The sequence below is a fragment of the Chenopodium album genome, chromosome 5, assembly GCF_948465745.1.
Source record: "Chenopodium album chromosome 5, dcCheAlbu1.1, whole genome shotgun sequence".
Classification (NCBI taxonomy): Eukaryota; Viridiplantae; Streptophyta; class Magnoliopsida; order Caryophyllales; family Amaranthaceae; genus Chenopodium; species Chenopodium album.
This window is the reverse complement of record NC_137838.1, coordinates 11,814,861-11,928,057: the sequence shown is the minus strand read 5'-3', so window position 1 is coordinate 11,928,057 and position 113,197 is coordinate 11,814,861. Positions and strand designations below refer to the sequence as shown.

The following is a 113,197-nucleotide window of genomic DNA, read 5'->3' as shown; positions in this document are numbered from 1 at the left end:
TAATGTTTGGATAACATAAAACTTGCAAAATGAAGAAATTGCAATTAGCTATGAATTTTGAGTTCTCACACATCATAAGAAGTTAAATTCCTCGACTCCCCTTAGTCATTTAAAATTTACATATATTAGTATATTACATGATATGCAAATTCCCTTATATCAACCAGAAATGTTAAACAAAATCCTAAGAAATAGAAGAAAAAAGTTACTTCCTCTAAAACAAAATTAATTCATAGGATTTTAATTCCAATGCAACCAAACAAGCAATGTTAGATCTATAGAGGGAATAAAAAAATCCAACTACCCTTTATCTTAAAAAGCTAATACTATCTCCGGTTTTTGTTAGTTGTAACAAAGGGTATTTTTTGTGAGACATAAAAAATTAATACTCCGTATATTACAACTAATAAAAACAGGAGTTAGTAGTTTAGGGCTTGTTTGGCATCATTTTTTGTTTTCAGTTTTCTGTTTTTTTGAAAACTAAAAACCAAAAACAGGAAACAAGAAAACAAGAAAAAGGTGTTTCCACTTTTTTGTTGTCAGTTTTCAAAATTATCATGATTTTAATAAGTCTAAATAATTTTTAACTTATTATGTGACATATATAATATACTTTTTAAAAACAAAAAACCAAAAAACAGAAAATCACAGCGATACCAAACGAACCCTTAGCTTTTGATGAAGGCTACATCAACTACTGGATATTACTAGTATAGTTCCCGTGCGATGCACATATTAAAAATCAAAATTTTAATTTCATAAAAACGAAACAAAAATAATTCAATTAGTAAAAATCGACATATTTACATTAACAAATTAATTATTAAAATTCTATTCACCAATCACCACAATAATGGTCAATATATTTTTTACGTTATGTGATATGAAAATTATTTTATTGCTGTTATTTTATTCCTTTTCATTTTTTATATTGCTATTTTATTGATTAAAAATGAATAAAATATGCACTACACAAGCTAAGGAAAGTCGTTTCTTGTTGCCCGTAGTCTATAAAGGGATTCAAAACTAAAATTTTATCGTCATATTAATCGGTTTAATAGTTATGCAATATAATATCTATTTACCCATTATAATCACCAAATCTATAGACATTATTTTATCATTATGCAGTATACAAGCTAAGTACCCTTATATCTTATCTACCTGTACATATTTTGTCTAAGCATTGTGCTAAAAAAAATACATAACAGTCGCACAACCTAAAATTGAGTGAATATACAACACAAATATGTATGTATAGATCGATATTGATAAATAATATATGAATTAGCTAGTAATAACAAAAAATTTTATATGCGGCCTGTAGTACCATGCGGCAGGGGTTACTTGAGTTTCTCGGTCAGGGGTTACTTGAGTTTCTTGGCCAGGGGTTACTCGAGTTTCTCGGTCAGGGGTTACTCGAGTCACAATTTTTTGAATGCGGCCTGACCGAGAAATTCGAGTAAGCCCTGATTGAGAAACTTGTGTAACCCCTGACTAAGTAACCTTTAACTGAGAAAACCCCTCGAGTAACCCTTTTCCGAACCCCTCAAGTAACCCCTAATCGAGTAACTCAAGTAACCTCTGACCAAGTAACTCGAGTAACTCCTGACTGAAAAACTCAAGTAAGTCCTGACCGAGTAACTCAAGTACCCTTGACTTAAAAACTCAAGTAATTAACCCATGATCGAGTAACCCTGACTGAAAAACTTAATTAACCCCTAAAAAAAAAATAATAATAAAAAAAAAACTCGAGAAACTCCTACCACATGGTGTGGCTTAGCTTGTTGCACCAAAAATTGCTATAGTAATAATGGACTTATTTACATTAACAAATTAATTATTAAAGTATTCACTAACAATAATGGCTAATACAAATATTAAGGAATGTGATATGAATAGTACTTTGTCATTTGTATTTCATATATTTTACTTCTTTTTTATTTTTTATATTGTTATTTAATTAATTGAAAAACGAATAACTTGTGAAAAAAAAAAACCGAATAAATTATTCTGTTCTATTAAAGAAAAGTTATTTTCTATCTCATGTGGAGGGAATTAAAACTAAAATTTTCTTGTCATATTAACCGGTTTAGGGTGTGTTTTATTCACCTAATTTGAACTTTTCACTTTTAATTATTAGACCTTAACATCTTATTAAAACTTATTCTAATTGTAATTTGTACTTGGGTAACCTTTATTAAAACTTATTAAAACTAAATTGAATATATCTGAACTTAATTGAACTTATTACGGTTGAATTAAGTGAAAATAAAGTGAACAAAACTGACCCTGATAGCTGTACAACCTAATATCTATTTTACCCGTCATATTTACTAAATCTTTTTTTTTTTTTTTTTTTGAAGAAGAATACTAAATCTTTATTGACACAATAAGAACCTTATATCTTACCTACATATATACTTTCCTAAGCATTGTGCCAAAAACTTTTACATAGTAGTCGTACGATAACCAATTGATTGAATACACAACATAAATATATAGATGTAGATCAATATTGAAAACTAACATTTGAATAAAAGATACGGAGTATTTATTACTTGTAAGATTTATATGAATGAAAGACATAATTCATCATCAACTAATCAATCATGTTGGTAATGTATTTTATTATTATGACTTGTATTCTTATAAATATGAATGAATAAAAAAATTATAGCATATAGGTATGAATAAATTATATAAAATTAAAATATGATGAAAATTCAATGATTATAAAAATGATAATAATCTTCATATATTAGATACGGAGTAATATTTAATTATTAATTATAGAATTGTATGGAATATTTAATAGTTATCTTGTATGCATAAATATTTGGAATTCATTTGCAATATTTAGAATCAATCAAATTCAATCAAATTTATTTTTAAATCTATAAAATTTATATATTAAAAACTAACCAAAAATATTATGTAATATATTATGAAACTTTTACATATAATATTACAGATATAAGATAAGCGAGTCATAAAATGACACTTGTTAGCTCTCATTGATCCACTTGTCATAAATTTTGGCATAAATTTTTCTTATTTAATACTTCGTATATAGTACTACAAATATAAGATATAAATCGAACACTCAAAATTACCCGACCTTGCCGAAGGCGACTCAAACACTCAAAATTGACACCTCTAAGATCCACATTGATTCGCTTGTCATAATTTTTTGGCACAATTTTTGCTAACAATTAACTCATCTTCTTTGCAAAATGATTAATAAGTAATTAGCATTTATTTATCATATAATCTCAAAATATCCAAAGTCATATATTTAATCAATCATTATTTATCTCATAATGTTTGGAGGAAAAAAAAAAAAAAAAAAGAAACACTCAGCTCGATTCCTTAAACAGTCGTTTAACGCAACTACTTAGTAAAGAATTAAGAAGAATATCATACATTAATAATACTATGAAACATGAATAGATGATATGCATTAAGTCATATACAAAATACAGATATAAATAGAGTAATATTTTTATTTTCAATTATTTACCATAATTGAATTTAGTTACTTTATCTTTTGTGCTTCATATATATATATATATATATATATATATATATATATATATATATATATATATATATATATATATATATATATATATATTTTACTATATTAAGAGAAGCGAATCAGAGACAGACATTTGGCAGCTCCACATTGATCCGCTTCTCTTTTAGTATAGTATATAGATAGATAGATTCCAACATCAATACATTGCCTATAAGCCTAGCAGTCAAATTTTTATTAAGTAGTGTTTTGACTTGGTGAAAATACCTTTAAACTACATAAAAAATACTGCTGAACATGTCCTAAGTCATTCCTTAATTAGTCTCTGCTGAACATGCCCTAAGTCATTCCTTAATTAGTATAGTACATGAGCAATGCACGATTTTTTAATCAAAATGTTAGTTTTTCTAAAATAAATTCATAAGTAATAGCATTGTTAATACGAATATTACAATTTAAAACACAAGTAATAGTTATAATACACTTTATATCTATCCTTTTTTTCCGTCAAATGTCTAATTCAATTTAACTTTTATTCTTCTTCTTTAGATTGGCTATTGGTTCATTTTTTTTTTTTTTAAATGCAAGAAAAACAAAAGGTCATTGTAAAATACATTGTATAGAAAATGAAAGGTCGTTTCAAATTAAATTTTTGCTCAAGATTATGTATTTTTTTCCAAGACAACATTTCAGCTCAGCATTCAGTATTTGTCAAGGAGTACAACTAACGATAAAAGTAATTTTTACACTATTTTGTATTTTTATCAAAAACTTTTGTATTCAACCGATTACTTGAATTGAATTTAGGATAACGTGTAGACTATTTTGGGTAACTTTTATCAATAAAGCATAAATAACTTTCATTCATTACAGGGTAGCTTTTATAATAGGTGCACAATATTTTATTGTACATCTGATTTTTTTTTAATGTTTGTATTGATTTCATAATTGACGTCAAACTAAATTCTATAGATTTTATTTAATTTTCATAAAAAAAACAACAATATTAGCCTTTCAAAATACAAAATATTTGTTTCCTTAATTATGCTACTTTAATATTGCTTCAAATTAGTTACAGTATTATTCTTTAACATGACTATAAATAAAGATTGGAAAGACTTTATGGATTATTTTTAGTATTGGAAAGTATATATTTATTATAAAAAAATTAAAGCAATATTTATATTAGGAAATCATGAAAATCTTATACATGTATGAGGACATTTGCTTTTATTGTTTGAAGTTTAACAAAAATAAATATGCTTGAATATGTAAACAGTAATTATATAGATATATTTTATACTTAAGATAAGCCAATGAGAGAGTGACATTTGTCATCCTCACATTGAGGCGCTTGTCTTTTAGTATAATATATAGACTAGCATAGTGAGGATGACAAATACAAATGTGAGGATGACAAATGTCACTCTCTCATTGTGAGGATGACAAATGTCACTCTCTCATTGGCTTATCTTAAGTATAAAATATATCTATATAATTACTGTTTACATGTTCAAGCATAATTATTTTTGTTAAACTTCAAACAATAAAAGCAAGTTTCTATACATATATAAGATTTTCATGATTTTCTAACATAAATATTGATTTAATTTTTTTATAATAAATATATACTTTCCAATACTACAAATAATCCATAAATTCTTTCCAATCTTTATTTATAGTCAAGTTAAAGAATAATAACTAATTTGAAGCAATATGATTAAAGTGGCATAATTAAGGAAACAAATATTTCGCATTTTGAAAGGCTAACATTGTTTTTTTTATGAAAATTAAATAAAATCGATATAATTTAATTTGACGTCAATTTGAAATCAATACAAACATTACAAAAAAAAATAAAAAAAATCAGATGTACAATAAAATATTGTGCACCTATTATAAAAGCTACCCTGTAATGAATGAAAGTTATGTATGCTTTATTGATAAAAGTTACCCAAAATAGTCTACAAGTTATCCTAAATTCAATTCAAGTAATCGGTTGAATAAAAAAGTTTTTGATAAAGATACAAAATAGTGTAAAAATTACTTTTATCGTTTGTTGTACTCCTTGACAAATACTGAATGCTGAGCCGAAATGTTGTCTTGGAAAAAAATACATAATCTTGAACAAAAATTTAATTTTAATTGGCCTTTCATTTTCTATACAATGTCTTTTACAATGACCTTTTGTTTTTCTTGCATTAATTAAAAAAAAAAAAAAAAAAAAAAAAAACTGAACCAATAACCAATCTAAACAAGAAGAATAAAGTTAAATTGAATTAGACATTTGACGGAAAAATGATAGATATAAAATGTATTATAACTATTACTCGTGTTTTAAATTGTAACTATTACTTATGAATTTTTTTTTAGAAAAACTAACATTTTGATTTAAAAATCGTGCATTGCTCATGTACTATACTAGATATACAACAATCATGTGCAATAATTTATGTTGTTTTATACATAATAATACTTTTAACTATAATAGTATGTGTATATAATATAATATTTTTTATAATATAAAAAAGTATATGTGTATAATATAATATTTTATAACACATACATGTCCTCCATACCAAGTGTTTGGTTGTTGGCGTAGTGGTGATTGAGACTACACTTGGTAGGGAGGAACTGTGTTCGCTCCCCTGCAACAATAATCGGAAGGGGAGTGGAACCTGATAGCCTAGAACAGATCCTCAAATCTGGATTAGCCCAAAGGGTGAACCGGATAGATTTCCCAAAACTCAATGCATATATGACGGGAATTAACTTATCCTTCATCTGTCTTATACAAAACTCCAAAGTCTAATTTTTTTTCAAAATATAATAATAACATTTGTAAATTTTTGTTAATATGAAAGATATAAACCTATCAAAATGTATATATAGTTAAATTATTTAATAACTTATATCGAATGCGTAGTTTTATTAAAATTATTTGCATGTAATCATTAAATGTGTTGGATGTTGTGTAGCTATGCAATGTCCAAAACTTTAGTTCAGCGACTTTGATTTAGTGATTGTACGGTAAAAAGATATTGACTTTGATCTTGAAACCTAATAGTCTAATAAATTCTAAATAGAAAAATTAAAACAAAAGGAAATGAAAATAGTAAATGGCTTTAAATATTGAAATAAACATAACCTTTTAAATCAATTTAGCGAATTCAAGAGACAATTTTAAGGCTTTTAAAATTAAATGGGGGAAAATATATGTAAAAAGAACATTTTTAGATATATAAATGTCCATGCACTATTATAAGAGTTTTGTTAACCATTTTATAATTAAGGTAGGGATAAATATAATCTTAGTAATATATACTCCGTATATTTTATTTATATAAAATTATCAGTATCCATACCTATATACGAAATATTTGTTTTGTATACTATATTTAATCAGCTGTTGGTTATATATATGACTATTATATACTTTATCTGTTCTTTTTTACTTGACCTGTTTCTTTTATCAAGTTTGCCAATGCAAAACTTTAACGATCAATAACTTCAATTCTCCATAAGTAAAAATTATAAAAGTAAATTATTATGATAGTACTTATTGAGACGAATCCAAAAAGATCATACGTGAATATATTTTTCCTTACATATTATTCACAAAAGACGGTCAAAAGAGGGGTGGTGAATAGTGTAAAAGTCAAAGCGGGTCAAGTAATAAAGAACGGAGGAAGTAATATATAGTTTTTGGCACAATGCTTAACTTAGGAAAATATATGTTCTGGTAGGTCAAATATAAGGTTATTATTGTGTCTATAGATTTAATGAGTGCGGCGGGTAAATAAAACATGTATATATTAGATTGATTGTAGCTATTGATGCGGATGGTATGATAAGAAAATTTTAGTTTTTTCTCAACGGGATATATAAATAAATTAGTCCACTTCTTATATAGCTATGTGGAGTATTATTCAATTATTTTTCAATTAATAAAATAACATTATAAAAAATTAAAAGAAATTCAAATAACATAAAATACTATTCAAATAACGTTCCTTTAATTTTTTATTTTTTTTATTGACCATTAGTAACCAAGTCCTTTAATAGTAAATGAATTACCTTTGTTTTTTTTTTCCTACGGGTTTAATAATTTGATTTATAAACCGTGCATCGCACGGGCACTATGCTAGTTGTTTTACTATATTAAGAGAAGCGAATCAGAGACAGACATTTGACAGCTCCACATTGATCCGCTTCTCTTTTAGTATAGTATATAGATAAATAGATAGATAGATTCCAACATCAATACATTGCCTATAAGCCTAGTAGTCAAATTTTTATTAAGTAGTGTTTTGACTTGGTGAAAATACCTTTAAACTACATAAAAAATACTGCTGAACATGCCCTAAGTCATTCCTTAATTAGTCTCTTCTTCATTTTCCACAAATTCAATTTTTTTTTTTTGGTTAGATGCTTATTGTTTTAGCCTACATACTCAATAATGCTTATTTTAGCTTATTGATTAAACTTAGCTTAATTGTATGTATAAACTTTTTGAGTTTTTCTTCCTTGAAAGACAAAGTTTTTCTTTCAATCTTTAGGAGGATCTTTTTTTCTTCGTTAGAAAGACATGATTTTTGTTCTCTTCTTTTGAGGGAGGATTTGCTTCTCTTTTTTTAAGTGAAATTGTTTCATTGGTGAAATATTATGCATGTGGCCTGGAATCGCAAATTTATCAATTTCTCAAATACAATTAGATGAAAATCATCCTCAAGACTACAACAAATTGTTAGATAAGTCTCATTCATCTCCTCTTTTACACTCTCATATACTTCTTCCTCCATAAGTTTTCTTGTAATCATACAAACTAAGAGAAATCATTTTTACAATTATGCTATCCCTTAATTAAAAACGTTACAATGAAAAATTATAGTTTTCCATTACAACTAAAACAAACAGAGCCCGGCCCTAATGTAATAATAAAACATCCATTTATATATAAGCCATCAATCATTGAAGTTTATACATACAATTAAGCTAAGTTTAATCAAGAAGCTAAAATATTAAAAAAAAGCTTCTTTAATTTATAGTAACAATGTGTAATTAACTCATAAGAAATGAGTTCTAATATAAGCAACTTCGAGGGGTAACTTTGCCTCGACTACTTCCGCGAGCATAGCTGCACTTTGATATTGCTGGTTTATTCCCAAAAGTTAACCTAACATCTTTCAATTTGATCCCTGTGCATGGATTACTTGGACTACAAGTAAATATTATTGCTTCTTTGGTTCTTGATACACCTTTTACATTTACGTACTTTATATTACTAATTTTCACTCCGGAATTCTGTCAATAAAGAAAAAAAATAACAATCTATGTTAGTAATAATAGATACGGAGTAATAGATAAGTACTTATGTATCAAATAGAGTTAAAACGGACCTTAAAATAACCTATTTTCTATTATAACAATTGTTATTAATTAAACATGTCACAAATTACGTTTAGTTAATTGTCATGTACGGAGTACATATTTTCCATTATTCGTTTAGTTAAGTCGATTTTTTGATGAAAGAATTACAGAGTATCGAAGTAAAATATTACCTGATGAGGGCATTGGTTATTTGGACAATATTTTTGATCAATAATGATAGGATTATAAACATTGTACATGTTGAGATTTCGAAACGTGATGCCACGGACAAAACTGTTGCTAGGTCTAGCCCATGACTTGATTCTTACACCATTTGTTGTCTTCCAAAACCCTACGTTTGACACTAATACATTTTCTACTCCAGATTCTCGTAGGCTGTTTCCCATGCTACCAATACTGCAAAATAGAAAATTATACTTTAAATTTACATCAATATTCATATAATTAATATATAACTCTTATACATGAATATGATATATTTTGGGGAGAGGGGTGAAGTAGGGCATAGATAGGGGGAGCTAATTAAACTCCGAATATAGATATTTTGTACGTACTGATTAAAATGTGCAACATAATTTTTACAAACCTTTACAACGATATTAGAATTAGGATGTGATAATATGGAGATGATTGTATACCATAAGTCCATAACTATTATATGAGTCATTTTCTTATTTTACAGCCTTCTGTACCCTATACATCTTATAGATTATTATGCGATGGTTGCATAACTTGTATTGCACCAACAACAAGCATAACTTGTGTTGCACCAATACCAATACGAAAATATGTGGTGCAACTAGAAATAATATGGTCATGTGGGATTCTCGATACAAAAATGAGACTATTTTCTCCCTCCCATGATGAAGGGAAAACAAAAAGAGACTATTATTGCTTAAGATCGCACTCTAACTCCTACACCTAGCTTGTAAGAGTCAATATAGACCTAGACTTAAAATATAGTGAGTTAACTTAGATAATCAATTAATCACACCCTTAATTACTTCACATTATATTAAATTTAATTACAGCAGGCATCCTTAATTGTAGGCAGTAGTTGCAACATTTATTTACTTAAAGTATCAGGCAGCATTGGATCCACATTATATGCTAATCAAACATTCAATTAATTGCATTATTCCCTTCAAATGAAAAGTAATGCCTTTCTTTCATTCAAAATTAATTATTTTTTTTTTTGACAAACAAAATTAATTATCAAGTATTAATATTTTCATTTAAATTATTGACGTGACAACCAAATATAAAAAACTAAATAGGTCAATTTTGTGTACATAAAGCTAAGAGCAAAGAACATGTAAAAAACATACCTAATACCATGGCCAGGACCACAAGCAATTTTATTAATGACGGCGTTTTGGGTGCCAGGTCCTAGGGCAATACAATCATCTCCGGTCTTAATCAGTGAACCATAAATGGTAAAGTGATTAGTGTGTTGAACGTTAATGCCATCAGTGTTAGGACTCCCACTCGGAGCTCTAAGTGTCAAGTGATTGAGATTTATTTTGTTGCAGTTCTTTATACTCATGTGGCTCTTTTGGCTGTTCAGTGACTTCAATCCATTCAACACTACGTTTTTGCATGATACAAATGATATAGACTGCTCCAAATTACACAAAAATAGACATTATGAGAATGATATAGACGAAAAAAAAAATATAATAATGATTAAAAAACAATATAGCTTAAATAGCGAGATTAAATAATACATAGTTGTATAATAAGCAAATTTATATTTTGTACGTAGTTGTCACGTCAATATTTATAAATTTGCTTATTATACAAGTACTTACATGCTAGGTTTTTGCCTTGCATGACCAAATGCAATTTCTTACATGACATCAACTTTTTAAATTATGAGGTATTAGATATTTTTACAAAAAGTAACATATTAACTATAATATGTTACACTACTTGTGCTATACTATGATACTATCAACTTATTGACAGCTTTATAGAAACATAAATCATTCCCTAAAATCATGAACAAAAAATACCACAAACAAATTAAAGAAGATTAATTATATATCCATTTATAAAATTAAAATTAGTAATGCATTAAGTTTATACCTGTGCTCCATTGTTGCAATACCCTATACGATGTCTGCATGACCAAAAGTCGTGACCCCTAGCATCAAGTGTACCACCATTAATAACAAGACCATTAATATTGTAAAACATTAACCATACACTTGACCGGGCCAAAACCCGGTAATCCGATGGCCCGATGATTGTACCCTTTATCCTTAAGGTGACCTGTTTCCTACATGGACCGTTGAAGAACATGGGTCGGACCACAAATCTTCCATGTGGTATAATGAGTGTGACCGGCCTTGTCGATCTACAAGCCCAAGACCATGCCTTTTGGAAGGCTTGGGTTGAGTCGGTCCGGCCATCGGGCCTTGCCCCGAAATTTACTACACTCTTTGCTACATTTGGCTTTGCTAAAACAAGTACTAAGAAAGAGATGATAAAGAGCTTAGTACTATTGTTAAGAGGAAATAACTTAACCATCTTCCCTTTGCAAATTTTAGGGAAAGAAGGATAAGTGTTATAATTGTGGCTTTTGTGTTATCATAAGTGTAATATATATATAATGTTGATTGTAGATCTTATGAATGATTATTAGTCAACTAATCAAGATAAATCATGTTATTTTAAGTGTTTTATGTCCTTTAGTACGTATGGTGCCATTGCTTATGTTCGAGTAATCTTTATGAGCATGTGAAGATGTATAATTAATTATTTGATTAATGTTAATGAGGATCTTATTAGTATTGTCTCCCTTTTAAACAATGCAAGAAAGAATATAGCCTACTTTTCTGCTTCATATTATTTAATCTAATGGAGTAGTTAATTATAACCTCCATAAAATAATTGAGACAAACCCTAGTCGACTTTATACTAGGTATCAAACATTTGAAGAATTATTAAAATGCGTTGTGCTTAAGGATTGAGAAGCAAGATTAGTGAGTCTAGTTATCACATCGATAACTAGATGGCTCAATATTTGAATTATGTTTAGGATATGTGTCCATATAAAATTGTGGATAAATAAATTAAGAGATGCAAAGTAAAGGTAAGTGGGTGTATGAAATAAGTTGATATAGTAGAAGAGAGTGATTGAAAAATTGAAAATAGAACTCCATATAAAGTAAGATGATGATATAGTATAAGGCTAAGAGTTTGTTAAAATGGAATAAATTAAAAGCAATAACGAACTAATAAGCTAAATTATTTGAAATACAGCTCATACAAAATAAAAAATAAGTACTACATCCGTTACATATTATGTGCAACGATTAGACATTTTTCCTCTCTACTTTATGTCAAATCGTTGCAAATAATATGTAACGGAGGTAGTAGAATCTTTGAAACAGAGGGAGTATATATTAATTAATGATGTAAGCTTCGTTCAAATCAATTAACTTTCTACCCATAAAGTTAACTTCATGCATGTAATACAAACATTATATGGTCATGATATCAATCTAATTGTCCAACATGTACTTAGAAGATAGAGGTTGTAAAAACATGCATTTAAAAGAGGTTATAAACAATTAAATCATCAAATCAAGAATTTACGAATTAGTACCTATAACTCTAAAACTCTATAATATGTATTTTCTTGATTGGCCATTTATAAGTCCATAATGGCCAAAATTAGTGTCAATCATCATGATAATATTGCTTAATTCATGCATGAAGAATAAATTACAAAAATGTATAGTAGTTTATTTTAGGTGATCTAGTTAGAAGTGCAAAGTTAAAGGCGCAATTAAGGGGAAAGAATAACATGCACGATGCATGTGAGTTAGTAAGAGAAACAATCGTACAAATGAAATATGGAATTTTAGAAAATATAAAAAAATGGGTGATCCAATGAACATAAATATGTGTGTATATCGAGCCGTCTTAGGTATGGACGAATTAACTCTTGCCACGTGAAACGTGGAGAGATGCCGGAGTACTTGTTGCCGTAACAGTTGGCCATTGGATCCTATTGGAGATTTCTACTCATTTTATTTATAATTTGCCGTATTATGAATTCTCTCTTTCTTGTTGTACCTTTTCAGTGCTAGAAAGTACAAATTTGTACCTATTCAAGTTGAGAAAAGAATCAATTTATATTACGTATGGTTTCGAGTGTACCTATAGCAATATTACGGAGTACATAATAGTCTTTTCGTCCTTTAAAGAGTAAAGTTTAATTTGAAAAGAAGTGAAGCAAAATTTGTGTATGAGATTGCAAGTGGGACTGATGAGAAAAGAGAGGAGTTGAGACCAAATAATGAGTATGAGACTAATATAATGGGATAGAGTGAGTATGCAATATGATATAATTTGTAATATGGAAAAGAAAATGTAAAACGGTAACTGAAATGAATAGGTCGTATACTAGTATGCTTGGAAATAAATGAATAGGTCATATACTAGTAATAGTAGTATGCTTGTGAGGAGTGAGGGGATGGAGGGATGGTTAGTCCCTCCATCTCCCCCCCCATGTGATGGGGGTTCGACTCCTCACAGCCCCACTTCTGAGATAGGATGGGGCCCTTCCCCGTAGTTTACTGATAAAAAAAAAAAATAAAAAATAAATAGTAGTATGCTTGTTCAACCGGATCGAAATAGGGTCATTCTGGAATGCACGAATTTAGTTCATGAAATGAGGAACATGTACGTACTATGTTACTTGCAACATACTGATAAAATACCAACTTTTTTTTGCTAGCAAGTTATTAATTTATTGTGAATCAATGTATGATACGTCATAAAATAAGTATTGTATGTACATTCAACTTTTCACCTTGACATGTATGTGCTTGTAACTTGGGATACAAATATACAATAATTTCAAAGTTCATAAAACTCTCAATAATCTATCTGATAAGAATCTAACATTCAGTTTCATAAAAAAAAAATAACAATAATAAGGACTGTTCATCGCTAGATCGAAGAACGAAATTTTTAATTTCAAGAATTGAAGGTCAGACTGATTAAGCTAGAACCGAATCCAAACCAGACCGAAAAAATCGGTCCAAAATCAAGACCGGACAACTTTAGGCTGATTTTAGAATTTTATTTAAAAAATGCTAAAATCTATTAATTATTACTAAACCAAAACATTGCTGATATTAATGATCTTATGAAACAATCTTATGTGTCATTCTCACATTAAATTTTTTCCCACCAATTTTATGTATGATGTCATCAATTATTAATGATTTTTTTTTTTTTAGTCTATACTTTTGACATTTTTTTTTTTAACAAGACGTTAACGTATAAATGTCTATATAAAATTCAATTAACCAAGTTTTTATAGTTTCACATACCTAATTTGTTTGATAGATGTTTCATTGTGGTAACAATTTTATTTATTTTCCTTAAATGTAAGTAAGTAAATTATTTATATATTTAATTCTAATATTCATATACAATGTAAAGCAACTTAATATAAATTATAAGAAAGGTTAATTTTAACTGCACGGGGATAACCTAGTTTTAATAATATTATGGAAAACTCGAAAAAAGTATAAGAAAACTCTACTTTAGCATTTTTTTTTTATATGTTAAGTATAAAAAAGCTCATATAATTAAAGTTTTCAAAGGTTATTAAGAATAATCTTAACCATTATCTAAGATTTTATGCATAAATTTAAGGAAAAAAATGGGTCTGGTCCAAGACAGTTTTGTACGGGGTTTTGGACTGGATTAGACCGAAAAAATAAATTTCTAGACCCAAAGACCGGACCGATTAATTAGTCCAGTCTGATCCGAGGTCGGTCCGGTGTGGTCCAGGTTATTTTTTCGGTTGAACCGATTTTTGAACACCCCTAATAATAAACATGGGCAGCGGGCCGTGCCGCGGTGGTGGGCGTGCCGGGCCGTGCCGTGCCTAAATTTGGCACACCCCAGCCCACGGCACGGCCCACGTGCCTGGTGGGCTGTGCCGTGCCAGGCCGCGGGCCAAACCGTGCCACTTTTTTTTTTTTTTTTTTTTAAATGAACGTAAAAAAAAAACGATATATAAATATTTTTTTAGTACAACTTAATTTTATATAAATAATGTTATTAATTTATGTTTATGTTAATGTTAATATATTTTGTTTTGAACAAACTTTATTTTAATTAAGGTTATAAAAATTATTTATCTAATTATGCTTAAGTTTATATAAATAATTTTATTAATTTAGCAAAAAACAACAATACATATATAATAAAAATTAAATTACCACTGCCGTGCCAGACCGTGCCACGTGTCGTGCCGGCGTGCCGACCCACGGGCCGACCACCGTGCCTCGTGCCGATTCCCAGATTTTTTTTCACGGCACGGCTCACGGTCCACAGGTGGGCCGCCGTGCCGTGCCGGAATCGTGCTGGGCCCGTGCCGCCCGCGTGCCGGCACGGCCCATGCCATCTTTACCTAATAATAATCCGCTAGATCATCTTAAAAAAACAAGATACCTTATTCACTACAACAAAATTAAACTAGAACCGTTACCAAAATAAATGTTTTGATTTCAAAAGGGCATGTATATGTTGATATTGACCATGTGGTTGATACAATATATATACTACTTAAAAAGAAGGTAGGACACTGTCTAGATCTAAACACTCTCAGTTTTATTGGTTCATTATTAATATTTATTTTTCTTGTGAAATTCTTGGTTCATTATATAATGACCAAATGTTAAGGATCAGTAATGGAGAAGGTAGGAAAATCTTTACCCCTAAGCGGCTAAGTACCATCATTTAGCAAGATTTAAACTCTAGATATTTGAGATTTAGACATGTTAATTTAAAGGGGTATCTAGGAAAAAGTGGTTCAAACAATATATATAGGATAGCGCAATGAAACCCAACTAAATTTACAGATAATAATGGTCAAATTATGAAAAATAATAATAATAATAATAATAATAATAATAATAATAATAATAATAATAATAATAATAATAATAATAATAATAATAATAATAATAATAATAATAATAATTGGAGAAAGAGGTTGTTGCGTTACTGAAGCGGATTCAGAGGTTCTCGACGGCGCAAGACATTGGGGCTCGTGCTGCAACTCATATCTTCACTAGGGTAGGATTTGCAATAGCTAGAGGAGTGGAGGCCCAGATTGTATCTCGGCTTCCCACTAATTTATTGTAGGTTGTATGACTTTTGTTTTTGAGATAATAATAATAATAATAATAATAATAATAATAATAATAATAATAATAATAATAATAATAATAATAATAATAATAATAAAAATAAAAATTAAAAATTAAAAAATCAAATGCTCTAGTTATAATGGAACCAATGGAGTAAATGAACTTTTCTCCATATAAGCACAATTAATTATAAAATTGAATCATAATGAATGAGGCCATACCCTACCCTAAACACTCCTACGTCCCTTTTTGTTTTTTGTTTTTTTGGTGTTCTACCTGGTTCACCCCTTTTTGTTTGCTTTATAAGAATAATTTTACTCTATTGTCTCTATTCATCAAAAGTCCATAATGGATTCATAAAAATAATTGGAAGAGAAAATTAAGGAATTTTTGTCTAGAAACTACCCTAAAATAGGGATATTTGTGAACAATTACCCTTTTTTATTTGCTTAGAAGTACCCGAAAGTTATGAAACGTTTGGATAGCACTACCCAGTAACGTTTTCCGTCTCATTAATTAATACGTTATCGGGACCCACTTTTTCACTTTTCTCAGTAATTTAGTTAATTTTCACACTTTTCTTTTAATTCATTGTTTATTGTATTTGTTTACAAGTTTTAATTGAATGCAATTAACATAATTAGGGTTAAAATTAGTAATTCAGATTAGGGTTTGTGAGTTTAAATAAATTTGGGGGTTTTGATTTTTAGGGTTTGGCGGCTCAATTGAGTTCTAGGTAGCTAGGGAGAGTTAGGGCCCGTTCACTTCACCTTAATTTCAGATCAGCTCAGCTCAGCTCAATTCAGTAAATGTGAACAAGTCCTTAATTAACTTGCCAGAAAAAATGAAAAAATGGGCCTCAATAACATCTTAATTGGATGGAAAACAATATTCAATAGTGCTACCCAAACGTTGGCCAAGTAATTCCATAAATACAAGAGTAAAGTTACAATTTGCTACACCTAAAAATAAGGTCGAATTATCTTAAACAAATAAATAATGGCAAGCATTAGAATACAAAGGGAATATAACCATTGATATTACTTCATATATTATTATCATCCTTGGCCCTATTGCTCAAAGTCCATATCTTCTACAAAGTACTCCTAAGTTCTACGTGTGTATAAGCTAACGTTAAAATGATTCGACTCATTCTTCATTACAAGAAAAATCTAGTACTAATAATACAAAATTAAAATATACATCACTATCTAAGATTCTAAGTGTCATACTAATGTTCACTAATAAAGAACAACCTTATCAACATTTCAACATGATATCCACATATACTTACACTGTTCTATCATAAATTTGGGAAAAAAAAAACAAGAACAAACCCTGAAAATCACCTGTTTTCTGTAAAACCCAAACATTTTATTAAAGTTATTAATTTATCAATTATCTCAGTACAATAAACTCTACGATTATCAAATTATCAACCTTCAAATTTTCAAAATATGAATAACCCAATTTTTAATCTCATCGTATTATTACTTCTCATCAATTTCTGCAAAATTTCATCATCTTCCCCAAAATCATCTATAATTTTTACAACACTAGGAAGATCAAGGTACAAATTCGACATCTACACTTTACCAATTAGCATAACTCAATCTCCACCTTCAATTTCATTCAATCATCAAGAACTCAAACTCACTGATGGAGTTTCAGTCAATTTTAATGGCCATTTCCCCATTAATTCATCCTCAATTTTCTCTCTCCTAAATCAACCCACTTCATCTTCTACTCTCCAGATCATTTACGTCACCGAACGAAACGGGACTTCCAGTATCTTCCTTGACTCTGTTGATGTTGCTGATGATTCATGGACTCGACCCGGGTTTAGGGTCGCCCTCGAGGCGGGTGATCGGGATCGAGTACGAGTTCCTTTACTAGATGGAACTAAATCGAAGGTTTCAATGAAGGATAGCCCGAGTTTAGTTGGGAAAGAGTTGGTTTACGTGTCGACTCGTGAGGATTCGGGTGTCCCTAGGACTAGTTGGGCAGCGGTGTATTCTATGGATATATTTAGTGGTGAAAGTCGAAGGTTGACGCCGGTTGGGGTGGCGGATTTTAGCTACACGGCCGTGGCGTCGTATGGTGAGAAGGGATGGGGTGGGGAGGTGGAGGAGCTTGGGACAGATATATATGTGTTTTTGACTAGAGACGGGTCGGGCCGGGTCAAGGTTGTTGAGCACGGCGGGTGGCCGAGTTGGGTTGATGATCATACGTTGTTTTTTCATAGGAGGGATGAGAATGATGGGTGGTGGAGTGTTTACAAGGCGAGTCTTCCACGAGTTGGCGGAGTTGAGGCCGAGTCGGTGGTGGTGGAGCGGGTCACACCACCGGGTTTGCATGCTTTCACTCCGGGTACTTCACCGGGTAATGATGAGTTTATTGTTGTGGCTACTAGAAGACCTCAAAGTAATTATAGACATATTGAGGTATTTGATCTTAAGAGGAAGGTGTTTAAGGATGTGACCCGACCCGTTTCGCCCAAAAACCATCACTTTAACCCGTTTTTATCGCCCGATGGAACCCGAGTAGGGTACCATAAATGTAAGAGTGGGGGGAACGGAGAGAAGGGAAGAGGTGGGGATCAAATACTTCTACTTGAAAATATTAAGCATCCAGTACCCGATGTCTCTATATTTCGGGTTGACGGGTCATTTCCGTCTTTCTCGCCCACGGGTTATCGGATTGCTTATTTGGCTGATTTAGATGATGGGTTTCTCTATGTTGTGAACCATGATGGGTCGAATAAGAGGTTGGTTCATAAAGGAATGGCTTTTACAACTGCTTGGGACCCGGTAAGAAAAGGTGTGGTTTATACTAGTGTTGGTCCAAATTTTGCGTCTGAAAGGACTAAAGTTGATATAATTGCAATCAACGTGGATGATGATGATTTGAGCTATAAAAAGCTAACCCATGGAGGTGAAAATAATGCATTCCCATCACCATCACCTGATGGTAAATGGATCGTGTTTAGATCAGGCAGATCGGGTTATAAGAATCTTTACATAATGGACGCCGAGGAAGGTGAGACGGGTGGTATCCATAGGCTAACAGAGGGTCCATGGACCGACACCATGTGCAATTGGTCACCCGATGGGGAATGGATCGCGTTTGCAACCGATCGTGAGAATCCGGGTAGTGGAAGCTTCGAAATATTCATGATCCACCCGAATGGAACGGGGCTCCATAAGGTGATCCAAAGTGGATCGGGCGGTCGTGCGAATCACCCATGGTTTAGCCCAGATGGGAAGAGCATTGTGTTTACTTCAGATTATGCTGCCGTATCAGCTGAGCCCATATCAAACCCACATCATTACCAGCCTTATGGGGAGATCTTCATTGCAAATGTGGATGGGTCGAATATTAGGAGGCTGACCCATAATTCATTTGAGGATGGAACTCCAGCATGGGGGCCCAAGTTTCTGAGCCCAGTAGATGTGGCCCAACCAACTGATGAACGTAAATGCTTGTTTGATGATTGTCATTGGCTTAGTATAAAGAATAAGTTTGGTATGGAGCTTACACTTGATGCATCAATTGGAGCACAATGCTATAAGTTGCAATAAATTAATCAACTTCCTATGTATAAAGTTTTTCTTATAAGTTGTAATAAATTAATCAATCAACTGCCTATGTATAAAATTTTTCTTATGTTTATGCATATTAATAAAAATGGTATAGCCTAATACCAAAGAGCTTGTAATTATTTTTACTAGGTTAGATAAATAACTCAATTTATCACTTTTGTGTTGATAATATATAATAGAGTATAAGACATTTTTCTATACCTTAACCATGGTCGAACCCCATGATCGATTTATATATTATATCACACCCCTCGCTTTGGGCTTTAAGTGTGGATGCAACATGGACCCTCCTTATACCCAGCGCACAATAATCCATTTGAAGGTGAGAGATGAATGAGATTTGAATCCGTGACCTTTGTGTCACGCTGGCTCCGACACCATATTAATTATAGGTTTATCGCAACAAAATAAAAAACTTAACCTGATGGTTGAATCACACGAATATATTTTATACTATATAAATATATATCTATATGTACTCTCTCTGTCCCAAAACATATGACACAATCAACGTTGTACACATGCCAATGCACTAGGTTGATGACTTTATTTTTATACTCCCTCCGTTCCAAATTACTCGCAACGGTTTGACTTTTTGCACTATTCACATATCTCCCTTTGACCATCTTTTTTAACTATTATATGAAAGTCAATGTAATCATGTAAGATGTAGTTGGGTCTATTTTAATGTATAGTTTCTTAATATAAAATTTTTATAACTTATATATATATATATATTTATATATAATAAAAGATATCAACGGTCAAACATGTGCATCGACAAACGCGTCCAGTCAAAATGTTGCAAGTAAATTGGGACAGAGGGGGTACTAGTTTTGTGCCCTGTGCAATGCCCTGTTTGTTTATTACGGAGTAAATTTTAAGGTAATTTTTTTTAAAATCTATATGCAAAATTTTAAAACTGTTAAAGGACCAACTCAACCAAAAGCTTAAACTGATGGTTGAGGCCCAGAAATATGTTTTATACTCTATCACCCGCCCCTCACACGAGAGCCCGTTTGGGCTAGAAGTGTGGTTGCAGCATGGGCCCTCCTCATACCCAGCGCTTAATATTCCACTTGAAAGTGGGGGTGGATGAGATTCGAACCCGTGACCTTTTTGTCACGCTGGCTCTGATACCATGTTAGAGGACCAAATCAACCAAAAGCTTAAACTAATGGTTGAGGTCCAGGAATATGTTTTATACTCTATCACTCCCCCTCACATGAAAGGCCCTTTGGGCTTGAAATGAGGATGCAACACAGGCCCACCCATACCTGGTGCGAATTAATTCCACTTTGAAGGAGGGGCGGATGAGATTCGAACCCGTGACCTTTGTGTCACGCTGGCTCCGATACCATGTTAGAGGACCATCTCAACCAAAAGCTTAAGCTAATGGTTGAGGCTCAGGAATATGTTTTATACTCTATCATTAGCTTAAGCTTTTGGTTGAGTTGGTCCATTAACATGGTATCGGATCCAGCGTGACACAAAGGTCACGGGTTCGAATCTCATCCGCCTCTCCTTCAAAGTGGAATATTAAACATATTCCTGGACCTCAACCTACATCAGCTTAAGCTTTTGGCTGAGTTGGTCCTCTAACAAAAACTACAACATAATTTTTTAGATCTTCATAGCAATTTTAAATCTATCCAAAAATAATTATACGTGTCTATATAATGATTAGTCGTTGTTACTTATGTGACACGACATTTGTGAAAAGTTGGAATGCCTAATCTCGTGCCCTGGCTAATCATACCGCAGTTATGTTATATTGCGTGACTTGATTAATAAATGAGTAAATTATATTTTATGTTAATTAATAGGGAAATTCTCACCGGTAACACCTAACTTTTGTTTTTTCTCAACGGTAGAATGCAAAATTTTTTATTATCATTGGTAATCACCAATTAGTAATACTAATTTACTGGTAACATTAATGAAACATTTACCTAATTATTGACTAACCATGGATTAATAATAACACAATTACAAACCTACCCTTCTAAAAAATCACTTCCCTCCAAAGTTATATGCTATTTTCCCTTCTTAATCAATTATCCCTTTATATAAACCTTAAACAACCCAATTCTATTCGTATTCCTTGTTCTTCTTCTTTTCAATTTCTCTTAATACTACCACGGCTAAACAAAATGCTCCAGCGAAAGGTTCTTGAGGCAGGAGATCAGCTATAGGGAATGAGTCACCGTGATCTGCGACAATACTCAATTGTTTTCCACTTAGATTAACAACAGAATTTGCAAGCTGACTTGCAATTTGTATACTAGCTAGATGAAACCCTGAAGTTATTTGATTAGACATAAGTGGTTAAGGGAAATAAATAGGGGCAATTGAGTCATTTCATAGCTAATTTTCCACTTAACATAATAACCATGGTTAAGGACTTAGGTAAAAGTTTCATTAATGTTACCAGTAAATTAGTATTACTAATTGGTGATTACCAATGATAATCCAAAATATTATATTCTACCATTGAGAAAAAACGGAAGTTGAGTGTTACTGGTGAGAATTTCCCTAATTAATAAAATATCTATCATACATAGATTTATTTTGAAGTACTTTTATATTTAGTTTGAATAAAATTATAATTTAAATTGTATATTGGTATACTGATTTTTTTATCGAAATTAAAAATCTATCCTAAAAATTAACCAAATTTTATTGAAAATAAAGCTCTAAAGTACGTGACTTTTTTTATCCAAAAATATCTATCTAATTAATATATGCAAATTTTAAAAAAAATATTCAAATAAATCCTACATATCAAAACAATTATACTTTTATGTCGGCTATATAGTGCGATATTTGGCGAAAAGTTAAAATGACAAGTATTTTTTATCTTACCTAAGCTAAAACATTAATATAGTATTTAAAACGAATTTTATGATATAAAAATAACATATCTATAAGATATTTTCGAAATTTACAATCTATTTTATTTTAAATTCAACTTATTTATCCTAAATAATCTATCTTTAATTTACTTATCTAGGGGTCAGATGTATCGTATTAAATCTTATATGTCGCCTACATGGCGCGACACTTGGCGAAAAGTTGAAATGCCAAGTGTCATTGTCTCGTAACCTAGCTAAAAGTTTAGCTTTATATATTAGTTAAGTTATTATATATGTATGATAATTAAATATTAAAGAAAATTAGTTTATAAAACTATATACTGAAACTTTATATTAATATCTATCTAACAACATATTTTATAATAAAATACTCCGTATATTTTAGTAAAAAATTATGGTCAAATTTAATACATAAATAGTGAAAAAAGTTGAATGTCTTAGATATTACGAGTATGAGGGAGTATATCAGAAAATAAGGTTTTACAACTACAAATTTTATACTCTTCAGATTTCATCAAGTAGTATCTCTTTGTCCATAATTAAATGCTAAAATCATTAGTAATGTCGGCCAATAAAGCAATGACTACAAATCCGATTGGACGAATTGGTAAAAATCCAACAAAAAAAAAGGTGGAAGTCAAGTAATTAAGGTAGATTTCTTACCACTTCTATATATCTAGACTATGAAGTGATGAGGCGTTTACTAAAGCAAAGTCTACTGTCTACCAATAACTTGGTGCAATTTTTTCACCCATATATTGGGGTTGGAGTTGTACCAACATTTATAAGTTAAAGATTCAAACACCAAAATTTCACATATTCTTTCTCTTAAAAATTAAACAGTCCCGCCACAATTTCACGCATTCTTTCTCTTAAATAACTATAGTCGCTTTTTGTTACATAATAAAAACTATGAAGACCGTAATTGCAACATTGTCAATAATTTTGGTGATCCTAAACCTAAACTCTGTTAGCGCAACCTACAACCACTATGACGTAGTGTCACTCGGGGCTAAACCCGACTCAAACTCCGACTCTTCCAAGGCATTGAAGGCGGCTTGGAATTTAGCTTGTGATTCATCAGGCGAGTCTACAATTCATATTCCTGAAGGATAATTCTTTCTTCGAAAATCCCTTATCTTTTCGGGAAAGAGATGCCAAAGTAGTAAGATTAATTTTGTTGTAAACGGTACCATATTAGCCCCTAGTGATTTTCGGGTGCTTCAAAATTCAAAAACATGGGTGTTATTTGATCACGTCAATGGTGTTACGCTTTCTGGTGGAGTGTTTGACGGTGCAGGAGCTAAACTATGAAATTGTAAGCGATATAGAAAAGGAGCATGCCCTCATGGTGTCAAAGTAAGTTATTTATTTTCTATGCGTAAAATTTAATATATATGCGATTTATATATTGGCATGCATATATTAGTTATATTTGCATCTAGACATATTATGATAAATTAATGCTCTAATTTAACTAGTATCTACATTTATTTATTGTTAGATTGTAAGTTTTACATTAAGGAACTGTATATGTTATTTGATCTCAATGGTATGGCTACACCAATTAAGTTATTTGATGGAGTAAAATTTATTATATATTATATAATCATTTTAATATATTTATTATTGATTGACAATTGAATATATTCGTATTTAAAATCTAACAATTTAAGTTTCTAAATTTCCTAAATTTCAAAAATAATGAAATATATTTGTTTAATTCTTAATTAACAATTTTTTTTTGCCTCAAAAAAAAAAATAATTAACATTTTTTTTTATTACATTTCAGAATTTAGGTTTTCTAAATTCCCAAAACATTGAAATAATTCGTATAACTTCACTCGATAGTCAATTGTATCATATTGTTATCGATGGTTGTCGAAACGTGAAAGTGCAAGGGGTTACGATTTCTGCTTCAGGTCATAGCCCAAATACTGATGGCATTCACGTACAATCGTCAACTGATGTTACAATATTGAGTTCATCAATTGCTACTGGTGATGATTGTATCTCAATTGGCCCGGGAACTAAAAATTTGTGGATTCAACATATTGCATGTGGTCCTGGTCATGGCATAAGTATTGGGAGTTTAGGAAAAACTTTACATGAGCCAAAAGTGCACAATGTCACAGTACAAAGGTCGACTTTCACTAATACGAAGAATGGAGTGAGAATCAAGTCATGGGGAAAGCCAAGTGATGGATTTGTAAGCAATGTTGTCTTTCAACATCTCACGATGGAAAATGCTCGAAATCCAATCATTATTGACCAAAAATATTGCCCCAATCACAAGAATTGTCCAGGAGAGGTATATTAAACTTTATTTTTGATTAAATTCGAGTTTTTATTTCAAATATAGGTAAAACTTTTAACGAATTTTCTTTTCTTTATTTTGTGAATAGGTTTCTGGAGTAAAAATAAGTGACGTGACAAATGACGATATTCATGGATCATCAGCAACATCAATTGCTGTGAAGTTTGATTGTAGCCCAATACATCGTTGTTCGGGCATAAAGTTGAAGAATATAAATTTGACTTACAAGAGCAAACAAGCTTCTTCTTTCTGTAGCAATGGTGAGGGATCAAGGTTAAATATGATGATTTACATTTTTTTTTACAAGAATGTTTTGCCAACTTTGGTGGAATACTTACACACTAAATCATACATACTTACACACTAAATCATACATATATCATGTATTTATAGATGTCGGATCGGTTCATTACTCCACTATTTATGCATGTACCTCTAGTTAATTCTAGAATTGTCTATGTATAAAGTTTTTTCTTATAAGTTGTAATAAATTAATCAATCAACTGCCTATGTATAAAGTTTTTCTTATGTTTATGCATATTAATAATAATCTAATATATATAAATAAAGTAGGCATTTTTCGGGAGCATTTGACGCGCCACATAAGAAAAAGTATTATTTAGGCCAATGAAATTTTAGATTAATAATTTATTTTAGAATTAAAAAATTCACTCGCCACCTAAGAAAAAGTGACGAATAAGATTTAAGAATTTTGCCACCTAGGTAAAAATAACAAATAGTGAACAATTAAAATTTAAATTATTTAAAAAACTAATAATTATCTTTTTTACATATATGGATGTAAATCTTTGATCGTAAATATCTTTAATATCTCCCTAGCAAATATTATAAAAATTAGATATTAAAAATGTACCCATCGAAACGAATAAAACTAAATCTCATATCACTATGTTTTTCCTTATATACAAGTAGGCATTTTTCGGAAGCATTTGACGCGCCACATAAGAAAAGGTATTATTTAGGCCAATGAAATTTTAGATTAATAATTTATTTTAGAATTAAAAAATTCACTCGCCACCTAAGAAAAAGTGACGAATAATATTTAAGAATTTTGCCACCTAGGTAAAAATAACGAATAGTGAACAATTAAAATTTAAATTATTTAAAAAACTAATAATTATCTTTTTTACATATATGGAAGTAAATCTTTGATCGTAAATATCTTTAATCTCTCCCTAGCAAGTATTATAAAAATTAAATATTAAAAATGTACTCATCGAAACGAATAAAACTAAATTTCATATCACTATGTTTTTCCTTATATACAAAGAGAAATTTAGAAGATTCCCCCTAATTTTTTTAATAGTTAAAATATTTTAGATGAGACTAACATTTTGAAACAGAACGAGTATATAAAAAAAACGCATTTGCAAAGGACTTATTTTAATCAATAAATAAAATGATTTGTCATTTATTTTTTATTAAGCAAAATTAAAGAATAAGGTTTGGGATTTTAAATTCAAGCGCCACGTAAAATAAATAAACCTACGAAAGATAACTTTAGTGTTAAATTTTTTTTTAAAAAAAATTATCTTATGATATTAGGAATTTTATTCAAATATCCAATGAATGATCTTCATATAAAAAAAATCTTAAATTAATTAAAAAGATTTACTAGAACCGTGCATCGCACGGGCTTATATCTAGTAGTATTATAAAGTGAACCAAACAAGTTCAAAGAAAAATAAGACATAGATAAAATTACTTTAAAGTTAATAAATTAGCTAGTTTGGGAATTAAATATTATAATTAGCCGTTTTGGTAAATACTTTTAACAAATTAGCCGTTTTGTTAAAAGATCCTAATTATTTTTACTAGGTTAGATAAATGACTCAATTTATCACTTTTGTGTTGATAATATATAATAGAAAATAAAACATTTTTCTGGGCCTTAACCATGAATCCATGATGGTCGAACCCCATGATCGATTTATATATTATATCACACTCCTCGCTTGGGGTTTCAAGTGTGAATGCAACATGAACCCTCTTTATACCCAACGCTTAATATTCCACTTGAAGGTGGAGATGAATGACATATGAATCCGTGACCTTTGTGTCACACTGGCTCCAACACGATATTAATTATAGGACTATCGCAACAAAAAACTTAACCTAATGTTTGAAGCACATGAATATATTTATACTATATCAATATATATCTATATGTACTCCCTCTGTCCCAAAACATATGCCACAATCAACATTGTACACATGCCAATGCACTATTGGTGCCTTATTTTTGTACTAATTTTGTGCCCTGTGCAATGCCCTGTTTGTTTATTAAATTTTAGGATAATTTTTTTAACTATATGCAAAATTTTAAAAGATATCATTAATATAAACTTTTAATCTATCCAAAAAAAAATTATACCTGTCAATATAAATATATAATGGTTAGTTGTTACTTACGTGACATGAAATTTGTGAAAAGTTGGAATGCATAATCTTGTGCCCTGTCTAATCATAATGCTTAAGTTATGTTATATTGCGTGACTTGATTAATAAATGAGTAAATTATATTTTATGTCAATTATTAAAATATGTCATACATAGATTTATTTTGAAGTACTTAAATATTTAGTTTGAATAAAATTATAATTTGATGTATATTGGTATTATATTGATTTTTTATCGAAGATAAAAATCTATCCTAAGAATTTAATCCAAATTTTATTGAAAATAAAGCTCTAAAATACGTGACTTTTTTATCCTACAAAATCTATCTAAATCTATGCAATTTTTTTTTAAGAAAATATTCAAATAAATCCTACATGTCAAAACAATTATCCTTTTATGTTGTCTATGTAGCGTGAGTTGGCAAAAAGTTAAAATGCCAAGTATTTTTTATCTTACCTAAGCTAAAACATTTATACAGTAATTTAAAACGAATTTTATGATATAAATATATATAACATCTATAAGATATTTTTGAAATTTACCATCTATTTTAATTTTAACTTATTTATCCTAAAAAAAACTATATTTAATTCACTTATCTAGGGTTAGAGGTGCCGTATTAAATCGAGGAAGTAAAAATGGAGGGTTGTGATACAAATGCAAATGTCTCACAACCATTAAAATAACATAAAAGTAAAAAGAAGAGAGAGAAAGGAGGAGAGAGATAGGAAGAGTGAAAAAGGTGGTGTGGGCTATACTAAAACTTTTCAGAAATGGTTTCACGTGCAAAAACGACAAAAAAAAATTGGGCCTACCACATACAAAGTATAAGAATTGAATTTGTGATTTCTGAGTTATTTACATAATTTTTTTTTTTCTAAAATTTATCTAATTTGTTTTGTGTATCATTTAAATATCCTTGAATGATTTATAGATATGATATGATATAAAAAAAATCTTAAATTAATTAAAATTATATATTAGATTAGATTATATATGATATGATATAATATGATATGATATGATAATTAAATATTAATGAAAATTAGTTTTTAAAACTATATTGTGAAACTTTATATTAATATCTATCGAACAACATGTTTTATGATAAAATACTCCGTATGTTTACATTATGTTCGTAAAAAATTATGGTCAAATTTAATACTCTCTCCGTTCCATAATGATGTTCTGATTTGGAATCTTTGACTTTTTTAAAAAAGCGATAATCTTCTAAATTTCTCTTAATCTATAAGAACAAATATAGTCATGTGGGATATAGTTTGATTCGTGTTGGTGAGTAGATTATTAATATCTAACTTTTATAATTTTTGCTAGTGTAAGATTAAAGATATTTGCGGTCAAAGATGGGTAAAAATTTGCATCGATTTACGAAACAGAAAGATCATTCTGAAACGGAGGGAGTACATAAATAGTGAAAAAAGCTCAACGTCTTAGATATATATATACTAGGTTAGGTCCCGTGCCATGCACGGTTATTGACAAAAAAAAAAATGTGCGTATATACTTATCAGTGATCATATATTGTAATATCTCATTTTTAGTCATTAACTTTTGTTTATCTCAATTGTATCCTTGAAACGGATATTATGTTTGCCACATAAAAACTTATACTCCGTAGTAGAAGATTGTATTTTTTAAAAAATATTTACAAAGATTATACTTCTTCCGTTCTTTTTTACTTGATCCGCTTTGACTTTAACACTATTCATCACCTTTCCTCTGACCGTCTTTTGTAAATAATATGCAATGAAAAATATATTCATGTAAGATATTTTTGAATTCGTCTCAATAAGTACTATCATAATATTATGTAAATTTAAAAATTTTAACTTATAGAGAATTAAAGTTATTGATCGTTAAAGTTTTGCATTGGCAAGCGTGATAAAAGAAACATGTCAAGTAAAAAAGAATAGAGGAAGTATTTTGCTATTCAATTTTCCATATTAATTAGTTAATTGAATGAGAATATAAAAAAAAGGTAAATATCATTTCTATTTATATAGTAATTAAATTTTACAAATAATTTCCTTAAATAAATTTTTTATTAAATATATATATATATTTTTTTTTTAAATGCTAAGGACACATCAGAAACTGACATGTGTCGATGAGTCTTTTAATATATAGTTATTGATGAGGGAGTATGTCAGAAAATAAAGTTTAACAATTTTATACTCTATAGATTTCATCAAGTAGTATTCTCTTTGTCCATGATCAAATGCTAAAATCATTAGTAATGTCGGTCAATAAAGCAATGACTACAAATCCGATTGGACGAATTGGTAAAAACCCAACAAAAAAGAGGTGGAACTCAAGTAATTAAGGTAGATTCTTAACACTTCTATCAGCTAATCTTGTGTGCGCAAGTAAACCCCCATTACACTAGCGAAATAATCCCTATAATGATTGGCCACACGGTATGGCCAACCACATACTTCATATAAGACTTTGTGCACTTTTATATATCTAGACTATTATGAAGTGAGGCGTTTACTAAAGCAAAGTCTACCAATAATTTGGTGCAATTTTTTCACCCAGATATTGGGGTTGGACCGTTGGAGTCGTTCCAATTTTTCCAAAACTTATTAACTCGTCAACCAAATTGGATTTCCATTTTGTAACAATTCTATGTGGTCAACTTTTGGTGTACTTCAACCTTCAACCTAAACTTGCATAATTTTCTTTAATCTCTAAAATTATACTTGTATCTGTTAGTACCAGTAAATATGCACTGGTTACAATACTATTATAATTTCCTTCACTCTTACGGAATTTAGTAATCATAATAGTAAGAGTGTAAAACTTTTACCATCACATTAATATGACTATTTCAACGCTAATATATTATACATCGAGGTTAATCCTAAAAACTTACCTATATAATTTAAACTCGTGCGTAATTCACAATTCTTTTCAGGTATTCCGTAACATTTTGCACTACATACCTTCATTTTTTTAAAAAATGGTAATTTAAAAACTTACCTATTTTTACTTTTTTTTTTTTTTTTTTTTTTTTTTTTTTTTTTTTGAGGGGAAACGTTAGCAGCATAAAAGAGAGGATTTGGTATTCTATTTTTACTTACATATACATAAATCTTAGGAAAAGTCAACTTATTATTTAGTCTCTTAAGTTTTCAATTAATTGATTAATTCTAGTTTCGGATAAACACTTATAATATCTTGATTAAATTGTTTTGGATAAACACTTATAGTATCTTGATTAAATTGCTTTTAGAAAAGGTTTTATTTTTTATTTATATAATTTAGAATTGCGACCTCACAATTATATAACTTACTAGGTGACTTAAAAATAAAACAAATTGTATAAACCTTTTACAAAATAACGTGTGTACAGTGGTAGTAGATAAACACTGTAGAATGTTGATTGTAATACAGTAACTCTTGGAGGTAGCAATATATTGCAAAGTTTATTAGGTAAATATTGTCAAAAAAATATTAGTATCCATTCACGTTAAAAATAAACCAAACTTTAGCATACACCCAATTTACAATAATTTTAATGTACATCGAGCAATGTTTGGGTAATTTTTAACTAATTTTGGGTAACTTTTAGCCCTTTTGGAAACTTTAAAATTTATGTAGTTTTAAGATAAATAGTCACTGGGATAAGTTTCATAAGGGTAATATAATTACTTTTTTTTTTTTTTTTGCGGAAATATAATTTAATTTCAACTATTGTGATGTGATTTTAAGTTATGTGTAATTTTATCTAAATAAAACTTATGTAACTTTTATATATTAAGGTAACTTTTATTCATTTTAGGATAACTTTGGATCATTAATTCATTATAGAGAAACTTTACAACGGATGTACAATAAATTTATTATACAACCAATTTTTTAAAAAGATTGTCTTAAAAATTTTAAAAAATAATCATCAGATTAATCACTTAGCGCTAGAGATAAATATACGTTTATTTTTTATTTTTATTTTATATCATATCTCATCCAAGAAAAATTAATGTTACTATATTATTTAAATTTGATAGTACACGGAAAAGAATAAGATAAAAAAGTGACCTATATATCTATGATTAGAATCTAATGAAAATTTATCAAATCATCTAGCTAGATTAAAAATTATCCATCCATAATTGTAAATTGTGTTTTGTATGCTTATGAAACTAGCTACTAGTATCCAACATCTATAAATTAAAGATTCAAACACCAAAATTTCACATATTCTTTCTCTTAAAAATTAAACAGTCCCACCACAATTTCAGGTATTCTTTCTCTTAAAAATTAAACAGCCCCACCACAATTTCACGTATTCTTTCTCTTAATAACTACAGTGATCCTAAACCTAAACTCTGTTAGCGCAACCTACAACTACTATGATGTAGTATCACTCGGGGCTAAACCCGACTCAAACTCTGACTCTTCCAAGGCGTTGAAGGCGGTTTGGAATTTAGCTTGTGATTCATCAGGCGAGTCTACAATTCATATTCCTGAAGGAGAATTCTTTCTTCGAAAATCCCTTACCTTTTCGGGAAAGGGATGCCAAAGTAGTAAGATTAAATTTGTTGTAAACGGTACCATAGTAGCCCCTAATGATTTTCGGGTGCTTCAAAATTCAAAAACATGGGTGTTATTTGATCACGTCAATGGTGTTACGCTTTCTGGTGGAGTGTTTGACGGTGCAGGAACTAAACTATGGAATTGTAAACGATCTAGAAAAGGAGCATGTCCTCGTGGTGTCGAAGCAAGTTAATTATTTTCTATATGTAAAATTTAATATATATGCGGTTTATATATTGGCATGCATATGTTTTTTTTTTTTAATTTTTATTATTATTATTATTATTATTATTATTTTATATATATATATATATATATATATATATATATATATATATATATATATATATATATATATATATATATGAGGCATGCATACGTTGTTATATTTGCATCTAGACATAATATGATAAATCAACGCTCCAATGTAAGTAGTATCTACTTTTATTTTTTGTTAGATGTATAAGTTATTTGATCTCAATTTTCAGGATTTTACTATACATTATAATCAATTGAATATATTTGTATTTAATATCTAAAAATTTAGGGTTCGTTTGGCATTGCTGTGGTTTTCTGTTTTTTTGTTTTTTGTTTTCTAAAAGTATATGATATGTGTCTCATAATGAACAAAAATTGCCAAACAAGCCCTTAAGTTTTTTAAATTCCCAAAACAATGAAATTTTCGTATTTAATAACTAATAATTTAGGTTTTCTAAATTTAGTATTTAATACTTAAGCAGAATTTAGGTTTTCTAAATTCCCAAAACATTGAAATAAATGGTATAACGTCACTCGATAGTCAGTTGTCGAACACTTTACAGAATGGGGTGAGAATCAAGTCGTGGGGAAGGCCAAGTGATGGATTTGTAAGCAAAGAATTGCCCGGGACAGGTATGTACGGCCTCACTAACGTTTACATTTTTGTACTCTAATTTTTTTTGTAAGTTAGGTTAGGGGGAGGAGATTCGGAGCTAAGACTCCAAGGATACTAGAAAGTTCAAACTTCCTGCATAGCAACCACTGAAGCACCTTCAATAATGTTGTTAAGTTAGCATTTTTAATCTTTATAAACTATTTTACAGAAGGCCTTTCTGTAAACAAATTTTTTTTTTTTTTTCCGGGGGTAGCACATGCCCCCGGGTCACTACGTCGATCCGCCAATGGTTATTTATTCGGACACCATTTTGATTACCAGTAAATTAAATTACCAAAGTAGATAAACATAAATTATACGTCGTATCAACATAAAATTTGAAAAAAAAAAAAAAAAAAAACTGAAACATTCCCGTTGAAATTAAAATTTCACAATAAATAATTATAATGCAATTTCAATTACATTCTTGGAAATCAACATACAAATTAAGCAAGCATCAAAACAACACCTTTTTACAAATATGATAATAACATAAACTCAAGTTTAAAGAGTTGGAGGCATGTAATTACATGCATGCACTTCCAATACTCTACTGCCTTGAATATCAATTAATTAGTGGAACGTACACTCTTTCCCTCATACAAAAAAATGGGGGAAGAATTAACGTATAGAACTCGAAAATTTCCGAAATATAGTTCTACAAACACCCTTTAGGTTGAACTAATCCATAGCTTGATCCACCAGCAAAGGCACACATTGAGGAGGCTGGTTTGTTGTTGTTGTAGGTTAACTTAACGTTCTCCAATCTTAGCCCTGTACAATGGTTTTTCGCGCTACAATCAAAATGTATAGCAACCGGAGAAGCCGACGATCCATGTATGTCTTGGTAGGTTATGCCGTCGATTTTTACTCCTGAGACCTGTGAAAACATAGATCGATGAAGATTAGCTAACACTACAAATTATTTTAAAGTGCGTTTAATTTGTACATACATATTTGATATATTCCAAGTATAATTATTAAAAGTCGAAAATTGTACAAAAGTGTAAGGTGTGTTACCTTTCCCGGACAACCTTTGTTTCCGGGGCAATAATTTTGGTCAATAATTATGGGGTTTTGAGCATTGACCATAGTAATATGTTGGAATAATACATCCTTTACAAACCCACTGCTAGGTCTTCCCCAAGACTTGATTCGGACACCGTTTTGAGTACCGGTAAATGTTGCCGTCTTCACTGTTATGTTTTGTACTCCGGGCTCATTCATCTCTTTGCCTAGACTTCCAATGCTGCACAATTATAATTATTTATTTTGGTAAGAAAAATATAGGAAAAAAAAAGCGTATTGTCCACGTGTTTTAGGTTGTGTATTGACAATTATTCCAATTGAAAATCGAAGAATATATACCTGATACCATGACCAGGTCCACACTTGATGTTCTCCATCCACATATTCGTGGTTCCGGCGCCAATCGAGATACAATCATCTCCAGTACCAATAGTAGTACTCCGAATTGTTACACTAGTCGACGATTGTACATGAATTCCATCAGTGTTAGGACTTGATCCGGAAGCTGAAACTTTCACGCCTTGAACTTTCACATTCTGGCAACCAACAAATACAATGTGGTATAATTGGCTGTTAAGTGAAGTTAATCCTTTGATCGCAATATTTTTGGAGCTTGTAAACCCAATATTCTGCACGTACAATAGAAACAGCAATAACATTCAATAAGCTAACTCTAAAAAATAAAGTTATCCCCAAAATGAATAATCATAATTTACAAGAACGACAAGTACATTATACACGTACTAATTATTATCCTTGCGTACCATCATACAGAAACGAAGGTAGTATATAATACTCAAACTAACCAAATCAAAACCATGTGTTATATTATCTCTGAGATTCTGAATGTTTTTACTATAGTTTACACACAATAAATCACATGGAATTTCAGGTGTATTATGTTAGTTACTTTATCATTATTATATGGGCTGTTAATTTGTTATGCTATCTCAATAATAATAATAATGTCAATTACGTTATGCTATCTATGGTTTATGCTTGATTAACTCCGTGTTGCAACCCCGTGCAATCTGGATCAAGTCACATGTAAGCTACTCCCATTAAACGGTTGTATTAAAACGTCTTAGTCTTAAAGGGGACATAATTATTAAGGAATTGATAATAGTTTTTGGAAATGACTTGTATGACCACTTTTAAATTTAATGAAATAAAAATCATTTTTTAAAAAAAAATAAAAATTGAGGTTATGTTTGCTTATGGGTAATCACCAAATTTTGCATAATTTTTTGTAGAAAATTTTCATTGTTTAGCTACTTTCTTATTGAAGTCTTCATTGACCAATTTTACATTTTTTTTTTCTTCGTTAATTTGGTGACCAAATTCATGTAACGTGGACTAATGACTTAAAAGAATGACAATGTAATTAGATTTATACACTTACCGTGAGTCCACTTGGGCATCCGCCTTTGCCGGCCACTTTACAAGCCCACAAACCATCACCTTGACCATCCAATACCCCACCGGAGATCGACACTCCGGTGACGTATTGAAAAGCTAGCCAAGTACCCTTGTTGCCAAGAACTCGATAATTCAAGGGTGCAACAAGGGTGCCTTTAATATCAAAGTTAACACCCTTGTTTTTACATCTAGCCCCGTTGAAAGTAATGGCATTACCAATAAAAAATCGGCCTTGGGGCACGTGAATTGTGGGCCGTCCTGTGGATCCACAAGCGGCGGCCCATGCATCCACAAATGCCTTGGTAGAGTCCGTTTTCCCATCGGGTTTCGCCCCGAATGTGGCAACATTGTACAAGGCGCCTCCTACTCCTTTAGCTGCTATAGTAAGAGCACAATTCAGGAGAGAAAGTGTAAAGAAAAAAAATGTGAATGTTCTCCCCATTTTAAATTAGAACTTTCTAGAGGGAGAAAATTTAAATTAGAGCTAGTATATGAGTAATTGAGTTTGGGTGTGTTGAGGAGCATTACATGCATTTAAAAGGGTATTTATAGGAATTTGAAGGTAGTTCAAATAACAACATAGGAATATTTATTTTATTTTATTTAGGAGAGAATTTGAAGGGGAGAAATGACGAAAATAGCCTTGGTGGGAGTTGAAAAGTTAGTTAAAGGAAGATGAGAAGATGGTGGGAAAGAGTACAGAGGATCATTACCGAATTACCGTTACATTTTGACGAAAAAGGCCATAACGTAGAGCGCCGTAAAGCAACCTTTCAGTTTTTTGGGTTATTGTGCTAATTAATTATTGTAAGTGTAACCAATTAATCATATCAAATGGGATATACTACTTGTCTAGTTGCTTGATCTAATTAGAAAATAGGTTGAACCTGAGTTTGTTGCTAAATTTTATTAGAGGGAAATAAAAATAACATTTTAAATGCAAAAGCTAACGAATGTCCTTAGAGCGTTGGATAAGATAGCTAAAAGTAAAAAGATTAAATTAAAAAAATTATTAATTACACTGAGACGCGTGATTTTATCTTGCATTCCTAAATTAATATCATTTTAGGTAATGTTTTAAATGTTTATCTAACGTCCTGGGGGCGTTCGTTAGCAAGATTTTATTTTAAATATGTATTCCGTACGATTTCCCCCACCCCCACCCCTTCCTAATTAAATTGCCTAGCCCGATAACATGTCCTCACTCAACCCTTACCCTCCCATTCCTAAATTGCGTGAGAGGTCTTGCCTCGGTAGAACCCTTCTCCTTACCAACAACCCCCCCACCCCCCAAAAAAAAGTCCTCACTCAACCATTATATACTCGGATACTAATTGTTTGGGTCCAATTTAGTCCAATTGGGCCTAGTCATTAAATGATCCAATTAAAAGCCCAAGGTCAAGGTTCAACTCTCCATTTGTGCTAAAGTCAAGATCTGTCCACAAGGCAAGTCAATTGGGCCAAGGCCCACATCCCCTATATGTGCAAAGGTATAAAAGCCATCAATATCACATTCGTACATTGATTGAAAAAAAAGCCTCAAGCAATTAATTCTCTTGCATAGCTTTCTCTCTCTACACATTGTACTGACTTTAGCATCGGAGGGGCCTTCCTCGGCAACACCCCCGAGGCTAGCTTACGCGTGTTTGCTGTGCAGGAAACCTTCGGCCCAACATCACTTGGACCGAATCCAGTCTTCACCATTTCATCGGACCTTCGGCAAGGTCCCATTGTTTTCATCCGAAACAATTTGGCGCTGTCTGTGGGGAAGACTTTCAAAAATCTTTAAGCCAAATCTTTAATCAAAGTCATCTTGCAATCATCTTGGTAGCAATGGCTAAGAACCGCAAGAGCAAAAGCCTCCGTCAAGGAGCGGGCGAAAGGCCTAAAACTCCTACACCATCACCCTCATCGGACCGGAACTCTCCCAAGGGTGCCAGTTCGGGGGGAGGATCATACCGAGAGGATTCTCTTTCTCCCGTAATTCACAACTCTCATCATAGACCGAGTCCCTCTCGGTCAAACAGAAGTCAGTCCGATCATAGGACTCATTCAGTGCCTCAAAGCCAACCATTGACCATCCGCTCTCATTCCCACACTCAGCCGAGGACCCCTTTGACGGGGCCCAGCTCGGAGGAGGTGGCGAGAGAGCTGGCAGTGCTCATGGAGGCAATGAGGGCACAAAATATGCCTCCACCTCGTGATCGAACTCCTCCACACACCAGGCATTAGCGGAGGAAGCTAGACCACGAGGGGGAGAAACCTCCCTCCTTCCGGGAGCTGGAAAGGTGGGAAGAGGATACCTGGAGAACTGAAAGAGAGAGGAAAAAGAACCCTCAATTTTTCAAAGGATCCTCAACCTCTCGGCCAGAAACGCATAAGAGCAGCAGCTCAGCCTCTCGGCCAGAATCTGCTCGCCGAGAGCAACCTGAGACTGTTCGCCGAAGCGTACTCGACCGACTCGGCGGCCGGGAGCCGAGCGTGCACAACCGCCTCTCGTTCCCTGTAGCCGAGGCCCAGACTTTCCAGCCAGGGACGAAAACCACTCCTACCTCTCTAAGAGGGCGGAGTGCGGTCCCTTCGGCCAGGAACAAAGGCAAGGCCGTTATGCTACCCACCAGTTCCCCATTCGAGCAATGGATACTGGAGGAGCATGTGCCCACGGTTAAGATACCGTCGCACATCACATATGATGGGACTTCGGATCCGAAGGACCATATCGCCTCCTACGAGGGGCACATGCATCTCTGCCCGAGGTCCGAAGCGACCTGGTGCAAATATTTTCCCACCACTCTCAAGGGGGTGGCGCAAGCGTGGATCTCCAAGGGAGTAAAGGAAGGCTCTATAACAGGGTGGGATGACCTGTCCACCAAGTTTAAGAGCAAATTCTCCACGGCAAACCGCCGAGAGAAAACCACTGCTGAGCTCATGGGCCTGCAGCAAGGGGAGACCGAAAGTCTCCGGGACTACCTGACCCGTTTCAGCAACGAGTCATCCAGCGTCTCTCAGCTGGACCAAGGGCTAGCTGTTTTTGCAATGCAGAATGGCCTTCAGCCCGGGAAGTTCTTAGACTTTATGGTCATGCACACCCCGCAGACCCTGGAGGAAGCTCTAACCGCCTCGGATAAATTCATCCGAGCCGAGGAGTGGAATAAAACAAAAGCCCAACCCTAATCTGGGAATGGGAAACAAAAACAATCGTCCGAAGGCCAAGGCCAGAAGGCGAAAGGAAAGGCGAAAGCCTCGGAACAATCTTTGGCCAACGAGCCGAAGAAGGAAAAATCTGCCCCATTCACAGGCAGATATGAGTCCTACACTCCGCTCTCTCTTTCGCGCGCCAAAATTTACAGCGTGACGAAGGAAGAGCAGAGTTACAGAAAGCCGAGACCGCTCCTAGAGTGGTATCAGCGAAAAAATAAAAATCACTGGTGCGAGTTCCATGAGTCACCAGGACATAACACCGAAGAGTGTATCCAGCTGAAGGACCAGATCGAGGACATGGTCCGGAAAGGATACTTGAAAAAATACATCGCGGATCACCGCGAGAAAAAGGAAGCCGAGAAGTCAGCAAAGGACTCTCGGCAGGACCTTGACTTCCCCCGAAAGAACAGCAAAAATGCGGAGGGAAAATTCTCTCCAATCAATGTTATCTCGGGAGGAATATGTTCTCGGAGGGAACACAAGCGACACCTTAGGGCTCTAACCCACCAGGTGAACAACGCTGATATTCAGCCTCCCCAGTCGCCGGTGCCGAACATGACGTTCACAGCCGCCGACTGTCGGGGGGTAACATTCCCTCACGAGGACCCGTTGGTGATCATCGCCACGGTGGCCAATCACGACGTCAGCAAGGTTCTTGTTGATGGCGGCAGCGGAGCAAACATTCTGTTCCGAAAGGCCTACAATCAAATTAAGTTGAAGCCCAAGCACCTCATGCCGGTACCCTACCCAGTATCCGGATTCAACGGGGCTTCAACTTACCCGGACGGGAAGGTTACACTTCCTGTCACCATCGACTGCGATGAGGCAGCCAGGAACGTCATGACTGAATTTTTGGTCATTGACGCTCCTTCAGTATACAACGTGATTTTGGGGAGACCCATAATTCACGAGATCCAGGGGGTCGTTTAAACTTATCATCACCTGATGATTTACGTCTCAGACGCCGGCTTCCCCGAAAGGATCCAGGGCAGCCAAAAGGACGCCCGAAGGTGCAGCTACCTCAAGCCATCCACTAGTCGCCCTGATGACGATGACAAGGATGAGGAGGAGAAAGAAAAAGAAAGAGGGCCGAGCACAAAAAAGCCGAAAGGCCTAAGTGCTTCGGCCCAAGGTTCTATGCCCAAAGAAAAAGGGCAAGAAAGGGAAAAGGGTAACTCTTCATCTGAGCCGAAAGACTCAGAGAGCCAGCCGAAGAAGAAAAAGTCTGGGACGCCTGCTGACATAGACAGCAGGCCATATTGTGAAGAGTCCAGTCCATCAGCAATGGACATGGACCAGCAGACTGAAACGGTCGAGTTGGCCGAAGGAGACGCTGAGAAATGTGTAACAATCGGGATGGACCTTGATCCGAACACCCGTTGTGAACTTATTCAACTCCTTCGGGACAATAGAGATGTGTTTTCTTTCTCGGCAGCCGACATGCCCGGGATAAGTCTAGACCTCATCTCCCATAAGCTTAATGTCAATCCAACGTGTTGGCCAGTTAAGCAAAAGAAGCGGAATTACTCCGCAAATAATAACCGAGACATCGCAGCCGAGGTCAAAAAGTTGTTGGACGCAGGCTTCATCAAGCCTTGCCAATATCCAGAATGGCTGGCAAATGTGGTGATGGTTCAGAAGGCCAATGGTACCTGGAGAATGTGCGTTGACTTCACGGACCTAAATAAGGCTTGTCCGAAGGATTTCTATCCCTTGCCGAGGATCGATCAGCTAGTTGACTCGACAAGTGGCCATGCCTCGCTTAGTTTCATGGACGCATTCTCGGGGTATCATCAGATCTTCATGCACCCTGACGATCGAGCAAAGACGACATTCGTCACGAACGCCGGGGTGTACAATTATAAAATGATGCCCTTCGGATTGAAAAATGCAGGGGCAACCTACCAAAGGTTGGTGGATCAAGTTTTTGCCGATCAAAAAGGCCGGTACATGGAGGTTTACGTCGTCGATTCAATCGTCAAAAGCAAAAGATCTGAAGACCATGTTAAGGACCTGGCTGAAACCTTCGCCACCTTAAGAAAACATCAAATGAAGCTGAACCCGAAGAAGTGTGTCTTCGGTGTGAAGTCAGGGAAATTCCTTGGGTTCATGGTCAGCAAGAGGGGGATTGATGCCAATCCCTCAAAAGTCAAAGCAGCGCTCGATCTTCCTGAGCCGAAAACAAAGAGGGATGTTCAGCGGCTCACCGGAAGAATGACAGCCCTCTCGAGGTTCATTTCTAGAGCTTCGGATAAGGGGTTACCTTTCTTCAAAGCCCTGAAACTCCCAAAAACAAAAGAGCTTGTTTGGGAAGAAGAGCAAAAAGAAGCCTTCAAGCAGCTCCGGGAGCATCTGGCTCAACTCCCAACACTGGCTAGTCCAGTAGAGGGAGAGACTTTGTATCTGTATGTGGCTGTTAGCCCAGCCACCATCAGTGCAGTGCTGCTGAAGGAAGATAATAAAATTCAGCAACCGATCTACTTCGTCAGTCACACTCTGACGGACGCTGAGACTCGCTACCCTCTACTCGAGAAAGTCGCCTTTGCAGTAGTGGTAGCTGCTCGGAAGCTGAGGCCCTATTTTAATTGCCATCAGATAGTGGTCCTAACTGATCAGCCGCTGGAAAAAGTTCTCGGCAAAGTTGAAAAATCTGGTAGGCTGGCCAAGTGGGCTTTTGAGCTCACCGAGTTCAGTATCAGCTACCAGCCGAGGGCAGCCATCAAGGCTCAGGCTCTAGCAGACTTCTTGGCCGAATGCTCGTACCAAGAAACGCTAGACAATGAAAAGAAAATCTGGACCGTGTTTACGAATGGATCCTCCACCGTAAATGGTTCGGGGGCAGGGGTAGTGATAACCTCTCCCGAAGGCAAATCCTTTGAGTATGCACTAAAATTTTCTTTCAAGGCTTCGAACAACGAAGCTGAATATGAGGCAGCAATCGCTGGACTAGAATTGTGCATCTCTCTGGAAGCCGAGCATGTCTGCCTGAAAACAGACTCTCAGCTAGTTGCATATCAGATCGGTGGCAGCTACGAGGCCAAAGAGCCCTCTATGATAACTTATCTTGCCAAGGTCAAATCAGTCATTGCAAAGCTGAGAACTTTTGAAGTTCAGCTGATCCCAAGGGGTCAAAATGCTCAAGCCGACGCACTCTCCAAACTCGCCAGTTCAACTCTCACTGAGCTGAACAGGTCTGTATATGTGGAAGTGCGTCGAGAAAGAAGTGTCGACGAAGCACCTGAAGTGTGCTGCGCCGACCCAGAGCCCAGCTGGATGGATCCCATCCTAGCTTTCAAGCTTCGGGGAGAAATTCCCGAAGATAGAATCTTGGCCTCCAAGCTGAAGAGAACCAGCTCAAGGTTCATTGTCTTCAGCGGGGAGCTGCTGAGAAAGTCCTTCTCAGCCCCATTGCTGAAATGTGTGGGACCAACAGATGCAGATTACATCCTTCGGGAGATTCACCTCGGCATCTGTGGGAACCACATCGGGGGAAGAACCTTGGCCCACAAAGCATTAAGGGCAGGGTACTACTGGCCTACCATGATCTCAGACGCTAAGGAACTGGTCAGAAAATGTGAAAAATGTCAAAAATTCGCACCAGTCATCCATCAGCCAGCCCAAGAGCTTCAGCCCGTGCTGAACCCGCTCCCTTTCGCCCAATGGGGACTTGATATACTGGGCCCGTTTCCGGATGCTGTATACCAGAAAAAATGGCTGATAGTCGGTGTCGACTATTTCAGTAAATGGATCGAAGCCGAAGCAGCCTCGAACATTACAGAGCAAACTGTCAGAAAGTTCATCTGGCAGAATATCATCACGCGCTTCGGCATCCCGAAAGTATTTGTCTTCGATCATGGGAGGCAATTCGATAACTTGCCGCTGAAGCGATATACAGATCAGTTCGGCATCAAACTGGCATATTCAGCTGTATGCCATCCGCAAAGTAACGGACAAGCCGAAGCTGCAAATAAACAGATCCTTAACGCCCTCAAAAAGAGGGTGGAGGATCAAAAGTCCAAGTGGCTAGAGGAGCTCCCAGGAACCCTCTGGTCCCTTTGGACAACTGAAAAAGAGGCAACAGGCCACACACCCTTCGAGTTGGTATACGGCGCAGAAGCCGTTCTCCCCGTGGAGATCGGCACAAAGAGCCTGCGAGTACACCACTTCTCGGCCGGGAATGAGGACCTAATGAGATAATCCCTCGATTTTCTTGATGAAATGAGAGACTCAGCCCGAATCAGAATGGCTGCTTACAAGCAGAGAATCAGCAAATTTTACAACCGAAGAGTCCAAGCGAGGCCTCTCAAAATTGGAGACCTCGTCCTTCGGAATGCTGCTGTAGTGCAGAAAAACAGAATTCACGGGAAACTCTCAGCGGCCTGGGAGGGACCCTATGAAGTCTATGACGAGCTTCAGCCAGGAACATACCGACTTCGGCAGTTGGATGGAACTGAGTTGAAAAATCACTGGAATGCTGATGTACTTAAGAAATATCATGTGTAAACCATTCGGGGCAGAACAATCTTTGTAAGTACATTTTGAATCATTAATGAAAGGCCTCAGAGCCACCGTTTCTATAAGTATTTGCAACTTTTTATTTTTTTCAAAGTTTTCTTTGTTCTATCTACTCTTTAAGGGTTTTTATTCAGCCTCGTCTGAAGCCTTCACCTCCGGGTAACTGGGTTTCAGATTGCTGACAAACTCGTCTTTTTAAAGAACACCGGTCTTTCAGCTGAAGTCAAACTTCAGTAAGACTTGTTCTCTAAAGACATGAGTCCATGGACGAGTCTGGGATATTGCCTTAACTGAGCCTTGTATCCCAGAAAGCCATTATCCGAAACATTGCCTTCAGTTGGCCCTGTGTTTCGGATATCCATTTTAAAAAAAAAAAAAAAAAAGATAGACAGAAAACCAAGGACAACAGAAACTGTTAGAAATTTTTTATTCAGCCTCGTCTGAAACCTTCGCCTCCGGGCAACTGGGTTTCAGATTGCTGACAAACTCGTCTCTTTAAAGAACACCGGTCTTTCAGCTGAAGTCAAACTTCAGTAAGACTTGTTCTCTAAAGACATGAGTCCATGGACAAGTCTGGGATATTGCCTTAACTGAGCCTTGTATCCCAGAAAGCCATTACCCGAAACATTGCCTTCAGTTGGCCCTGTGTTTCGGATATCCAACTCAAGGAAAACCCAACTCAGCAATCCAAAGACTTGAAGTCTTCAAATTTCTGGGGGGGGGGGCAAGAGGCGCTATCAGTGCAAGTTTATCTTCAGCAGAATTCTTCAAACTGAAGGCTTTGTACTTGGCAAATTTTTTGCGAAAATTTCAAAGTTCAGAAACAGTAAAGCATTCAAAATAAGACAAAGCAATTGAAGAAAGAGCATCAGTTTAATGAGAAGTAATGCTCAGAAAGCGAGTTACAACGTTAAGTGTTCAAATATACTTAAAGATAATATCGGCAGCCGCCCACAAGCGGAAAATTACAGCTGCCGAGGTACATATATAAAACAAGAAAAGCATTTTGTACGACAAGGCAAGCTGAAGCAAAAAACAAGGCAAAAAACTCAGAAAGCGGCAAGTCTAAAGTTGAGCGCACGATGAACCGCAAGATTCTGAAGACGAATGCCCGAGTTCCTATGCTTTAGCCCGAGGGTCAGACTGATCAGCATTACTGGGCCCCATGGTGGCCTCAGTCCCAGCAGCAGAAGAGGCAGGCTTTGCACTCTGCTGAGCCTCCCTTTCCCTCTGTTCAGCTTCCAACTCCTTTCTCTCAGCTTCTTCTTCGGCTTCCTCAGCCTCGAGGATTTCAGCTTCGATTGGAGTTGCATACTTCATGTGAGGGTCCTCGGGATCCTGGACCCATTCGGCACATTTGGACCAGTCGAGCTTCGGCTCAGCATGTAGGTAGACTCTTCGGCACACTCTGAACCCGTTTTTGAAACCCATTTCGTACTCTTCTTGGGTGTAGATACGGACCTTGAGTAAAGCCTCAGCATCAGCCAACTTCTTCTTTGTCGCCTCCAAGTCTTCCTTGGATTTCTCCAGCTCATCAGCGAGCTTGGAGGAGGACTCTTTCTGCTCGTTCAGCTCCTGCTGAACTTGGGAAGCTCCAGTCTGAATCTGGGTCAGCTCGTCTTCTTTGGCCTTCAGCTGATCCTCAACCTCTTGGAGCTTAGCTTTATGAGCTTCAGCAGCAGTAGCAGCGTCTGAGAGTTGGACATTCCGAGCTTGGAGCGCCTCTTCAGCAGCCATTCTGCTGGCTTCAAGAGCTTCCAAATTCTGCTGCACTTCGGCTTGTGCAACAGCTCCCTCTTAGATTCGGCTCCCGATGGCAGCCTTGAATTTGGAGATGTCCACTCCCATGTGCTCCTGAAGGAATTTCTCCCCTTCTATCAATGGGGGAAAAACTTCCTTCTCCATAGCAGAGCAGAAGGTTTGAATGGCTTCAGCAGCCCTCTTTTCATACTCTTCGCCCTTCTGCTGCTTCTCTTCAGCCGCTGCTTGCTTCAACTTAGCAAGCTTCAGCTCCTCCTCAGCCACCTTCTTGTCATGCTCAGTAGCATCCACCCTATCTTGTAGGGTATCTATCAGCTCTACAGTGAGAGTCTGATTGTGCACGAACTGGAAACAGGAGCACAAGTCAAAAAAAAAAAAAAAAAAAAACTGACTGAACTGAAGAGCTGAATTGAAAAAGAGATAAAGGCAAGGAAGGAGATTTACCTGCATCATCAGCAGTTGGTTAGATCTGGCTGGGTCTGGAACTGATCTGCTGGATTCGCCCATCCCAGCAGTGGCCTTCAGTGACCAAATCCTCGCCCTATCTACTTCGGACATGCCAGCAAAATCGCCGAAGTAGGCTTCAGCACCTTCTCGGTTCTGGCCCCATATGAGGTCCCAGATGTGATCTGGAATTGGCATTCGAGGGGCCGAGAAACCCATCTCTCCAGATTGCAGCGCCTGGAAAGAAGGAAAGGATGACGATGGAGCTTCCTGAGTCTTGGATGGCTCAGCATCCTCCTTCTTCTCAACAGAGTCAATTATTATGACTCCTGCTTCTTCTTCGGGTGTGAGGACGAAAGCCTCAACCTCTCTTGCAATGTCAGCTGTGAAACCCTCAGCATCGGGCATCGCAGCATCCTCAGTTCCGTGCTCAGCAACACTTTCTTGAACCTCCTCTTGGACCCCTCCCTTAGGATCGGGAGTTTTCTGATCCACCTCCATCTCGGGGGGTGGCGGAGGGGTCTTCGGTGGTGATTGAGGTGGTGGCTGAGGAACCCTCGGCGATCCGCCACCTTCCTCAGGTTCTCTTATCTCGATGCCAATGGTCATCGGCCTCCTCTGAAAGTCATGCGGTCCGATGATGGCCATCCTTCGTCTCCTTTTGCGAAGAGGCTGCTCGTCCATGTCTGAATCTTCAGACTCTTCCTGTACTTGATCTTCGGGACGAGCAGGGGCTTTCCCTTCTCTCTGTCTTTTACTCTCTTCAGACTGCAAAAGACAGGGGGGCATGAAGAATGTGAGTAAAAAAAAAAAAAAAAAGAAGCTAAAAAGCTAAGTCCAAAAAACTCCCCGAGGTCTTCAGCAAAGCCTCGTCTTCTTCGGCTGCCATAGCTGCAGCTTCTTCTTCAGCAGCCCTGGAGGACCCTTCCCCTCCTTCGCAAGCCTCAATAACCCGTGTAACCTCTTCGGCTGTACGGGCAGCTTCAACTTCTTCGTCTAACAGCTGAAACCAGGGATCCCTCTTCTTCCACCAGGGCTTCTGCTTCTGATATAGAGCAACAGCCTCAATTTGGAAATGGGAAGAGTCTAGATGAACTTCCCTATGCTTCGATTCAGTGATAGAAGGGGCCCGATCAATTACAACTCGTTCTCGGTTGACGCCGAGACGATCATAGTTAATGCCGACGTTGGTCTCGTCCCGCTCTGAAAAAGAAGAGAAAAAAGATTAGTTCAGCTGGGTCGGCACAGCAGAAAAGTGCGAAGCGAAAACAGAGAAAAAGAGATAATTAAAAGGCATCGGCCCCAACCGAAGAAGCTTACCATCCCTAAACTTTCGGCTGAGGCCGACAGCTGCTAACATGTTCTCTTGGAAGACGTAATGCGTATCGGGGAGCCAAGTCTCCGGGATATGCTTCATTCGGCCGCTGCCCCCTCGGTTCGGCAGCTTGCCGAAGATATTCTGTTGATTAAGGTTTAGATCTGGGCCGTTATCTTCGGGGGGACCTAAGCTTCCCATTTCGGGATCAGGCTCAGCAAGATACCTGGGAGCGCTGAAGACGTAGGGGTGGTCCGGGTCCGTGGGCGCTCTGACCCAAATCCATTGACCCCTCCAGTCCTTGTCTGAAGAGTCGTTCGGCCACATGGTTAGGTACTGGGGCCGAGACTCAATCCGGTACCACCCAGATGCGTGATCTCCGTGCCCACTTTGAATATTTGGCACTAGCCGATGGAGCTTTTTGAAGCAGTGCAGATTCGGCACATACCTGAAGAACTTGCAGACCCATAAGTACGTCATCACCCTTCGGATGCTAACGGGAGTTAGCTGACATAGGGAAATATTATAGTGGATCAGCAAGTCTCGGACGAACACGTCCAAAGGGAACCTCAGCCCGTACTGAAGTTGTCTTGTGTACACCCCCACATATCCCGGGGGTGGACGGTGGATCCTATCGGATGCCACGGGCATTCAGCACCAATACCCATCAGCTTCAAGGATGCCGTAATGCAACTCAATCTGCTCGGCAAACCGATACTGTTCAACATTCTCTACCCACCACGAGTAGGGGCAGTTCTTTATCATGGCCGAAGCTGCCTCGGCATCCTCCCACTCTGAAAATCCAGGGAGGATATCCCAAAGGATGGCGGGAACTTCATCGTCCCGCCCAGAAACGCTCGGCCCCTCTGTTCTCTGAGGAGGAACCGAAGAAATTGGAGTCGCCCTAATCCCTTCAGCAGGGTCAGACTCCACTCTCTGTCCATTCCAAGTCCCAGTCCTATTCCTAGGATCGGGAATCGGCCTTGCTCTTCTTGGAGCACGGGCCCTACCTTTAACTCCTCTCACCATGGTTGGAGTTTGAAGAAAAAGTCGAAAAAAGGAGAAAGAGTTCGAATTCGAAGAAAAATAAACTAAACTCAAAGGAAATTACCTTAAGCTGAAGCGGAAATTGCCGATTTGCGAGTTAGTAGTGACGAGTCTCAGTTTCTAAGCTTAAGGCTCGGGGAATTTGCGAAGTTCTGACGTGGGTTCCTGGGTTCTCTCGAAAATTCTGGGTTGTGTCTGCGAAGAAATAAGGAGAGACGGTACGCTTCTTTGATTATGTTCCAGAAATGGGAATTCGGGGAGTCCGTGCTTTAATTCCTCTTAAACACCCCAGTAAGTAACCGTTAAACACACGTTCCCATGATTAACCGCCCATTATCCGTCCAACTTCCACAATTATCATCCCGCCGCCGTTATTTCATTAATTGCGGTTTAAATTCAAATTTGTTGGATTAATTAAATCATTTACTTCCCCCCTTTTTCTGATTAATTAAACCCGACCCGTCATTCTTCCAAATCGGGTCTGGGGGGCAAGTTGTTTGGGTCCAATTTAGTCCAATTGGGCCTAGTCATTAAATGATCCAATTAAAAGCCCAAGGTCAAGGTTCAACTCTCCATTTGTGCTAAAGTCAAGATCTGTCCACAAGGCAAGTCAATTGGGCCAAGGCCCACATCCCCTATATGTGCAAAGGTATAAAAGCCATCAATATCACATTCGTACATTGATTGAAAAAAAAGCCTCAAGCAATTAATTCTCTTGCATAGCTTTCTCTCTCTACACATTGTACTGACTTTAGCATCGGAGGGGCCTTCCTCGGAAACACCCCCGAGGCTAGCTTACGCGTGTTTGCTGTGCAGGAAACCTTCAGCCCAACATCACTTGGACCGAATCCAGTCTTCACCACTTCATCGGACCTTCGGCAAGGTCCCATTGTTTTCATCGGAAACACTAATGCTTTTACCTTAGTTTTGGATTTTGTTTTGTATGTTACGTAAATCTCTTCTGGACTTGAGGTTAGTAATTAGTAGGAAAGAATAAAGAAAAAGATACTTAAATATATTCCGGGGCAAGTGTGTTAACCAACAGCCTATTTGCCATTTGCTATGATTCACAAAAACATTCTAGCTCACGCAACAACTAGGGTCCTGAATTATGTGGCTTGGTAAAGAGAACTTGGTAAGAAAACAAAGAGAATTAACCAAATGTTTTTTGACCTAATCCCCAAATATTGATATAACGTTGTTCTACTATGAAATACTTTATTTTTTAAGAATTAAATCTTCGTTGATGATTTCACGTTTAACAATGTACATTTTATGACTTAAATATGTTAGCAAGAACCTACATAATTATATTTTTCCAATGTATAAATCACAAAACACTATTAAAACTATTTGTGAATAGAGTAAAATTCCGAACTTTGTGATTATAAAAAGGTAGAAAGTGTCAAACATACATGCTTCTACCTAATTAACCACATGAGACAATTCAATTACACAATTATCGAAAACAATGTATGTACTTGGGGTAGGGATTCTATTATCCTTGCCATTTAATCGAGACGTACTACATGGTATGTGTAGTGATTTGGTGGAACACTAAAACCCCTATTCTAAGAAATTGTGATGCTAACAATGAAAGCATTTGCACTCCATTAACGGCTTAACGCACATCAATTAGTACGGAGTATAAGTTAATGATACTCCATTAACACACATTCCAATACATCAAACCTTAAATTAGGAAATTAAAACACGATTAGACAATATACGAGTAAAAAGCATGCCCTATATATCCTAATAGGTTTATAAGATAATACGTTATCTTTAATTATCAAACAACATTGCTAATTAGATGGAATTTAATTAACAAAGCAAAGATTGGTCTGGCTAATTTGGTTCATAAACCCTTGATGCATTTAATAATTGATCGTGAAAATGTCAGGGATCTTACTTGTTTTATCATGTAATCACGTTGCCTTGTTCTACGCCAAATACATTATATTCTAGGGATAAGCCTACCATGTGATTTTTGTTGACCCTCCCTAATTATATTATATATTCATCCAGCTTATTATAACATAAAGTTTTTTTGTAAGGTTATTTCATTATTATTGGCCTAATTATGTGTCAACTTTTTAGTGCAACAGTTGATTCGTAAATCTATTTTAAAATTTCACTTTAAAGGGTTTTTGTTATTTATTTATTTATTATTTTATTTTTTTGTTTTTATTTTATTTTTTATAAATTAATAATCAAAACCCGGCCTGCATGATTACAAATTTACAAAGTTGAAGACATGCAACAGTTGATTCGTAAATCTATTTTAAAATTTCACTTTTAAGGGTTTTTGTTATTTATTTATTTAATTATTTAATTATTTTGTTTTTATTTTATTTTTTATAAATTAATAATCAAAACCCGGCCTGCATGATTACAAATTTACAAAGTTGAAGACATGCAACAGTTGATTCGTAAATCTATTTTGAAATTTCACTTTTAAGGGTTTTTGTATTTTATTTTTTTTGTATTTTATTTTTTGTTTTTATTTTATTTTTAATAAATTAATAATCAAAACCCGGCTTGCATGATTACAAATTTACAAAGTTGAAGACATACCATTGGCCGCCTACTTTACGTATCAATAATCATATAACTAATGTATAAAGCTAAGTCACTAAATAGCGACACTTGGCGTTCCAACTTTTCGCCAAGTGTCGCGCCACCGTAGATAGATTTTAATAGACTTTATACATAAAAATCGTCAAATGTCGCACCACCTTAGATATATTTGGATAGACTTCATAAGATAAAAAGTTAATTTAGAATAAGATTGTTAGTTTAGAGTTTTATTTTCGATAAAATACAAAATAATAATTAGGCCACAAGACAACATCATTTAGCGTTTTAATTTTTCACGCACCAAGTGTCGTACCACATTGGATAAATATAGATAGACTTTGTGGCAAAAAAAGGTTAATTAAGAATTCTATTTTCAATTAAATTGAATCATAATATAATTTTATATAAACAACCCGGGCATCGCACGGGGCATAAAACTAGTCATCCATAACTTAATACATACTAAAAGCGAAACTAGTGATGACACCAAGTGTCGTACCACAATAGCCTGTTATATTCTCTTACTATATATATATATATATATATATATATATATATATATATAATAATTTTTGTAATATTCTCCAATATTTCTATAATATTCTCATGCTAATATTACTATTAGGAAAAGCCTTACTTCTATAATAATCTCATGCTAATTTTTTATTTTTTTTTAATAATAGTATTTGATGTTTCATTATGTTTCTTAGTTTACTTATGTATTATAATAAAAACCTACGACTAGCTCACTCTTTTTTAAAAATTTGATTTTTATATATAGAAAAAGAAAGTTAAAGTTAATTAAACTTGTATTAACAAATGTGTATGTCAAAATTGTATCAACAAAATAGGGATATGATAAGGTATATAGTATGGGTTCTAAATAATCAATAACCCCTAATTTATTTATTTATTTTTTCTTTTCATATTTATAAAGTCTAACGCATCAATAGCCTTTACATGCATCATTGTAAAATAATTATAAAAAAAAAAGGTAAAACATTTTGTTTTTTTTTTTTTTGAAGTTTATAAATGTAATTCTTTGTTAAAATATAATTGTTAAATTAATGTAATAGTTTGTTAAATAATTTTATAAAACCCGTGCATGACACGGGACTTAAACTACTATGAATATATAATCAATAGGAAATAGGAAGCCTCACTCGACTTATCCACTAATTAGATTTATTAGAAGTTACAACTACCACTTTTTTTTTTCTTACCTCCGTTTCATATTAATGTAAACATTTACTACAAATAGTTACTAGTCTTACTACGAGTACATAGTATATATGTGCAATAAATATTTTCTTTCCTTTTTATTAAGTTATCAATTTTTTTAATCTCTCTCTTCTGCACATATGTATGTATTTTTCTGTGTCCGTTTAAAAATTTGTTTAAGAGTCTATATCAAGGCCTTTGTTACACATAATATGTAACGGAAGTATAAATGACAAAGCTAAGCCTTAGTGGAAAGTGGAAATCGTCTTGTTGTTAGTGTTGTTACTACATAAAGTAATCTTGGGGACTGATACTTATAAGATCGAATCAAAGACGAGAGAATTGCACGATTAAAGTTTTTGGGGGCCATTTTTGTTTCTTGAGGAACCAATTTGAGCTTCTAATTCACAAAAAAATTAAGATATATACCTCAGTTTGTTTGCTATGAAATGACACTTTCCAATTCATCATACTTTCCGTCATTTAATTAATTGGTAGTGACTTATAATGAAAATTTATGAGAGGAAAAAAAAAAAGCAAAAATTTTGATGGTAGTGACTGAATATAAATTTACTCCATGATTATCTCTCATAGAGTTGACTTAATTAATTCCAAAATTAATTATACTCCCTTCATTTCATATAAATAGTCCCATTTTAATTTGCTCGGTCTTTTAAATGCACCTTTGAGACTTTGATCATCAATATCTTAATTATATACTACGTCCGCAATAAAGGATTTTTTTATATTTCACAAATAAAACCACTTTGTTAATTTGTTTCAACTAATACTTAACAGCCCCTCAAAAAAAAAAAAAAAAAAAAAAAAAAAAAAAAAAAAACCTAATACTTAACAGAGGCCGTACCATAATACGTAGTATTAACAAAAATTATAAAGATATGATACTATAAAACTACATATGTTGAGACGAATCCAACACTATCTCATATAACTTTTATTTATTTATTTATTTATATTTGGTCAAATTTTAAAAGTTTGACTATAAAATAGTCAAAATGGGACTATCTTTGTAATCAAAGTAAATGTAAACCTTCTAACCTAGAATTACGCCATCAACTATTGTGTAAAATGGGACTATCAAGAAATATATCTAATTTCAGATAGGACTACTCCAATACCATGGACATTAAGCATTAGTCATCTTGTGTAAAATTCTAATAATGTATGTTGTGTACACCAAACAACCAAGACTATTTTGTTTTTCCATTACTTTGTTCACACATTTTCGGCTTCATTCCTTTTTCTTAATGACTTTTTAACAATAATAGATGTACACTTACACATTATAGATTGAGAAGGACCTAAGAAAGCCAAGGATTCAAAGTGTGAATGTAACCATAAACCAATACCGAATTTTATGGAGAAACACGATGAATTTGCTTATGATTCTATTTCAATTTAATTATTTGATAATAGAAAAAAAAATAATACTTGGAGTGGTCAAGTAATTCACTTATTATTATAATCTAATAATTAAGGCTTAATTTTATAATATCAAAATTACTAGCAAAGTCGCACAAGCTGCCCGTACATAAGGATACTACATTCCCTTGTTTCTTTCTTTCATTACGGAACTCACATGGGATTTAATGATAATGTTATTCTCAAATCTCAATTATTGGTTAATTAATCTCTAAGCCTTCCAATGATTACCATCTCACATGATTAACCATTTCTAATCATCTTTTCCGATTACTAAGCAAAAGATTTGAAATAACTAATTACTAATCTAATCAATCTGTGTCTCCAAGCAAGAAATATTTTCCCTCCGTGATCCAATCTCTTAATTGAACAAGGAAGATGTGCGTCTGAACAAAACTTTGTCTATCTAGTGGATAATCAACCCATAAGAAACACAAATAAATCATAAACTAATGGAATTTGATTCAGTAATATAATTAAATTTTATCATCTATTTCAGTGGGCGGATTATCCAATTGATAACAGTAGCATAGCATGAACTCCAAAGATGTACAATTTTAACTTATTTCATACGGAGTAATTTCTTCTTTTTTAAAAAAAAAAAAAAACTTTGCTTTTTTAAAATTTTAATATTTCAACTCAAATACTTTAACCCACCAGTTTAACTAGCAGATGTCATATACTCATAATGTTCCCTTCTCTATTAAAAGTTAGCCTCCCTAGGTGATTTTTTTTTTTTTTTTTAAAAAAAAAATAGAATAAATTGATTTTTATGAGTGGAAAGCTCCAATTTTGTTATTTTTGTAGTATAATCTTTAAATTTGTTGTTTCACACGTTAATCTAATATTTTTCTTTATTAAGTGACTTCACATAAACAACGCACTCTTTATAAGAGAGAAACCGTAATCCGTAAATCTAATTCTAGAAAGGAAGAATATTGTTGTTGATGACCTAGCAGGACATCAAATTGAAGGACCTATCTCAGATCTCATTTTCTAACATCAAATATTAAGGATGTTGGGTTATGAAATGCAATTTTGGCAAGAATATATTACCATATCGTTAAAACATTGTTGGAATAAAGGAAGAAAATGAAATGTTGACCTTGGCACCGGCGCCCCGATCGGGCAAGATCCGCCTGATCGGGTGCGAGAGTAAAGATGATCTTCATCATTTGTTTGCCCTGCCGGGTGCACCACCGGGCGGAGCTTTTAGGTGACCGTTGGAAGTTCTAACTCTTTCTCTTCCTCTTCTCTTTGTAACTTCTTCTTAACTCTCAATTAATGGGAGGTTTAAGGGGTTGTTAATATGCCTTAATTTCTAAGTTTATCACCCTTATTGATGTTGGAGATTCTTCTATGTTCTTTCATATTCTTTCATCCATCATTATAAGTAGAAGAACCATTTTTTCTGATTTTGACATACTTGAACATAATCTTCAAACACAAGCTTAAACACATACTCTATATTGGCCATAAGTTACTTGGCGCTAATGCAACCTTCCACCCAAAAGTGCCTTTGTGTGAAAGTGGTGTGTTTACCTTAGAGAATTTGCCGACGAATACAATTGTGCACCCCAATTGCGTCGGAATTTCGTTTTCAAGTCAGTGAATTTACTTCACGACACATGCACCGTACTCTTTCCATTGTCATAAGTTCAACTTTTCAATCTTATTATTTTAATTTCATTGTAGCCTTGAAAATACTTCTTATATTACAAAAAAAATTGTATATAGCAACCCATTAATTGCCCTAGTAGGCAATTTGCAAAAAAAAAAAAAAAAGGATTAAAAGTCAAAAGGTGAAATTTCTCTTTTCATCGTACTGGAACATAATATAAACCAAAACCCATAACAAAAATTTATGCTTTGTTTGGATAGCAAAGAAAGAAGGAAAAGAAGGGGAGGGAAAATAGAGGAAGGGAAGGGAAAAGAAAGGGAGGGGGAGGTGAGCTCCATTTTCCCTCCAAATCTCTCCAACTTTGAAGAGATTATGCTTATTAAAGAGAGAGGGAAAATGGATTCCTCCCTCTCCTTCCCTTTCCTTCCCCCAATCCTTTACCCAAACAAGAGAATTTGTCCCCCTCCATTTCTCTTGTTTTATTTTCCTTCAATTTCTTCCTATCCAAACAAAGTGTTACAGATGCATTTATATCTTTCTTAGATAACTAACGCTTTATTTGGATAACAATGTAGAAAGAGATAAGAAGGGGAGGGGAATAGGAGGGGAGAGAAAGGGAGGGAAAAGGTGAGTTTCATTTCCTTTCCAAATCTCTCCAATTTTTGATGGATTATGCTTAGTAATTAAAAAAGGAAAATAGATTCCTCGTTCCCTCCCTCCCCCTCCCTCTCCCCTTCCTTCCCTCAATAATCCTTAATCCAATTTAAAGGAAACGTTCCCCCTTCTGCAATCTTCTCTCCCTTTTCTTCCATTTCCTTGCATGCATAACACTATTAAATTCCCACGAAAAAAAAAAAAACCAAACAAGAAATTTTTAATAGCATCATATGCAAATATTATCTTGAAACATTTACCAAAATCAAGTATAAGAATTGGTTTTCTCCTCCATCTCAAATAAATTGAACCTAAAAGTTCCCTCCCAACCCACATTTCTTTTTTTCTTATCTAGTCTCTTTCATTCACTTGTTAGCTTGTTAGTTGTTACTTAGACTGCTCTTGGTGGGATCTCAAGAGTAACACCAGCTTGAATCTCTCCCCAACCGATGAGTCGCCAATGCTTTTCAACCCGGCGACTCAGGGCAATCTTCTCTCCTTTGCTTGTGCAAACCGGAGATGTAAGTTGCAATTTTGCCAAATGCACTTCTTGTTTGACAGCAATTACACGAGCACCAGTCGACATGGAACCAATGTTCAACATAAGAACCTCTCCTCTGCTCAGTTTCGATACTCTTCCCTGTTTCTCAGTCCCTTTTGCTTTCGCACCAATCAGCCGCCAAAGCAAGAAGAAATTCACCTGTTTGTATGTACCATCAGTAGGGAGCTCAGAAACCAAAATAACTATTAACATACAGAAAAATAAATAGTACTAAAATTACCTCTAGTTCGATGTAAACATCTGGAAGAGATCCAACCTCTCCGAGTACCTGACCTACCAATCTATCAGCTCGGGTTAAAGTCGGATCCATGGTTGTTCCAACCCCAATCAGACCTCCTGGGACAGCAAATTGTAACTGATTCTGCTCAGCATATAAAGAAACAATCCTCGAGTATATGGGCGTGCACGTAATGTTGCCTCTTTCATCCTTCACTACGATTCCAGGTCGTACCTCGATTTCTTGGTTTACCTTCAAGACACCCTGCATTCAAAACTAAACATAATGAGAACATATCTCGAACTATAACAGATATGATGTATTACAATAATATCAAAGAAACAGTGATGCAGAAAATGGAAACTCTGGCTAACAGGTGATAATACAGCAAACCCTATGATATTTGTTACGATTAAAAGAAAGACAGGAACCTTTAAGATACTTCCACCAGCAACACCGCCATGTATATCATCAACCTCGTACCCTGGCTTGTTAACATCAAAAGATCGGATCAAGATCATAGTAGGTGGTGAGACAAAATTTTTCTTAGGAATAGGAATCTTTTTGACAATGTATTCACAAACAACATCGATGTTGTACTTCAATTGGGCAGAAACTGGAATCACAGGGACTCCTTCAGCAGCAGTTCCCTGAAGAAAACAAGGGGTGCTTCAGAAACATGCTTCAGCATCTCATCAAAGGAATTTGGATGATTGCATTGTCAGCTGGTTCACCATTCGAAACAAGTTACCTGAACAAATTTCTGAACGGATTCATGTTGGTTTAGAGCAGCATTTTCTTGGATGAGATCAACCTTATTTTGGAGGATGATAATATGCTTAAGTTGCATGATATCAATTGCAGCAAGATGCTCAGAAGTCTGAGGTTGGGGGCAGCTCTCATTAGCAGCGATAAGAAGTAAAGCTCCATCCATAATAGCAGCTCCATTAAGCATAGTAGCCATAAGAATATCATGACCCTGTGAAAAAGAATTTGAAACGTAGACATTGTGACAAAACACGACAAATCCAACAAGAACTCACATGAGTCGTACCTTAAACACAAACCCTTTTAATCGATGATATGTATCAGCAGGGTCAACAACAACAAAAAGAACAGAGTTTATAGATGAAAATGTGTGAAAACATGCAAAGAAAACACAACCCACCCAAGCAGCCAAGCTAGATTGGGTAAGATGAAAATAACTTGATTATTTCTACACAAATAATGATCAAAGTACCAATATAAAAAGCATACAGCTAAATCAGGTATCATAGAAATCAAGGGCTGTTAGTTGCAGCAGCAGTAGATTACCGGACAATCAACAAAGGAAACATGTCTCAGAAGCTTCATCCTAGCATTCTCAAATCCAGGTACATCACACAAAGGGGTGTCTTCTTTTCCGCTTCCATATGACCTGCCAAGGAAAAAGTACAAAATTGCAACACATGAGCTCAACTTCAGGACATATTCATCTTCAATGAGCAATTCTACAGGTGCTCCACAACAATCTAGCATAAGCATAATTGTCGAGTTAATAAGCTCAACTCAGTAGATTATTAGGCCATAACAGATCGATAACATACTTGTAGCACATTGGTCGTGGGCACCGATCATCTTCACACTTATAGATCTTGGCATTTGCATAGCCAAGCTTGATAGTGATGTTACGTTCCAGTTCATTCTTAAAGCGTACAGTCTGCATAAAAGAAATACGAAGTATATATAAGAGATCTCTTCAACTATAAAAAACACATACAAAAAAAAACATATTCCCAAACCAAACGCGAATAATCATCTGTTCCCAAATCCCAAACCATATCAATTCAAGGACTAAAGAAATTTGCACCAACGAATTGAAACACGAGTTGGTTCCACCGTCTAGTTGCATTCAGATCACTTTCTCAAATATCTCATAAGAAATCAAAAACAAAAAGTGTTCAAGTAATAGTGAATTTGGCAAAAATCACCTGAACACCCGATATAGCCTTCACAACTGTAGATTTTCCGTGTGCCACATGACCAATAGTTCCTACGAAATATAATCAAGGGAATACATATTTCAAATATATCTAAGAAAAACAATGATCCTAATTTAAATCTATTTACATTTGTGAACAATTCGTAAAATACCAATGTTAATTGTAGCTTGTCTAGAAATAACTTCAGGCGATAGAGGATGTAATTTTGTCACGTCTAACTTGTTCAAGTCTTGCTCCATCAACCCTTTGCGTGCCATCTTAATCGCGGTAGTCTTAGCTTCCCTCCCTAAAAACTAAATATTGAGCAAATAAGTCAAGTCCTTAACTCGCTATTTATCCAAAAACTAACAATGTTTATATAAGAGACTCAAAAAAAAAAAAAAAAAAAAAAAAAAAAAAAAGTATTTTGGTCAATTAAGATATGCTCACAAGATTAATAATGTAAAGAACAATTGTTGAAATAAGGTGAACTAAGATAGAAACTAAACATACATTCACAGTTCACAGCATGAAGAACGATAAATAAATCCAAGTTAGTTATAATTGCTAATAATATTAACCTAATAATTAATTACCCATACAAAACTCATAAACCAATAATCAGAAATAATGAATAGAGCACATACGAAAATTGAAAACAGCGTATGAATTACAAGAACAAATAAAATGACTTAAATATGAGAAATTAAAGGGAAAAGGAGATTAATTGCTAACCTTGAAAATCAGAGAGATCGGATGGTTTTGCCGGTGGAATGATGAGTGAGGGTGAGAGAAACTATTTGGGTAGAGGTACGACACTAGGGTTAAATACTTATGCACCGTGCATGCAGGGGCGGATCTATTAAGGTGCACAGTGAGTCACGTGACTCACCAGCACAAAAAAAAAAAAAAAAAAAAAAAAAAAAAAAACTTAAGAGACCGCCTATTAAAATATCAGATAGGTGGTCTCTTTATTGCTGCTATTGCCACCACGTCATTAGAGACCTGTTATCTAGATAACAGGTCTCTTTTTATCAGCCTTTTGCTTTCATATTTCATTAAAGAGCCCTGTTAGATTTGATAACTGGTCTCTTAAGTTATCTTTTTTTTTTTTTTAATAATTCTTGTTTTTAAGTAAAAAAATCATAAAGTTAGTTTAATGTAATAGTTTTATAGTATGTATTTTTATATCCTATTTTTGGATTGAAATCAATTTGGTGAAATATAATTTTTTTACATAGCTTTTGAATTGAAACAAGTGATCAATTATTGACGGTGACTCATAAGTTTGAAAATCCTGGATCCGCCACTGCGTGCATGGCCAAATAATTACACACTTCCTTGGACTGACTAACATACATATCACCTCCCATATATGGACACTTCACTTAACAGTCATGTCCGTATCGAAAACCAACACGTGTTGGGAGTAGTGAGCCAATGATACATCTCATACACCTAAATATCATGTCCATTATTTTTTATACACCTAAATATCATGTCCATTATTTTTTATACACCTAAATATCATGTCCGTTATTTTTTATTTATTCGGACACTTTGACATGGATTGAGTCCTCCTATGATAGGGTAGGTTTTACGCTGAATCATTTTGAGACCAAGGCTTCTTTTTATATTACGATCTTAAGAGATTGTGTAATTAGTAGGAAAATTTTGTGTCCATAGGCTATATTAATGCAATATGTAAAAGTTGAGTACGTAGCTCTAATAGATTGGTATGGAGGAGTAAAGGGCAAGGCAAGAAGAGAGCATTGAAAACTGATACAACCAAAAACTTGTATTGCTGAATACCAGTGAATTTATAGTAACAATACAACTCCGTAATAAATAATAGTACAAGGCCGTTTTTGCGACTTAATAGAAGAAAGCCTACAGAGTACAGACTAATCTTGTAGTGAACCAAAAATAAAAAGGACTAATTTTTGGGCAATTAAAACAAGATTTATTACCAAAAGACAGAAGAACACCAGTAGAACAAAGCCACAGGAAGCAAACAAAGGTCGGCTCAAACCAGGCTAAGATACAATAAGCTGCTTCTGGACAGCATTAGCACTATAAGCTACTGTATAGGCTATTCTACGAAAAACAGTAGCAGTGTCTTCATAATTACTCTGGAAAATTTTCTTGTTTCGTTGCAAACCACACTTGGTAAAAAGGCTAATTCAAGATAATTAGAGCTTGATATGGAAATAATCCGGGTCAAAGTGGTGTAACCTCACATAACCATCTTCACCTCCACTTGCAAAGCTGCATAACACCACATAAATACTTTAGAAAATCTTCCATGAACCCTTATGATAACTTCCAAAGGAAAAAATAAAGAAGAACTGATAAATAAAAAGCACTAAATATAATCTAGCGAGATTATTTACCTTTTACCATCAGGATTGAACGCCAAGGCATTTATAGGCCCGAAATGCCCCTTAACACCTCCAATTTCTGCCGTGAGGATCTACAATCAAAATAATACAAATTAATAAGGAAACTCTTAAATTCAGCAAGTACAGTGAATATTGATTTTTTCTTTGCAACCAATACCATTAAGTAATTGCTATATTTACTAGGCAAAAAAAAAACCTCTAAAAAAGAAAAGTTAGGTGTTTAAGTTTTTGGTTTGCAAAAAGCCTTGAGAAATGTTTGCTACTAGTCTGCTGAGAGGTGTTAGATACCAGTTCAAAATAAATATGATGTGTATTGCTAACTTTACTAGGCAAAAAAAGCTCTATAATAGAAAACTTAGGTGTTTTAGGTGTTTTTTGCAAAAGTCTTGACACATGTTTGCTACAAGTCTACTGAGAGGTGTTAGGTGCCATTTCAAATATATATGAAGTGCAATGCTTAAGCTGATAACATACTCATATATTATGTAATCTTGATTGACTAAGGAAAAATATGTAAAATAAAGCATATTTATACCACAGCCATGAGCATTGGGGAGATTACATGCTCTTTCTTTGCCCAGTTATGTACGTGAAGAAATCGACATAAAAATGGAATAAATCTTTACGAAGAAACAGATTATACTATCTATGGACAGAATGCAATTCAAAGTATCAGTAAGCTGATAAGTCCTTTCAGTCCCATATTTACCCATTCATACTAAATAGCAAAATCAATATTTCATTCACATAAAATTATTTTTGTAATTTACCTTATCATAGAATTTTGCCTCAAACTTTCCAGCACGATGATCCGTAGTTGTCACATGTGATGCCTCCTGACCACCTCCAAGCACAACCTATAGAAAAAACACAGTTCAAGCAATGTGAAGAAGTCTAACAGTAGGAATATATGAGAATATTACAGAATACAAAGACAAACATAAAGCTCTGCTGCACCACATGCACAATTTAGAGGTATCCTTTATTATCATCATCACACCTACCTTTTCTAAAAAGGTTCCAACCTCAAGCAGGATAATTAAAGTCAGATATAAGCAGTCATAATCTGTATACCACTTCACAATAAATAATAATTGCACATAACTGAGTGACTTTAATATGTCCCATCACAACAAAAACTAGATACATCAATCACATTATGTTATCCCACCCTTGATATCACACACAAATCTCTCATTAATCATGATTCGTGATGACAGCTGACAGCTGTTAACATTAAAAAAATGAAGTGTAGAATAACTGGTTTGGGGATATACAAGAAGAAAGAGTAATAGATGTTGATCCAGTTGAGCTTAAAGCTCATCAAACAGCCTATAGTGAAAACATTCAAATACCAAATTTGTTACCAAAGGAAAATTTCTATGGGAAAACTGGAGCAGCACAGATATAGAAACCATACATACAGCAAGTAAAACTGGCAACAACAAATTTTTTAAAAAAAAGTAAAAAATAAAATTAAAAATCAAGTAACATACGTGGTCCAGAAGGGGAGACATGGTAACAGCATTCACAGGTTGCTCTGTACCATAGGTTTTGATAAGAGTTAAAGTTCTTGTGTCCCAAAGCTGAAGAAAGAAAACAAACCATGTTAGTACAAAAGGAACCACAAATCAACACTACTTATTCATTCAATAATCATGAGATATACAACCTTAGCTGATTTATCCAGCGAACCAGTGAGGAAATGCGACTTATCTGCAGATAGATAAAGTGATGTTATTGGTTTTTTGTGACCATTTTCATGGTCCTTTGTTGACATTATCTCTTGGCCAGTCTGCAAATTGAAGCATTAAAATTAAACCACAAAACATGGCAAAAGCAGAAAAAAGAACCCCAAGCATATGTAAAACATATAACAGGATTAAAAAGTGCAATGTTTTTTTCATGAAATTCCAAGGCTCCAGGCTATCTGTATACAAGTATATAACAAACTACAACAAAATGAAATAATATGATTGGTAGTGCTACTTACCGTGGGATCCCATACGCGAATGATAGCATCCTCACCACAGCTAATAATAGTCTTGTTCAGAGGCCCCCAAACAGCTCTATTAATTCTTCCATTAGGGCCCCTCATGACAAGAACAGGTTCATCACTCTCTGCAAATCAATATGAACAATGATGTCATCTTCAGAAGCAGATTTCAAGAAATAAAGTGAGGGGATTAAAAGTGTATGATTATACGCACACAAATAAGATATAGATAGAGAAGCAAAAGCCAACAAAATAAGAGAAGGTGTGGGGTGACAAAAGCCCACAAGGCTAAAAGCCTATTAATGAATTCCTCCTATGATATGAGAAGTAATGTTTACTGAAAAACAGAAAGCCTACATGTTGCTTATTAAAAAAAAGGTGGGGGAAACAAGAGCCCAGAAGGCTAAGCTGAACTTATGGCTGCCTCTCACATTCTCTACATAGTAAGCAAACATGATCATCTGAAATGGGAACAGGATGCTGCTTTTGGAATAAGCAGCATTGTACAATGTGAGGCCACAAGCTATCCTATATATTGATAGTGAAGAAAACAAATGTGACCTACATGCAAAAGACATCGCTAAATGCGTGACGAAATACAACGATTCCATAGTGTATTCCAGCCAAGGAATAGCAAGTGGAGAAATAAAATCAAATATAAAATTGCAGAACAACAATCTCGCATGCCAGCAACTCAGCAAGTATTTGTGCGTCGTCTCATTCTCATATACAAGTTCAATTAGGCATATCAGGATGATATATTGTAACTCCTAAATTCCTTCAAGTATCAATAGACAGTAGTCACATATATTACAGATTGACAGTTGCATTTATCCTTGGTGAATTTGAGACCGCACAAAATAGGGCAAAACTTAGCAACTGAAGGACTGCAAAACATTTGGGGGCTTGTTTGTACATCAGTTCCGAGGCTTCAGCTTGACAAGTTAAGCTAATCTAGTTATTAAGAAAATCAAAGTACCATTCAACGTGAAGATAATTCTGTTCAGCTGAAAAAAAGTATCCCAAGCCTCATAATTAAAAAAAAGTAGATCAAAAAAATAATTACATGCTTGCTAAAAGTAGATAATACCCCCAAAGCATCATCTGCCAAGATAACATATCTCATAAACAAAAGACGCCTACGACCTATTAACACCCTTAAGAATAGTAGTTGTATTAGTAGTTAAGATGTTGAGATGTTAGATCAACAGTTCAAAAATTAGTGTGGGGTAAAATTAGCTTCCCAATTGTCAGGAATAAACAAAAAAGAAAAAGAAAAAAAAAAAAAAAAAAAAAGAAAAAAGAAACACTAATTTCTACCTCTAAAAGCAACATCTACCAATTCAAAGCTTTAAAGCTACAAATTCTAACTATTCCAAAGCACTGTTTGTAGAAGGTACCTCCAACTCTAAAATACCAGCCCCTAAAACTTGAAAATCTACAAATAAAATTGGTTCCAAACCCAACCTTAGTTTCTTTCTTTCCAAAGAAGGGTGAAATGGGTTCAGAGTTACAGACAAACAGTATACAACATAAAGCTTGCGAGTGAAATAAATGGTAGTTAAAAATAAACACACCAAAAACCATTGCTAAGCCAAAAATGATGGCCAAGAAGTCCAGAAAATCAAAAACATAAAGACAGACTTACGTTCATCGTCGTCTTCTGCAATGCGATATACATGAATCGCAGATGTCTTCTCCATGAAAGGGTCAGTAGTGATGACGACTAGTTTATCACCAATTGAAAAGTCCACTGACCTCGCAGGAGAGTCAAACTTGAAAGTGTGCAATTCCTCTCCCCTTTTGACATCCCAGAGCTTTACAGTCTGATCTGCACTTCCAGTAATTAGGCGTGAAGAATCCCCTGAAAGAAGAGAAATCATCAGTTTAGGGCACAAATTCACAACTTTAAACAAGTTTAGGTACTTAAGATATATTCATAACGAAATTAAATCCACATTTTACGATAGCTCTTTAAAGAAAGATTTAGGATCATTGCAAGTTTGCTCAACATTCAGTAAACAGCCCCAAGATTCAATTATACCAAGACAATACAAAGTTTAACAATAACTTTAAAAAGGGTTATCTATAATAATGCCATATCTATGAAACAGAATTATTATAAGATTTAAATGAAACCCCCCCCCCCCCCCCTCTCCTTATTTATAAATACACTTCATCCGCTATCTTCATCCTCTTTTCCACATGGAACCCTTTCTCTGCACTATGTTTTGCCCTTCCTTATTCTAGCTTTAAGGTTTGCATAACTACAGTCCATAATCCATATACAACCACCCCCCCCCCCCCCAAAAAAAAAAAAAAAGCTCGTAAACTTTTTCTCAAATGTTCATCCGTGATACTTATCTCAGAACAAATACAACTTCAAAGAAACTAAAGTGACCAGGGTTAAACCATACTTGAGAGAATTCAGAATTAACAACAAATTGAATTTATCCAGCAGCAAACTTGCAATAATGCGGTGAATGAAACAAGTTTCAACAGCGACACACGTGTTAAATGCAGAACACCTCTCTATACCACTTTAAAAGAGAACAAATCAGAACCTTCCTCAAATCCTCCCTATACCACTTATCTTCCTTTGTCTTCTCTGGACCTCTCCTCTTTCTCCTTCAATTAATGGACAAGCAAACATCGCCATCAACCATATAACTTCCATGTAGTATTAACAAACTTAAAGTTACCTACATAATAACAATCATCCAAATCACCCCAATACCAACTTCATAACGAAAGTTACAAAACTACCAATATGCTAAAAATATTCAATCTTTATATCTTAATCGCCGAAAAGCGGCTGCTTTCACTATACACAAAATATCAATGATCAACAAAACCAGAATAGCTATGACCTTATTTTTAACAAAGACAGCATCAACATACCCAAATAAGTATTCAAACAAAAAACCAATACAATTCAGTCAAATAAACACTATTTGAGCTCAAAAGTAAAAGAATAGTTATAGAGCAATACAAGAGATGTCGCAGGACCAGACCGCGCCATTGTGTCCCCGATAGGTACCGAGCCGTTCACCATTGTCGGCGAACCATACCGTAGGATTATGGTCCTTTGCGCATGAAAAGAGAAGGTCACCGTCTCGATTGTACTTCAAGAATGTTAGAGGCCTTTCATGGCCCTTCATCAAAATTGGCCTCATATTTTTAACTACAAAATTAACAAATTAGCAAACAAATTAGACTCAATTTATCAAATTAGGGTACAAAAATCATACTTGGTATAAAATTCTTCTCGCTTATGAATATCAACGTAAATTGCAGAAAGCAGCAAATTGGATTGTTATAGTATTTCATAAATTGAGAAATTATACACAAAAATAGTTGAAAAATCTACCTTTTAAGAACCCTAGATTGACTAAACTAACAATTGAATCAACAATAGTGTAAAACAAAACCCTAGATTGTGAAATTGATAAGATGATTACTAAAAGAACCAACAATTTACCTTAGAAGCTGCTTAGAACGAATAGTTTGTAATGGAGAACGTCAAAGTGCGAATATGCGAGGTTGAGTGCGCTTCAATGGAGAACTGAGAGAGAGAGAGAAAGAAAGAGAAAGAGAAAGAGGAGACCCGTTATTAAAAGCCCTAACCTGCCCCAGTTATAAATGGGTCAGATCCGTTTAATAAACAAATGGGCCGGGTCTTAATACCATCACCCAAGCGGGCTGGGCTTTATATCTCCTCTCTTATTTTTAACCAGAATCCAACCCATTGACCCAAATTGACAAGTTTAGGCGCATGTAGAGATAGAGAAATACTTCTATTATTGACTAAAAGAAAAAGTAATACATCTAAATCAAAACTTTCCTTTTACAGAAGGTGATGGATATTAAAATTCAAAGGAGTATAAGAGATCTCCATAGAGCTGTCAATTCGGGTAAATGGGTCGGGTTTGAGTCGGGTTTGTGTGGGTCGGGTCATCTCGGGTCGGGTCAATATGGGTTAATGTCAAGACCTATGTGGGTCGGGTTTGGGTTGGGTCATGCTTGAGTCGGGTCACGTCGGGTCATACATCTTTTCGGGTTCGGGTCGGGTTTAGGTCGGGTCAATAAAAGGTCGGGTTACATTCGGGTCGGGTGAAAAACAAGTCGGGTTAAATTCGGGTTTTTACGGGTTTAAATGAGTTAGGGTCATGTTCGGGTTCGAGTCGGGTTCGGTTCAAGTCAATTATTTTCGGGTTATAATCAGGTCGGGTCATTATCGGGTTTGAGTCGGGGTCGGTTCAAGTCAATAATTTGCGGGTCATAATCAAGTCGGGTCATTCTCGGGTTCGGGTCGGGTTCGGTTCAAGTCAAAAACTTGCGGTTATAATCGGGTCATTTCCAAGTCGGGTCATTCTTGGGTTCAAGTCGGGTTTAGTTAATAATTTGTGGGTTACAATCAAGTTGGGTCATTTAAACTTATCTGGTCATTCTCGAGTTCAAATTGGCAAGTCAATAATTTGCAGGTTATAATCACGTCGGGTCATTTCCAAGTCGGTCTCGGGTGTGGTTCAAGTCAAAAATTTGAATTCCCTTAAAAAAAATAATAATAATAAAAAAAAAAAAAGATAAGTCAAGTAAGATGAGAAAGACTTGCTATTGTCTGGGTCCCGTGTATTTTTTTTTTTTTTGTTTATTTTTTTTTTTTTTTTATTTTTTTTGCTGCTATCCAGTTCAGTTTTTCTTTGACGAGGATTTTGTAAGAGATAAGTCAAGTAAGATGAGAAAGGCCACTTTTGTTTTATAATTGGAATCCATGTTAATAAATTGAAAAAAAGCTTGAAACTCAATAGTCAATACGGAGTACTCTTTTTATCCTAAAAATTCCTAAATCCTAAAATCCGGGTTAGTAATAGGTCGAGTTTAAATTCGGGTCGGGTCAATAACAAGTCGGGTTGAATTTGGGTTGGGTCAATAACAAGTCGGGTTTATTTCGGGTCGGGTTAGGAACGGGTCGGGTTGAACTCGGGTCGGGTTAGTAACAGGTCGGGTTGAATTCGGGTTTTGACGGGTTAAATCGGGTTTGGGTCATTCTCGGGTTCGAGTCGGGTTCGGTTCAGGTCAATAATTTACGGGTCACATTCGGGTTGGGTCCTCTCTAGGTCGGTTCATGGTCGGGTTCGGGTCTCAAATACTCGGGTCAACTCGGGTCTAGGGTTGGTTTCAGGTCGGGTTAGGTCGGGTTCGGGTCACCATTTTTTTCGGGTTCAGACGGGTTAGGGTTAGGGTCGGGTTAGGGTCGGTATTTCGGGTCGGGTCAGCTTTTGACAGCTCTAGATCTCCAATGATATACAAAAGAGACTTGCTGATTATAAATTAAATAAAATTTCAAGCACGTAGCTTACCATTGGAATGAAACTATAGATATAGCTCGATTAAGCTACCATCCTCAAACAAGTTACGTTGCTAAGTTTTTCGTATTTGTAGCTTATTATCAAAGATGGTCATGTGCTCTTATTATCAACAAAGTAGTAATTGAGGGGAAAATGAGTAAGGGTCTGTTCTCTTTAAATTATTTTCAGGTTTAGCTCAGTTCAATTCAGTTCTTAATTTCCCTCTCACATAAAATATTCAGTTCAGTTCAGTTCTTAATTTTCTTCTTACATTAATATTCAATTCAGTTTAGTTCAGTCAATCAAAACAAGCCCTAAGTGGAATCTAGATGGTGTTATGGCCTATTCTTTTCAGATTATTTTCAGTTTAGTTCAATTCCAATCAGTTCAGTTCTTAATTTCATTCTCTCATAAAATATTCAATTCAGTTCAGTTCCAATAAGTTCAATCCAGTTCTTAATTTCCTTCTCTCATAAAATATTCAGTTCAATTCAGTAGAGGCCCTTAATGGTATAACTCTTTTTTTTTTCTTTATCATTATATATGCGTCACCTCGTGATAAACTTGAATTTTTTATTCATGTAATGTAGAGCTTGCAAAAGCTAACATAAATCAACAACACGATTCAAATTTCAAATCGGACATCAACAAAAATTGATTTGACGTCAAGGGTTTTTAACATATGAAGTACATTTAATTGTTAACCCTAAAAACTATGGTACTAGAAGTAAGCCTGTGCGATGTACGGTGTTTTTAAAATTAATTTTTTAAAAAAGATAATTTTTGTATAAAAATTGATTGAAATTTTATGTAATTTGTAATTCGACATTATTAAGATATTTTTTTAACAAATAATTTAAATAGTAAATCATGATTAGTATTTTTGTAACCTATGTGGCACATAAAATTAAATCCTAAATCGTGATTAGTATTAAAATATTTTTAAAAAATAATTTTAAAACTCTCACATAATTTTACACGATAAAAAGGAATGACATGATGTTCAACTTTTAAAAAAAGTTTATTTGTTTATGAAAGTTAAAATTTGTGTGGGATCGACATTAGATGAGTTTATATAGGATTGAAAAATGTTAAATTTAAAGTGATGATAAAGTTTTAACATTAGATATGATAAATTTGTAATACTTAATCTCTTAGACGAATACATTTTTTTTTTTGAAGGGTCTTAGGGCCTGTTCATATTTACTTATTTTCAGTTTAGTTCAGTTCAGTTCAGTTAAGCTCCAATCAGTTCAGTTCAGTTCAGCTCTAATCAGTTCAGATCAGTTCAGCTCTAATCAGTTCAGATCAGTTGTTAATTTTTTTTGTTTTAGATGTTTTAGCATATTACAACAACGACAATAATAATAATAATAATAATAATAATAATAATAATAATAATAATAATAATAATAAATAATAATAATTATTATTATTATTATTTTAAATTATATTCGTCGTTCAAAATGGTCACATGTTTTTTTATAGTTGAACTCATTGACAAAATGAGAGTACTACACAACAGTTACTAGCTTTCATAATCGGTTAGTTGTTCGTCTTCTTCTTCTTCATTAAGTTGCTCCATTACCTCGGCATTCCTCTGAATTGACTCCCATATCTGATCAGTTATTTGGTTTCGTACAATATTCATAGTTGCTTTTCTGTTATCATCGTACATAGTATGATCTTCTGTTGGTCCCATGACTTCAACTTGGTGCGTGAATGGAATCCCTAGTTCATGTAAACGAACAAAATTGTGTAGAGTACAACAAGCAACGATTATTTGCAACTGATAGCAAAAGTCCATTTGCGGCATCGAATTAGGTTGTAGAACCTTCCACCTATTTTTCAGAACCGCAAAATATTGAAGAATACTTTTTATTTTTATATATATATTTAAAATATAATACACAAAAATTTAATAATTTAAAATATAATAATTTAAAATACATAGTTATTTTTAAAACACTTTTATATTTTTCACAATCCACTATATATTATCATTAATTTTCATAAACATTTTCATATATTTTTATGCATTTTAATTTTTCAATTCAGTTCAGTTCAGCTCCAATCAGTTCAGTTCAGTTCAGTTCAATTCCAATCAGTTCAGTTCAGTTCAGCTCAGCTCAGCTCAGTTCAGCAAATATGAACAGGCCCTTAGACGAATAAAAAATAAATGATGATTAGTTTTTTTTTATTTTACTTTATTTTATTTTTTATATGAAGATAAAGAGAAAAGGATTTTCAAAGAATTTTATTTTTATTTTTGTATCTAATCCAAAACTAAAATATACTTTTTAATTGAACATGTTTTTTTAATTAGTTTATTTTTATTAAACACTTCTCGTATTTCATTATTTTCTTCATCTAATCCATTTTTTAAATAGATTACTAATTAATTGTGAATATCATTTTTTAAGTTTATCATTATTTTTTTATTATTTTTATTGAATATATGATGTATGTTTTATTATAAACAATTTCATATGTTATTATCTTTTTTTTCAATCTAATCCAAATAAAATTGAATACTTTTTTAATTTTAATTGAATGTGGTTTACATAATTTTCAATTTATTAGTTTCTTGAAAAAATTAAAATTATATATAGTGACATGGAAATCCTATGTCTTAAATTTTGTATATTTTCTTGTGATCTCTTAACCTCTTACATTTTTTTTTTTGACGGGAATCTCTTATATTTCTTTAATTTAAAACTAGATGAAGCCCGTGCAATGCACGATTTGTTTGAATTTTTTAAAATTATTTTTTTATACATACATTTATGTGCTAAAATTTGTTATATATTTAGATAAAATTCTTGATATCAAAAGATAATATTTTATATTTAATTAATTTAAACTGGAAAATCTCATTCGCCAATTTTGCTTACGTGTCATTTAAATTATTTAATTCTAAAAGAAATTAATAATCTCGTAATTAATTGGCTACGACTAAAATTTATTATCCTACGTGACGCGCTGAAAAAATTAAATACTACTTGGCTCTCTAAACACTTGGGAAAAAACTCTCCTTTATATATATATAATTAGATTTTGACTAAAATTTATTTTCTCACGCCGAATTTTCTGAAAAAATGGCCACTTTATTTATGTACCAATATATTAGATTAGATTTGTTAATTTAGATTTCACTAGGTTAGAACCCGTGCGATGCATATAAAACCTATTTTTAATTTGTACTTTTAAAAATTAATCGTTGTTATACATGAATATATATAAATAAGAATTATGAATATTTTTTAATTTTAAAATTTTGTATTTTCATCAAAAATTATGATATAGTATTTGTTTAGGGTAAAAATACCCCATGTACGTGGACCAATCTCGTAGCGACACGTGACCCAATCAAAGGGCGACAAGTGTCACTATGGGAAGACGTCGAGTGTCCAAGGCATAAAAAGCCCTTGAAATCAGCATTTAAAAAGGCCTTATTACATCATGGCCCAAATCCCGAGAAATCTTCATGAAAGCCGCAAAACAACGCCTCCATGCTACACGTGGCATCACCTGATTGCGCAGCCAATCACGTCACTGAATTTTAGGGTACAAACCCTAAAGAGGCACAAACTCCCACCCCTATAAATACCCCAATCATTTATGATAGGAGAGGTGGATTACGACATTACAAGAAAGAGCATTAAATAGCTCCAATTTTTCTCTACTTTCTCTCTCTAGCCTTTTCCGTTTCAGATCTCTAACTTGATCGTCGGAGGCTAATATTCCGGTAAAGGAATATTCGTTCATTTTGCAGGTGTCCGAGTCTCGTTGCCCGAAGAGCGTGACCAGTATCCAAGGAAATCCAAAAAATACCTGAAACAGTATTTATTCAACATTGTCTAATTCGTAGTTCAATGTAGGAGGTCATTTGTTAGTGTGCTATTTAAAATTGTTTTAATTTCCTTCGATAAATTGATAGGTTAGTTGTAAACTTGTAATGTAGATGCTTCCGAAATTTAAATTTAAAAAATGTTAAATATGATAACTCTACAATAAAAAAAAAAAAAAATGACATCATCATCATTATATTGCATTTAAGCGGAAAATTTTTATTGAGAAAGCGACACATGGGCATTGATGACTTCAACAACTTCTGTTTTACTAATAGTTAATAGATTTGTAGATGCCGGATGACTTTTTATTAATGAATTCATTTGTAAAAAAAAAAAAAAAATATATGATTAGGAAAACCAAGGAATATGATGGAGTACCTTATATTGTTTCGGTCCACCACCACTGAAGGTCTGAATCACGTAGACCACTATTGACTTGTGTAGTGGACGATTATTCATATAATCTAGAACATCTTTATTAACCCCAACAAATTGTCAACTCCCTTCACGCACAATTTCTTTAATTCAATCATCTTCTTCTTAATTCGAAGCTACAAATTAATTCCCAGGTGCCCAGGTATGCTGATGATCACAACCCCAATTCAATAATCTTTACATGTTTGATTTTTTTGGGTGTTTACGATCATTTTCTTTATTTAAGTGTTTTGCTTTCTGGGTGTGTTCTAAGTTTGTGGTGTCTAGTGTCCTGCAATGAAAAATTCATTTCATTTTTCATTGCTTATTTTGATTTTTATATTATAAAGTTGCGATTATTTCATTATTTGGTAAAAATTACTGGGTACTTGTTAATGGTTTTTGTTATCTGAATTTTGATTCTGTTGGGGTTATAATTTGATTTATTTGTTTCTTTTTTATGGTAATTGTATGAGTACTGGATTGAATTAGATTAAATTATGTTGCTTCTAGTTTATTATAGTAATTAAACCTTGTTTAAGCTGTGTTATGAGGCGAAAAGTTGGGGGAAATCTTGAAATTCAAGTGATTGAGATCAGTGGGGGATCTTGGTCAAAACTATTAGAGGGGTCAGAATTTGAATATTTTATCTCTCACTACAAAATAATCACTATGTTCTAATATTTTATATGTAAAATAAGGTTATTAAAGTTCATTAGCTAATTTATTTCAACAATTTACCAGGAGCCGGGCCCCTAATGGCCCTAGTGGAAGGTCCCCCTCTGATTGAGATCATCTATAGAATGAGGGACAAAGATAAAGAGGGGATATGAAAAACGAGGAAGAGGGTTATGGGATTAGATGAGATAGGGCAGAATTCACGGCAGAAGGAGACGAATAAGTGTAGATGAGAGAGAGGATAGTTGCTAGGGGAGGAGACTTTAGGGGAAAGGGGTGGATGAACTTGGAATAGAGGTTGAAGGGCTACACCAGTAAAGGGGGATTGGAGTGAAAAATTTGAATATAAGGTAATTTAAAAAAAATCGAGTTAAATTTCAATGCCATGGAGCATTGTTGTCTAGTTGTAATGGCTAGTGTATAGACAAAACTTGATTGTTTTACTGTAGTTTGATTTTCAGGGGATTGTATGGACTATAGAGTGTACCAACAAAGGGAAGTCCTACTAGAAAACTAAAAATTGTGGGAGCAATATGTAGAAAATCTTTTTTTTTTTTTTTGGTTGAGGGAGGGCGGCTGATGTGTTCAATCTGTTCACGAGGAGACTTTTTGATTTCGTGTAGACTGTTTGAATGAATGGTATTCTTGCAAAACGCGTTATAGTGTAACTTCCAGGAGATATAATATGATGCTTCTATTTATTGATTCTAACTCAGAAGAGCTTCTAAATTGTAAAATTGTAATACTAAAACATGCAGCGTCATCGTCCATTATGTTGCTATATAATATCTTGCAATTTGAAACTTGATCACAAATACTTCGTAGCTTTCTTAATTGATATTTGAAGATGAATTTATATATGAACTTTGTTGGTACTGACTAGATAGAAGGTGGCGGCATATGAACTCAATTCTGACAGAAGTTTTTAATTACTTAAATTTTTGGGAGGCATTAAGTTGACTAAGAGCATTGCAATTAATTTCATTGCCATTCTAATCTCTATGATTTTTGCAGTTTGTTCACAGCCCATATGGGTGAAAATGCTGCAAATGGGTTTGAATCACCCCGGCCGCGGTCTAACCTCTTGAGGGACCAAGTCCAGTTAGTGAAGAGAAAAGACTCAGATCGCTATGAGATTGTCCCAATTGACGCCCATTTAAAATTTGAGAAGGGATTTTTTGTTGTGATCCGTGCTTGTCAGTTGTTAGCCCAGAATAATGAAGGAATAATATTAGTTGGAGTTGCTGGTCCTTCAGGTGCAGGGAAGACTGTGTTCACTGAAAAGATGCTCAACTTTATGCCTAGTATTGCTGTGATATCAATGGACAACTATAATGACTCCAGCCGAATCATTGATGGGAATTTTGATGGTTGGGCCTCAAATCTATCCTCTCTTCATCTGATTTTTAAGCACTCCATGTTGGCTAATAAAATAATTTTCATGTACACTGTTATATTCTACTCGAGAGCAAGGATTTATTAAAATTATATACACAATGCATATTGCTGACACGTTTAGAGTATTAAACTTGGCTTCTTTTGGAGATTTTCACTGCTTTTGAAATGCTATACTTTCATGCCATGCGTATATATCTGTGTCGAGCAGCTATGGGGAACAAAAAGAAATTCTAGTGAACAAAAAGTTTCAGTATGGCTCTTGCATTTATCATCCATTTTTTTGATATCTCGTCACAAATTCCATAACTTTTAATCCTATGCATAATTATCTTGGACCTTGGTGCACAAATAGGTCTTGTGGACTTGCATGCTTATTATCAAGATGAAACTTTAATTTCTCAATCGTCAATTCGCTGTGTGTGTGTACGAAGTAAAATTAAAAGTTATTCCTATGGCAACGCTCTGGAATATTTTGTGTTATTTGTTAAAGTTGAGGGGGGGGGGGGGGGGGGGGAGGAGAGTATTTCTTTTGCTACACTTGTTTCCCTGGCTGTGGGTATTTTGTGATAAAATTTCATCTTTAGTAATCTTGATACTTCTCACTTATACATATGAAATCTGGTGCTAACAATATTTCTATCCTGAACCAGATCCACGGTTGACAGATTATGACACACTGCTTCAAAATATACAAGATCTGAGAGCAGGACAGCCTATTGAGGTTCCAATATATGATTTCAAGTCCAGCTCTCGCACGGGCTACAGGTTGGCATCTTGTTATTTTCTTCTCTGCTAACTTTTCTACTATATAGCCAACTTCCATTTGATTAGATTGAAAGTCGAAAGATGAGGAAGCCTGTCACATATATTTCCCATAGCTGCTGTATTCTACAACAGATATGCATGGTCCTTCTTTGTGTTAACATTAAAGCTCTGCAGCTAAGAAAATGTTCAAATTTTGCATACACAAAGTTTAGAGCAATAGTAACCATATGTCATGTGCAATTATTGGGCCATTGGCTGTGACGCATCAGTTTCTTGGCTCACTGAACTGACATTTCGCAAGGAGCTATTCTGCATCAAACTTTTATAGATCTTTGTTGTGTCAATTATGACCTTTTTGGGGGACACAACAATACGCTTCTGCTTTAGGGCATTGCACAATATTCCTTGCAAATTGCATGAAAAGTCTTGGGAGGTTTAGATGTATGAAATATTTTGGGGTAAATATATGTATGGAACATAAATATTTGTACACGTGCTTAAATTTCTTCAAAAGACTGATGGAAAAGAATTTTTCTTAAAATTGTAGAAGATAGGAAAGTTTGCAAGAGTACAATGTTTTTTTTGATGTAACCTGGCACCAAAAGAGTTATTCGATATCCTGACTTCGCATTCTCTCAAGCCTGGGAATACCTCAATAAAGTCTAAGTGCTCCATAATAAGCCTTTTCAGAATAGAGATAGATGTTTAGTTTGATTCTGTAGCACTATGTAAGGTGCTGAGATAAATGTGTCCCCTCATTTTTATCTCAATTATCCATTCCTATGTTTGTATGGTTTGTGAGAGTGAGTTGTGTGCTACCTCTATAATTATAACTTAAGAGATCATCTTTATCCTGTGGATCAATATGCTGAGCATCTATTATACTGGTGGTATCTTTGCAAACTTAAGAATATCACTGAGAAAACTGTAGGGCCTATGTAGGCATTTCTCTGCAAGCACTGTCACACGTCTAGAGGTATTTTCAAAGCTCTGTTTCTGTTCCAGTTTTAATTTTTGCAAAGCTCAATTTGACATCTTCCTTCATCTTATCTTATAATAATAAAAACTTAAAACCTAACAAAGTGAAGTACTGCATGATTCAGATTTTGGCTTCATTCCTTTTCTTACTTTGGCTTATTATTTCTGGGTTTTGTATAGTGAAAACTGTCAAATCATAATTTTTGGCAACTTGCACTGATTTGATTTGTCATGATTTATAAATTACTTTTTCTTCTAGGTCTCTTTGCTTAACATTTGGTCATTTTGCAGAACAGTTGAAGTACCCAGCTCTCGTATAGTAATAATCGAGGGTATTTATGCATTAAGTGAGAAGTTGAGGCCTTTCCTGGATCTTCGTGTGTCTATTACTGGCGGAGTACATTTTGACTTAGTGAAACGTGTTTTACGGGACATCCAGCGTGCTGGGCAGGATCCTGAAGAAATAATTCATCAGATCTCTGAAACAGTTTGTTATTGTTCCTTTTGTTTGATATTAAAGTTTTTGTGTAATACTACATATTTGTTTTGAAACATTTTTATGTACTGTGAATGTTGATCGTGGTTTACTATGGCAGGTGTATCCTATGTATAAGGCGTTTATTGAGCCCGATCTTCGAACAGCTCATATCAAGATTGTGAACAAATTTAATCCTTTTACTGGCTTTCAGAACCCCACATATATTTTGAAGGTTGACTGCTCGTTGTTCGCTTCTGTTTTGGTCCAGTTATCATGTTGATTAATTTTAAATACATTACATTGATGTTTCATCTTTATCTTTAGTACTGAGAGATTTCTCTTGTTGTAGTCAACAAAGATTGTGGAGGAAGAGCAAATCAAATCAGTGATGTCAGAGGAACACAAGGAAACTAAGGAGGAAACGTATGATATTTACCTTCTACCACCTGGTGAAGATCCTGAAGCTTGCCAGTCATACCTGAGAATGAGGAACAGGGATGGAAAATACAATCTCATGTTTGAGGTTTTGGGCCTTCTTTTACTCACTTTCTTGTCTTTGGGCTGCAGTTAAATTCATTTCAGATGCATTTTCTCTGCATGTCTCCTGAGAGCCCTGACTGTGCTATGAGTTTAAGGCTTACTATGACAAATCTAACAAAAAATCATAGTTAAGTAAAAATTGGTCGCGCATGTGGGGTGCGCGCGTGTGTGTTTGGTCATGTGTGTGTGCGCGCGCGCGCTTGCGTGCGTTTGTGTGTGTGTGTGTGTGTGTGTGGGGGGGGGGGTTAATCAGTTAATCTTTACTACTCTTAACCCAAAACCATGAAATAAAAAACCAAAAATGACCTTCACTTGATAATTAGATGCGCACCATAAACAATGGCTGTGTGTGTGTGTGTGTGTGTGTGTTTTGTTAATCTTTACTACTATTAACCCAAAACCAGTTATCCCAGTTGAGTTGATCTTTGCATTCTAAGGCCCATGTACTGGAATTTTCTGCTGTGATGAAGCTAGTTGCCATAACTTGTAGTTTCTATAACAACACAAAGAAGTAAAGAACTAAAAGTGACCTTTTATTTTCTGGGCCACTAAAAAATTCAATGTGCACCATAAATATGATTTGCACAACCTTATATGTGAATATAATTAATGATTATAATACTTGCTGGTAGATAAATATGACTATACCTATTTATATCTGTTATGGGAATTTTTGTAGTGTAGGAGGTTTGCATGTGAAGATGAGCCTCTTGTTCAAGTAGTTCTACTTGCTGATTTCAGGAATGGGTTACGGACACTCCCTTCATAATATCGCCAAGAATCAGTTTTGAAGTCAGTGTCCGTCTTCTTGGTGGTTTGATGGCTTTGGGTTATACTATTGCGGCTATCCTGAAAAGAAGAAGCCATGTTTTCTCTGATGATAAGGTTATTGTGAAAATTGATTGGCTAGAACAGCTAAACCGCAAGTACATCCAGGTATTACCATTTTAGCTATCCTTTCATATGCTAAAATTTAAATGCTCATGTGTATGGATATAATATTTAAATCATCCCATTGCTGCATAATAAAGGATTTAGCATGATCATACAAAAATACCTAATAACAGTATAATTATGCGTATCGACTATCAAGAGAGATCCAATTACAAATTTACAATGTCTTAGTCCCTTCATTACATACTTATTGCCGTTCAACGTTATAAGTTAGCATACCCTAATCAGTTAAAATTTTCTCTCTACTTTTAATAAAACTTGCCCCATTTTGGTGCCATCTCCTTCTGTTAACTTAAATATAGGATGTCCCCGTCAAAAAAAAAAAAAAAACTTAAATATAGGATGTCTTGTCTACCAAAAAAAAAAGAAAAAAAAAATTCCTTAAATGTAGGAGGGAGGGAGTGATAATATTTTAGGGGGACATATCATGTAAATATGCGAACTCGTAAATAAACTTTCTTGCTAGCTATATCCTCTTTTGCTTCCATTTTTCTGTTGTGTACTTTCAGTTATTAATAGATGACTGGCCTGCTAATCAATTTCATAATTAGAAGTCAAAAACTTTTGATATTACAATGCGATGTTATCTTTAGTTACTTAACCTGAGTGGTAAAATGTCGTGACACAAAGATCCATGCACAATGCACATGTGCCTTTTAGTTGATTTGGGGGCTTCTAGTTGTGTTTTCAGAACTTGATTTTTTTTTTTTAAGGTTCAAGGAAAAGATCGTTCGTACATTAAGTTTGTAGCGGAGCAGCTGGGTTTGGATGGTTCATATGTCTCGCGTACTTACATTGAACAAATTCAGCTGGAGAAACTTGTAAATGATGTCATGGTATTACTTCTTATAACTAACTTCGTATGTTTTATTGCTTGAACTTGTATTTCTCTACTTAACACAACAAATTATCTACAGGCTTTGCCAGATGATTTGAAGACAAGGCTCAGCATAGACGATGAAGTAGCTTCTAGTCCTAAAGAGGCACTTTCTCGAGCTTCTGCAGACTGGAAGGTCAAATATCTGAACGAATCTAATAGTCCATCCCATCACAAGTCAAGGTTCTATCACATCTGTCTTTTCATTTTCTTTGTTTTTATTTGTTTTTGGGGCTTATGGGAAACATCTCTTGTTATAATTTGACAGGAATGTTTCACGTTCATTTTCAACACACCGAGAGAAGCATTTGTCCAAAATGACAAGGCTCAATGTGGCTGAAAGAAGTTTTAATGGAAATGTCCCCCAGTCACCCGCTGGCGTTGCAAACCAAGTTAGTATAACTAATTACTTTAATGTACTATATATCATAAAGTAATGTCTTTGACTAGCTGTTTAAATTATAGATATATGATGGAGGAACAAAAAGAAAGCTTACAGATTTGTTTGCTTATTTTTCCACTTTACCTTTAGGCTTGTGCTTTAATGAACTTATCATCATTGAGTAATCATTAATATCATAAGAACTGTCTGATTGTGTGTTTTCTATGCTTTTACAATTGCTAAAGACTTAAGTCATTACATCAATTCCATGAGCTTATGGATTGTTTCCAATCAGGGAGCTGTGACTCATCTATCAGAGCAGATATCCACGCTGAATGAGAGAATGGATGAGCTAAAATCTAGTATCGAAGCACTGAACACAAATTTTTCCCTTGGGAAGGTATCTGCTAGTCAACAAAACTTGGCTCTACAGTCTGAAGCCTGTAACGGCTCTACACCTCAACTTCTTATGGCTGGTGGATTAAACAATGGTCCAATGACTACTGGACCATTACCTCATTCCTCATCTTCTTCCCAATTGGCCAAGGATTCTCAAGTTATCGAAGAGGTATTGCATTTGATTTTTTTACCCTCTTATAATCTCAGTATTTTCGTTGAAGTTACTTGCTCTCTTGTGTTATAAGTCCCTCCATCTGCTAAAGAGTCACATGGTTAATCCACTTGTAATTAAGGTTTGATGTATACTTTACATTGTTCAAGCCACCAGAATTTAAGAAATTATCTATTTTAGAGCTTGCTCAAGTCTGAAGGCACAGATGTTTATTATTGATGAAATTCTTCAATGAAGTATCCTGGCAGCCTCTGCACTGTGAAATGTTATTTCTGGAAAAAAGTTGTGAGTTGATAACTTCTATATATTACTAAGACACCTACATTCTTCAATTGCTTCTGGATAGGTGCCAACAGTCCTTGCACAACACGTTTGATGTCTTGCTATCTTTGTCAAAAGCAACCCATTTTAAGGCAGGGGATTTTGCAAAGAGCTCTAGACACGAGGGAGGATATAATTTGGAAAGAAATAGCATAATTAATTACATTCCAGAAAAGTGACATATATTTAGTGTTGGTAACTATTATATGTTGGGCGAAGGGGTTTTAATTATAGTAATTGAGTGGTGGCAAAGTGCAAGGTTTTCTGGTTCTCATGCCTCAGCTATACGAAGTATATCTTTAGAGCATGTCATGGGAACTCATTGAACACATTAGACTTTTCTTAATTTCAGAACCGCTGCAAAGTTTTTGAGTTGAAATAAGCCATTATCATTAATGGCATTGAGGTATAGTGGACATTTCAGACAATCAGATTTAGACTGACTGAAAATAGAATACCAGAATCAGATTTTCACATTGTAATGGAGTTTAGTATTGGCTTCCATTGTGATTCACCTGGATATATCTGCATCATATTATGACTTGGTAGCTTAATTTGTCTTCAGACCTCTGCCATAAGAGTTACCCAGAATCTTTTTTGATGTAATTTTCTTTTTTAATGCTTTCTTTTTAACAGGTGATGCTTGTGTCAAGAGGGCAACGCCAAATTATGCATCAGTTAGATACTCTGAGCAGCCTTCTTCACGAGTATTTTGGAGAGAAATCCCGCCATGACAGAACAGGCAGCACATTTGATTCTGTATCAATTGCCATCCCTGTTGTCGCAACTGTAGCTCTTGGAAGTTTAGGAGTTCTTTTGTTCAGAAGCCTTTCCTCTCTGAAGTAGGTCTCTCAGTTCTCTAATCGCAAAATTTCAAATTTATTAGTTCAGAAAACTGCTGGATAAAGTTACAGATATGTGACGAAACTACTGTTTAGTTTCTGAGAGATTGGTCTGTAATTACACAAATATAGCTTTTGTACAGGTATATAGGATTCTGCTGTGACGTCTGCAATGCCCAAAGTTAACATAAATAGAATCAGTTGCTAACAATAAGTATAAACAAAAAGCATGAAGATTATGTAACTAAATATATGCAAAGATATGAAGTTAATTGTATATTTTACACCAATGAGTACCATGCTCATTGTGCTAATTTCCATAATTTGATATCTTGTATTTATGTAACTTGGGCTCATTTGAGGAGGGAGATAAAGGAAATTTCTCAAATGAGTCCTATGAGATTTGATCCTTAGACTTAAGGATTACGAGGTGAGAGCGATGTCACTATATCACTTCAACCTCATGTACCTAGTACTACGTATTTACTTTTACAATCTTCACATGTTTCTGGTAATCTTGTATTGATCCTAGGAAGATAGTGCCTTTTTTTTTTTTTTTTTTTTTATCCTTCCTACATTTCTTTTTTTCTTTTTTGATCTAGTAAAAGATAAATCTTTCTTGATGGTTTGACACAGCCTATGAACATCTAAAAGGCTCATTATCTTTTAATTAATAGCTCTAATATGAAGGTGCAAGTAGAATAAAGAACTTCTATTTAAAAAAATGTAGAATAAAGAACTTTTTGAAGCCGCAAAACCTCTTATTTATTTATTTTTTTTAATATATATCCCAATTGTTTTTAGAAAGGTGTGATTAGGAGGGTAACTAGAGCTAAACTTTTACGGTTTTTTTTTGTTGAATATTTAGTTTATGGTAGAAAAATTTAGCTACAGAATTCTCTGTGTAATCTTGAGACAAATACGAGTAGGAGGTCATGACTCAAAAAAAAAAACAATGACTTAACTCATATACGAGTACATGTGAATCTTTATAGAAAACCGAAGTTAACTGTACAAACTACAAAGGACAGAGATTACAAGCAGACAAAAATTAACAAACACTATCTACCTAACCAACCTATCTAGGATCAATACAAGAATACCAGAATCACTTGATTATTTGGACAGTCACATAATATCATATTTATGAAAAATAACAAAGGACAACAAAATAATCTTAATTCTCATTGGCTTGTTGGGTTAACTCGGTTCAAGAAAGTGTGTAGTGCACGTGCACTCATTTATGAGATTATTATTTAAAATTCATTCTATTTATATTTATATACTGCATAATTGTATTAATTGAAACAGTTTATATGCAATGATTTGACATAAAGCAGAGAGGAAAAATGTCTAATCGTTACACATAACCTGTAACGGAGGTATTACTTGCACTGGTAGTTGAATTTGAATATAATATAAAATATTATAAATTCAGTACTCCGTACTCTATTCTAGTCTTTTAGACCTCAAATACCGGAAATTGATTTTGACACATCCTTTATTGATTTTGGTACACTTTTATGTGAGAAAAGCACAGAAAACTAAGCTCTCACATAGGGGTGTGCCAAAATCAATTAAGAGTGTGCCAAAATAATTTCCCCACTTATAGTCATCACTTGGAGTAATAATTATATATTCCCTCAAAAAAAAAAAAAAAAAAAATTCCTTATACAACGATTTTTTTTTTCCTCGACAAGTTTTCATCTAAAAGTTGTATACTTATTTATAATGATTGTACTCATAGTACTATAGTTGTACTATATCTGCATACACACTTGCTTACAAAAAAAAAAAAAAAAAAAAAAAAAAAAAAAAAAAAAAAACCGATACCAGTACAAGTAACAATTTTTCAATGTAATAATCCGTAAATTGCATGCAACAACATACGAAGTATATACAATTTTTTTTTTAATTCCTATCCTTTTTTCAGACGCATTAGGAATTCCTCTTGTGAGAAGGATTTCCTAATATATCCTCTTTTTCTTACCTTACATTATAAAAAAAATATACGAAGAATATGACATAATTCGTATGTCATTGCAGAAGCATAAAAAACGAATAATCCCAAAAACCCTGTAACAAAAAATCCGATAAATTAAAGGCTAACAGAATACAAATTGTTAATCCAATTGGTCATATGCAGGAACCAAAACGTAAGCTCAAAGCATAATTTTTAATACATAACATGTGCATTGACTTTAAACAACGTAACACCCAAATAAAAATTAACCTGAGTTATCTCAAATCTTCTTCTTCTTGTCATCTACGTTAAAAGTCAACTTTTCATCCATCACCTATTTTCTTGATTCATCCCTCTTCCCCGCTTTTAAGTACAGAGTATTGTTATTAATATTGTTATTCTTGTTTATCTAATACGTATCCATGGACACATGCATATTAAACCATACTTCATAGTTCATACTCCGTATGTTACACTTTATTTTTCAGTTGATATATTGTCAAAATAAATAACCCCTATTATAATAATAAGGATACATGCAGTATAATTAAAATGGAAAGATCGATGAAAGCTTACAAAATTATAATTATGGAGCGCATATTCACTTTTATTCTCTCTCGTAATATATAAAGATTATAACTTTTTTATAGTATTTTTGTTACTATACATATGTTGTTTATTATTGTTATTATTATAGACACACATTAGAAAAATAATCTTAAGGCATGTTCACTTTAGTTGAATTGAACTTCAGTTCAGTTCAATTTAGCTTCAATCAGTTCAGTTCAATTCAGTTCAGGTCAACTCCAATCTGTTTAGCTCAGTTCAGCTCCTAATTTCCTTCTCTCATAAAATATTCATTTCAGCTCATTTCAGTTTAGTTTAGTTTAGTTCAGTTCAGCTCCAATAGTTCAGTTCAGTTCCAATCAGTTCAGTTCAGCTCCAATCAGTTCACTTCAACTCAGCTCTGTTCAGTAAATGTGAACAGACCCTTATTCTTTATATAGTTTTGAGCTTGTTGTGAGGATGCCTTATCATTTTTGACAAGTCTTTTGCATTAATATATGCAGTGGTTACATACTTACGTCTTAACATTTAAATATGTCACATAATACTTTTCACTTTCTGCTAATCAAAGGAAACTAACCTTGTTACTCCATCTTAACTATAGTATCTTACTTTAATTATTTTTAATTAGTTTGTGGCAGTTAAATCTATAGACAATTTCTTGTGATCTTAACTTGCTTTTGTTGTAACAAGAAACTAATTAACATAAAATACTAGATAATTTTTAACTAACTTAATCATCTTTTCCACCATTCAACTCCCATATATAACGTACAACATTTTTACAATAATACCTAGAACACAAACTACATACAAAGTCAATATTATTGCATAATGCTAACCATAACAATGTTGAAAATTTGTGTGTTCATAATCTTTTTCCCTACATTCATATTAGGATTACCAACGTACAATGTGAAGAGCCTAGGAGCAAAATCCGATGGGAAAACGGACGCAACTAAGGCTTTTGTTAAGGCATGGGATGAAGCTTGTAATTCGTTAGGAAAATCGAAAATCCTAGTGCCTAAAGGGAGGTACTTGATTCAAAGTGCTATTAAGTTTGATGGACGGAAGTGTAGAAGTAACACTATTGATATCGATATTAAGGGCAGCATTGTCGCGCCATCTGATTATCAAGTTCTTAAGGACTCGGCGATTTGGCTATCATTTGAGTCAGTGAATGGAGTTACTATAACTGGTGGGAAGTTTGATGGAAAAGGAGCTGATTTGTGGAGTTGCAAGATGTCCGGAAAGGGTGGTTGTCCAGGAGGTGCAACGGTAAGCTAGCTTAGCTTAATGAATTGGTCTTTCTTTGCTATATAAATAGTCAATGACTAGTAAGTTTAAACAATTGTTTTCATTATACAAGGGCTATTGAGTTATTTAATTTGTTAGAAATATTTCTTAGATTAACTCGATATGTCTCATAATGTTTTTAACATTTACAATTTGCATATGAATTAAGAGAAATTAAAGGAGAGAGTGTAGAAATGTATGTGAATGTAAAAAAAAGTAGATAAAAAGAAAAAATGTGTGAAATAGTGGGTGAGTGTAAGAAAAAGGTAAATAAAACTGAGGGAATGAGCCGAGTGAAAAAGTTGTAAACAATGTTATGGCATAAGAGGGGTAAGGTGGTAAAAGCTTTATGATTTGCCAAAATCAGAATAAAGTCAAAATGTTACAAATATTTTAAATAAATCAAAATGAAAAATAGTTAAAATATTATAAAGCAGATGAAGTACTATGCGTTGCACTAAGATGATTTGTCATTGTTTTTCTCCAAAATAAAGGTTTTAAGACTTAATAAATATTTACATATTGTGGTTCTTTTGCAGACTTTGGCGTTTTCAAACTCCAATAATATTGTTATAAGAGGGTTGACATCATTAAACAGTCAATTATTCCACATTGCGTTTATTGGTTGCAATAATGTGAAAGTACAAAGTGTGAAAGTGCTTGCTCCTAATAACAGCCCTAACACAGACGGGATTCATGTACAAAGCTCAAATGGTGTAACCATATTGAACTCCAAGATTAGCACCGGTGATGATTGTGTGTCGGTGGGCGCCGGCACATCAGCTCTTTGGATTGAGAATGTCTTGTGTGGTCCTGGTCACGGAATCAGGTAATTTACAAGGATTCTAACCCATTATATGTGTACGAATATTACATCATATTGCTATAAGTGTTGTCCAATTTACTTAAGTTCGAATAAGTGCTAATATGTATTTGACGTGTTTTTTTGCGTGTAGCATTGGGAGCTTAGCAAAAGAATTGAATGAGGCGGGCGTACAAAATGTGACCGTTAAGGATGTTACATTTGTTGGCACCCAAAATGGTGTAAGGATCAAGTCTTGGGCGAGGCCTAGCAATGGATTTGTGAAGAATGTTGTCTTCCAACAGTGTAACATGATTAATGTACAAAATCCTATATTAATTGACCAAAATTACTGCCCCAGTAAAGTAGGATGTCCAGGAAAGGTGAGCCACAACACATACTAAATTATAATATTCGTATTTAAAATTATCACCATATATAAAACTAACATTGTATGATTAAATTTTTCAATATCCTTACTTAAGTGAAGGGGAGAAATAATTTTTTTTCTAAAAAAAATTAAAATGTTGCATAACTATATAAATTTGTTTCTGAATTGTTTCATTTGTATGACAGGTTTCCGGGGTGAAAATAAGTGATATCGTGTATCAAGATATTCACGGATCATCATCAACAGAAGTCGCTGTAAAATTTGACTGTAGCTCAAAGCATCCTTGTGAAAATATAAAACTAGATAATGTAAAGCTCACCTACAAAGACCAACCATCAATTTCATCATGTACTTATGCTGATGGATCTACAAAAGGTATGATAGTGCCAACGGGTTGTTTGTAGATTTAAGTGTGCAAAAGTGTACCTATAGTATGATTTTCACAAGTGTTCTATCTTTGTATGTATAATCTAAGCAAATTATTGTTTACTTTATATGCAAGTTAATCTACATTAATGTAATTATGCCAAACCCGATTATTGGAGTTTGGATGCTAATCTACATATTGAAGAATATAAACTTCTATTATGATTAAAGTCAAAGTGATACTCCCTCTATTTCTTTAAATTGTTTACACTAACTTTTGGCACATACTTGTATTTTGATACTTCCTCTAATGCTCTTTTTAATTTCTACGTTAGTTAATTAAGAGTTTCACGCTCGTTAATTAATACATATTTTATAATGTCTTATCTCATCTTACGTATATTGTAATATCATTATAATAAAAATTACAAAATTTGATATTTTGTAAGTATATATTAAGACAAATCTTACAAGATCTTACACTACTATATTTTTCCTATAACTCATAAATTACAAAAATGGAGTACGTGTTAAATAGTGTAAAGTTTCAAACGTTATTAACTTAATATTAAAAAGAAATGGAGGAAATTTTTTTTTTTTTTTTTTGACAGCTGAAATGGAGGAAATATTACTTCATACAAGTATGTAGTATATAGAGAGAAATTTTTTGAAACGTATAAACCAAAGTGTCTCAACCGAAGATCTCACATGACAATTTGTTTGACTTTCAACTTATCAATGAAGTATTTTCATATTCAAATTGCATTTTCAAAATTTATCAACCTATCTACAGAAATAAAGGGAGTGCATCTATTAAAAATTGAGGAGTCTTTCTTTCAAAAAACAAAAAATAAATAAAAAAATTAATTAAAAAAATAAATTAAAAAAAAATAAAAAAATTGAGGACTCTGGTATGTAGCTTGAGTTCTAAACCATTGAGAAGAGAAGACCTCTAAAATATGATCAAGAAAAGGGCAGAAAAGGAAGTGATCACACTACAATTGCAATTACCAATTTGCCATTCTCTCATGCATGTTTTTGCTTTGAATACTAGAGAACTACTTTTTTGTTTCTTTTATGTTAACTCGTTTTAACTTTTAACACTATTAATAGATTTATTATTTACTCACTTGTTTTTGTTTTTATAGTTATAACAAAAGAGTCATGTGATAATTATTATATTATCAAAATACTTAAATTGTCAACTTTTTTTTTTTTTTTTTTTTTTTTTTTAATTCTATTAATTGATGAGAGATACTTAATTGTTGTATTTATGTGTTGGCAAACATGAATAAAGAGCCATGTCAATCAAATAAAAAAGAATGGAAGATGTAACTCTTATGCCAAGGAGAGCACCTGTGAATCCAAATGTTGTCTATACTTCCACACGGTGCACCTAGCGTCATGCATGAACCATAATACAGTATAGTATTCTCTATCCAATATCAGTATATAAGGTACAAATCAAATAACAACCTTTTTTTTTATTCAATATCATCACAAAATTAGAATACAAGTGCATGGTTAATAATTATCATTTTAAGCAAAATAGTTTAATGGTGCTGAACGTGAATAACTACTTGTAATTACTTAGTACGAGTATGTAATTATGTATGTATTAATACAAGATGACAGATCTAGTATCAGATCAACCCCTAATACAGCTATTAGGCTCAATAGAACCAAGTGAGCTTTCAACAGTACTAATACAAGATGACCCAGCTGGTTTGTTTCGGTAGGTAAGAACCACGTCTTCGACATTTATATTCGTGCAATGGTATTCAGAACTACAATCAAATTTCACAGCAATTGGTGTCCCGGAAGTTCCATGAATATCTTGATATGTTACATCACTTATTCTTACTCCTGAAACCTAATCAATCATTTAGGCAATACAAAAGTTAGTAATTTAGCATAATAGAAGATATGAAGGACTAGTTTTTCATGATCAATCAAATAAGGAAAAAAAAGTGTTGTTTTCTTACTTGTCCAGGGCAACCTTTCTCCTTTGGACAATAGTTTTGGTTGATGATAATGGGATTTTGAGCATTAACCATTGTAAGATGTTGAAAGAGAACATTTCTTACAAATCCATTGCTTGGCCTTCCCCATGATTTAATCCTCACTCCATTTTCAGTGCCGACAAAAGTACAACTCTTGACTGTCACATTCACTACTCCGGGTTCATTTACCTCCTTTCCTAAACTCCCAATGCTGAAATTCAAGGTAAAATATGTTAAATCCCTAATCTTCATCTAATTTTAGGACATTATTGCGTTTGAAATGTAAATAAGACTTATTTTTTACAACAATTACTACAAAATAACACATCTTATATAAATTCAAATAGAATAATAGTATGAACATATATACTCTAGATTGGGTTTGATCTCAATACATACCTAATTCCATGTCCAGGACCACAATCAATATTTTCAATCCACAAGTTACTAGTGCCGGCTCCAATTGACACACAATCATCTCCTGTGCCTATTTTTGAATTCATGATTGTTACTCCAGTTGATTGTTGAACGTGAATTCCGTCAGTGTTAGGACTTGCACCTAGAGCCGAGACCTTCACACCTTCAACTTTTACTTCCTTACAACCATCAAAATCAATATGATACAATTGACTATTCAATGACGTTAACCCATTCACCACGATGTTCATCGAATTTGAAAATCGAATTGTCTGCACAAACATAGTATTAATTAGATCATAAGCTAGGTATTATATAACCATGTCAACTCTAAAAATAAATCAATATAACATTCGTGATAAATCAATACACTAATAACATTATATGGAGTAACAACAACTATAAGAATACTTTGATAATTATTAATTTAGACAAATAAAAATTTATTGAAATTATATACTTCATATATTTTAGTTAGCTTGTATTGACCACAAAATTCAACAATACTTTGATGCAATTCAAGCTATTAAATTAACAACTTTCCATTAAATTAATTGTATTTATATTTTGATTTTAAATAGTTAAGAATGATGACATAGGTCCTCAACCAATTTTCTAGTAGTTGCTACATGCCTACATGCTACATAGATAAGGATAGAAAGAAGAGAAATTCTTGTATATTATTGGGTGTAAAGTGCATCAAAGGATTTTTTTTATTTTTGTTTTTTTGTTTTTTTATTTTTTTTCTCATTTTGATAATTATGGCTCATTTAATCATCGAGTGAGAAAAAATAACATTTTACACCTGAATGCAAATAATTATTAATTTTCATAAGGAAAAAAAAAAAAAAAAAAAAGGTTGACTTACGGTAGCTCCGGGGGGACAAGTCTTCCCGGACCTCTTACAAGCCCACAAGCCAGCGCCCTGTCCATCAAAGACCCCGCCGGAGATAGAAACTCCGTTGACATCATCAAAAGAAAACCAAGTACCGGCATTTCCGAGCACTTGGAAGTCGGCTGGAGCCACTAAGGTACCACTAATGACAAAGCTTATAGCCTTGTTCTTGCAATTCCTCCCATTAAATACTAAAGCTTTGTTAACCAAGTACCTTCCTTGTGGTACAAGAATTGTGGAAGGGTTTAGTGACTCACATGCAATGTTCCATGCAGACGTAAAAGCACTTGATGAGTCTGTAAACCCATCTGATTTTGCACCTAGGCTCACCAAGTTAATATCATTAGCTTCTACGAGTTGTCGATTTAGGACGAAAAATAAGGTAAAGAGAACAACTCTAAGTATATGTGTTAAGAATGATGTTACTTTAACTTTGGTTTCCATCTTCTTTTGATTAACTAGTAGAAAATAAAAGATAGAAATGTTGTAAGTGATGATAAAAGTGAAGGAAGTTAGAGTGTTGAGGATGGAAGATATTAAAGGAAAGGTGGAGGGTATTTATAGGATTTAATTTGTATGATAGTTCATAAATGTATACTTAATTTGTACGTTACATGCAAATATATAACAATAAAGTGGAATTATTATTTCCGATAAACCCTCTTATTTTCCCCATGACCCATACTATGATTGGTCTATATATGCTAACTAGTTTCCTAATTTGTGGAAGATAAATCCCTTGTTATTGGTTGCTATGTTTTTAATTTTGCTGCATATGTTTTACTTGTATACTTCCTCCGATCATTTTTGTTCATCTATTTAATTATTAGAATCTTTTTTATTTATTTCAAAAATGATTTCTGTGTTATAAACTTGTACTCCATAATAAAGATTGCTAATTTAATATTTTAATTGGATCAACTAATTAAGATTAGATTATAGTATCTTCTCGTCAAAAAAAATTATAGTATCTGGGAAATTATCCGATATATATTTAATAATAATAATAATAATAATAATAATAATAATAATAATAATAATAATAATAATAATAATAATAATTGGAGGTCCCGCTAGTTCCGATTCTGGTTTCAGTGGTGAGCTTGTGATGCAGATGGTGACCAAGACCATTGCCCTTATGGATAAGGTCGCTATGCTCGATGATCCTCAGTGTGAACTGTTGTTACTTAGGGCATGTACTGGAGTTTCAAAACTCTACTTTGCATTACGTACTTGTCCTCCTAGTACTTTTGAGGTAGCTCAACGCACTTTTGATGGAGCTCTTCGATCTTCCTTGGAGCATATTGTTACCGCTTCGGGGCCTGGGTTTGGTGATTGGTAGTGGCGGCTTGCCACCTTACCATTTACGTTTGGAGGGCTTGGTGTTTATTCTGCAGGTGATGTTCGTCACTATGCTTTTCTTGCTTCTCGGTTGCAGTCTGCTGGGTTGCAGACACAACTTCTTCGGCATGCTGACATTGTTGGTCTTGGACGAGCCTTTGAGGATGCGTTGTGTTTGTTTAATGGAACAGTGGAGTCTGACATTTTGAGTAATCCTAGTGAGGCCGCTGCCCCTAAACTCATGAAGAAATTGGAAGATATGTATTTCACAAAGATTACCGCTTCTGCAGAATCTGCTTATTCTTTAACTCCTCGACAATCAGCATTATGGAAATCACAGCAGGGTGATCACACCTCAGCTTGGCTTCGGGCGGTTCCTATTTCGGGGTTGGGTCAGACGATGAACGCTAAGACTTATCGCTGTGTGTTGTCCTATCGGTTGGGTGTTCCATTGTTCTCTGTCTCGACGTCGTGCTCTGCTTGTTCGAGGGTTTTGTTGGAGATATTTTCGGTGATCACGCGGTGTCTTGTGCTGGTATTGTGGGTATTAAACATCGGCATAATGTTGTTCGGGATACCCTTGTTGATGTTTGCTATCGTTCTGGGATTTCAGCGAGAAAGGAGGTTGACATTGGGTTGGCTGGAGGGAACGACGAGACCCTCAGACCTGCGGATGTGTTACTTTATTCATGGGATCGTGGTCGCGATGTCTGTGTTGATTTGACAGGTCTTCTCCTTTGACACAGTCAGGGCTATCTGACTTTATTCCTGGCGGGTTGTGGCTGATGCTGCTCATCGGAAGCTGGATAAGTATGAATCTCGATGTCAGGCGATTGGATATGGTTTCATTCCCTTCTCCTTTTCTTCGCTTGGGGAATTAGAGAAGGAGGTTGTTGCGTTACTGAAGCGGATTCAGAGGTTCTCGACGACGCAAGACATTGGGGCTCGTGCTGCAGCTCATATCTTCACTAGGGTAGGATTTGCTATAGCTAGAGGAGTGGGGGCCCAGATTGTATCTCGGCTTCCCACTAATTTATTGTAGGTTGTATGACTTTTGTTTTTGAGATATAATAATAATAATAATAATAATAATAATAATAATAATAATAATAATAATAATAATAATAATAATAATAATAATAATAATAATAACAATAATAAGGACATTTTGTGAGAAACTACCTAATAAAGCCTAAATTTTGTGAGAAACTACCTAATAAAAAAATGTTGTAATAAACTACCTAATAAAAGATAAAATGTTGTAATATACTACCTTTGACCAAAATTCCACCGTTAACTTAATTTTAGGATGTTGATCCACCTTAGAACACCCCCAAAACCACCGTTAGGGTTGGTTTTCAAGGTGGTAATGTTATTTTCGGGGTGGTTGGAGGATATTTTGAGTTGGTGAGGGTAGATTAGTGCTTCGGGATGGTGGTTTTTAGGGTTAGAGGTGGTGGTTTTGGGGTTGGAAGGTGCTTTAGATGTGGTGGAGACGATTTCAAGCAAGTTGTGTTAGTTTTGGGAATGAAAACGGTGGTTTTAGAGTGTTTTGAGGTCGATCAACGGTGAAAATTCGGTATAGATAGTATTTTACAACATTTTACCTTTTCTTAGGTAGTTTTTTTACATCATTTTACCTTTATTAGGTAGTTTATTACAACATTTTTTTTAATAGGTAGTTTCTCGCAAAATATTGGTTTTATTAGGTAGTTTTTGACAAAAAGCCCTAATAATAATAATAATAATAATAATAATAATAATAATAATAATAATAATAATAATAATAATAATAATAATAATAATAATAATAATAATAATAATAATAATAATAATAATGTTGTTCGGGATACCCTAGTTGATGTTTGCTATCGTTCCGGGATTTCAGCAAGGAAAGAGGTTGATATTGGGTTGTCTGGAGGGAACAACGAGGCCCTCAGACCTGCTGATGTGTTACTTTATTCCTAGGATCGTGGTCGCGATGTCTGTGTAGATTTTACAGGATCTTCTCTTTTGACACAGTCAAGGCTATCTGACTTTATTCCTGGACGGGTTGTGGCTGATGCAGCATCATCATCAGAAGCGAGTTAAGTATGAGGCTCGTTGTCAGGCAATTGGATATGGGTTCATTCCCTTCTCCTTTTCTTCGTTTGGTGAATTAGAGAAGGAGGTTGTTGCGTTGCTTAAGCGAGTTCAGAGGTTCTCGACGACGCAAGATATTGGAGCACGTGTTGCAGCTTATATTTTTACTAGGGTAAGCTTTGCTATAGCTAGAGGACTGAGGCCCAGATTGTATCTCGACTTTCTAATAATTTATTGTAGGTTGTATGACTTTTGTTTTTGAGATATAATAATAATAATAATAATAATAATAATAGCTAAAAAAAAACGAGCTATTTATATTAATACTACATACAATTGTAAATTTAGGAGCTTAACTTTGTCCAAAGTATGAACTTAATTATTAGCTAGCTAAGCTAGGTCACAATAAAGCAAAAGGTCTATTTACTCATATTACATCTCACTTAGTGAGATCAACCTAGCATTTGCACGAAGATTACATCACTTTCTAAACCTTGATCCTTGGAACAAACAAATGTCTCATTCAATACAAGTACATTCTCTAAATTTCAATCATTAACTTTTAATTAGAAGTCATATATTAGAGTGATATTTATATCCCTCCGTTTTTAAATACTTGCTCCATTTCTCTTGGACACGCATGCCGTTGCTAATCTTTGATCACTAATATCTTTAATTACCAATAAGTATAAATTCTAACAATTGAAAATTAATAATAAATTCATTGAGATGATTCCAACAAGTACCCACAAGACTATATTTTTTCTTATGTATAAATCACAAACATTAGTCAAAGTAGGACAAATGAATAGTGCAAAAAATAGAAATGGAGCAAGTATTTAAAAACGGGGGAGTACGAAGTATCTTTGTAAAATTGTGCTATTCTCTACCTTTATTATTAATTTGTTTTTATTCATTCAAATCCAACATTCTTTATATGCTATCCATTTTTAATTAAGCAAACATTATTATCTTATATTTATTATTCACCAAATGAAACTTTTATTAAGGGGCGCATGCAGTATGTACTTAGTAATAATTTTAACAAAATAATCAAACGCTAACATTTTAATTTATTATATATATTCGAGTATAATATATAGGTTTCATGACCATCTTGTCTAGGGATGGCAACAGGTCGGACTCGGAGCGGATTATGCTAAATCCGACTCCGACCCGACAGGAAGTCGGAGGTTAAATCTGACATCCGACTCCGACTCCGACATCCGACTCCGACTTCAATATCTGACCTCCGACTCCGACTCCGATCCGACCCGAATTCGAGTTTTTTTTTTATTATTCAATATACTTTGAGATGTTGGGCTATTTGGGCCTTTACAACCCACACCCAATGCCACCATGACCCACACAAAAATCCACTATCTATTGGAGTCGGAGTCGGATAATCCGTTAAAGTCGGACATTTGTCGGAGTCGGATTTTTTGTAGGATCCGACTCCAACCCTCCTCCGACTCGGAGTCGGATTATTATAACGGAGTCGAACTCGGATTACTTTTTTCTCGGACTCGGAGCGGATATTTTACCTCGGATCGGGGCGGAGTAGGGTTGGATCCGGATTAGATTGCCATCCCTAATCTTGTCTAGCTCTTCGTTGTCTTGAGTTCAGCTTATTAGGGGTACGGTACTCTTAGATTGAGCCAATTAAGATGGCATAACTTGGAGTCAAGTTAGCTACTTTGCATAGCTCATTATTATCATTCATTGAGAATTAACTTGTATTATATTTCTTTCTGTTGCAACCGTACATTATGTTTTGAGTGAAAAGCACGAAAGAGATGAGAATTTAAACCAAAGCCAAAACCAAAACAAACCAAACAATTCAAGTTGATCATATAGTACATATGATGAGCAAATAAAAACAAATGAAGTTTGAGATGCAACAAAAAATATGATGACAATTTAACACTATAAAAAACCGGAAAAAAGGTGGAGATTTTGGGGCAACAAAGCCCTATGCTAAGGGTTGCGGCTTCCATAATATATATAAGTAGGGTCTGTTTCAATTTACTGAAAATAACGAGCTGAACTGAAATGAACTAAATAGAGATGAAATGAATTGTTTATGAGAGAAGAAAATTAGGAACTGAACGGAATTGAACTAATTGAGGCTGAATTGGACTGAAATTAAGCTGAATAAAACAGACTCGTAGTATATTTTAGTATTATTTCCTCCTTTTGTAATTTAAAAACGCGATAAAGTGTAAGGTATATGATATCATAATTTTTTTTTTTCAGTTGGTAAGGAGAAGGGCCCTATTGAGCCGGAATATCTTACAGGTCCTCCCAATCCGAATTAGCGGGTTAGATACTTTAGAAGAAGAAGTGAATGATAAGTGAATCCCCACCCTAAATTGTCTCTAATGGGGTTTAATCCCACAACTTCATGGTTGTGAGATACAACCTTTATCATACGTCTCTATTTATAGCTTTGACTTTCTTTTTCTACCATTTTTCGCACAAGCTATGTAGTTACGCAAAAATCTCACGCGCCTTCTTTGATTCGCATCACAAGGAGCATATGTTCCTTAATTTGCTTAGTTGTGCTTAGAGCACGGTTCAATAACTACCATGTTGAGCAATGTGCGTACGTATTTGCATGAATGGATAAGGAAACATGATCTTACATATCTAGAACTATTAGGCAGCTAAAAATGATGCATTCAACTTGTTAAATCTATATTTTTGAGGGTTTTAACCATTAATATGACGTCTATTGAGATATTGTTGTTTAAAATATAATCAAATATTGGTGAAATAATAGAGTTTTTATTTATGATTATACAGGGCTAAAGAACCATTTTGATCAAGTCTATTGATATATTTATTTAATTTTTTAACAAAAAAGGTGGAATAATAATAGAATATACTTTCTCTGTTTTTTTTTCAACCTTATAGTTTGACTTTTACACTATTCATGTGTTTCACTTTGACAAGTTTTAATGATTTATACCTAAACAAAATATAGTCCTGTCACATCTTGTTAGATTCGTCTCGATTTGTATTATTTTAATATCAAATGTTTATAATTTTAACTTATTGGGAGTTAAAGATATTAACGATTATCATGTGTCAGCAAGCATGAAAATAAAAATATTGTAACTATAAAGAAACAGCTAAAGAAAGTAAATATTGTTTTTATGTGTAGTGAGCCGCAAGCCTTAGAAAAGGGCTTTATCACCCCCAAAACCTCCAACTCTTCTTCCTTTTTTTGTGGTATTATTATGTCATCATTCTTACTGTATGTTGCATCTCAAATTCCTTTTGTTTCAATTTGCTCAAATGGGCGATTTGATCAACTTCTTTTGTGTTTTTCACTCAATATTTATCGTCATATAGCAACGGAGAGAAGTACAATTTACTCTAAATTAATGATAATGACATGATAATGTGCTTAATTGGATCACTTGACAATTAACAAAAAAGTTTAGTTATTTTAGCTTATTGGTTCATTCAATGTGTTAAAGGGCCAAAAATTTAAGCTAATGGTTGAAGCTTATAGTTGGTTTATATACTCTATCACACCCCCTCATATGAGAGCCCGTTGAGCTTAAAGAGTAAATATGGCATGAGACCCCTCATACGCAACGCGAAAATGGCGGAATATTTCATCTAAAAATGGGGAAAGTTAAAAAGTGTATTTCTTTATTTTTGGTATAAATAGTATCATCAACATTTTTTTAATTCATCCAATTTTCAGTTTCATTTATTTATGTAATTTTAATTTTAGTTTGATAACTCTCGAATTTTTTTATTATTGTTTTATATTGGATTAACTTTTTTTTTTTTAAAAAAAAAATCACAAATTCTTATATGTGGCTGGCCACACCGTGTGACCAGTTATTGTTGGGGATTTTTTTGTTAGTGCTGTAGGGATTACTTGTTCAGTGTTAAATGGGTTACTTCGTTAATATTATAAGAGTTACTCAGTCAGTATTAAAGGGGCTACTTGTTCAGCATTACAGGAAAATTGGGGGTCTGTTCTCTTCAAATCATTTCATTTCATTTCATTTCACTTCAGTTCCTAATTTCCTTCTCTAATAAACAATTCAGTTCAGCTCAGTTCAGTAAATGAGAACAGGTCCTTGATCTGTTAATTTAAATTGTGACTTGAAATCTAGTAGGGCTGACTTTGAACGCTTATATCTCTCAAACTACAACTGATTTTGAGGTGATTCAAGTTGGAGGTGATATCTTGGTTCAAGAGCTCTCCAACGATAGGTCATATGTCCGATTCCGATAAGAAACGAGAAAGTTATGACCGTTTTACGAAAACCTGACGAAGCTGGAAATTTGCAACGAGGCTGCGAGCTATAGCTCTATGTGAGTGAGCTATAGCTCGACCCTATGAGGACTTGCGGCGGGTATGATCTAGCTACCGAGCTATAGCTCGGTAGTTAGGTTATTTTAGGATAATTAACGGAATATTTCCTAAAATTATATCTTTTCTATGACAGCTATTTGAGTATACTTGGGGAACAATCTTAGGGTTTTATTAGGGTTTCCTTGTGTTATAAAAGTACCCTTTAGTTGATCAATTAGATCATACCTTTTTTGAGCCATTAGATTTAGGGCTCCTTGTATTATTCTCTTGTTTCTTTCTCCATTATAGTGAAGAAGCTCTTGAATCCCCCACCCGTGGATGTAGGTCTATTTTGACTGAACCACGTAAATCCTTGTGTTGTTTGTTTAGCTTCTTTATTGTTTTTTCGTTCTTAATTTTATTGACTTGTTCCGCATTAATCAAACATAATTACACCCTTATTTCCTAACATGGTCAATGTAATAGGGGTTACTTTATTCTATAACAAGCGGTCACACGGTGTGACCAGCCACACACAAGATGGGCCGGGAACAAAAAATATTGTAGATATTAATGTCCACATTATAATACGAAGTATTGTTATCAATAGATATTTGAATTGATATCTTTTAATCTACAAAGTATTATGGCCTAGGAAAATATTATCTTGGAGTCTTGGACAAAGCTAAGCTCTCAAACACACACTTGCATAAAATGTGACTGGCCATTATAAAGATATTTTTCTAAAGTATCTCCATGATATGTACTCTTACATATACCATGCTTTGTTGTTTCAATCAAAATTGCAATCTTCAATTTATTACTTCAAAGTTCAAACATAGTACAAAATGTAAAAAATCATTTTTGAACGAAAAATAACTAGCTAGGTCAAAAACCTGAGATATAGCTCGATGCCTTAACTTATGGACCCATACATATGCATACCAATCCCAATAAAGTCGCAATATAATCTGTTTGTTCCTTTTGAAATTCTTAGTTAGTTTGAGCTAATGAGGCCTGAAGACAATATTTTGATCATAAAAAATGGTTAATATACACAAATATAGGTTTTTCAGTGCGGCACGCCACATGGTGCGGCACGGATTACTTGTATTTTAGGATTACTTGTATTCTGGGGTTACTTGTAGGGTGTTACTTGTATTCTGGGGTTATTTGTATGGGTTACTTGCAGGATGTTACTTGTATTATGAGGTTACTTATATCGTAGGGTTACTTGTATTCTGAGTAACTCCAGACAAAAATCTCATACCAAACCAGTAATACCCTACAAGTAATCCCTGATCAAAACCAGTAACACCCATACAAGTAACCCTAGAATACAAGTAACACCTATAAGTAACCCATGACAAAACCAGTAACACCCTACAAGTAACCCCGACCAAAACCAGTAACACCCATACAAGTAACCCCGGCCCATAATACAAGTAACACCTACAAGTAACCCCTGACAAAACCAGTAACACCCTACAAGTAACCCCGACCAAAACCAGTAACACCCATACAAGTAACCCCAAAATACAAATAGCACCTACAAGTAACCCTGACAAAACCGGTAACACCCTACAAGTAACCCTTGTCGCACCATGTGGCTAGCCACATACAAAAATTTGTATATAAATATATATAATCATGTGTGATTTTGTTAGATTATCTCGATATGATACTTATTGAGGGAGAAATAAATATAAAGGTGCTTTGAAAAGACAAATATTGGAGATAAGTGTAAATTACTAGGATATTCAAAAAAATATTGAATGTTCTTTTACATTTTTTTTAATTCATAAAGCGTTAATTAATTCAATACAAATAATGAAAGACAATTCAATTGTACATTTATGTATAACCACTACCCAGGAATATAACACATGCCCACCCATACCTGGTGCGAATTAATTCCACTATGAAGGAGGGGTGGATGAGATTTGGACCCGTGACCTTTAGTATCACACTGGCTCCGATACCATGTTAAAGGACCAACTCAACCAAAAGTTTAAGCTGATGGTTGAGGCCCAGAAATATGTACTCTATCACGGTTATAGGAGCTATTTTGTTATTTAAGGGTTGCAAAATAAAAATAATAAGGGATTATCCTGTCAATATAGTTGGGGACTTCAGGGTAATCTGTAAGTGCACTGTATTTTTTTTAATTTTTTTTTTATAAACGACTGTACATTATGACCGGCGCACAAAAAAGCGTTGTTGTGCATGCCATTCAGTTAATTACTTTTCTTGTAATCATGTTAAGCGAGCGGAAAATACTGTGGCTCATAGTGTCGCTAGATGGGATACGAGTATCTCAACTGAGCGTGTTTGTTTAAACTCTTTTCCCCAAAGCCTTACTACTTTGGTGGAAATTGACTCTATATAATAAAATTGCTCGCTTTTGCCTAAAAAAAAAAAAATTTAAAAAAATACAACGTTAATTTAAAAACATATTACAACATCCAATAACCATGCATATCTCTACCACAAATACGGCAAATAGTTAACATAAACCAATCATAGAATAGGGAACCATGCGAGGTTTCATTGGAAGGGGGTATAATATTGTCTTCCAATTTGTAATTTTAATAATAATAATAATAATAATAATAATAATAATAATAATAATAATAATAATAATAATAATAATAATAATAATAATAATAATAATTCCACTGTATTATAATTGCATGCATGTTACGTACAAATAAAGTATAAATTTATGACCTATTGTACAAATTAAAACCTATAAATACCCTCTACCTTTCCTTAATATCTTTCATCCTCAACAACCTAACTTCCTTCTCTTTTCCACATACAACATTTCTATATATATCTTTTTCTAGTTAAGAAAAAGAAAATGGAAACCAAAGTAACATCATCCTTAACACATGTACTTACATTTGTTCTCTTCACCTTATTCTTCATCGTAAATCGACAACTCGTAGCAGCAACCAATATTAACTTGGTGAGCCTAGGTGCAAAATCATACGGGTTAACAGACTCATCAAGGGCCTTTAAGTCTGCATGGAAAATTGCGTGTGAGTCAAGAAACCCTTCCACAATTCTTGTACCACAAGGAAGGTATTTGGTTAACAAAGCCTTAGTATTTAATGGGAGGAATTGCAAGAACAAGGCTATAAGCTTTGTCATTAGAGGTACCTTGGTGGCCCCGGCTGACTTTCGAGTGCTCGGAAATGCCGGTACTTGGTTCTCTTTTGATGATGTTACCGGAGTTTCTATCTTCGGCGGGGTGTTTGATGGACAAGGTGCTGGTTTGTGGGCTTGTAAGAGGTCCGGGAAGACTTGTCCCCCGGGAGCTACCGTAAGTAAATTTTATTTTTCAACCTTAATATAATTATCTATGACATACATGATCAATTATATAAAATCAAAATAAAAACACATAATAAATTGAAAATTAATTTGTTAATTTAAATAGCTGATCAAAGCTTTAATAAACTATGTACATGTTAACCACTATATTAAGATGATGTTAACATGTTATTAACACACTTGTTGTACCTAATGTATCACGGATGTTATATTATTTGTTAGAGTACATTATATTCTTAATGTTGGACAATAATTTATTATCTAATTTCTTCTATATTTGTACAGACAATTCGATTTTCAAATTCAATGAACATCGTGGTGAATGGATTAACGTCATTGAATAGCCAATTGTATCATATTGATTTTGATGGTTGTAAGGAAGTAAAAGCTGAAGGTGTGCAAGTCTCAGCCTCTGGTGCAAGCCCTAACACCGACGGAATTCATGTTCAACACTCGACTGGAGTGACAATCATGAACACAAAAATAGGCACAGGAGATGATTGTATATCAATTGGAGCCGGGACTAGTAACTTGTGGATTGAAAATATTGCTTGTGGTCCCGGTCATGGAATTAGGTATTTATTAAGAGTCATTTCTAACTATAGTGATTTTGTTGTCCAAATAATATAATAACTAAAAGCAATGGTGTGCTAATAAAATTAAATTACATGCAAAGCTTAAACATATGTTTCATTGAATTTCAGCATCGGGAGTTTAGGTAAGGAGCTAAATGAACCTGGAGTAGTGAATGTAACAGTCAAGAGTTGTACATTTGTTGGCACCGAAAATGGAGTAAGGATTAAATCATGGGGAAGGCCAAGCAATGGGTTTGTGAGACATGTTGTCTTTCAACATCTTACAATGGTGAATGCTCAAAATCCAATCATCATTAACCAAAATTATTGTCCAAATGAGAGGGGTTGCCCCGGAAAGGTAAGAAAACAACATCATTTTTTTTCTTATTCATTCATTAAAACTTAAACTTCTTAGTAATTAATTGACCATTCTTATCTATTCAAAAAAATAAAATAAAAATTCATATCCTCTATTTACACTAATTGTTACATTGCATACTTATAATTGACCAGGTTTCAGGAGTAAGAATCAGTGATATAACATATCAAGATATTCATGGAACATCAAGGACACCAATTGGTGTGAAATTTGATTGTAGTTCAAAATACCATTGTACAAACATCAAACTCAATGACGTGCATCTTACCTATAGAAACAAACCAGCTGGAAGAACTTGTATTAATACTGTTGGAAGTATCTTTGGTTCAAGTCACCCTAATAACTGTTTTTAAGTTTTGGTTAATTTAAGTAGTGTAGGTCATCATTCTATTATATAGTTAATACGTAATTAGTTTTTCATATCTAGCACAATCAATAGTTGAAAATTATTGATCATTTATCTTTGTGATGGCATTAATTGAATAAAAGATTATATGATTTGTATCTTTAAAAGTTGATATTGACAAGAGTACTATACGTATTGCTATGGTTCATGTTTTGGTGTATCTTTGTTTATGTATACCTAATTTTATGCCACTTTGGCCTTGTTCACATTCACTGAACTGAATTGAATTGAACTGATCTAAACTGATTGAAGTTGAACTGAGCTGAAATGAATATTTTCTGAGAGAGGGAAATTGGGAGTTGAACTGAACTGATTGGAGATGCAGTGAAATAAATTGAATTGATTAGAGCTGAACTGAACTGAAATTAAGTAAATGTTAATCGATTTTTTTTTGTTTTGAAATAAACACTTAATCAAGTATTGACAAAAGTAAACAATAATAAATACAAACTACTATAAAATAAACAAATTTTTTTTTAAAAAAGTAGGATAAATAAGATTTCTGCATGCACAAATTAAAGAAGGAAACAAGATCACCCAAAACAGGATCTTAAAAACATATCTTTATTTCAACTAAGGTGACGTATATCTTTATTTCAAAAATAAAAAAAATAATTAAAAAAATGTTTACAACAAACTTTTAATTATATATCTTTATTTCAATTAAGGTGACGTATATATTTCTTCAATAAAATAAAATAAATAAATAAGCGACGTATATATATCGATTAATTGATATTTACTTTTGATGCGTCAAGCCTCGGAAAAAGGCTTAATTCTTCCAAAATCTCCTACCAAAATTTCCTTTATAAGGTTTTATATATGTCATCATTCTATCTTTTATTGCCTCTCAACTCTCTTTTTTGTAGATTTGTTCATATGAACATTAAGATATACTTGTAATTCTTATTTTGTATGATCAAGTTTTCCCTTACCCTGACTGCAAATTTATATTATGTTAAATCTATACCAATGCAAGACGATCAAGCTAAGTCATAGTGCGTGGGTGAAATATATTTTCCCATCCAGGACGACATTGAACGTCTTTCATTTAATTTGTACGGAGTAGAATTCATTTGAGATGGCATGGTTCGTTGTCTAATTGACATAATCCAACTTGACACGATAGTGTGATTGTATAATTTTTAATCCAACCTGTAATCTTATGATCTTAAATTAATCCAACCTATCTCAAAATTTGTGACTTATTGAAATATTATACCTTTTATAACAAGGAATAACTTACAATAACTTGATCCAATTCATTAAACTTGAATCATATCTTATGGCACATCACACATGTTGAGGATTATATAACAATTATGATACACACAATCATATCCATTATAATTGCTGATTATGTGAGCTGAGTAACTTAACATATTAGTTGTTTACAAAGTTGACATGTTTTAAATCTTTTTATATGATTTGTTTATCACCTCTAAGAACTCATCGTGGATGACATGCATTATCTTGAGAAGAAAATTGTTGATTAATAGTCAAGATCTACAAATTAAACAACATACATGTTCATCTATTCCCTCGCTTTCTTGGCATTTTTGTTTGTCTAATTTGAAATCTTCAATTTGATCAAGTAGAGTTACAATGCAGATTCTTTTATAAATACAAGAAAACATTTACGAGTACTATATATGAGATCTTGTTAGATTTATCATTTTTTTTTTAAGAAACATTACTTGTAATGCATATTATAGTAGTTAAAGATGCATATTGATGATATGTGTACATTAAAATTGCGAAAAAATACACAAAAGACAATTAAAAAGGATTAGAAGGGTCATCAAGGAAAAACTTAATATTAGTGTTTCATTATACTTGTATAGTCATCTTACAATGCAAATTGAAGATTCTTATTACAAATAATACAAAATTACATATAAAAAATTTGAATAATCCTTAAGGCTTTCAACCTTGTGTATAAATTTTATTGATTTGTATAAGTAAATAAAAGTTTTACTTATAAATATTCATGAAATGAATACATTTTAAGTTAATAATTACCTCTTACAAACTACACCACGCCCATTCATCCCACTAGCACAATTCATGCTAGCAAGATCCATGGTCTCCAATGAAGTCTCTTCTTGACTACCAACGAACCTCGAAGCCAAACAATCCGTGGCAAAAATGCTACTACTTGCGAACTCTCTTTCGCCTCCCATAACCGGCATGGATGCTCTCATATTCACTCGACTCACATAATCATCCCTATAAGTTTTTCCTAGTACACCATCAACCTTTCCGGTCAAAGAGTAAAACTTAAACCCGAGATCAAGATGAGCAAATCGATCCTCATTAGTAATTCCATAGTTGTGTACCCTAGATTCTTCATCGGTAATAGGTACAACCTTAGCCTTGATCTTGAGTTTACCTTGGATTTCGACCACAATATCATTGGTTTCACTTGCCCTAGTTATTGTAACTTGTGGCATAGAGGTGGATGACCATTGAGACCCTAGGGTTTCTTCTAGGAATATTTGTTCTCCATCAAAGTCTAATGAAAGGCGGTCAATGGCATCGTCCCATGTAGAGGTTTTCCTTGCACCTAAGAAGAGACGGTGGTTATCAAACATGATTCCAATGGATTGAACCCAAGTAAAATCGCGACCCATGTTTTCATTTCTTTTTCCTATGAAGTGTGCGTTGATGTGGAGGTTGGGGTCGCTCACAAGGCAAAATTGTTGATCCTTCTTGCCGTGGAAGTAGAAGGTGATACCATCTCCTCCTATGAATCGAGGGTCTTTGAGAGAATATGTGAATATTTGCCGTAGGCTTCTCATTCATCAAAGATTAGTATATATACAAGATTAGGCGTCTAGGTTAAGCTACGCTAAACTAGGAAAGATATACACTAAATATATGCAAGATAATTACAAAAGATTATTTCCATAATCTATAATCTAACACACCCCCGCAGTCGAAACGGTAGGACGACGAACGCTGAGACTGTCCCGAAAATCATCAAATAAAACCTTAGGCAGACCTTTAGTGAAAATGTCTGCAATCTGGTAACGGGACGGAACATGTAGGACACGAACTTCGCCGCGTTGAACCTTCTCACGAACAAAGTGAATGTCCATTTCAATGTGTTTAGTGCGTTGATGTTGCACCGGATTACTAGAGAGATAAATCGCACTAACATTGTCACAATAAACCAATGTTGCTTTCTGAATAGGAAGAAATAGCTCTAGCAACAAATTCCGAATCCAGCAGGACTCAGAAACCACATTTGCAACCCCTCTGTATTCAGCTTCACAACTGGATTTAGACAAAGTAGGTTGGCGTTTCGAAGACCATGAAATCAGATTATCACCAAGGTACACACAATACCCTGACGTAGAACGACGAGTGTCCGGACACCCGCCCCAATCTGCATCCGTGTATGACACAAGAGAAGATACTGGAGATTTATGCAGTTGTAAACCAAAATCTGTCGTACCCTTAATATAGCGAAGAATGCGTTTCAACGCATCCATGTGCTCAACACGGGGAGAGTGCATAAACAAGCATACTTGCTGAACCGCATAAGAGATATCGGGTCGAGTGAAAGTCAAGTACTGCAAAGCACCACATAGGCGCCGATAAGAAGTAGGATCATCATAAGGAGCACCCTCCTTAGTGCTCAACTTCCCTTTAGAGTCAACAGGAGTAGACGAAGGCTTGCAATTTGCCATACCTGCTTTCTCTAAAATTTCCTGCGCATACTTCTTTTGAGATAAAAATAAACCATTTTTACCTCGAGTAACAGCAATACCCAAAAAGTAACTCAGGGGACCCAAATCTTTCATAGCAAATTCAGAGCTGAGTCGAGAAATAATATGTCGTCGGAGAGAATCCGAGGAAGCAGTAAGCACAATATCATCAACATATAGAAGGAGATAAGCTATATCATTACCATGGCGATAGATGAACAATGACGTATCAGATTTGCTATTAGCAAAACCAATTGTAGCCACAAAATCTGCAAAACGTTTGTACCACGCCCGGGGTGCCTGTTTCAGACCATAAAGTGACTTCTCCAATAAGCATACATGATCAGGTTTGGCAGGATCCTTGAATCCCATAGGTTGATACATGTAAACTGTCTCATTCAAATGACCATGTAAGAAAGCATTTTTCACATCCAACTGATGAATTTGCCAAGACTTAGCCAAGGCAATGCTAAGAACCACCCTAATAGTAGCCGGTTTAACAACCGGACTAAAAGTTTCATCACAATCAATTCCTTCCCTTTGAGTTTTACCATCACCAACAAGACGAGCCTTATGTCGTTCAAAAGACCCATCAGACTTGGTCTTATGCCGAAAAATCCACAAAGACCGAATTACGTTCACATTCGGCGGACGTGGAACTAATTTCCATGTACCATTGTCAATAAGAGCATCATATTCTTCCTGCATAGCAATTTTCCAATTATGGTCACGAAGAGCATGAACCGGATTCTTTGGAATAGGTGATATGGAGGTAGAGGTGTGATGGGTTTGATCTCGGTACTTAGGATTGGGCTTGACAATGCCATGTTTACTACGAGTAACCATGGGATGTTGATGAGGAGGAGAGGAGGGAGTAGAAGAGTGAGATGAGGAGTGGGTAGGGGCGGTAGAAGGCTGCCCGTAGTGCTGGGCAGCTTCTGCGGGCGCAGGAAACAACCCGCGGCCTGGCAGAAGCTGCTGGGCAGTTCCTGCGGGCGCAGGGAACAACCCGCGGCCTGGCAGTGGCTGCTGGGCAGTTCCTGCGGGCGCGGGTGTGTGAAGCTGCGGGGTAGGCTGGGAAGGAGAAGAGCGTGCACTAGCAGCTCTGTCGGCACCCACGGTGGCGCCCGCTGGTGACCCGGCGGGGATAGCAGAATGTGGCGAAGCCACAGGCTGCTGGGCGCTCGTAGGGGCGGACGGAGGAGCTTGGTGCGTGCTAATAGGGGGAGGTGCGATGCTAGCATCATGAATGTGAGGGAGCAACGGATGAGCTCCTAAATCAGCACCTAAGAAATCATAGGTGTGTGGTCTAGGAGTATGAATTTCAGAAAATGGAAAAACCGATTCATCAAACCAAACATTCCTTGAAATAATTATTTTCCGACTCGAAATATCGTAACACTTATAACCTCTATGATTACTTGGATACCCAAGAAAGACACAAGGAGTAGAGCGCGGTTGAAGCTTGTTAATTTGAGTAGAAGAGAAAAGAGGATAACAAAGACAACCGAACACCCTAAGATGAGAATAGTCGGGGTGTTTTTGATACAACAGTTGAGTGGGAGACTTATAATCAAGAATTTTAGTTGGTAAGATGTTATGTAAATAGGTAGCCATTTCTAAAGCGTGATGCCAAAAAGAGGGAGGCATAGAGGCATGACAAAGAAGAGTGCGAACGATATTATTAATAGTCTTAATTTTACGTTCGGATTTGCCATTTTGAGGGGAAGAATATGGACAGGATAATCGAAAAACCATTCCATGTTGGTGACCAAATTTAATAAAGGGATCATTTTTAAACTCGGTTCCATTGTCACATTGGAAAGCTTTTATTTCCCGTTCAAATTGAGTACGAATATAGGTTCTAATTCGAAGAAACAAGGGAAAAACTTGAGACTTTGATGCAATTGGAAAGGTCCACAAGAAGTTTGTGTAATCATCAAGAAAAAGAACATAGTATTTGTGCCCAAGAGAACTAGACACGGGAGAAGTCCATAAATCACTATGAACAATGTCAAAGGGCATAGTAGTATGAGATTGAGAATTATAAAAAGGCAATTTTATTAATTTTCCCATAGGACAAGAGTGACAAACATCAATATGAGCCTTATTACATTTGATCAATTTACTACTACGCAAAGAACCTATAATTGCATTTCCCGGATGGCCTAAACGGGAATGCCACACACTCGGAGAGACAACTGCAAAAACTGATGGAGAGGAATAAGAAAGGACTTGACGATCCGAGAGGAAAGGGTAAAGATCGCCACTGCTATCACATCTCACTATTTTGCTCCCCGTCTGCAAATCCTTCACAGAAAACCCAAAAGGATCAAACTCTATGGAAACACTATTGTCAGTAGTGAATTTTCGAACAGAAATAAGATTTTTGATAAGCTTTGGGACATGAAGGACATTTTTGAGTTGGAGTGTGTTTTTATTAAGAGATTCGTGACCATAACCTTTAATTGGAATTTTGCTACCATCACCAACAATAATAGAATTATGAATGCTATTATTTAATTGAACATACGAAGACAATTTACCTTGGGAATTTGTCATGTGAGACGTAGCACCCGTGTCCATGTAGTAATTCGGATCGGGAATAGACAATGTATGCATTGCTTGCTCAATATTGGTAGGCGCATAACCCATAGAAGAAGGCGGATTGGTGACATAATATGCTTGAGGACGTGGCCCAAGAACTCCGGGCTGAGGAGACCGTGCTGACCATTGCTGCTGGGCTGGTCCCTGAGAGGGGTAGGGACACGGAGGCACGGCCCAAGAGTTTTGGTTCCAATAGGCCCAAGGAGGGGGCAGCAGCCAGGGAGCTTGCTGTGGCGTGCCCTGCTGCTGCTGCTGGGGCTGACCGGACCAGCGCTGCTGGTTCTGCGGCGGCTGCTGGTGGTTGCTCCGGTTTGCGGCGGCGGGGGCGCCACCACCCTTCCCTTTTCCACCCTTCCCTTTGTTTTTCCGGCCACCTTGACGAGGCTGCCCGCGAGAAGCAGAATTCTGCGAGAGATCCCCTTGACCCTGCTGACCCGTGGAATTGGCATGAGAAAGATGTGCCTCTTCGTTGGTGTCAAGGGCAATATCGGTAGCATTACCTTGCTCTTCAAGTTCGAGCATGGATCGTAGAGAATCAAAGGAAGGCAGAGGAGTCATATGACGAACAGAGGTTCGAAAGGGCTTGTATTCCTCTGTTAAACCCTTCAAGAGTTGCAGCGCCATACGATTATCGGAGACTTGATCTCCAACGTTTTTCAAGCTGTCCGCGAGAGACTTAAGATGAGTGCAATATGCCTTGACGCCATCAAATTGCTCCAGCCGAGTATTTGTAAATTGAGCATCAAGTTGCAAAGCCCTAGCAGACTTGTTATTGAGGAAAAATTCCTCCAACCGTTTCCACGCATCTAACGCCGAGTCATCTTTATCAATAATTGAATTCATAAGGTCAGGAGAGATGGTATTATAAATCCATTGTCGAACGATGTCGTCAAGACGTTGATGGAATGCTTGTTCAGCAGGGGTGGCTTCGGTTTGCTTGGCCGAGGAATTCACCGGAGGTGGAATTATATGCTCGATGACCAAATTCGCACGGCAATGAAGTTGGAAAAGAGTCGACCAAGTGTTAAATTGCTTGCCCTCATAATCGAGAGTGATGGGAATACAAGACTTGATGTTGTTCACCAAAGTAGCAGGATGAATCTTGCTTGATTCGGCCATGGAGAAGAGAGAAGAGAAGTGCGGAAGATGAGAGAATTAGGGATTTCAGGAAAGAAACCTAGACTCGTGATACCATGAGAGAATATGTGAATATTTGCCGTAGGCTTCTCATTCATCAAAGATTAGTATATATACAAGATTAGGCGTCTAGGTTAAGCTACGCTAAACTAGGAAAGATATACACTAAATATATGCAAGATAATTACAAAAGATTATTTCCATAATCTATAATCTAACAGTCTTGACATACTGCTCCTGGATAATCACAGTCTATAACATACAAAAACAAAGAATTAGTGGACATTCTAATTTAACTTGAATTTTCAATTTAAAACTTATTTAATATTTGATAATTGATACTAATTAAGGACAATAGTAATGTATGTAACATTATATATGAGTTTTAATTTAAAATTTTGTGTTAATTGTGCCAATATGTATTTACCAAATTACTACAAAGCTAAGAAATACTATCTTCATTCATTTTACTAAAAATAAATAGTCACTTTTTTTTTCACGGTTTTTGATGCACATTAACCTTGATGATCTATAATAAATATTATTAATTACGAAGTATGTATCACTAAAAATTAAAACAGTTTGATATTTTACTTTACACTGATTCATGTGTTTAAAATTCGTAATTTTTACGAGTGATGATATTTAGTCAAAGATTAAAATGTTATCACAAAAGGCTAGGTAAAGTTAAGTGTAACCATTTTAGTAAAATGTATATAGAAAGTAAGACTTACTACAAACGGGCTTGCAAGTGACACAATCAACTTGACATGAAGTAGGGCAGTTAGCTGGGCAGACATGTACTTGATTATAACATTGTCCATAGTTCTTGTTTCTACACTTAGCTCTCTTTCTAGAGTCGACATTAGAAGTAGGAGGAGATGAAGGTGTTGAAGGAGTAGTTGGAGTATTAGGGGTAGAAGGAGATGGTTTTGTTGGAGTTGATGGTTTTGGAGTAGGTGGGGTTGATGGCTTAGGAGATGGTGTTGAAGGTGTTGGGTAATAGTTTGATGGGGTTGATGAAGAATTGTGAGAGGACGAATGATGAGAGTTTTGCGGTGATCCTCCTGATGAAGAGGGGGAGGAAGAAGATGAAGAGGATCCTCCTGCGGCAGATGAAGCAGCAGAGGAAGCTGATGAAGAGGCAGATGAAGCAGCAGAAGAAGCTGATGAAGAGGCTGATGATGATGCAGCGGCGGCAGCTGCTGCTGCAGCAGCAGCTGCAGCCGAAGATGCAGATGATGATGAGGATGAGGTTGAAGATGATGAAGAAGATGATGATCCAGAAGATGATTTATGCTCATCACTTGAAGGAGTAGAAGAACAAATAGGCTTGCAAGATGCACAATCAACTTCACAACTATCAGGACAAAATTTAGGGCAAACATGCTCTAGGTTATAGCACATCTTGTACTCTTTTTTGTTACATGATGCTCTTGAAGGATTTTTAGCGATTCCTGGAGGAGTACTTGCTGCCTCTACCGCGATGGCCAACACCAAAACTAAGCACCCGAGATAAAAGATCTTGGATGGAGCCATTGCTATAGTATGGGAGGGTTGAATTTGTAGAGTTATATCCAAATACTAAACAAAACAAGTGCTTTTATAGATGTATACGGCCGCGAATGTTGCATGATTTAATTAATACAAGTAGTATATTCCTAAAATATCGGGTCAAATATAACATAGAGTATTTGAAGCTAAGTCAAAAGCTTTACACATGCATCTATCTAACAATATGCATTAAGAATGGTTTATTATGATTTAGCTTGTATGTATCTAAAGTGCAAGCAATTAAATAAATTAAAAGGAACTTTGATTGTTAACTATCCTGCCATAATATGTTTTTTTTTTTTTAAATATATATCAATTGGAATCACTTTCAATTGAAGAAACAAATTAGCTATTTCTTTAATTTGACATGTCGTTTTAAAAGCTTACTTTACTAGAATAACACTTAAATCGAAATGGTGCTTATTTATGATTGGATTAAATTGGGTATCATACAAAGAATTTATTTTATTTTTTTTTAAAAAAGTATATGTACTTTCGTAATGTATTTAAAAGTGTATATTGAGTGTAGTCGTCTGTATCTTAATATATACTTGAGAAAAATCAGTAATGTGGTATCAAATAATATCTTATCTCTTTAATTTGACTTTATTCTCATACTTACTGTTGGTAAAATACCTGTTGATTCCAATACAAAATAGAGAAGATGAAAGGGAAAATACTTGATTGAAGATCTCAAACTCACAGTCGCGCCGTGGAACAAAATTCACTGCCTTAGAAGCGAAATACGCCACCACCGGTACAAGTTTCCTAGTGACGCACGCCCCCCAAGTTTAACGCAACTCTCTCCGTAATCCGTGCACCCGAACTCGAAGAGTGGAATTGCTCAAGAACTGTTCAGATCTCAAAAGGTAGGTTTGTGTTTTCGGCTAGAAAAGTGAATAATGTCATGAAAAAGTAAAACTCGTATTTATATGAGTCTTGGAAAAAAGAAACACGTAAGCAAACCGACCTAGGAAAAAGGCGGGCCCGATCGGGCGAGCTGCCGCCCGATCGGGCCGAGATCGAGCTTCTCCAAACGTAGTGTCGTGCCCGGTCGAGCGATCTGAAATCCCCATTCCGGGCGAGCCATCGGGCGAAGCCGGCCGATTGGGCTCGTCAAAAACTCGAGTCCGCCGCCCGGTCGGGCAAAGCCCGCCCAATCGGGCGCGAGAGTTCCCTATTTTTCCTTGACCACCTCCGCCCGATCGGGCGCGAGTCATCCGTTTGCAATACTATTTCCAACAATCCCCCACTAATGCGAGCGGATCTTCAACATGAAATCTGAACAGTAAATGAAAGTCTTAGTACTTAAATGCTAGTAACCAAAGGTTTGAACTAACACATTAGTGCACAAGGTTTTCAACACTTCCCTAGTGAGTATCCTAAGATTTGAACTCCTAGGAGCGAGGAAGGGACCTTGAATACACATACCTTGACTTTAGAGCTTAAGCAACTCCGCCAATCTTGGCCTACAGCTTGGGCTCTCATGAGTACTTCAGGAAAACTACACCACAATTTTCCCTTGAAGGAGGCCACCCCTCGTACTCACGTAGGTGTTCCGTCTGTGTATAAAATACACATTCCCAGCACATCTAGGGTCTTTCCTTGCAGGCTTAAAACACATTCAAGCACCTTGCAAACCCAAGATTTTTCTGTGCAATGGAATAAGAACATTAAGAACGAAAAGTTCAACCCTATCAACTCGACGGTGCATCTATCAATCCACTGCTCAATGAGCTCTTAGGCTAGATGCATTAAGGGACATTCCCAACCTCAGTCATTCGGTACCACTATCGTTCCCTACTCGAGAAGTATCAGGGCTAGTGATTCTAATTTATTTAAGAATCACTATCGTTCCCACCTCTCAAGCAACTGGGCTAGTAGTATTAAGAGCAAGCAATGCTCAACCTTCCACCTTCGGTGTCATTATCAATCCTACTCTAAGAGCCACTGGGCTAACGGTCTTAAATCCACTTAAGAACCATTATCAATCCCTGCTCAAAGAATAACTGGACAAATGACATTAAGAGCCACGCTCAACCTTACTGAATCTATCTACCTGGTCAACAGACCATAAAAAGAGTTATAGATTCAATAAACATATATGGTGTAAATCCAGCAATGAGTTAACCAAAGCAAGGCTCCAGACCCATTCATAACAAAAGTTCAATAAATTAAAATACTTCGGTGTGTCCATGTAAGCTATCACAATTGACCACCCAATCTGGGATATGGACACATTAAGAGCACTTAAAGCTCAACCTGCAAACATCAAGCAACAAGTCTACCAAAGCATCTCATAACCATATAAATTAGAGGGTTATCAAGCCAGATCACTTCAGGACGTAGACTCAATTTTTTAAACTTCGTCACTAGAATAATTTAAAATACCCCACAGGATCTTAAATACATTCTCTTAGACAATCAAGCACTTACCTGTGCTTCATCCT

General features: G+C 34.6%; 10 protein-coding genes and 1 pseudogene across 12 annotated transcripts; 5 read left to right on the top strand and 6 right to left on the bottom strand.

Annotated features, from left to right (window-relative positions):
• Positions 1-8,464: 8,464 nt before the first annotated feature.
• LOC145630448 (polygalacturonase-like) lies at positions 8,465-11,490 on the bottom strand. The gene is made up of 4 exons (XM_081682703.1): positions 11,018-11,490; positions 10,258-10,547; positions 9,100-9,325; positions 8,465-8,842 (listed from the first exon to the last, which is right to left on the bottom strand). Exons 1-4 carry the CDS (start codon positions 11,459-11,461, stop codon positions 8,621-8,623), a joined length of 1,182 nt encoding a protein of 393 aa, XP_081538829.1. The 5' UTR covers positions 11,462-11,490; the 3' UTR covers positions 8,465-8,620.
• Positions 11,491-17,230: 5,740 nt separating this feature from the next.
• Positions 17,231-19,915, top strand: LOC145631909 (uncharacterized). The gene has a single exon (XM_081684135.1). It carries the CDS (start codon positions 17,571-17,573, stop codon positions 19,692-19,694), a length of 2,124 nt encoding a protein of 707 aa, XP_081540261.1. The 5' UTR covers positions 17,231-17,570; the 3' UTR covers positions 19,695-19,915.
• Positions 19,916-23,503: 3,588 nt separating this feature from the next.
• On the top strand, positions 23,504-32,082 carry LOC145632592 (polygalacturonase-like; annotated as a pseudogene).
• A 1,294-nt stretch (positions 32,083-33,376) lies between these two features.
• On the bottom strand, positions 33,377-35,748 carry LOC145631912 (polygalacturonase-like). Its single transcript, XM_081684141.1, has 4 exons — positions 35,234-35,748; positions 34,171-34,460; positions 33,823-34,051; positions 33,377-33,682 (listed from the first exon to the last, which is right to left on the bottom strand). Exons 1-4 carry the CDS (start codon positions 35,690-35,692, stop codon positions 33,461-33,463), a joined length of 1,200 nt encoding a protein of 399 aa, XP_081540267.1. The 5' UTR covers positions 35,693-35,748; the 3' UTR covers positions 33,377-33,460.
• Positions 35,749-55,443: 19,695 nt separating this feature from the next.
• On the bottom strand, positions 55,444-58,070 carry LOC145630447 (eukaryotic translation initiation factor 2 subunit gamma-like). Its single transcript, XM_081682702.1, has 8 exons — positions 57,965-58,070; positions 57,802-57,863; positions 57,418-57,530; positions 57,146-57,248; positions 56,583-56,810; positions 56,263-56,481; positions 55,835-56,095; positions 55,444-55,752 (listed from the first exon to the last, which is right to left on the bottom strand). The coding sequence occupies exons 1-8, from the start codon at positions 58,068-58,070 to the stop codon at positions 55,444-55,446; spliced, it is 1,401 nt and encodes a 466-aa protein (XP_081538828.1).
• Positions 58,071-59,564: 1,494 nt separating this feature from the next.
• On the bottom strand, positions 59,565-65,799 carry LOC145630446 (eukaryotic translation initiation factor 3 subunit I-like). The gene is made up of 9 exons (XM_081682701.1): positions 65,672-65,799; positions 65,183-65,374; positions 63,839-64,054; positions 62,188-62,315; positions 61,867-61,989; positions 61,691-61,780; positions 60,965-61,051; positions 60,186-60,265; positions 59,565-60,060 (listed from the first exon to the last, which is right to left on the bottom strand). Exons 2-9 carry the CDS (start codon positions 65,364-65,366, stop codon positions 59,985-59,987), a joined length of 984 nt encoding a protein of 327 aa, XP_081538827.1. The 5' UTR covers positions 65,367-65,374; positions 65,672-65,799; the 3' UTR covers positions 59,565-59,984.
• Positions 65,800-71,818: 6,019 nt separating this feature from the next.
• On the top strand, positions 71,819-80,881 carry LOC145631910 (inorganic pyrophosphatase TTM1-like). 3 transcript variants are annotated; one of them, XM_081684137.1, is made up of 13 exons: positions 71,855-71,972; positions 72,554-72,837; positions 73,502-73,857; positions 74,536-74,650; positions 75,920-76,115; positions 76,225-76,338; positions 76,456-76,629; positions 77,388-77,582; positions 78,314-78,436; positions 78,518-78,660; positions 78,746-78,869; positions 79,155-79,427; positions 80,388-80,881. In XM_081684137.1, exons 3-13 carry the CDS (start codon positions 73,518-73,520, stop codon positions 80,595-80,597), a joined length of 2,007 nt encoding a protein of 668 aa, XP_081540263.1. In that variant the 5' UTR covers positions 71,855-71,972; positions 72,554-72,837; positions 73,502-73,517; the 3' UTR covers positions 80,598-80,881. The 3 variants fall into 3 exon arrangements, with proteins under 3 accessions (XP_081540262.1, XP_081540264.1, XP_081540263.1); XM_081684136.1 differs by lacking the exon at positions 72,554-72,837 and having other exon boundaries at positions 71,819-71,972; XM_081684138.1 differs by lacking the exon at positions 72,554-72,837 and having other exon boundaries at positions 71,835-71,964.
• A 3,082-nt stretch (positions 80,882-83,963) lies between these two features.
• Positions 83,964-86,203, top strand: LOC145631911 (polygalacturonase-like). The gene is made up of 4 exons (XM_081684140.1): positions 83,964-84,401; positions 84,959-85,248; positions 85,376-85,604; positions 85,798-86,203. The coding sequence occupies exons 1-4, from the start codon at positions 83,973-83,975 to the stop codon at positions 86,014-86,016; spliced, it is 1,167 nt and encodes a 388-aa protein (XP_081540266.1). The 5' UTR covers positions 83,964-83,972; the 3' UTR covers positions 86,017-86,203.
• Positions 86,204-87,626: 1,423 nt separating this feature from the next.
• Positions 87,627-89,805, bottom strand: LOC145632591 (polygalacturonase-like). Its single transcript, XM_081684946.1, has 4 exons — positions 89,267-89,805; positions 88,381-88,670; positions 87,964-88,192; positions 87,627-87,851 (listed from the first exon to the last, which is right to left on the bottom strand). The coding sequence occupies exons 1-4, from the start codon at positions 89,735-89,737 to the stop codon at positions 87,627-87,629; spliced, it is 1,215 nt and encodes a 404-aa protein (XP_081541072.1). The 5' UTR covers positions 89,738-89,805.
• A 10,034-nt stretch (positions 89,806-99,839) lies between these two features.
• Positions 99,840-101,919, top strand: LOC145630445 (polygalacturonase-like). Its single transcript, XM_081682700.1, has 4 exons — positions 99,840-100,365; positions 100,662-100,951; positions 101,081-101,309; positions 101,465-101,919. The coding sequence occupies exons 1-4, from the start codon at positions 99,901-99,903 to the stop codon at positions 101,681-101,683; spliced, it is 1,203 nt and encodes a 400-aa protein (XP_081538826.1). The 5' UTR covers positions 99,840-99,900; the 3' UTR covers positions 101,684-101,919.
• Positions 101,920-103,554: 1,635 nt separating this feature from the next.
• LOC145632590 (uncharacterized) lies at positions 103,555-110,732 on the bottom strand. The gene is made up of 4 exons (XM_081684945.1): positions 110,501-110,732; positions 109,928-110,413; positions 109,413-109,445; positions 103,555-104,497 (listed from the first exon to the last, which is right to left on the bottom strand). The coding sequence occupies exons 1-4, from the start codon at positions 110,730-110,732 to the stop codon at positions 103,755-103,757; spliced, it is 1,494 nt and encodes a 497-aa protein (XP_081541071.1). The 3' UTR covers positions 103,555-103,754.
• Between the last annotated feature and the right edge of the window lie 2,465 nt (positions 110,733-113,197).

Excerpts from the sequence above, each read along its gene's own strand:
- LOC145631910 (XM_081684136.1), top strand. The coding sequence starts at position 73,518 with ATGGGTGAAAATGCTGCAAATGGGTTTGAATCACCCCGGCCGCGGTCT. Across the intron at positions 77,583-78,313 it reads TAAACCGCAAGTACATCCAG|GTTCAAGGAAAAGATCGTTC; the intron begins GTATTACCATTT and ends TTTTTTTTTAAG. Across the intron at positions 79,428-80,387 it reads ATTCTCAAGTTATCGAAGAG|GTGATGCTTGTGTCAAGAGG; the intron begins GTATTGCATTTG and ends TCTTTTTAACAG.
- LOC145631912 (XM_081684141.1), bottom strand. The coding sequence starts at position 35,692 with ATGGGGAGAACATTCACATTTTTTTTCTTTACACTTTCTCTCCTGAAT. Across the intron at positions 34,461-35,233 it reads GATGCCCAAGTGGACTCACG|AATATTGGGTTTACAAGCTC; the intron begins GTAAGTGTATAA and ends TTGTACGTGCAG. Across the intron at positions 33,683-33,822 it reads ACAAAGGTTGTCCGGGAAAG|GTCTCAGGAGTAAAAATCGA; the intron begins GTAACACACCTT and ends ATGTTTTCACAG.
- LOC145631911 (XM_081684140.1), top strand. The coding sequence starts at position 83,973 with ATGTTGAAAATTTGTGTGTTCATAATCTTTTTCCCTACATTCATATTA. Across the intron at positions 84,402-84,958 it reads GTTGTCCAGGAGGTGCAACG|ACTTTGGCGTTTTCAAACTC; the intron begins GTAAGCTAGCTT and ends GTTCTTTTGCAG. Across the intron at positions 85,605-85,797 it reads AAGTAGGATGTCCAGGAAAG|GTTTCCGGGGTGAAAATAAG; the intron begins GTGAGCCACAAC and ends TTTGTATGACAG.
- LOC145632590 (XM_081684945.1), bottom strand. The coding sequence starts at position 110,732 with ATGGCTCCATCCAAGATCTTTTATCTCGGGTGCTTAGTTTTGGTGTTG. Across the intron at positions 110,414-110,500 it reads TTGTTCTTCTACTCCTTCAA|CTGCTGCTGCAGCAGCAGCT; the intron begins GTGATGAGCATA and ends CTTCGGCTGCAG. Across the intron at positions 104,498-109,412 it reads AGGAGCAGTATGTCAAGACT|ACCCTCGATTCATAGGAGGA; the intron begins GTTAGATTATAG and ends ATTCTCTCAAAG.
- LOC145630447 (XM_081682702.1), bottom strand. The coding sequence starts at position 58,070 with ATGGCACGCAAAGGGTTGATGGAGCAAGACTTGAACAAGTTAGACGTG. Across the intron at positions 56,811-57,145 it reads TTTCCTTTGTTGATTGTCCG|GGTCATGATATTCTTATGGC; the intron begins GTAATCTACTGC and ends TCTTTTTCACAG. Across the intron at positions 56,096-56,262 it reads CTGGTGGAAGTATCTTAAAG|GGTGTCTTGAAGGTAAACCA; the intron begins GTTCCTGTCTTT and ends TTTTGAATGCAG.
- LOC145632591 (XM_081684946.1), bottom strand. The coding sequence starts at position 89,737 with ATGGAAACCAAAGTTAAAGTAACATCATTCTTAACACATATACTTAGA. Across the intron at positions 88,193-88,380 it reads GGTCCTGGACATGGAATTAG|CATTGGGAGTTTAGGAAAGG; the intron begins GTATGTATTGAG and ends CTTGAATTTCAG. Across the intron at positions 87,852-87,963 it reads AGAAAGGTTGCCCTGGACAA|GTTTCAGGAGTAAGAATAAG; the intron begins GTAAGAAAACAA and ends ATGATTGATTAG.
- LOC145630446 (XM_081682701.1), bottom strand. The coding sequence starts at position 65,366 with ATGAGGCCAATTTTGATGAAGGGCCATGAAAGGCCTCTAACATTCTTG. Across the intron at positions 61,990-62,187 it reads TTCGCGTATGGGATCCCACG|ACTGGCCAAGAGATAATGTC; the intron begins GTAAGTAGCACT and ends TTCAATTTGCAG. Across the intron at positions 61,052-61,690 it reads TGTCTCCCCTTCTGGACCAC|GTTGTGCTTGGAGGTGGTCA; the intron begins GTATGTTACTTG and ends TTTTTTCTATAG.
- LOC145630445 (XM_081682700.1), top strand. The coding sequence starts at position 99,901 with ATGGAAACCAAAGTAACATCATCCTTAACACATGTACTTACATTTGTT. Across the intron at positions 100,366-100,661 it reads CTTGTCCCCCGGGAGCTACC|ACAATTCGATTTTCAAATTC; the intron begins GTAAGTAAATTT and ends ATATTTGTACAG. Across the intron at positions 101,310-101,464 it reads AGAGGGGTTGCCCCGGAAAG|GTTTCAGGAGTAAGAATCAG; the intron begins GTAAGAAAACAA and ends ATAATTGACCAG.
- LOC145630448 (XM_081682703.1), bottom strand. The coding sequence starts at position 11,461 with ATGGTTAAGTTATTTCCTCTTAACAATAGTACTAAGCTCTTTATCATC. Across the intron at positions 9,326-10,257 it reads GGTCCTGGCCATGGTATTAG|TATTGGTAGCATGGGAAACA; the intron begins GTATGTTTTTTA and ends TCTATTTTGCAG. Across the intron at positions 8,843-9,099 it reads ATAACCAATGCCCTCATCAG|AATTCCGGAGTGAAAATTAG; the intron begins GTAATATTTTAC and ends CTTTATTGACAG.
- LOC145631909 (XM_081684135.1), top strand. The coding sequence starts at position 17,571 with ATGAATAACCCAATTTTTAATCTCATCGTATTATTACTTCTCATCAAT.